The sequence below is a fragment of the Nicotiana tabacum genome, chromosome 9 (genome assembly GCF_000715075.1).
Source record: "Nicotiana tabacum cultivar K326 chromosome 9, ASM71507v2, whole genome shotgun sequence".
Taxonomy (NCBI): Eukaryota; Viridiplantae; Streptophyta; class Magnoliopsida; order Solanales; family Solanaceae; genus Nicotiana; species Nicotiana tabacum.
The window spans coordinates 17770588-17914766 of NC_134088.1; the positions used below are offsets into that span (position 1 = coordinate 17770588).

The 144179-nt window shown below is 39.3% G+C and overlaps 5 protein-coding genes across 9 annotated transcripts in view; 2 read left to right on the forward strand and 3 right to left on the reverse strand.

Moving 5' to 3' along the window:
• LOC107782807 (putative clathrin assembly protein At5g35200) overlaps positions 1–3619 on the forward strand; it is a 7164-nt gene extending 3545 nt beyond the window's left edge. For all 5 annotated transcript variants that reach the window (XM_016603746.2, XM_016603757.2, XM_016603752.2 and 2 more), the window contains 11 exons: positions 39–139; positions 454–537; positions 972–1022; positions 1107–1172; positions 1261–1326; positions 1443–1523; positions 1620–1697; positions 1957–2115; positions 2200–2275; positions 2360–2478; positions 2908–3619. In XM_016603746.2, the coding sequence (XP_016459232.1) occupies positions 39–139; positions 454–537; positions 972–1022; positions 1107–1172; positions 1261–1326; positions 1443–1523; positions 1620–1697; positions 1957–2115; positions 2200–2275; positions 2360–2478; positions 2908–3276 (1250 nt within the window). In that variant the 3' untranslated portion in view covers positions 3277–3619. The remainder of the gene's footprint in view (positions 1–38; positions 140–453; positions 538–971; positions 1023–1106; positions 1173–1260; positions 1327–1442; positions 1524–1619; positions 1698–1956; positions 2116–2199; positions 2276–2359; positions 2479–2907) is intronic.
• A 3057-nt stretch (positions 3620–6676) lies between these two features.
• LOC107782840 (uncharacterized) lies at positions 6677–16808 on the forward strand. The gene is made up of 3 exons (XM_016603781.2): positions 6677–7270; positions 10850–11034; positions 15936–16808. The coding sequence occupies exons 1-3, from the start codon at positions 6736–6738 to the stop codon at positions 16476–16478; spliced, it is 1263 nt and encodes a 420-aa protein (XP_016459267.1). The 5' UTR covers positions 6677–6735; the 3' UTR covers positions 16479–16808.
• A 1386-nt stretch (positions 16809–18194) lies between these two features.
• LOC107760115 (uncharacterized) lies at positions 18195–47937 on the reverse strand. The gene is made up of 5 exons (XM_016578133.2): positions 47792–47937; positions 36274–37487; positions 32176–32296; positions 19877–19936; positions 18195–19796 (listed from the first exon to the last, which is right to left on the reverse strand). Exons 2-5 carry the CDS (start codon positions 37350–37352, stop codon positions 18483–18485), a joined length of 2574 nt encoding a protein of 857 aa, XP_016433619.1. The 5' UTR covers positions 37353–37487; positions 47792–47937; the 3' UTR covers positions 18195–18482.
• A 15942-nt stretch (positions 47938–63879) lies between these two features.
• Positions 63880–70429, reverse strand: LOC142163799 (uncharacterized). The gene is made up of 2 exons (XM_075220940.1): positions 69940–70429; positions 63880–64136 (listed from the first exon to the last, which is right to left on the reverse strand). Exons 1-2 carry the CDS (start codon positions 70427–70429, stop codon positions 63880–63882), a joined length of 747 nt encoding a protein of 248 aa, XP_075077041.1.
• A 118-nt stretch (positions 70430–70547) lies between these two features.
• LOC142163800 (uncharacterized) lies at positions 70548–76729 on the reverse strand. Its single transcript, XM_075220941.1, has 2 exons — positions 76292–76729; positions 70548–70694 (listed from the first exon to the last, which is right to left on the reverse strand). The coding sequence occupies exons 1-2, from the start codon at positions 76727–76729 to the stop codon at positions 70548–70550; spliced, it is 585 nt and encodes a 194-aa protein (XP_075077042.1).
• Between the last annotated feature and the right edge of the window lie 67450 nt (positions 76730–144179).

Sequence of the window (144179 nt, forward strand, 5' to 3'; positions counted from 1 at the left end):
CTCTCTGAAATTGAAAATTGCTCTGATTAACTCTTCAGCATGGGATTACTCTGCTTGGGTGCGTTCGTATGCCTTGTTCCTAGAGGAGAGGCTGGAATGTTTCCGAGTGCTGAAATATGATGTGGAGACCGATCGTCCGGTAAGAGAACCATCCCTTTTAATCTTTTCCAATATATACATATGCATATACATACATATATATTAGATATATATGTGTGTGTGTATCCACACAATATATGTGTGTGTGTGTACCTACATATTATCTTTCTCAAAAAAAAAACAAAAAACATATGTATGTATCAATCTTCTTATATTTAGATGGCCTATCTCTGTGGATATTATCGGTCTTCTATATTATGAGGATCCAGTTGCTTTCTATACAAATCTTATCTTTAGGTGAAGTGAAATATCGAGTGTTGAGATTTCCTTATATTTTTGATGCATTTAATGCAGAGAACTAAAGATCTGGACACACCGGAGTTGCTTGAACAGTTACCAGCCTTACAGCAACTTCTGTATCGTATTATCGGCTGTCAGGTATGTTACTCTTCATAATCAGTTCGATATGGTGGTTACTTTGACAAAATGTCCTTGATTTAGAGCCCGTTTGGACATAAGAATTTTTTCACTTTTTTCGAAAAGTTATCACTTTTTTTCGAAATCAATGTTTGGCCATAAAATTTTCAATTTTCACTTGAAGATGAATTTTGTAATTTTTCGAAAATTTGAAAAACTACAAAAAGTTGTTTTTCAAAATTTTCACTCAGATCACTCACAAAACTTCAAAAACAACCCAAAATTATATTCATGTCCAAACACAACTCTAATTTTCAAATACCATTTTCACTTGAAATATTTTTTCACTTTTTCTTGAAATTTTACGATTCTCATGTCCAAACGCCCACTTAGAATTTTAGATTAGCATATACGTACATTGTGCTTAAACTTATGATCATGAAACTTTCGTGCAGCCACAAGGGGCGTCCGTTCACAATTTTGTGGTTCAGTTGGCACTTTCAATGGTAAGTGATCTGTTCATTGATTTATCAGAAACGATTGATGTATTTGTTTTTTCACTATCTGATTGCTTATTATAATTTTGATAGGTTGCTTCAGAGAGCATTAAAATCTACAACGCTATCAGTGATGGTACAGTTAATTTAGTTGACAAGGTAGGCTTTTCTTTTGGTTATAATATAGATAGTCTTATTTCTCCTCTGTAATAGCTAAAAACGGTTAACTGAGTTATTTTCTTGACAGTTCTTTGAGATGCAACGGAATGATGCTCTTAGGTCTCTTGATATATACCGCAGAGCTGGTCAGCAGGTACCATCCCGAGAGATTATTTTCAGAACCAGCTAATATACATCAAAACAGTTCGAGTTACTGTGTTCCTTTAGGAATATAGACACCTTTGCTGACACATCTCCATTCATTTTTAGGCTGAGGCACTTTCAGAGTTTTACGAAATATGTAAAAGTATTGACGTGGGACGTGGCGAGAAATTTATTAAAATTGAGCAGGTACGATATGACTTTTCTAAAAAATATATGCAATTCTTTTTTCTGATTGCGATTGTAGATGTCTTCCTAATCCTTTTGCATTTATTTATTATCAAGCCCCCTGCATCATTTTTACAAGCAATGGAGGAGTATGTGAGAGAAGCACCACGAGCTTCTACCGTGCGGAAAGATTCGGTAAGCAATCTTCTCTCACGCCTTGATAAATGTCAATTATCTCTGGACGGAGCTAGTATACATAAACGAAATACTTATATTTATTTATGTTTGACAAGCCCCCTCACGTGCGAATGTGATTCTTTTTCTTGGGCGGAGCATGTGAAAATGCTTTTTTGAAAATAATGCAGTTCAAAAAACTGAGAGCTTATGATATGTACAAGTCTGTTTTACTCCAACGAGATCTTAAATTTCTATGCAATTTATATTCAACTTCCAGGAACCCAAAGCTATTTTGGCTATTGAGTACAAAAAGGACTCAGAGGTCAAAGATGCTGGCTCCCATTCTCCCCCTCCACCTGAACCTGAAAAGGAACCTGAACCAAAGCCAGAGCCGGTTAAAACGGAAGCTCCGCCAGCAGAACCTGCTGATCTTTTGGTAATAGTTTCAAGACATATTTTATCTATAACCTTATTGTACTTAACTCTATGATTGGATATTTAAAGCCTCATTTGTCCCTAGTCTTTGGATGATCCTTCTCCAGCAGTTGCAGAACTAGATGAGAAAAATTCTTTGGCTTTAGCTATCATACCAGTTGGTACGTGTTTCAAAATCAATTGCACCATATACATGTTCGAAACTCGTCCGAGCCTTGTTATTCTGACTCTTGGTGCTGTCACAGGCTCTAGCAACCCACCGGCTTCAACCGGTTCAAATTTTACTAATGGAGCTACAGGTTGGGAATTGGCTCTTGTCGAAGCTCCCAGCTCGAATGAGAGTGCCACTACAGCTAGTAAACTGGTACAATTACGCGTCTTTCTCATTTCGCTGCTTTTAATCAGTGCCCATTGACTAAAAAATTGAATGAATCGTATTGTAAGAGACAACGTTATGGTTTCACCGTCTTGAACTTGGGGGGGCTAAAGTAATGGATGCAAGTAGAGGTGCATGCAATCTTCGTACAATGGGTTCAATTGAACCCAATATTTGCGATACAGAGCATAGATATTCATGTGAAAAACCTATGAAATTTAAACAAACATTGAATTTTGAATCTATAATTTCAAAAGTACAATGAGTTTAGTCTAAGAATATTAAAGGTTGAACACATCAAGTTAAATCGTGGATCCGACCCATTATGCAGAAGATTTAGATGCACAGGTGGACATTTTCGTCACATGTATAAAGAGCCATACTTGTACTGACGCTTCCTAATTTTGTAAAAACTAGGCCGGAGGACTTGACAAACTTACGCTAGATAGTTTGTATGATGATGCAATGAGACAAACCAACCAAAATGTGAGCTATAATCCGTGGGAACCAGCACCAGCAGCTTCTCAAATGATGCCGAACGTAGGATACGACCCGTTCTACGTCTCCAACATGGTGGCTGCCCCAACTAATGTGCAGATGGCAGCCATGGCCAACCAGCAACAGGCTTTCATGTTACAGCAACAACAACAACAGATGATGATGATGACTCCCCAACCACTGCTAACTGCGAATCCTTTCGCCAACCCTTACGGAGCAAATGCCAATCCATACGGCCCCGGTATGCCTGTACAAGCATATAATCCCTATAATACTGGCCTCATTTGAGCAATTTACAGAGAGAACATGTTGCTGCATACAGCTATTGATTTTGATACTCAGAAGATATTGATGAATAGATTTGTATCACTGCAGGAGGTAGTGTAAAATTATTTGTTAAATATTTAGGTAACTTTCTTGGTTCATTCTTTATTTGCAAACATCGCTGGAACGCTCAATAATTCTTGACTCAATTTTTTTCTTCTAAACCTGCTTATTCTCGGGTTGGATTTTCTTAATGCCATTTGTTGGCTCTTTTATCAGTTTTGAATTTTTGTAAGATTTGTATTGTGAAACAAATTTGCTTAGTGATTGTACATGATTTGCATATGAAATGTGGTCCTTTTGTATACTCTCTATTTTTACTATCTTCTTTGTATGAATTCTTCAAAGGAACTCTTCTATGTTGAGGTATATTTGGCAAGAGGTGACTAAAAATATGATTCTTTTGTGCCGTTGTTTAACTTTTATCCTCGATTAAGGAATTTGTGCGAAGATAGTATTGGAACATTAGTTTTCTTGCCAGGTTGGCACAACTTGCCTTGTCTACAAGTTAGAGCGACGAGGTATAACTTTAGTACAAATTGTTTACAAATTTCTTTTGGGACAAAACTTGCCTTGTTTACAATTATGATGAACGTAATTTGAACATGTTGTTAACAGGTTTTGCCAAGTCGATAAAATTTGTCTATAATATTCAATTATTCACAAGTTTTGTTGAACTAACTCGATTTTTATATTATCTTCATTCTATATATCTTATGAAACGCTAAAAAAGTAAAATAAGAAATGGCGATAATAAACATTACCCTCACTCTTAACATATTATGTTCTTGGGAGACATGATTGTTCATAACTTTTAATGGATTAACCTCGTTAAGAGTCGTTCTTTAAGGAACAAATAAGTTGTTCTATGTTTTCGTACAAAAGAAGATTATTTAAATACTTATATTCGAAATTTCACTTATCAAATTCCATTATGAAAGTTATAATTTTTCTGAAGAATTCGCCGTCATATTACTTGGCGTAGGATCTGGAGTTAGGTAGTGAGTTTGGGGGACCCACCATTCTCAATATACAACTTTTGGTAACAGATAGAGACATCCCAAAATTAGATAAAGATAAACAAATATACCATAAATAAAGCAACCAAATAAGCAACTTTATTACACATCTCCCCACCAAAATAGTAATAAGAAAAAGAACAAGCGGAAAAAACAACAGATAGAGTCAACAGTCAAAGAGCCCTAACTACTGGAATACTACTACTGACCTTCCTTTGATAATAACCTTTCCAAAATAATAACTATACCAGTATTTCTATCTCAAATTAATTTAATTGAGTATATGAATCTAAAAATTTCTGATTCATTTCAATAATTTATATTGAGATATTTAGTAATTTTTTTAGAAGGGGTGTTTTGGCATAACTGGTAAGTGGTAAAGTTATTATCATGTGACTAGGATGTCACGAGTTTGGGCCGTGAAAATAACCTCTTGCAGAAATGTAATGAAAAGTTGCGTATAATAGACTTTTATAGTCCGACTCTTCCCCGGACCCCCGTGAACTTAATGCACCGGGCTACCTTTTTTTAGTAATTTTAATCGTTTTACTCTTAAATAATGATTCTTAAATCATTGCTCTATTAATAAATAATTACCTAATTAAACGTGGAAAATAAATTACTATCAAACACATGACTTGATAGAAACTAAGAGTCCACCAAGTTGTATAGAGAACCACGTTCTCTACCAGTTCCCACAGTAAGCAACAAACTGTAAAACCAAACAATATAGGGAACCAAGTTTTCTATCTGTTCCCACAGAAAATAAAGAAAACGCGATATTTACGTGGAAAACTCTTTGCTCAAGGGATTAAAAACCACAACCTACCCTACTAGGACTTCAACTCCACTAAACCGAGCAAACTTCATATTACAACCTATTGCAATCTAGGAATTAAACTCTTAATCCCTCACTCCTTACAATAACTCTATTATAAGCCCTTTGTAATAACTATATTACAAAGCATCAAACCTTGACTAACTCTAGTCAATCTAGGAATTAAACTCTTAAACCCTCACCCCTTACGATAACCTCTATTGTAAGCCTTTGCAATAACTCTATTACAAAGCAACAAAACTTGACTAACTCTAGTCAAGAAACTAAACCAAACAGTAGTTTAAATCTATCTTACAAAGACACTTCTTGAAAGTAGTGTAAGTTTACAAATGAAGAACAAAATAACAAAGACTCAACAAACCTAAGGACTTAACATATCTTCAATCTTTGAATCTGGTCCTTGAGGTTGCAACAACTTTGTTCGTGAGAGACGTGGTGGCTAACACTTCAGAGAATATTATCTTTTGATTTGCAAGTGTTAGAGAAAAAAAATCTCTTGCCTCATGTTGATAATATGTGTGTGTGATGTCATCAAGGATGATGCAATAAAGTGTCCTTTAGTTTGGCCTTAGCAAGCTACAATTGTGCTATGTACTGCTGCCAGACGGTACAGTGCAGCAGCCTGCCAGAAGGTACAATACAATAACTTTTACAACTATAGAGTTGACAACACGACGACTAGGGGAACTGATCCGTATATGTTTCCTCTGTTGTTCCCTTATCTGATTTCATTGAGAATTGAACCAGACATCTCACTAGTTACTCTGAACACAAGGAAACTAATTGTATCAGGTTCCGTATCTGATTTTCTCATAAAGTTTGTCAAATCATCAAAACAAAAGAAACATAACTTATCATGACTCAACACTTATCCCTCTACTAACATACGATCTCTAACCAAATAAGAAAATCATGTTAAACAATAGACTTGGAGTAACTTAAATGTACAAAAGTAACTAAATTTTATGTTTAATTGTAATTAGTTGGTCACACTCGTATGAATAATTTGCTTCCGATATGTCCTTCTTTAAGCGCCACTTATATGATATTACTCACATTGTTGTAGTTTGAAACCGCATAAAAGAAGAGGATTATAATACTCAGTGGAAAACTAGCCAATTTTATGATTTAAAGAAAACTCTATCAAAAAATTTTATGCTTGTAAAAATATATAAAACTTCTACTACTTTTTTTTTATAGTTTTGTTATGCATAATATTAGTTTAAGATTAGTTAAATAGAGAATCACACTGAATGAAAATTATATAGCTAACACTAACTCTTCTTTGGGATATTATTTCTATCCTCTTTAAAACGAACAAAACAAATTTGTAACCATCAAATGTTATGATAAAATAATAAATGTATCTTAACTAGAGGTCTCGGGTTCAAGCTTTGTCTGCGGAGCTTTACTCCCAAAGTAACATTTTTGCAAATAAAAAAACAAGGGGATAAAAAAGAAAAAAAGAAGAAAATTTGGTAAAAAGAATAAATATTAAAGGAGGAAAAAGGAAGTAATAATAATAAGAGAGAGAAAGAGCAGATTGAAGAAAGAGGAAAAAAAAAGATGTCATCTTGGTTCTCTCTTCCTCTTCCCAATCCTTTCAAATCCGACGACGACGACGCCGGCGGCGGCGAAAAACCCTCATCGCCGGCGGGTGAGAAAATTTCCGATCCTAATTCCTCTAGCATAAAGGAAGATTTTTCAGCAATTTCCCAAACTTTCTCCCACCACCTCCGCGGTGTCGCTTCTTTTCTGGCGCCGCCATCGCCGACTCAGTCGTCGGAGCAAGTTCCGTCTTCTGAAAAATTCAGTGGAATTAAAAACGACTTAGTTGAAATTGGAGATAGCTTTAAATCAGGACTCTCTTTGTTCTCTTCGAACAAAACTGTTTCAGAGATTTCAAAGTTAGCTTCTAATTTTTTACAGTTTAGTGATGAGTCGCCGAATGATCGTGAAACTGAAGATGAAGATCGCGACGACGACGATGATGATTACGAAGAGGAAATTGTGGGCATTACGGATGAAGTAGTGGAGTTTGTTAGCACAATCTCACAGCGGCCTCAGTTGTGGACCGATTTTCCACTATCTTTACCCACTGGTAACTCCTAAATAATATTTTGCTCTAGTTTACTGATTATGTTTTGGAGTATTATTACTTGTTTAGTTTCTTTGAGTGGTGATCATTTTAGAATAAGCAACTCTATTTAATATTGTTGATTGATAACCTAGAATAAATGGTAAGTGACCTTTTGTAGCTGGTTAAATTGCACAGATGGTGTAAGAAATTCATTACTCTATTCTTTGCTGAATGTGTCACTAGTTTAAAGTATAAGTGCGTCCAACCCAAAATCTTAAGGTAATGGGTGTTGTCCAGGATATTATAAACCCCTTACATAACTGATGAAGGACAAGTATATTCTCTAACAACTAGTCCACTCCACAACCGCTTGTTAAAGGAGTTTGTGTGCTTTTTGCGTAAACATTGTTTCTGCGCCAGATGCCTGCAACTCGACTAATCCAGCTAGCAGTTCGCTGGGTAAACATTCCCGCTATGACTGGAGTTAATGAGTAGACCTGAATAGAGTAGATTTAATATAGATCATATAACCAACACCAAATTATTTGGATTGAGCCATATATTTATTGATTCACGCAAAAAATGTTAGGGGTATGAATGACAATGGTAAAAGAAGACGGGTAGATTTCCTTTTAAGGAGATGGAATGCAGACCTTGTTTGTTTCTCTGAAACAAAAATAAATGGCATGAGTCAAAAAAATTATGCAAGTTCAGGGTTCTAGGTGGAGTGAATGGGTGGAGTTGCTCAAGGTAATAGTAGGGGAATAGTGGTGTACTGGGATATAAGGAGATGCAGTTGCAGGGACAAATATGTGGGACAACACTTCGTAACTATGTTTCTAAAGGAGGAAAATTCTGGCTTTCAATGTACATTCACAGGGATTTATGCACCTTGTGACAGGAAGTTGAGAATAGGATTGTGGAAGGAGTTGGCTGCAATTTATGGTTTGACCTCACACTCACAGCCTTGGGTAATTAGTGGGGATTTTAATGTATTAGATTTGAGGATGAGAAGAACGGTGATGCTAGAAATACAAGAGCTATGAGGGATTTTTCCTGAATCATTAATGAGCTGTCATCTATGTTGCTTGGACTCTGGTACGGGGATCCGATTCGAGTGCGGATCTAGAGGTCGGATTCTTCATCACATAAACTTTAGGATTCGGGGTATGGACGGAAAAGGGCAATAAATGTTGATTATGACATATAAAGTAGACATTTCAATTATTTAAAGTTATTGAACTAAAATTAATAGAACTTTATTATTTCTAAACACCAATATTTTATTCATATAATATCTCGCGTAATAGAAAAGCATTCTCATACTATATATATATATACATACCTAAACCTAAAAATCAAACCAATACCCAATCAATATATAGATCTCGATCATAGGACATAGTCAAAGTACCTAAGGTAAGTTGACCAAATTGGTTATGGATCCCAACTTTGTACGATTACTCCTTTAATAGTGAAGGTTGTATTTCTGAATTTCACTCTGGTGGGTAGCAATTGAATTTTAGAAGTGATTTCAATGATAGGGAGGTGGAGGATGTCGGGCAATCACTACAACTATTGGGTGAAACAGTGGCAGAGGAAGATAAAGAGGAGGTTATAGTATGGACAGCAAGTAAAGATATTAAATACTTTGTTTAGAGCTGTTATAGCATTCTGCAAAAGCAATCAAAGTATTTTGAGCCATATTGGTCATGGAAAATTGTTATGGAAGTCCAAATTGCTATGGAGTATGGACAAAATAGACAATTTAGTTTGGTCAAATAGCAGGGTCAAGCTTTTCACAGATAATAATTGCTATAAAATGCTTTTACAGCAGAATAGTCATGGGACTTCTAGTTGGACTTGGAAGGTGATTTGGAAAACCAAGGCACCTGTGAGAGCAGCGTGTTTTGGTTGGATAGCAACTAGGGAGGCTTGTTTAACTTTAACTCAGAGCAATTTGCAGAGGAGAGGTTTCCCATTGTGTAGCAGATGCTTTTTTTGTAACAATGAGGAGGAAACAGTAGAGCATTTATTTCTGCGTTGCAGGTACTCCAGACAATGCTGGAAACTATTCCTTAACAATATGGGTGTATCTATTGTCTTACCACAGAAGATCAAGAGCCTGTTGGAAAGTTGGCAATCTCAAAGAGTAAGAAGAAATTTGAAGCAGATATGGAGGACTATTCCTAATTGCACTATGTGGACTCTTTGGCTGGAAAGAAATAAAGCATGCTTTGAGGGGAAGAGGCTGCAGATTGCTAGAGTAAAAAATACGTGTATAAAGAATTTATATTTTTGGTGTTATAGCAGTACTCTTGGTAGGATAGATCAATATTTGGACTTTTTTATATTTATTGGGGGAAATACGTAACTGTTCCAGTACCATCTTGGTACCAGATGAATAGAAGACTTTACTTATCCAAAAAAAATTGTTATGGAAGTCCAAAGCACCTGTCAAGGTGTCCTGTTTTGGGTGGGTTGTCATCAGAGAAGCATGCTTAACCCAAGATAATTTGCAAAGGAAAGGTTTCATGTTAAGTAATACATGTTATTTTTGTGAAGATGAACTGGAATCAGTCAATCACCTATTTCTTCGTTGTAAAGTTGCTAAGCAATGCTGGGAGCTCTTTCTAAATCTGTATGGTGTAGCTTGGGTAATGCCTTCATATGTCAGGTGCCTACTGGAAAGCTGGAAAAGGCAGAAGATGATCCAGAAACAATTTTGGATGACCAATCCTTTGTATATTTTCTGGACTATTTGAGTGAGAGCAATAGTGCTTGCTTTGAGGACAAAAAGAATCATATTTCTAGAGTCAAGAACCTTTTTCGGCATAATCTATTTTTATTTTTTTGGTGTAACAGGAGTTAGCTTGGGAATATGGATCACTATTTGGATTTCTTGGATTCACTTGGAAATTATGTAACTTCAAACTATTGTAGGGGCTGTGTGGTTTTTGTTCTTTTATGTACTTTCTTCGTACTTTCATTAATAAAACTTCTACCTTATAAAAAAAGTGTTCTCTTAATCTCATAGAGTTTACTTGCACTCTTATTTTATTTTGGTAATGACGATGTATGAGTTGAGCTAAATGAAAAGAACGAGGATTCATTTCGCCGACCCCAACTTGTTTGGGACTGAGGCATAGTTGTTGTTGTTGTTGACTCTCATGGAGATTCATAGATGACCGAGAAAAAATCTTTGCGGGCACCAAGAGTTGGGTATTTGGTATACTATAGCATTTCACTGTCACCAAGAGTTGCATTAGGTGTAACATACTTTGTATTAATATGATGTGGGACAATTTTATGTTGCTCTACGCACTTCGTAAAGAAGACTTTATTAATGTAGAATTTTATCAAAGAAAATGTAAAGAATGTACCTAGAATTATAAGCAGTGAGTATATATTTATTATTCTCAAAAATAATGAGCAGTGAGTTTCCTTTCTAGTTCTTTTCCGAGTTTCGACCACTTCTGGATGCTTACATACTTCATATGTCAATTAAAAGGAGTACTTCCTTGATAGAATCCTTGTTTGTACAAATATTCTTCATATGTCTAGTGGCCTCTGGTTGATCTTTATGAAGTTTTGTTGCAGATTTTACCATGTCTGATAGTCAGAAAGAACATGTGACGTCTATTGAGCAGTTTGTGCCTGGTCTTGATTCCTTGAGGCAGAAGGTTTGCCATGAATTGTCTGATGGGCAATTTTGGATGATCTATTTTGTTTTATTGCTTCCAAGGTTGAATGGGAATGACCTGGAGCTGTTGTCAACTCCTGAGGCAAGTTTCTCTCTGATAAGTTATATACTAAATGGCGCTGTTTTGCCTGCAATGTTTTATAAATTTGTGAGTGGAGAGGAGATTTTTAATCTGAGAAAAATTTGCAGTGCTGTAGATTAAAAACTGTATGCTCTAAAGTGCTGCTACTACTTCACATAGCATTTACTGAACAATAAAATTATCCAGTTCATTAATGCAAGTTGAAATAATTGCATTCTTACTTTCTGTGTGGTCTTCTAAGCTGGGTTCTTTCTATAATAAGAGAAGGAAGTTTACACGGCCACTAGATGATATTTAATACCATCTATTGACCTGATAAAGAAATGGACCTCGGTCTAACTCAACCCTAAAAGCTAGCTCAAGAGATGAGGATTACCCAAGACAATCACCATTCCACCCACCGAATAAGCTTGGTTCGTATTTTGTTGAAGCCTGCTATTGGGAAATTGATGGGATTTTGAATTTACCTTATCCAAAAAAGTGAGGAGATCTTTAAATTTATTAGACTCTTATTGTTTTGTCTATTTGTACTCTTTTTTTTGGGGGGGGGGGGTAGGGGGTGGGGTGGGGGTTGAAGTTGGGGAGAGATGATAACGTCAGAACATCCTCCTTTTCCGTTACACGAAATTTGGGAATCACATAATTTCATCGAATTAAGTTTCTTGATTTCCCTACATAGTCAGCCCATGGGATATACTTTATCTATCTTTTTATGACTGTTTACAAGTTGAATCAAGCTGAAATTTATTAGGGTGCTTCTTAGAAGATTTCAGGCTCAAATTTAGTCCGAGTGTTTCAGATTCCATAAGCTTTAGATAAGCTAGTTAAGTGAAAAATATCGAAAGGCACCAAAGAGGAGCTGCCCTGTACAGTTGCCAATATAGAATTAAGAAAACCTGGGCAGTATTTTTGATTTATTCGGTATTCTTGATTTACCTGCATACTAGCCTCATTATCCCAAAAACTCCTAAATGCCACAAAAAAATAGATTGCTGAGAAGTCAGTTTGAATCTTTCTAGACTCATTCATGATCCTCCTGCATATCCCCAAATTCTTGAAGCCAGAAGCACCAGCAGGAGCTCCTCATATTATGACAAATGACATGGAGGAGGGTGTAATAATTGGTTTGATCTCTACTTCCATTTCCTCAATAGATTGTGTAATAATTTTTGTAAAGGAGGAGGGTGGTTGCAGAGAGGGGTAGGGTGTTGTGTACAAATAAGTTCACTGTAAACTTAAGCAACAAACGTGTCAGCTTATGGAAGATGTAATATGGAAACATACGGACCGGCTTGTGAGCCTACTAACCAGGCGCTTTGAGCAATCAGCTTAGATAGAGCTTGATGCTGACTAACTCGAGCTAGTCCAAAACGAGGTTATCTGAGGAGTTCATGATTAATCCAGCTCCATGTGAAAGCGCTACAACTTACTTCACCAATATCTAGTTCTTTCCTTTCCATTGAACTTATAAGAAAGACATGCTGTTTGCTCTATACTTGATTATGTTACTGCAAGCTAGTAATTTGATGTTTTATTGTTTTGGAATTTTCTCATTTCCTCAACCCTTATTCAATAAATTGTTCAAAACTTAAAGGGATGATTTGACTCTTTATTGTCCTTTTACATGTATGTAGTTATCCCGTAAAAGTTAGTGTAGAGATTTATTTATATTGACTCTCCAAATAGATAATACTAGTAGGAATGTTAAAGCAAGAAGAAACGCTAAAGTCAAATTCACGATGATTTTTGTCTAAAACTAGTCACATGTCAAGTATCAGATTTTTGTTTAACTATATGAAGATATCATGCCAAAAGAAATTTCTGCTGAAGTTAATTAGAAGAGTTTCTAATTGGCGCAGTTATAAGAACAGAATCGAGAAAAATGCTTGGACTAAATATCTACCAGAATACTTGGTCTGAGTTAAAGGGGGTTTCACATCCTGTGTGTGAAGAAGGGCAATGGTATCTTCACTACAACAGCTTTAAACTGTGGGCACTCATGTTTTTTTAACTTCTAGAATTTTGTACCTCATCTTCGCTAACTCCCTCCTTATGATGACTTCTTGCTTCTGGTCTTCTGTATCTGTCCTCTCTCTCATCAATAAAATCTTTTTTTTAATTAAAAAAAGGAAGGAGGGAAGCGTAAAACTTCATCCGTCATTGCCTGTAAGTCAAATAAGTGAGAAACTAAGACAGAAAGTGAAGAAAGAACTAAAAAATACCAAAATAATCCCCGAGCTAGGTTTATCTTGGTCCCTAATACATCATCCTGAACATTGTTTTTTTGATAAGGTAAATTGTATTAATCAAAAGGGAGAGAACTCCCGTATACATGAAGTATACCAAAAACGTAGAGAATTTACATCAGAACATGATTCTCTACAAAAGACGCCCAATCTTCTATACAAGTAGGGGCTAAATGAGTGCACCAAAAAGCGATCAAAGATAAAAGACTATTCTTAAGATGTGAAAAAGGAGACTCAATCTCCTCAAAAGCTCTCCTATTTCTCTCCCCCCATACTACCCACATGAGAGCTAACGGGGCGAACTTCCACGCCTTTTGCTTTCTTCTTCTACGGAAACCGGCCCAGCTATATAACATTTCCTTTACAGTGCTTGGTATCACCAATTGAACACCAAAAAGATTCAGGATTGCCCTCCACAAGGCAGAGGACACAGGGCAATGCAACAAAAGGTGATTAACTTATTGCCCTGAGCTTTTACACATGTAGCACCAACTAACAAGTGTAATTCCTTTCTTTCGGAGATTTTCAGCAGTCAAGATCACTCCCCTCGCCGCTAGCCATGCAAAAAAGCACACCTTCGTGGGCGCCGTAGGAATCCAGATCGAGGAGTATGGAAAAGTGGTCTCCTCTCTCACCAACATACTCTGGTAAAAAGACTTTACGGTGAACAAACCATCGCCACGCAAGCCCTATCTCCAAGAGTCGTAGGATGGCTGGGGCCTGTCTTGCCCATATAGCAGTGCCAACAAATCTTGGAGGGAGCTCCGCAATCTCCCAATCTTGCATGTTCCTTCTGAATGAGAGGTCCCATACTACCCCCTTCATGTTCCTTACGAATCTGTTGGACCATCAGTTCCTTCTGGTTTGAAACTCTGAAGACGTGGGGGAAGGAGACCCTCAGAGTATCCTCTCCACACCACCTATGATTCCAAAAGCTGATTTTCCTTCTATCTCCCACCCTGTAAGTGATGTTGCCACTGAATGCTTCCCAATTCTTCATGATGCTCCTCCACATGCCACACCCGAAAGGTGTTGTGATTGCCTTGGTCCTCCAACCCCCTCCCGTGGAATCGTACTTTTCTACTTTGACCTCTCTCCATAGAGCATGCTCTTCTACCACGAATCTCCACAGCCACTTCCCCATTAAAGCTCTGTTAAATACCCTAAGATCTTTCACTCCAAGTCCACCCCACTTCTTTGGGGAAGTGACTGTCTGCCAATTCACTAGATGAAACTTTCTAGTTCCATCCGCCGCATCCCAAAGAAAGTTCCTTTGAAGTCGCTCCAGTTTTTCTGTGATGCTCACCGGTGCTTGCAACAGGGATAAGTAATAGGTGGGCATACTCGATAAAGTGCTTTTGATAAGCACTATCCTTATATGAAGCGCCCAATGGGAGGCCCAGGTACATCATCCTGAACATTAATAGCCCTTAAAGTTTTCAAAATTGGATCATTTTGGTCCCAGCTAAATTAAACCGAAAGAGAATAATGGTCCATAGCCAAAATAACGTTAAACCTTAGAAATGGTAGAAACAGAGCGGTTTTTTGTGTTGCGTTTGGATTGCCAAGCAGAGATTTAGATCGAAATATCAAGGTGTTTCCTCGCAAGCTCATTGACTAGCATAGCAATAGTGTCCTTAAGACTGTCTACTGATGTTTCTTGCATTATCAGTGAGGCCCATTCTTTTGATTCGGCAGAAGAGATGTGGCAGATGAAAAAATAGGATTGTAGTATACTTTTTCCTCACGTTTTCTTCGGAATCATTAAGCTGGATGATTGTCAGTACTCTGTACTGCTCCATTGAATTAGGAAAGAAAATTGAAAACAAAGAGTAAAAGATAAATGAGAACGTGAAGTTGGCCCTCTAGTATCAACCTTATTTAAAAGTATCTGTTTTCTACTATCATTCTTACACCCTTGAGAATTTGGAGAAAACCAAAGTACCCAATGCCATCGGAAGGTGTAGATAGTTCTTGGAATGGTAAGATACAGCATTTTGCAGTGCGTCTGTACAATTCATGCCAAGGATAATGTACAAAGTGTGGCCTACTAAAGAAAAAAATCCAAGTCTCGACTTGGCATTTTAGATGGAGGGAAGAATGACATATTCTACTACCTCTGAAAAGAGAGTCAGTAGATAATAGTGTAGGCTTCAACTGGCTTGCCTTGTGAAGATCTAATCCTCAAAGCATGCTCTTCCCTGTATGGACATTTATCGACTTTCTTAACCCAACTTTTCATTCCTGAAATGCCAAAAGTTATTGCCTTTTCAGGTGGTTGTTGTGGTTTACTTCCGAATCTTATTTTTTTTTGTTTGATCCAACATATAGCACATGTAATCTCAAAATGGACTTAGGATGAGAGATGATGTAATCACTGGTTTTCAGGGGACTGTTTGGGGTGAGCTGTTGGGGTGCTGTTCAGGTGTGTTGTTCTATGGGGGAATGTAGTCAGTTCTTTTGGTCATGTCTTTTTATGTAGTCAATTCTTTTGGTCATTTCTTTTTATGTAGTCAGTTCTTTTACTCATGTCCCTTTTTTTCTTTTCTTTTCTCATTCGTGCATGTGGTTCTCTCTTTTCTCTAACTTTTTTCTGAATGAAATTTTTTGATGATATGATCAAGCCTTTTCAAGTTAATTTGACTTTTACTGTAGATTGTTGAAGTAAGGGAGACGCTTCTGCAGCAGTTGCAAAGTAAGAAAACCCCACAGCCAGAGGCATCTAAGGAGTTGGAGACTGTTGATGCATCTGAGAAGGATGTCAAGGTCAGTGGACAGCAGCAAGGTTCTGAAAGTAAATTGGAGGAGAAAAATATTTCAGCGGAGACTGCAAATGCTTCTCAAGACAAAGACAGTTTGCAGGGTAAGAAACCTCAGCAGCAGTTAGAAGATGAAAAGACGAAGACTACAACTTCATTTGCTGACAAGGATGAGGACGATGTTTCTTTCAGTGATCTTGAGGATGATGATACCGATCTATCAGATAGACTGCAAGGAAGCAAGCCTACACATAGAAAGAAAGTTTCCTCATCTAGTGAATCCCATGAATGGATTCAACTAAATGAGAACTCTAAAGCTCAGGGTAGTCAGCAGAAGGCTGGCCAATCAATTCACCGGGATAAAGATTCCGAAGGTGAGGAATCGAGTGACTGGCTCACCGTTGATGATATTGATTCAGACAGTTTGGCCACCAATTGATTCCTCTGAAATCTGTAAATGTTTCTTTTTAGTTCTCTTTTATAAGTTCATCACCTTGTAGATTTTTATGGTTGCCCAGGAAAATAAGTTAGAGGAACCACCTCCCCCCCCCCTCTCCCCCCCCTAAAAAAAAGGAAAAAGAAGAAAAAAAGAAAGAAACAGAGAGATCAGTTGACATGAGTTAACATGTCATAGCTGACCTCCTTGGCGCAGAATTGGCATAAGTAGATCTGCTGCTTGTTGGTTTGATTGTCACTTGTTTGATATTGTAAATGATTTACTCTTATTCTTTCAGAGTGCTTTTATTTGTTTAGATTAGTAATTTTGCGCACTTAGTTGTGTGTTGGAGTCGATTACAACTTGAATATTCATACATTGCAAAACATCAGTTCAGGTGAGTCCTTTGCCAACTCTATGGACGAGGCATTGCTAGAGTTTCAATGTATTGTATCACATGATTAAAGGGAGTTTGTGCTTTGATTAGAATCTAGAGGGAGGAAAAGAAGTAACGATGGAAAACTTTACATTTTCCTTTCTCTTGCTGGATTTATCTGTTGAGTAAACAACAACAAACGCAGTGTAAACAAGCTTAGTGTAATCTGAGAAGGGTACTGTGTACGCAGATCTTACTCTTACCTTAAGGTAGGCATGCTGTTTTCAATAGACCTACGGCTCAAGAAGTCTATAGAGTAAACAATAAAACAAGTACAGAAAAACTAAAAGACAACTAATTTCCTGTTAGGTTCACAAATATCATTCCATTTCAGAAAAGTCGAAACATTATTTTAAAATTTCCTTTTTGCATTCTTGCTCTTCGTCCAAACCAAATTTTTTGCATGTTCTTTTTCCACCTGTCCCTAGATTTCAAGCAAAATACAATAGCAAGAACAACTAAGCTTCAATTCCTAGTATATGATTGGCTACAAGAATTCTTACTGTCCACGTGCTCTATTTTAGCATATCTCAAGTGTTAGCAGGAATTTAAAACCAATTTGACCTTCTTGTGATTTCTTATAGACTCAATTTGCCCTAACCTTTTCAATGCACAAAAAGTTATCTCGGTGCACAACGCTTCTATATTGACAAAACACGAGGAAAACTATGTGGAAGAAACGCAAGTGAGGTCTTTACAACTTGAAAATCAGGATGAGAATTTATGTTAACCACAAAATTTTAAAAATGGCACTTCTTAAAGTTCATTTTAATTATACAAAGGACGGAGGAAAGAGAAATATGAAAGGGGATTACAAGCTATAACAATAAAAATATACCAAGTGTAATCCCACAAGTGGGGTTTGAGAAGGGTAGTGAGCGTGCAACCTTACCTTTACCTAGTGTAGGTAGAGAGATTGTTTCCGATAGACCCGAAGCTCAAAGCCTAAAGTGAAACCAACTGAGCTACACGCTACTCGAGATGTTTTCCAACTTCAAGAACTAAAACTAGGAGAGTATTACTAAACACATCTAGATGTGCACAAGGAAATCGAGATATCATCATTTGGCTCTGTACACAGGAAAGATATTTTTGTCTAAAATCTTGTGAATTGAATCAAATAATCACTAGTCATATTGAAAGAGAATCAATGCCTACATAGGAGTTACAGGCCAGAAAGAAACCACTACTTGTTTAAAGTGTGTTTACACAGTCGACACTATTAAACACATCATCAATCTATAACACAAGGATATCAATATGAACTATATACAGGGGCAAACTGGCGGGAAAACAAGGGAAAAAAGATCCAATAATACAGCTGATTAAGGCAGCTAAATGAAGCAAGTATAAGATGCAAAAAAGCCTGTTCCCAACAATTGTCCTCTGTTTAACTGTACTGTAGCAACACTACTTGAGACAAAGGGGGAAAAAAGGAAAGAAAAACCAACTATAAAACCTGTCACAATTTACTCCTGTCCATGAACCTGCTATTCATGCATATGTACAGCTTTGAAATGTTGCTGACTAATATTCAAATAAATCTTTTACTTTGAGTTTACATGCTATTATCAAGACCTCCTTACTCTTTTATCGGCATGCTGCAAAGAACTGTCAGTAGGAAGTGAACTAGACTGTGGCCTTGGAGCTGGATTAAAGGTGAATCCTGTCAAATAACTAGGACCAGTTTGAGAGGGTATGGGGGGTGGCACTTTGGAATTGGCAGGCAGATGGTAGAGTGGAGGAGATGGTCGGGAAGAAAAACCACTATGCATTGTGGTGGAAGATGGATAAGGGTACACTGATCCTGTGGGCAAAGGTGGCAACCTCCTTGAGGTTGAGGTTGAGGTTGAGGTTGAAGATTCAGGGGGGAAGTTTCCTGGTTGTTCATTTGTTCTTTCATCCTGACCATCTGGTGGCAACCATTCAGGCATATCATCATCACAAAATAAACTCTTCCTGCCAGAGTTATCAAGCGGAATCAGTGGTGAACCAGAGGCGGAAACTGTAACTGCCACTGGACCACCAATGGACTTTGGGTGTCCGTGGTCAGTGACATTTTTAGCTAGGGGCATACTTTGACTGACAGATGATATTGACCTAGGAATACTCATGGAAACTGAGGGTGCTATAGGTAAGATTGGCTGTTTAGACATATCTAGAATCCTACTTCCAGAAAGTTGAAGTCGATTGTCAAGAATGGATCCATCAGAACGATGGGAACTTGAAGATATTCCACTAGCAGTTCCAAAGTCAAATTCAGGGAGATCGTCATCTTCTGAAAACACCATTTTTGGTTTTGATGCATCTGGCAGCAGTGATGTTACAACTTTTGGGAGGTCCGTACTTCCCTTGGGTGGTTCCGAGAAGTTCCCCCCCTTAGATCCCCAAAGATGCGAGCTGGAAAGTGCAGATTCTTTTTGCTGAAAAGTGGGTGACTTCTCACCGGAAGTTGTTAAGGTTGTCCTGCTTGAGGAATCAATACCAACGTTCTTGTCATCAGTAACATTTGCTTGTTCAAGCATTGAGAAAGAGCTGAGTGGGGATGGTTTTGAGTTCTCAACTGATGGCACAGGTAAAGAACCTTGTCCTCCACCTTGCAACGTAGAAGAATCAGATGGTGACTTTTGAAGCTGCTCCTGCGAGGAATTAGCCTTTCCCTCAGATTTTTTAGCAACAGAAGTCAAAGCTGTTCGATTCTTCCGCCATACAACACAACCAATCATCAACTCAGAGTTTCCTTCCACTGCTGCCATTCCCTTAAAGAAACCATATTTTGCAAGAATAGTGATAATTGCATCGCTCCGCGGACAAAGGTAAAGATCAACACCTGGAGAGAGTTGTGCAAACCCGACTCTCTCACCTTTTATATATCCTTTTGCAACCTAATGGAGACAAAACTACCTTAAGCAGGGGAGCATTCATAGACTATCAATATGCTTCACTTAGTGGTATAGCTATTTACCTCTTTCATGCCCTTGAGTCCTTTTCCAGAAGATCCCTCCTTGAAGCAAAGAGAAATTACCTGAATACAAAACAATTTACTTATACTAACCAAAATAATGTTTTAGCGAAGAAAACCTTTTCATAAGTACTGAAAAATCTAAAGCTTGTTCACTTGGATGAACTCAAATATTAAGAATCTGAACACTCATATTCCATTAAGAGTTACAACCACCTGTCAATATGAATCTGACTATTACAGCCAATAAACCTGAATCATCTGATTACTATAGCCTATAAATCTGAATAAGCCTTATTTAGCTTTTCTGCACCAAAGGCCTTGTAAGGCCTTTTAACATGGTGGGAATCTTACCTCCCAACCGGACATCAAAAACATGCAGAATGATTATGAAGATTCAACATTCTAGTACCAGATGATACAACTACGCCTCAACTCCAAGCAAGTTACGGTTGGCTATATGAATCTTCATTGTCCACGTCGCTCCATTTAAGCCCGTCGAGTACAATATTATAAAAAATTAATTTCTCTAGCATTCAAAGTTCTCTACAATTTCTTTTATTTTTTTATTGGTAGGTTCTCTACATTTTCTACTGACCTATAAATATTTTACAAGACAAGCTCATAGAAAATGTTGGACCTAAAATAAACACATTAACAAGACTAAACCTTAACTCCAACTCATTGGTATCGTCTATATAGATTTTCTTCTTCTACTGTGCTCTACTTTTCGCTAAGTCCGCATAGATTCCAAGAGATTGTAGGTTTCCTGGGACAACTTCATTCCATGTGCTATCTTCGTTTCTTTTTAACAAGTTTACTTTCACCTATTGACTAGTGTATCTAGAGGTCGACATAGGGCAAGACCAAACCATTTCAAGCAACAATCTCTTCTTATATCCTCTGTGTGCTGCTTGCAACATTTGCCAAATGAAAACGGGTAAAAAATATCCCTCTATTATGCGAAAAGGATCATTTATGCCCTCCATTAATACTTCCGGTCCACTATCACCCCCGATGTTACATAAATGATGCAAAAATACCCCTCCTCCGTTAAGACCCCCTCATGTGGCAAACACCATCCCTGTGGCCTGACATTTCGCTGAGGTGGACGCCATGTGGCAATGCCACCTCACCACCTCCAACCCCATTTTTTTCCCCTACCCCACTACTTCAAGCTTTCTTTCACCACCACCTCCACTATTACCTCCTTAAATTTCATCCAACCATTACATTCACTGTGGAAACTCTCAATTGGCACCCCTCCTCTCTGTAATCGCAAAACCCATCACCATTACCATACCAAAAATTAACTGACTTTGACATTTTGACAAAACAGTGGAGTAACTTTAAAGATCTCAAACAAACTTATTTCTGAAAACGGACTAAAAGGTAGGAATTGATGACTCCAGATAAAAGGTGATTCATGACATGTGACTCTGAATCGCAAAGCATTTCTAGTATTTTATATACTCTGTATCTGTATAAATAAACACAAATCATTCTTTTTTAACAACTACCAACAATTTCATCCTCTATTTTTAGGAGCAACGTCAGTTGATTTTTCCAAGCTTCATCACCTGTCAAGATGCAAAAACAATTCCTAGGACACTGCTGGGAAAGAATCATTCCTTGTTCAGTCATCAATCCAGTTCCTCAGTTGCACAATCTGCCTCTTCAACAAGATGACATCTTCCATTTTTACAAGAAGCCCGTAAGCATCAGTTACTATAGAATCAAGATTCTAATATAGTTTATCATCTATTGTTGATAATGTATCAGTTACTATAAAATCAAGATTCTTTTTTATTGGGTTTAATTCTGATTCATTAATTACTGTTTTTTGTTGTAATCTTGAACATTTGTTTGTGGTCTTTGTGACAAGTTGAATTTGGCGGATGGAAAGATGCAATACTTAGTTGACGAGAATGGACGGAGATATTTTGATGCATTTGTATGAGGGGGTTGGAGATGGTGAGGTGACATACCACGTGGCGTCCACTTCAGTAAAATGTTAGGACATTGGAGGGTCCTAATGGAGGAGTATTTTTGCACCATTTTTATAACGTACAAGTCAGTAATAGACCAAAAATATAACGGAGGGTATAAATGATCCTTTTAGCATAATAGAGGGATAATTTTGACCATTTTCCGTTTGCCGAATATTGCCATTTTTAATCTAGTCTAATTTGTATGAGTGCTCATTTATCATAGCATTTGCATTTCTGAGACACTCATATTATGGATATTTTAAGTTTAGATGCTCAACATTCTCCTATAGTCCTATATAATGTTGCTAATCTTACCATCATATTGTAGAACTTGCCTTTCATTCGGTAGATATCCTTTTATCATATCATACTCTGATACGCTTCTCCTTTTCAATTATCTTATTTTAGTTCTACGTATAACATCATCTATCATACCATTCTCCTAGAATATTGAGCATAGATATCTGAACTGGTTGCAATTAGGCACCGCAATCCTGTCTAATCTCACCTCAACTTCACTCACTTTATACGGGCTAAACTTGCAGTGCATACAATCAATTCTATTTCTACTTATCTAAAAACTCTAACTCTTTAGAGTGGTTCTCCATAATTCAAGACTTCAATTGACACCCCCGTTAGTTTCATCAATTAATACAATATCGCCTGCAAATAGCATACATCATGGGACCTTATCATGTCTAGTGTTAGTTAACTAATTCATAACTAAGATAAACAAGTATGGGAACAATGCCTCCTAATGTAGACTCACAGGCATGAGAAAATCCATTGTCTCCTACTAATGTTTTCATACTAGTGAGAGGGAGATGTGAGAAAATATGAGAAAATTTTTGAGATTATTGATAGCAGGTGGTCGAATCAACTTCATCGACCTTTGCATGCAGCAGACCATATTCTGAACCCGGGATTATTTTACAAAAATAATAGAGATGGCACTTTAGATTCAAAGGTGTGGGTTGGATACCATAAATGTCTTGAGAAGTTGGTCCCCAATGCAGCGATGGTAGATCAAATAGGGGAGGAGTTTAGTAGGTACTCACAAGCAGGTGACCTATTTGGTTTACAGGCGGCCATTAGAGTCAGAGACATAAGGTCGCCAGGTAACTAACTTTAATATAGATATCCTTATAGCTTTAATTTAATTTATTTGATTTATTTATACTTAATAACTTTTAAAATATATTTCTATAGTTGAATGGTGGATGCAATTTGGTCATCAAACTCCAAACTTGCAAAAGTTTGCCGACAAAGTACTAAGCCTAACTTGTAGTGCATTTGGATGCGAGAGAAATTGGAGCGTATTTGAGCATGTAAGAAGCAGATTTATTATATTAATATATTCTATATTGTATTATTATTAGTATCTATTAATTAATCTCTACAACTTATGCGCAGATTCACTCCAAGAAAAGGAATAGGCTTGAGCTTTCGCGTCTCAATGATCTAGTGTATATTAAATACAATAGAACATTGAGGCGTCGTTATGAAGATCGCGATACCATTGATCCAATTTTGTTGGATAACATTGACGAGGCAAATGAATGGTTAACTGGTGCCCTCCAAAATCTTGAAGATGAACAAATGTATGTAGGAGATGATCTCGATTGGGGTACTGTTTCTTTGGCAGCTGGAGTTGAGGGGAATATCTATGGTCTTAGAGGGAGTTCTTCAAGTTCAAATAACAAGGGAAAGGGAGTAGCTACAAGTTCAAGCCGGTCCCTAATTGATGAAGACTCTGAGGATGAAGAAGATGATAGCCAATATAATGTGAAGTTCAAGAATTTGAAAATCTTGAAGAAGAATAGATGTTACTTGTTTTAGACTTTTAGTTTATGAATCTACTATGACTATATATTGAGTTTTTAATTATTGAATTGATATATTTATTAATATATTATTCCTATTGAGTTTTTAGTTATATATATAATATTTTATTTTTTTGTATAAATTGTCGGTTCACGTCAAAAAAGCGAGCGCTTCGCTGCTCGCCTCTCGCCTTAGTGAAGCGGGCCCTCGTAGCTATTTGTTGCCGCATGCTATCCAAAACACTAACCAAAGGATAGATATTGCTTATTCCATGTGGACATCTTCTTTGTACATTTATCAATCTTCTTTGTACATTATCAATTAAACTTTGCCATGTGGACACCAAGTGGAAGCCCCAAATAGTTGGTTGGAAACTTTTCAATTCTGCAACCCAGAATATCAGCCAGTTCCTCAATCATGTTATCAGCATTAATACTGAAAATACAACTCTTTGTCAGGTTTATTTTCAAGCCTGAGACTTCAAATGCCAACAGGATCCCTCTAGGATAGAGAATTTTCTCCCTCTTGGCTTCACAAAATAAGGGTATCGTCTGCATATAAGATGTGTGAGACATTCATTTCTCCTCTTTCATGATTCTCCATTCTACAACCCCTCTCAGATCTTTTTAACTTAAACTCAAAATTTCCATCACCAGAACAAAAAGATAAGGGGAGAGGGGATCCCCTTGTCTCAATCCACTCTGGGAGCTAAAACATCCTACAGGATTTCCATTCACCAACACAGAAAACTTCACTGTTGATATACAAGTTTTGATCCATTTAATCCACCTCTCTCCAAAATTCATCACCTTCAAAATATTGAGCAAACATTCCCAATTCACATGGTCGTATGCCTTTTCGAGATCTGATTTGCAAACAACCTCCTTTATCCCTTTTCTGTTTAAATAGTCTACACACTCATTAGCTACCAATGCGGCATCACTTATTTGTCTACTTTTAATGAAAGCATTTTGATTTCCTGCCACCAACTTGCCCATTACTCTTTTCAATCTTTCTGCCAACAATTTAGCTATGATTTTATAGACACTACCTAGCAAGCTGATAGGTCTAAAATCTTTTATCTCTTCTGCCCCTTCTTTTTAGGTATTAATGCAATGAAAGTTGCATTTAAGCTTCTTACAAAGCAACCTTCATTGTAGAAAAATTCCACTGTTCTCCATACATCTTCCTTTACTATACTCCAACATCTTTGGAAGAAATGTAAATAAAATCCGTCAGTTCCTGGAGCCTTATCACCATTGCACAGTTTAATAACATCTTCAACCTCTTCAATAGTGAAGGGCCTCTGGAGCCATTCTTTATCCTCATCAGTTAATTTAGCTATCTCTTCACCTGCCATAAAGGCCTCCAGTGCTCAGCTTCTGTGAATAACTTTTCACAAAATTCTACTAGATTTCTGATCATTTTTTCATCTTCCACCAGCTCCTCCCCAATTTTGATTTTATCAATGCAATTAAATCTCTTATGTGCATTAGCTTGCCTGTGAAAAAACTTGGTATTCTTGTCTCCTTGCTTGACCCATAACTCCCTTGATTTCGGTCTCCAAGACACCTCTTCTGCTTTTGAGATTTCTTCCAACTCACACTGAAGTAAGTCCCTTTCAGTAGCATAATATTACTTCCCTGCTCCTGAAAGCCGCCATGGTCTAATTCCTCAAGTCTACTCATAGCCTTCATTTTCCTTTCTTCCAAATTCCCAAAAACCTCTTTGTTCCACCTCTTAATATCGTTTTTCAACAAATTCAGTTTCTTTGCCAAAATATCATCAGGCCTGCCAGAAGCATGATATGTACTCCACCATTTTTCTACTGAATCTTTAAAATCTTTATGCCCAAACCACATGTTCTCAAATTTGAAGTACCCTTTTCCACTCTTCCAATCCCCACACTCTAGCACAATTGGGCAATGATCTGACACCACTCTAGGGAGAACTCTTTGCTTAATTAACTTAAATTGTTCATCCCAGCTTTCATTAATAAAAAATCTGTCAATCTTTGAAGCACTATTGCCCCTGAACCAAATTTGAAGTACCCTTTTCCACTCTTCCAATCCCCACACTCTAGCACAATTGGGCAATGATCTGGCACCACTCTAGGGAGAACTCTTTGCTTAATTAACTTATATTGTTCATCCCAGCTTTCATTAATAAAAAATCTGTCAATCTTTGAAGCACTATTGCCCCTGAACCAAGTGAATTGACCCCATGAAGGGGAAGATCAACAAGAGGTATGTCTCAAGTGATAATTTCAACAACACAGCAGCCATCCATTCGCATTTCATCCATCCTTCTGCCAACTAACACAACAGCTCTTTCGGCTGAACTATTTAGATTACCAATACAGTAATAATGCGCCATTTTTCAGTTACACATCCCAATAACGCCACCACTATTCCAGTACCACTGTATCCATACTTCTTGCAACTTTTTGGGTCATTATTCTAGCTAGTTTTTTTACTACTCCTTAAACACAAAGTCAAAGTTATGCTATCGATTTCCTGGAGATTACGTCAATATACTCTATAAGTGACAGCATAGATTTCTCCTAGTGTGTGTTGCAAGGAGTTTTTGTCACTATGCAATCAACATTAACTTTATGAGAGAAACAATTTAGTTAAAGGCTTATTTGTAGCACGCTGTATGCAATGCAAGTGGGGTCGTTTGTCTCGTTGATGCCACTTTAGTGCAGGCACCTAGGCTAAGGATGCACCTCACTGATCCTAACCAATGAATATGGTTGGACAAATGATATAATAATTGTTATGAAAACATTCTGAATATATGTTCGTGACTAGAAATAGGAAATTAGAAATTAAGTATCCTGCATCTGAATTAGAAACTTAAAAAAGCAGCAGCGAGACTTAAAATGGTTTGTCAATCACTTAATTGTAGGCCTTTTCAACTCCTTTGTCTATCTAATTGTTGTTTGTGCTTATTTATTTTTTTGCATTACATGTATAATTTTACTTCGTTTACATTATTTTTAATGAAAACTCACTCTTTACTAGAACTTCGTGGTTAGAGTCCTCTTAAATCTTAGCGTTTTATTATGCTTTGCCTTCACAAGAATGAAGAAATAAAATTCTAATAATACCTTTTTTTTCCGACGAATGCCTGTTATTTTGATGGCACTATTTTGGCTATTGTTTACAATTCTGAGGACTTTTTTTAGCATTTCTTGTTTTTCAAATGAGAAAATTCAATAACATCGTCACTTTGAGGAAACGTGTCGAAAGTCAAGAAATCATTAAAGAAGATTGCGTAACTTTTTTAATGTTAATGAATATATCTCTTTCCATTTTGCAAACTATATTAGGGACCTAAGATCATAACCAATTCATGTGAATGAAAATATTGTTTCTATGTACATCGTGTCAATCTTGGTGATAAACCACAAAGACATCAGATGCTTCAAAGCCATATAATTGCATATGTAACCATTGCACATAGCAAGATTGAGATAGTGCAGGTGTGAGGGTTAATGTTAGTAGTTCTTGCAGTTGGATTCCTAAAGTATCAACGAACGTGCCTTTTTTCACTTGACTAGCAGCAAGAGGGGTAATCTTGACGGTTGAGAATCTGAGGAAGAGAAAGGTTACTTATGTCAGCTGGAGCTTTATGTGTAGCAGCTCGAGTGAAGATGTCGACCCTATCCTCTTACATTGTCCGATAGCTTTGAGGTTATGGTGGGAAATTCTTATATGGTTTGGGATACTTTGGATGATGCCAGGTACTATAAAAAAGGCAATGTTTAGTTGGAAATATTGTAGAGAAGGGAGAAGAGACAAGACGTGGAATGCCATGCCACTAGCACTTATGTAGGTCTTTTGGAGAGAAAGAAATATGAGAGCTTTTAAAGGTGTAGAGTTGAATTTTGTACATTAGAGGAGTATCCTCTTATCCCTCATTTCTTTTTGGTGCACCCATGAACATGAAGTTCCTGTATAGAAGATTGGGTGTAGTTCGTAGAAAACCATATCGTTTTGTAGATTTTCTACTTTTTGGTATACTTTTTTTATGCAGACGCTTTTCACCCAAATATTAATAAAATTTATTACTTTATAACAAAAAAGTTTGATATCAAACCCATCAAAAAGAATCTGTACTCGTATCAACATAGGTCCTACACCTTTTTCTTCTATTGAGCATTTTCCACTTCAATGTTTGTTTTTATAAGAATGACAGGGATGATGAGTTGGGCCATAGAACATTATCTATTTTAACACATTTGCTTTGTAGAAGGGATGACCTTAGGGCCTTAAATAGGTGCCAAAGTTATGGATAATTTGCTGCTTATTTCAGGTTAACAGGTCAAGGCAGTGCTATAATAATTTGTGAGGTTTCTTGTTTCACATTAAACAGGGCAAGTACTATGAACGACAGCTACTAGTTTCTAGGCTGAATACCTAATTACCCTCCTAAACTTGACACAGTTTATTAGGTGCACACTTGAACTATTCATACTCTTTATTACCCCCTGGATTTGGATATTTGATAACCTTTAATCCACTGACGCTGACGTGGCAAAGAGTGTGGAGACACTCTCTCAGGTGCGTAGGAGTGAAGAACAATCAAAAAATCAACTTCCAGCTAAGATATTTTCCAACTATTAACTGCCACATAATCATATACAATTATTTACTTGTTCCAATTGTATTTCTTCCTGTTTCTTCTTAATATACAATGCATATTCTACCCCAGATTTGCATTTTTTTGCTTTAGATGCAATAACTATTTTCCCCAACTGTTTATTTCTCTCTTTTTCGAGCCAGATTTTTAAATATTTAGCTGGAAGTCAATCATTTTTAGCCAAATAAAAAATATTTACGCCCATATAATGGACTGTGTATTTCTTCTTTAGATGCAATGGCTATTTATTTCAACTATGTATTTTTTTTCTTTTCGAGCCAAATCAATAAAAAAGGTTGACTAGAGCTCCATTATCTTTAGCCAAATAAAATAGTTGTATTTTCTATTTATTTCTTTTTCAGATGCAATGACTATTTATTCCAATTGCGTATATTTTCTTATTCGGGCCAAATCTGTTAAAAAAATTGGCTAGAGCTCCATTTGTTTTAGCCAAATAAAAGGTTTTAGCAAGAACAATGGAGTTCCACCTGCGTATTTCTTTTTATTTCTTCTTTGAATGCAGTGACAATTTTGTTTAAACTGTGTATTTCTTTTTTTTTTAGCCAAATCTATAAAAAAAGTTTGTTGAAACTCCATTATTTTTAGCCAAATAAAAACATTTAACCTAAATAATGGAGTTCTAACCAAGTCTTTTACAAATTTGACCGGGAAATTTTTTCTAAATTGATGAATTTAAAAAGGTAAAAAAAATATTTTATTCTAAAAACACATGGAGAAACAATCCAGGTGGCAGTGCTTTTATGTCACTTCCTTAGGATGAGATCATCCGGGGAGTAAAGGCAATCAAATAGCCAAGTTCCAAGAGTAACTAGGACTACCAATAGTTTAGGTGTGTACCAAATAAAAGGTACCAAGTTTTTTTTTGCTTTTCCTCGCTTCACGCTCTTCACAACACTGATTCTGCGTAGTTTCTATGAACATACTCTTTCTCATGTTGGAGATGCAAGTAATTAGATGGTATTTGAACAGTGCTTCATAACTATTCCTCGAGATAAAAAGATGACCGTGATCATCCAGTGATTAATATCGTGAAGTTAACTTATAATATACAGCGATACATGTAGGGAAAGATGATACTCCCTCTATCTCAAAGTCATAATCCTAGTTGACTTTCATGGTCAACATTAGGCTCTATTACAATCGAACAATTTATTACTCTCTTTGGTTTTTCTTTCCTCAACTAAAGTTCATGACTCCCTGTGTCTCAAACTTCATATTAATTACTGGAACTCTTTTCTTTAACTGAGAGCATATGAAAGATTACTTCAAGTAGGACAGGTTTTAGTTTGATAGTGTGCAAGAGAAGGAGAAGTCTGAGATACAATTGCACATCACTGAAGGAACGTTGGTTGCGTCTAAACTTTGGAAGTAATGACTGGCCACTGCTGTTTATACTGTTGTTGATACCGTGGTAGTGCAAGTACTGCTGTATTTGTATTGATAAAAAATTGTACAAGAGGAACGCTTTATTTCCTGTGGAACTTCAGATAATTTTTTGTCTTGCCATTGTTCGGCCTTGTTTGGAGGAGTAAATGATCCAAACAAATTCAAGAAGCCTATCAAAGACAGCTTGTAACAGAACAGGTTCTCTGGAGTACAAAGTCAGATTAAGTTACTTATTAGTGTCAGACTGTCAGTTGAACAATCTTTGAAATTCAAAGTCTTCTGCTTTTGAATGGTTAACCGTTAACGGCCGAAAAGAAACTTGACAAGTTCAAAACACAAGTTTATTTATTTGTCACTTATCAAGCTTTACATAAGAGGTCTCTGAGAAGTCAACTTATCTTCTATTTCCACTTACTTTAACATTGTTTTGATAGTTCATAATATTTAAGACCGGGGATCTCTAGATTTATCAATGCTTTCTTTCTCAAATTATCTGTGTTTAATATTTCATAATGACTTTTTTGTAAAACTCAGCCTGAACAAAATCCCAACACAGGAAAAATTGCAAATGTCCCGTAGTTGAATTGGATATTTGGTTTACTTATTAATGCAAGCAAATTAGTAATGCATGTTTCTAGTAATTGTGAAGCAATGAGCTTTCTCCACTTAATCTACGTGTGGATAAAACCAGCTTTGTGCTCTGTTGCTCACTGATTATGACAGACTTCAAAGGATTTCTAAAATCAGCAGAATGACCAGTAAATCAATAAGCACGATTTCCAACATTAACAAACAAAGAGTAAAAGCTAAGGTATGGTTTGTTAATCAAGTCAAATAACTCCCAACAATTAACATTTTCATCCACTCAATTCTAATTCAAGAATATGCACCTAATTCTAGCAGATACTCTAAGATTTGGCAAGGAAATCCACATGGATAAATGGATCAAGGTCCTATTAGGTATGCCATAAAAGGTTTCTTTGGGAAATATTCCTCTATAAAAGTCATTTTTAATGTTGGTTAGTGTAAAGCAATTGAAAAGGTTCTTCAAAAAATATTTACATAAAATTGAAGAAAATCATTTACCTCTTTTACAACAATAACTATTTCTCAATCCCAAGTGGGGTCGATATATGAATCATCTATATATATGACTATATCCATTGTGCTCAATTTGGGCACGTTTCATTACAATACTCAAGAATTTATCTTTCAAAACAGATTAGGAGTTCTCTAAGGCTATAGCTTCTCAAACACTCACATTTATCCCTACACTGACATATAGATCTCAAAACAAACTAAAAGGACTTCTAGCAAAGATGAACCTAATGTGAGTGTGGCCCAACCTTAAGAGCTCAGACTAACTAGTTGGTTTCGCCTATATGGATCTTATGATTCTTTTGTCTTTTGTTCTTCGCAAAACACCGAGGATTCTAAAAGACAGTTAAATTATTCACACCATGATTCTCTGTAATAGTACTCTTACCAGTTGCTTGTACAAGATTTAAGGAGAGATAAAGAAAATGTTTTAAAAACATTTTCCATAAGTAATATTTTGTCATACCAAAAAAGGCCCAAATATCAAGGTTACTCATGTATGTACCCTTCTTGTGACCAAACGATAAATAACACCGAAAAGAACTGTCATCTTTCTAATGGCTATGTAATGGCGGTTGCTCTTCCAAAGGCCTCACGCATGAATTTAATGTTCCAAAGGTGGATGTATGAGATAGTTCAGCACCTCATTTGAAGTTTTCATACAGGAAACAAGATAAACCTTCCACAGTGGAGGTGTCTTTTGTCTCGAGTGGAAAGTTACCTGATCTTTTTGTAAGCCTGAGATTTTATCTCTCTGTTCAGTTCTATTGTTTTCCAGGAGTTCTTAGATGATAATTCTGTTGTATCATTCCTAAACCCGAAATTTCTACCCAAAATTCTTATCGGCTACCATGTTAAACAACTTACAAAGAGTAGCTACCATCTTTGCCAAGAACAAACAACTTCAGGAATATCTAAGAATGCCAGGTCAACGAGGACTGTTAGATTGAATGGAGGGAGTCTTTCATCAGTCTCAAAAACTTAAAGTATTTGCAGAGAAATGTGTAAGCAACAAGCTACAATATATTTTTTGATACCAAATTTAGGCATCCCAATAACAGGTGACTTATTCTTTTTAAGGAGCGAGGAGGAAGTAAGTATCAGACACTAGTTAAATGCATCCCACGTAAAAAGTAATGTTTCACGTCTTTATCTAATTTTTTGTTCACCATTTCATGTTTCTCCTTTTCAGCTGAAATTTTTAAGGAAAGCTATATGCATTTTTTTTCTTTTTTCTTTTTTGAAAAATTTACACCCATCTATCATGAATGAATCATGTTAACTGTCCATATTATAGTGCCCAAATTTAGGTAACAGAACAAAGACAAGTCTTACCATCAGTCCCCGATTGCGTGAACGAGGAAGATCTTGGATGTACTTTTCGAAAGCTTCTAACCTTACTTTCCCTTTAACTTCTACAAATTCAGACCAGCTGAGATCAAGCAACTTCTCACCGCTACATAAAATTCATCATTCATAAGGTCAACAAAATATGACTGCAGGGGCCACCAAGAAAATTATCTAAGAATAGACAGAAAGCAGCTTGCCATACACACAGGTCTATAATGCATTAAATCAAGTGAACAGCAATAGGATCCACCACCATCACGTGTGAGGAGAATCAGTGCAAGAACAGCAGCATATGAACAGCAGCATGGAAAATGGAAAGCCAGATAGATGATGCATAATAGTAGAGGCAGCAAAAACAAGGTTATTCAATAGGTAACCATGAAAGATGGTTCTCCTCACGTGTGAGGAGTATCAGTGCAAGAACAGCTGCATATGAACAGCAGCATGGAAAATGGAAAGCCAGATAGATGATGCATAATAGTAGAGGCAGCAAAAACAAGGTTATTCAATAGGTAACCATGAAAGATGGGAATCTTGCCTCAATAAAGCGAGATGCCTACCCAATTTTATATCAAAAGAGCCTATCATATTAAACAGTCAGTAAAGACTAAATATACCTAAGGAAATATGTTAGAACTAAGTTAACTACATTGAGTGCAATAGGCACAATTCAAGAATATAGCTAATTAAATCGAACACATATGAATTAAGAAGCCATGATCAACCTAAGTTGCTCCGACATGGCAGTTTAGGTGCCGTACCCGTGTCGACACGACACTAGTATGGGTGTGGGTATGGGATCCGTACCGTATCTGGTCAAAAAATTTTGGATACTTTGACCACATCAGACAAAAAAATTTGAGGCGAGATACAATTTGATTCCCGAAATCAGAACTAAAACTAGGGTAAATCTAAAGAAAATAGCATACATTATCTAGGAAATCAATACTTTACTTATCTACAACTTGAGAATAAAGAAATTCACACTTTACAAGCTAAGTATTCTACAAATTTTCTCATAATTTAGAGATATTTTTATATTTTTATTTTTTTGAATTATTTTTAGCCGGATCCCCCATCCGTATCCGTACTAGGATCCATATCCCCGAATCTTAGAATTTACATCTCGAAGGATCCGACCTCTAGATCCGCACCCGTGTCCGAGCAACTTAGTGATCAACTACCTACAGCGGAAGAGAAGTGAAAATTTCCAACTCTTTTGTGGTGGACAATTTTAGAAGTGTGCACAGTATGTTTGTCATATCAACACTGTGTGAATGAAAGCCATCATGCAGATTCTGTGCGTCTCTCCAATGTAAAGACATGATATCCTAAGATCTTATACTACACATCCCACTGACACGATTTCTTTTTTCACCTTTTCTCTAAACTGCACTCGAGATGAACTGGAATCTGTGATGTAACTTAAAATAGTTCCACCTTTAAGCACTGAGATAAATATGACCGACTGGCAAACTCTAAAACACCAAAATGGCCAGATAACTTTCAATTGTAAGGGGCACAAGAAAAAAAAATTCCCATGAAAACTAACAAAAAAATTACAGCAGCAGTGTTTTGAATGTATAATAATGAAATATGGATTCTTTTAATTCGTACACTTAATATCAAAATAAGTTGCAAATAGGGATATAATGAAGCTATTCTCGGAAAATTGACACTAGATGGATACTGTGTGGTTATAACTTATAAATTGATTGAAGGAACATTTCGACTGCTCATGGACAATAATCACTTTACTGTTCTATCAAGCGGGCGCTATTGCTCCTTTCTTTTAATCCTTCTATTTACTAGTGTCTCGTCACAAGTACTGTACTGAATCAACCACTGAATATACCACTTCATTTGTACATATAACAAGGCAAGATTATTAAAGATAAAAACTTCGTGAGCTTAGGCCCCAACCAAAGCTGCTCATTCTGAATGAGCTGAGTGGAGTAAGATTAGCATTGGCCAATACTCTTTGTTGACAACAATCTGGATCATGAAGGGACGGTTTAAAGAACATGGGAAATGAAGTGGCTGATTTTATTTGGTTCGATCGACTTTTACACTTGGTGTTTTTGAGGACTGATCTCAAGCAAATCAGCTAAAATTTAAAATGGTGCTGTAAGGAGGCCTGGAATAACTAATTACAATATTTTTTAAGCTTTTCAATTATCAAGACCAAAGTAGTCATTTCTTTTTTTTTTAAATAAAATCAAGACCAAAGCAGTCTCCGTGTTTTGAAAAATTGCACACAATTAGCTTAATTTTCACATGCAATTGACTTGGTTCTTTTTTCATTTTTTTCTATTTTGTGGTGTAAATCCTTTTTTTATTATTAAGTAGTCTTATCATGTACATAAACCTTTAGTGGCGTTCACTGTACCCAACTTAATTGCCAAACTAGATAACACCAAGTCTGAGGAAGTGGCAGAAGGTGTTGAAGCATGAACCTCAAATTTTAGTATTTACAACCTAGAGATTAACTACTGTGGAACAGGGGATGGTATAGATCATTCACTGCATGGAGAATTGCAGAGCTTTATTCTAATCTCTCTCTTTCTCTCTCTCTATCTATCTATCTCCACTCCAAGTTCCCTCTCTTCTTTCTTTTTTTTGTCACAATCAAAATGAAAGGTTGTTCTCCCCCCCCCCTTCTATACCCACTTATTCTTCTCTTCTTACACTCCTTGTTAATTCTTTTCTCAAATCTGATTCTTCTTCAACTCCAGAAATTCTTCTGCTGCTATTTGAATAATTGGATTTTCTTCAACTTTCTCGTTCTCTTTACCTATTCCAATTGCTGTCTTTCTTTATCTGTTTCCCCCATTCTATATCGTTCTCTTCAATCTCCCCCTGTAATTACAGCTTCCTTCCTCATCTCAGCACATATTCAACCTCCTCGAAAATCCATTTCTTCCCTCAGTTCTCATATTTATCGTTACCTTCCAAAATCTGTCCAAATTTCCAGCTTCTTTTTTGCTATGTTGCTCAGACTCTGCAAAAATGTCGCCGGGAACGTGTTGGATCCTCCAAAAGTAGTGTATTTTTGGAGGATCCGACACAGGGTACGGCAACATTTTTGGAGAGACAGCACAACATAGCTTTTTTGCTTATACACCAATAATTAATTGCAGCAAGTTCACAGCTCTAGCTTCTATCTAAACACTCCAGCAGCTGCCACTCCATGTTAAGTCATTTCGGGATCAGCTGGCTAAATTATGCTTGGGTAGGTCCAGCATAAAGCAGCAAAAGTTAAGTAGTTGATTAGGATCCACTTGGGCATAGGAAGAGCAAGGTTAAACCCCAATACCCTATCATAACTTCTCAGGTCTCTCCTAAAACTCTATACTTCACAAAAATCCCAATCTCCATCATCAACTTGAAAAATCTTAAGACTAAAATTTTTGGACTGAGACTAAAATTTTTGGACTGTCCTATCTCCAATCCACTTCTTAACCAATTATTCCTTCTTTTTTTTGGCTTATTTTTCTTGAAAATTTTTCTCTAAAATATCATTCAACTTTGAGTTTTTAGCTATCTATGCTGAAGCGAATAACATTAGAAAATTATTATAAATATATGTAACATGCATCAACTGTGCCATCATTTTTAATTAAATCAAATTCTAAGAGGGGTACACCTAATGAAAGTCATGTTACATTAAAGTAGTTAAGTATCTGGCTGCTGGGTTGGAAGTTCATCAAAACAAGACAATGCAGTCAGGAAATAATGTAGTAATGCAAGTATTTTCTTCTTATACTTGATCAAAAAAAGAATGTAGTAATGCAACTGCAGAAAATTGAAAGCAATAAGTTCCATCTAGCATTTTAGACAAGATGAACATGCATAGGAGCAGCATTTCAAACATTATTTTAACTGAGACAGGGGAGACCAGATAATCTAGGGAGGTTGACTCTTTAATATTTAATTAGGCAACATTAGTGCCGATATAAATCTACAACAGACAACAACTCAATAATATATTTTTAAAAAAAATTTTGTATTACTTCTAAGGTAGCTTGCAGTTATTTACAAGTTGTAAGCAAATGCCAATAACCAAAAAGTAAATGGAAAGACCTTTTGAAGAAAGCCACCACAGACACAGTAACAGATGCGTTTAGCTGAAGAGATCCATCCCATAGCTTTTCAGCCGCAAGAGGCACTTTATTAGACGATAACCTACTCTTCTCATCTAATCTTTGAGAGCTATGATTTGACTTCTTTGATTCAACATGTTGAACACCATTTGATGGACGATGGCCATCTTTAGAGGAAAGGTCATCTGTCAAAGAACCCTTGATGTCCTCCTTATCTATTACTTCCAGGTCCTTCATTTTCATATCACCTTCCATATGACTTCTTCCTCTACTTTCAAGTAAGTTGTCTACACGATTATCGAAAGAACCAATGAAACTCTGAACCTCATTATGCAATGACCTTCCACCAATATTTTGTTCAGTAGAAGCTGAGACTCCTGAGGAGAGAATATCTCTAGATGAGGGATTATTACATCCAGTGCTGTTTGAACACTGACGACTTTGTTCCAAAACACAAGAATTCCCAAATCTATTAGCTTCCTCAGGACCTCTTCCATGAAAAGCATATGAGGTATGGTGCTGAGAAAAATTCTGCTCAACTGCTCCAACCTCTCTCACAAATCCAGAGGAAACATTATGCATTTCCAATGGCATCCTAGAGGTGACAACAGGGTTCCCAGTGTCAGCTCGTGCAAGCATGTTACTTTTCTTTAGCGATTCAGGCATCTCCCCAGTTGGGACATCAGATTTCCAATGTGGATGCTGGTGCTGTGTAGATTGCAACTGCATGCATAAAGGGTACTGGTGTATTTTTTCAGCTTCATTTTCTTGGGACTTCCTATTACATGTTAATTTAGAACCTTCGACACAGTTCTGATAATTAAATTGATCACCCTGAAGAGCAACCATTTTGGCACACTTCAATTGGTTTACAGTTGATTCACAAATGTTTTCTTCTGTGGCGGTTCCTAAGAGTAGACCACCTTCTGTTAATCTTGATTCTGGAGGCCAGGAAAATTCAGGCAAATCAACTGGCCTTGATATCCTTTTGCCTAAACGCGGTCCACAGGAATCAATGTCGTACCCTCCAGAAGAAGATGGAAGTATTTTGTTTTCCATCCAAGCGTCCTTACGTAGTAATAAAGCAGAAGTTTTCAGACTTGATGAACTTAATATTTCTTATGGTCATGCCTTGCACATCAGCGCCCTCCCGAGTCCCAACAATATCCGATGGCGAAATGTAGCAACTCAATCCTGATCACCGGCAAAATAAGATAATTGACATGAGGAAGTGATCAGAAGAAAACAAACAAAAGTCATCTACCGAGCGCTTCAAAAAGCTAGAAATAGCATAGAGGAATAACTGGAAAAACTTAAACTACGAGTGATAACAGAAATTAATGGTACTGTTAGAAGCTTTATCTGATGATTATTCACAAAATTCCCCTTTGTTCCTCACGATCAGTAATTCTTTTTTTTCTTTCTAATAACCAAGAAATCCCCGAGGGCCAGTGGCACACAGCTCTAAACTCTGGATAACTGATCTGCCCCTATACCCTTTCCCACTTAAATACCAGGAATTTGTTTGTGATAGTGTTTGAACTCGTGACGTGTGCCTAATCCTAACATCATGACACTCAATAATTCTTTCTAGACCATTTATCTCTAATCTGACAAAATAGCCTTCTGAAATAACTTGCCGGATAATGGTGATATTTCCTCATTTAGAATAACTTCATTGACAAGAAAAATGAGGAAAACCAAATAAAAGTTAGACACTTTGAGCGGAAAAAAGAAGAAGTCAAAGTCAATTTCTTCTTTTTTTATAACTGGGGTGTTTAGGCTAGCTTGTGCGCACCTCGACCAGATACTTGCTGCCTCCCACCAGCAACAGGTACCAGGTAACTTTATCCAACAAGGCTTGGACAGATGGGAAGGAACACCTCGTGTTTTTGTCTCAGCTGGGATTTAAACCTGAGATCTCATGGTTCTCAACCCACTTCATTGACCCCTAGGCCACATCCTTGGCTGCAAAATCAGAGCCAACTTCTAGGCAATGAATTGAATCTCTTTGTAGCATTATTCTAAATATTGTCTCTGGCATACCTCAACTTAAAAGTACAAGATTTTCAAGAACCTTTTGAACCTCTTCCCTTCTTTTTTTTCCAAAAAAGTCATAGGGATTTGAGTGACAGAAAGTAAGGCCCGTAACGCAAGGAGATAAAGCAAAGCAAAGTCTATTTATGACGAGTTCCTATGTAAAACTTATACGTTGAAATATCACGTCTGCTCCAAAATTGGAATAAAATACAACGATAACACCAATAAGGCTCAAACCCAAACTAGTTGTAGCCAACTATATGAGTTTTCAATATCTTTTCTGTTTTATTCGGATTTCATTCCAATACTTTTGTCAAAAATAATTTATTTCATTCCAATATTAGTTACGCTCTCATTGTGTTTAAGACTAGGGATAACTAGTTGAATACTCGAGTTCTTAAACTTTAATTGTTACTGACATTTTCATCACTCTGAAAATATACTTTCATCTTTCTTTCTAATTCTCAACTCTTACCTAATATTTAGTCATTTTGATTTATGGAATGGATCAATGTCATTTTCTTTTTCAAAAAATTAATGGAATGGATCAAAATGCATTCACTAGGTAAAGTTTCTTTAGATAATACCACTTACACTTTGAGGAATCTTTACCATGAAATAGCGGATTTCCTACATGACGAGCAACTTTCCCAGGAAAATACTACATACAACAACAAACCCAGTAGTTTCCCAAGGAAAATACTACATAAACCCATCATTTTCACTGTTTGAAATGATTGAGTTGAACTCTATAAAAAGAATATTGTCTATAAGATCATTAAGAAAGGTACACAACTGTTCCAGGGGATGGCCTAGTGCTTGACGCATGCTAGTACAACCTGGAGATCTCATATTTGTAGTTCCAACTACAACACTTGGTGTGACACCAGGATACCTAGTGGATTAGTTGAAGTGCGCGCAAGTTGGGCCAAACACCATGATATACAAAATAAAAAAATAAAAAAAAAGTATGGGTCTTGGCTTGCAAAGATATATAAATCGTAGCAATGCAATTTAGTCCATCTTTAACAAACCTCAACCTCGTCCTTTCTGGTAACTATTGGATGCAGAGCAGATAGAAGAATGCTAATTATGGTTCTTTTCATCACAAAAATAGGTATTAACAGTTCTGAGATTTTTACTTCGAGCAGTAACAATCTTGCTGTTAAAAGCAGTACCGTTGCGTTCATCTGAAGGTTTTGCTTTCAATCGAAAAGACATTCCAATTTTCACAAAATAGTTATAGAATTTAACATAATAAAAGGCTTAATACATACTTTACCCCTCGGACTTGCAAAGAAATTCCCTTAACACACTTTTTCTTTATCGACATCCTTTTACATACCTCAATTTGTAAAAAGGGAAACTATTACCCCCGCTAAAATGACATGTGGCATGCGCACCACAAACAAAAAAGCCAAGCGTGTGATTAGTAAAATTGTGTTTGAGACATTATTTGAATGCCACGTGTCCAACATATATATAGATTTCTTCCCTTTTTTTCGGCAGCTTTAATCCTTATATGAATGAATCTAGGCATTCAACCCAACATACTAAGCAATGCATAGAGTAGCCTAGGACATTATAAATCCTTTTGGTAACCTGTGCATAATCAATGAGAGATAAGTGTATTCTCTAATAGCCTCCAGATTCTTGGGTTTACATGTAAACTGAATATTATCCTTTTCCAGAAGATTGAGGAGTTTATCTGATGTAGAGAGATCAGGCTCAACAGACCGAACAGTGAGCCTAGAGCTGAGAGGGGAGTACTAGGGAAAGTTTGTGACTCGATTGAATTAAGAGAGAGAATCTTTGAGCAGCTCCATAGGCTAAGTTGAGGGAGCAAATCCTAGAGTAAGAACATGAAGAAAGAATGTGGTTGTACAAACAGGCTCACTAAAGTTTGGCTCTGATACCATAAGAAAGAAACTAACCATCCAACCCAAAACCTTTAGGCAATGGGTGGAGTGGCCCAATACATTATAAACCCCTTTGGCAACCCTTATACAATCAATGAAAGACTAGTGTATGCTCTAACACATTGCATATTCATCTTCACTATTTGGTTAACAGAGGGAACACAAAAGGAAATCAGCAAATGGGATCCATTGACAATACCATGAGTGCCTTCCCTCAGCATAAACAAACCTTAAATTACCACAAGTTGGACCAACTAATTGATGATTGAACATTGAAAGGTTTTTATTGGTAAAGTTCATGGAAGACTTAAAGGGAAAGCGCAGACATAGATGAGGGGAAGCGCGCAGAGAATGTCTTGAAAGGACCGGCAATTCTCCCCATTTTTGCATATAGAAGGGCAGCTTACGATTTCACCAAACTCTAGCAATCAAGGAAATAATACTTTTTCCAAAGCAAATAGATGAAAGTACATCAATCAACGAGATGCAACGTGACTGGTAGTGCTGGTGAGTTCTGTGTAGTGAAATAGTGAGGAGCGTTTGTCAGAAATGGCTTTCCGACCAAGTAGAAAAGCTCTATGCGGTCTAAGTAGTCTGACCTATTGACTATATCCAACTAAGTCTTGATCGAGCCATATTTAAGTACATTTTTAGACCACCATTAGGCAGCAAAAAAGGATTAGACTTGCTTTTGGAACATTTGTCAGCATTATTACAAAAAGAGTAAACATATTGCGCTAAAAAGCATCCTTTTTTTCTTTCGTTGATTTCTTGTTGTTTGTTTTCCAGAATTTCATAAGGGGGATTACAATAACAATAGTGCAGTAGTATTCCAAATAATCACATAGAAAGAAGTGGGCTTGAACAGAGAAAGAAAAGGGTAAATTAGCAAGATGAAAACTATTGTGGGGTTAAAACTATAAATAATGAAACTCAAGAGAAGGAGTGAGGGAGTATTTTTCAGTTTTTCCCTTTTATTTTACGTTAAGACACGAGTTGCACTCTCATTGGCGCGTGTCATGCACTTCCCAGAAGACGTGGGAATCTTAGCTACCAAATTGACAAATTAAGGTGTGTTAAAGGACTCGCGCAAAGAAAGGGTATGTAAAGAAAATATCCTGCAGGTTGGAAGGGTAAAGTGTATAATGTTGAGTCTCAACAGAAGAGCATACAGACTGTCAACAGATGCTTCATGTGCCTACAACGATCACAAACTAATAGGCATCTCCAACTACATTGCCCCGTTGTCACAGATATTTGGTGCATGTTCCTTGCTATTTTTGGTCTCAGCTGGGTTATACCACAGAGCATCAAAGAGGCCTATGGATGTTGGTCTCCAGAAAAGTTGATAAGTCTATCAAAAAAGTTTATGATCCCTGCTTGCATTTTTTTGTTGATGTGTTTGGACAGAAAGGAATTGCAGATGCTTTGATGGGATATCAACTCTCCCTCGCACACTTAAGGCTAGATGTCTCTTATGGTTGTGTAGTTGGCATAATTTAGCCCCTGCAAATTGACCTATTAAGTTTTTGGGTTTTTTCAGCTCCCTAGCTTTAGCTTAGCTCTGTTTTGTATCAAAGCTGACCCCTCTATTATGTACCTCTCTCTCTTCTGTACTTCTTGTATCTTCTTGATGCCAGCTATAAAATTCTCTTACTTCATAAAAAAAAGGTATATAATGTTGAAACCAGGACATCCTACATCTTTCTACTTTGGTTCCAAATGAACAAGAGATGTCCATTGACATACCAACATTATCAGCAATAGAAGTAAACGTCATTTTAAGCTTATAGTCCAAGAATAACAAGAAAACTTATATCATCTCCCAAATAATATCAATGTCAATCAATTATACCTCAAAACTAACCCAAACTACTTGCAATTGTTGTATCTGTGTCCTAAGTAACCATTCTACTCCATTCAGGAAAGACAAATAGGGGTCCTCTAAAAACTAGATGTTCTTCAAATCTTACAAGTATCTTTTCACAGACATACAAATCTCTAACCGGAGTAAAATTACTCCACGCAAGAATATGTGTAAGCAACTACGCTATAATCCTAATTAGTTGGTATCGCAAATCATTTGCTTCCGTGATGTTCTGTTCTTAGCTAAATTTGCTTTGAACTTTGATTTTGAGGGATTATAGGTTATTTGAAACAACTTCCCATCCTCTTCTAACACCTTCAATCATCATATTGTTATACCTACTGACAAGTGCATATTAACGTTTAAGTAATGCAAGATCAAGAAGGCCAAGAATCCAAGAAACTCAAGAAGTTCAAAAATCTATTCAAGATTAGGATTTCTTTTTCATAAGGATTAGGATTTCTTATTTCCTGTTTCCTAGTAATTTGATTCTTGATTTAGTAAGATTATATTTGTAGTTCTACTCAAACTAGAATGTTAGTTGGTATTCCACTCCTAGTAGAATTCTTTTTCCTATTTTAGTTAGACTAGGTTTTTTTAACCTTATTCTTATTCTCGTTTAATTAGGAGTAGTTTTCCTTAACCTCATCAATTTTTAAAGGGCTCAATATGTTGAAAATAAAGGTTGATGATTAGTTTCTTTGAGCATAAGCTTCCAAAGCGTGATTAACTTTTTTGTTTTCTTTTTTTCGCCTTTTCAACGATTCTTGAAATCTTGTGGGATTGAAGAACGTGTGAGTAAGGTTTTCTCTCTTCTATGTGCTTGAGAGGTGCAAAACCTTGAAAGTACAGCAATTTGATATCAGAGCATAGGTTCCAGGTCCGAATTCTTAGTTTGCTATCTTGTTCATCGTGTCACCGGACAAGAAAATAGAAAGTTCGGGATCCTCTTCAATGGATCTTAAATTAAAACTTTCAGAAATTAAGAACTATAGTCCTCGAACGAGACAATGAAAAAATTAAAGTGCATCTAGATGGCTTTAAAGTGCAGCTAAATAGCTTGACTGGATCAATGGGCAGCTGACTGAATTGGTTGAAGGTTTGGTGCTTCAAAATCAGCTACCAAATCTGCCACAATGCCTACAACCTCCACCACCACATAACATATTAGTGTTACCGCCACGTCTACCACTTCGATATCCATCAATTCAACCGTGTAGAGTAAGATATAGGGAGTAGGTTGAAGAGGTTGAATCTTACCAAGGCATAAGAGTACCAAGTCAGTGTTACCGCCACGTCTACCACTTCGATATCCATCAATTCAACCGTGTAGAGTAACATATAGGGAGTAGGTTGAAGAGGTTGAATCTGACCAAGGCATAAGAGTACCAAGGCACCATGCCCAATATGATAAATATTCAGATAATCAAGGGAATGAAGATAATGGAACTGATGAAGACCATTATCAAAGAGACGAGGAATATGCATAGGATCCACAAGTTGAGAATTTACCACCAAAGGTTTTATGACGATCCAGTGGAGTATCCAACCATGTGTGTCGTTGACTTTCCACCTTTCAGAGATGCTCAACACAATATTGACTTGATTGTTACTCTATCATTCCAAACAAGTCAGCATATTGCGTTAATCCTATAGTCCATAAAAATATGCATGAACAAGAGGAAGGATTACCTAAACAGGAGTGGATAATAGAGAGTTTGTATGTTGGAGAAATAAGATGCCTTCACGTCATAAACATATGTGGTTATCATCAAAGTGATTATTAGTGTACAAGCGTTGCAATTGATGCATTCCCGAGAAGAGCGTCGATGTCTATGCTTAATTCAAAGCTAGACATGGAGTTGGTTAAGTTTCATGAAGTTCTAACACCAATAACTTCATATCGTAAGTTGAAGTTTGATAGTCAACATAGAAAGATTACATGGAGAAGGCTTGGTAGAAAGTTAAAACTTAGAAAGTGGGATTTAGTTCGACCAAATGCTAAGTTTGCTTACAGCAGGAAGAAGCTCTGTGATAAGCTAGCAAAATGTAACTTGAAACCTGGTGAGCATTGGGTCCCCATTCTTTAGTATAGCAAATCTTGTACCATCTATGGAAGTTGTTAGACTCGCGACGAGTCTTTTTCAACCAGGGGAGAATGACGCAAGATCAAGAAGGCCAAGAAATTCAAGAAGTTCTAGAATCCATTCAAGATTAGGATTTCTTTTTCATAAAGATTAGGATTTCTTATTTCCTGTTTCCTAGTAATTTGATTCTTGATTTAGTAAGATTAGAATTGTTAGTTGGTATTCCATTCTTATAGAATTCTTTTCCTATTTTAGTTAGGATAGGTTTTTCTTAACCTTATTTTTATTATAGTTTAATTAGGATTAGTTTTCCTTAACATCATCAATTTACTCATTGTATGGCCTATTTAAAGGGCTCAATATGTTGAACATAAATGTTGGTGATTAGTTTCTCTGAGCAAAGCTTCAAAATCGTGATTGACATTTTTGTTTCCTTTTTTTCGCTTTTCAATGCTTCTTGCAATCTTGTGGGATTAAGGACGTGTGAGTAAGGATTTTCCAACTTACATTCTTCTAACGTGAGGTTAAAGAACTCTTTCGCTAGATTTTATGAACAACTTTAGCGAAGTGCTTTTGTTTTTCTCTCTTCTTTGTGCTAGAGAGGTGCAAAACCTTAAAAGTACATCAGTAAAACATGGCCAAACCATCTTAGGCAATCTTCTCTCAATTTATCCTCCATGTGTTTACTTGCACCTTCTATTGGGTTTTGTTTATGACCGAGAAATCCACCTAGACCAGCCACATCCTTCGAAAGTCGAGAATAAAGGGATGCCCCTCTTTCCCCACTTAGATAACAGATTTAGTTTGCATGGCAAAGCATGAACCTGTGACCTAAATCACAAGTCCCTTAACCTTTGCCACTTGAACTAAGCCCCGGAAACCCCTCTATTGGATGTTATTATTCTAACGTTGTATAATCTTGTCAGAGACACATTCATCTTCTTCCTTTTATTTATTCAAGTAATAATTTTATTTAAAATAAGGCTCAAAAACCACCCATACACAAGAAGTATACCGAAAGGCAGAAAACCTACAAAAAGATATATTTTCTACGAACGATACTGAATCTTATACATAAAGGGAGCTCATGGTGACACCAAAACGAAATAAGGGATAAGAGGCTATTCCGCAGGGTAAAAAATGCATCTCAACACTTTAAAAAGTTCTCCTATTTTTTTCTCCAAACGACCAACATAAGCTCTTTCATTGTGCCTGGCATCACCCAAGTCATTTCGAACTCGCATATAATTTCCCACCATAACCTTGTGGCTACCGGATAATGGAGGAGGAGATGGTACACGTCTTTTCTGGAACCCTTACACATAAAGCACCAACTAATATACATCATCTTCCTCGTCCAACAATTCTCAATCGTCAATCCTGAGATACATTCATCTGAGCATTTGCATTTTTGTAACATTCATCTTGCAAATATTTTAAGACCCAACATTCACTCTCACAATATATTGCTAGTCTCACAACGTTATATAGAATTTGTCTTGCACTTTGTTTGGTATAATCCCATGGTATTATATGTTTTTGATAATGTAAAGTAAATTTCATTAATATGTACCAAGGAGGTATCACAAAAGTACAATAAAGAACTATCGTATAATTATATGTGTAACATCTTCATCAATCATGTCATTTTTCCTGAAAGAATGGATCTAAGTATTTAAATTATTTGTAGTTAGGCCATCTCCAACCCTTGCCTCCATTTTCTCCTCCAAAATGGAGTAAAGTTACTCCAACCATTACTCCATTTTTTACTCCAAAAAAGAATATTCCATTTTATATTCTTCTCTCTCTTCAATATTATATTATTATTTTTTATTCAAATTTTATTTTCTTATTTCTATTAAAGAAATTCTATCTTTTTTTCTTTTTTACATATTCATCACATATAATTTAATATAAAATTATTTTATACCATAAATTTTTAATTAATATAATTTGTAAGCAAATATTATAGATTATATATATTAACGGATAATTCAAATAAAAGTGAAATCATTGAGATACAAAATAATTAAATACATATTACATTATGGTAAAATTCGGATTAAATATTACATAAATATTCAACTTCCACCTCTAGTATGCTCCCATAAGTGATCTATTAATGCATTACGAAGTGCAAAATGAGCATCTTTATCCTTAATTTTTTTGTGTCGAGCCAAAAATTGCTCAAATCGGTGATTTTCATCTACTACCATTTCTACCGTTGGAGGTGGACATTCTCCCAATCATCTTGAATTGGTGCATTAAGATCACGCTCATCCTCGATTATCATGTTGTGCTTTATAATACATGTTGTGCTTTATAATACATGCAGTTATTTTATATTCGCACCTTTCAATTTTAGCAACATCTAATATTTTATATTTGCACCATTCATTTTTTGAGATGATTATATATTTTTTGTACAATTATAACTTATAATAAAATTAACTTACAATTTTACATAAAAATAATAAATGCACGAAAATTAATTTATCAAAATTATACGCCAAAGTTAAGTTGTAAAATTAATATTATAAAGATATTACATAAACATAATTAGTATATATAAAGAGATAAATTAAAAGAGTTAAATAATAAAAATAATAATAAAATAAGGATGAATAGTAATGGAGGGGATGAATAGTGTCACTCCAAATTTGGAGTAACACTATTCATCCCCATTTTGGGGGCAAAAATGGGGGAGCATTAGAGCCACATTTTGGCAAAAAAAATGGCTCCATTATGGAGAAATGGGGGAGGGTTGGAGATGCCTTAGGCATCATAATCTCAAATGACGTATCTAAAATAATACTCCATCAACAAAGAGATTGCATTAGAGGAAGCCACACAATTCTCAAACAAAAATGACAAAACTATAGAAAAACAACTAGCAACTCAAAATCAATAGGACTAAACGCAAGATACGTTATTTTTACCAAACATACTCTTAGCTACAAAGGAAAGCACGTTTCAGGCCTTTTAAGACTTTATAGAAGCAACATAATTGCTACAACCGAGCTTTACTTGTTAAAACTAGTATTTATGCCATATATATCGAAGTATTAAACTTATCCTCCTCTAAATTATAAGAAATAAACAATTATTATTATTATTATTACTTATTAAAGAAATTTTTATCTTTTGCGTGCTCTACTTCAACGACATGTATTGTTTTTCGAATTCGGTATAAAAAAAATACATCAATTGCAACATAACTAATACAGGGATTTTATCAATACAATGATTTAAAAAGCAACCAAACATAGTTAAATTGGAATTTCAGTAATATTTCAACTAATACATCCAACCAAACAACCCCTAAATGTTATTTGAAAAACAACAGCAACATGAAGGTGATTTTTTTTTTTTTTTTGGGGGGGGGGGGGGGGTCAAATAGTTGACAACAAACAAGCAAAGCAGAAAATTCAAACCCAATTAATCAATGCCCAAAAAGAACAATCTAGGGCTAAACGAATGACCCAGAATATCAAATCAGAGCAGTATTGAGGAACAACAAACAAAATAGCACTGAACAGAATGCAGAAAATACACGGAGAATTTTAGGGGGGCTAATCGGTATACCTGGGTTTCTAGGGTTTGAAACCCGTTATTGCCAAGTGAAGTTTTTTGGGTGAATTTGAGTGAGAGTGTGTTTCTGGTGTCATAGTCTTTGCAATAATAATAAAGAACAGAAGAGGGGTTTAGTAGATTTTGAGAATCCAATCAGTAGGGAAAACAGGGAGTTACTTCTAATTCTATCCACTTGGACCCTTTGAAGGGTCCCACCTCAATTGCCACCTAGGTTTGGTACCATTTTGTTCTTTTTCTTTTTCTTTTTTGAGAGAAAGTAGACCGTTACAATTCACAAAGAGAGTAGTGGATTGTACAATTTGAAAAGATTTTTATTTTTGGGTAATATGAATTAAATGCATTTTGCATTTTGCATTTTTAAAGGTCTTGGTCAATCCAATTAATTGAGGTGGATCCAATATTATTATATAAACCTTTTATGTGTAATGCATTTTGAAGGAATAATACACGAGAGTTACGAATTGTGTCTTACTCTTTTATATGTTGTCGTCAGTTAATCGTAAGATCTTCGACAAGCAGGTACCAGTTAAAGCGAAAGATTTAATTTCAAGCTATTTGACCTATGGTCTCTTCATCGAACATTTTTCTAGCAAACAGTCCCTATCGTGACCAAAAGCTCACAATTTTTCACCTAATGTAATTGTAACTACTAGTTTTAGTCCTAGCAATAAGCATCATCACTAACTTGTGTATTGCTAGCTACTAATTTGCAGTCTTCTACTAATAGGCATCACCATGAACTACATTATTACTACAAACTTGTAATTTATCAACATGTATGATGGAGCTAAAACTCGGGTTAGGACAGTGGGGGACGACTCGGAGCATTTTTCGGTTATTATGGGGTTACACCAAGGATCTGCGCTCAACCCGTTCTTATTTGCATTGGTGATGGATGCACTGACACGCCATATTCAAGGGGAGGTACCTTGGTGTATGTTATTTATTGATAACATAGTGCTGATAGATGAGACGCGGGGCGACGTCAATGAGAGGCTGGAGGTTTAGAGACAGGCCCTTGAGTCTAAAGGTTTCGAGTTGAGCATGACTAAGACAGAATACTTGGAGTAGAAACAGGCATGGAAGTGAGGCTTGAATCACAGGTCATCTCCAAGAGAGACAGTTTCAAGTACCTTGGGTCGGTTATCCAGGGGGATGGGGAGATCGACGAGGATGTCACACACTGTATAGGGGTGGGGTGGATGAAATGAAGATTAGCATCTAGAGTTCTGTTTGACAGGAAAGTGCCACCGATACTCAAAGATAAGTTTTATAGAGTGGTGGTTAGACCGACCATATTGTATGGGGCTGAGTGTTAGCGAGTTAAGAAATCACATACCCAGAAGATAAAAGTAGCATAAATGAGGATGTTGAGGTGGATGTGCGTGCATACTAAGATGAATAATATTCGAAATGAAGATATTCAGGAGAAGGTGGGTGTGGTTCCTATGGATGCCAAGATGCAGGAAGCGAGGCTTAGATGGTTCGGGCACGTACAGAGGAGAAGCCCGGATACCCCGGTCAGAAGGTGTGAGCGGCCTAGGAAGTAGTGGGGAGAGGTGATCAGACAGGACATGGCGTGGCTTCTGATTTCCGAGAACATAGCCCTTATAGGAAGGTGTGGAGGTCGCATATTAGGGTTGTAGGTTAGGAGGTGGTTGAGGCTAGTCTGATAAAGTTGTATCTCTTACTGCTAGTGGTTAAATTTATGTTCACACTATTCTCCGTTTTCATTGTGCCAAGCTTTATTTACTGGTTATTGTTATTGCTTTATATTTATTTTCTGTTTCTTATGTTGATGTCATTATCTCTTGATTTTTTTAGTTGATGGTACTGATATAGTGTTTCTTTTCATCGTTTTGAGTCGAGGGTATTTCGAAAATAGCCTCTCTACCCCCTCGGATAGTGGTAAGGTCTGCGTACACACTATCCTCCCCATACCCTACTTATGAGATTTTACTGGGTTGTTGTTGTTGTTGATTTATATTGTAAGAGTAAACATTTTTGCTCCACTCTCATCATTAGGCACTATTATTACATTTTTATTTTAAGTTTATAATAATTGTCGTTAAAAATTAAATGATCCAAAAAAAAACTAATTGCATATTATCTCTTAAAGTCATATCTTGTATTTTAGATTAATGGTCTACAAAATACAACTTTACGGAGAGCTAAGAATAGGGTACTATAAAGCCCCGTAAAATTTTGTAAGGTTTTAAGACTTTAAAGTGCACCACCAACGAATAAAAATAACATTTTGTGTGCTGAATGAGGCTACAGATTAGTAATATATTACTTGGACATGTCACTAGAAGTAATTTTGGGTCTAGGAAGAGCCCTAGGGCCAAGCAAATTTGAAAAACTGCTCGGACTAAAGTTTTAAATGAACTTGCACAAGATCCAATTTCAAACAAGCACAACTCCCAAGTTATAACGAGTTAGTAGCATATTGACATGCCAAAGTGTTAATTAGAGCAAAAAGAGCTTGATCACCAACTTTGGATCTCTTTATATTTAAGCTTAAATATAGATCGCGGTACTTGTGAATGTTGAGTCATCACGTTCGCGGTAAGTATTACGCGATCGCATAGTGGGCGACCATGCTGGGGAGGCCAGGTTTATTGTTCTTCGCGTTCGCACTGTTTTGTTTGTGATCACGAAAGCGAAGGTCGCTGTGAGTCGCGTCCGTGATTGTGTTTGTGCGTTCGCGTAAGGTTATTTTTGGCAGCCTTCATTTTTCTCTTCGCTATCGCGAGGAATGTTTCGCGATTGCGATGTGTAATATCCGGGAAGAATATAAAAGTACTCTATTTCGAGGGTTATGATATTTTTATCACTTTTTGGGTTAGAGAGCTCGGTTTTGGGCGATTTTGGAGTGGATTTTTATGTTTTGGATTGGAGTAAGTATTCTTGACCCGAATTTTATTATATTTCATGATTCCATATTTGTTTTTATAATTTAATTAGTGATTTGGATTGGAAAAATTGGAAATTTTTGTAAACACTTTTAAAAATATAAAATGATGAGTTGAAGGCCGATTTGGTGTCGGAATTGAATAATTTTGGTATATTTGGACTCGTATCGAAATGTGTGTTCGGATTTTATGAGTTTTGTCGGGTTTTGAGGTGCGGGCCCGGGGTAGAATTTTTGGGTTGCCTTTTTAGTTTCATTAAAGATCAAAACTTTATTATCCGAAATTGTTTCCTATGGTTTCTATTTATGATATTGAGTTATTTTGGCTTTGAGCCGTTCTGAGATTGTTTCACACGACAAAGTCATTTTAGATTATTGATTTGGCTTCTTTGAGGTAAGTATCTTGCCTAACTTTGTGTGGGAGAACTATACCTTAGGATTTGGGATTTATTGTATTATTTGAATTATGTGAAAGGCGTGTACGCGAGGTGACGAGTGCGTACTCGGACTTATATGTGAAAATTGACCGGTTTAGACTCCTAGGCTTCTTTCATGTATTTACTTGAAGTTGTTACATGTTATATCTTTTATTTGTCAAGTTTGTTCTTTCATGTATTTATTTAGAGTTATTAGCACATGTTGTATCTTTTACTTGTCAAGTTTACTCTTATATGCTTTATTTGAAGTTGTTACCTCTTTTATTATTATGTGACTTCTTTTATTGTTGAGTTATTCTTAATTGAAATTGTTGTTACATGATATCCTTTCGTTACCGAGTTATTCTCATGCATTTAGACGTAGTTGCTAGTTCATGCCATCCCTTTCATTGTTAGCTTATGTCGTACACTAGAATTCGAAGTTTGGCATTTCATGAAAATACCTTCATTATTGAGTTTATTCTTAAGCAATTAACTGGAGTTGAAATTATTGAAGGTCATTAATCTATTTTAGTTGAAGTTGTGTTTAATGGGGTGTTGTTCATTATTGAGTTTCTTTCCGGTTCATTTAGTTGTTATTGGGAGTTTGGACACATCGTGTTTGAGCTGTGGGCTATGTGATGAGGTAGTATTTGTATTGTTATTTTGAAAAGGTTGTAGCCTATGGGAACTTATGGTACGAGTTGATATATCGAACTGTTGTGATGTTAGCACATGTAAATTTTTTGTGTGGATTGATTGTTGTTATGCGGAGCATAAGGGTGGTATCTCACTGTTATTGTTATGCGGAGCATAAGGGTGGCATCTCACTGTTGTTGATTGTGCGGAGTGATACGAGTGGCTATTGTGTTAATATCTAAGTGGAGCGATAATGGTGGCTATTATGTAGAGTGATACAGGTGGCTATCTGAATGATAGATGTGGCTAATGATATTATCAGGACAGAGTGATACATGTGGCTATCAGAGTGATAATGGTGGCTATTGTATAAATTTCTAGGCGGAGTGATAAAGGTGTCTATTATGATGTTATCAATACGAAGAGATAAGGATAGCAATATCAGGGATAATGTGTGATGGTCTGGGAGTGTTATGTTGATGATATTCATGTGATGGTGTGATTTTCCTTGTGTATGTCATACACCTTACGTGACTTGTTGTTGCTTTAAATGAGCTACTCGATGTCTTTGATATTACTTATTGACTTGGGCTGTAATAGCACACTCGTACAAGCATACACCGAAGCATGCCACTTATACTAGTTCAGGAGTATGAAACTTAACATTTATTGATCATGCCCATGTATTCTTGTATTATCTACTTTCATTGTGATATTGAGTGTGTGACCATTCCGGGTAAATTATGATATTGAGCATGTGATCATGTTGGACGGATAGTGATATTGAGCCTGTGACCACGCTGGGAGGATTGTGATTGTGAGCCTGTGATCATGTCGGGCGGATTGATATTGGCACGTAAGTTGTTCGTGCGGTTGTGATTAGTAATGTGGGCACAAGGTGCCATGAGCATATGATTCGTGATTTGGGACTCGTGACTTGTGATTGTGAGATGAGGTATCCCAGAGTAATTCATCGTGAGACTTGTGTTAGAACGACTTGATTAATTGGTTGTCATTTGCCTTCCTTATTTGGTTTCATGGGTACTTTAACGGTGTTCTTATTACTTTACTGTTTATATCACATGTTGATTCTTGTTGCCGTTTACTGATTCTTGCTTTCATTATTAGCTTTATACTTCTATACTGCACATATTATTTTGACTAGTAGGTATCTTGACTTGTACCTCGTCACTACTCCACTGAGGTTAATCTTGATACTTACTGGGTACCGACCGTAGTGTGCTCATACTACACTTCTGCATATTTTTGTGCAGCTTTAGGTATTGAAGATATCGGACTTAGGCAGAGTTAGCTTATTGATAGCGAGGATTCAAGGTAGAGCTGCTTGGTCGTCGCAATCCCTTGAAGTCCTTTCTTTTATTGTATTGTCAGCTTGTTATCCGAACATACCAACAAGTTTTAAAACATAATGCGGACCTGCTCGAGGCCTCAAATCACATCAAACAACATCAAAACTATGAATCGCACGTCAATTCAAGCCTAATGAACTTTCAACCTTTACAATTTGCACCGAATTATATCAAATCAACCCGGAATGACCTCAAATTTTGCATGCAAGTCCCAAATGACATAATGGAGCTATACCAACTCCCCGAATCACAATCCAAACCCAATATAAGCAGAGTCAATTCTCGGTCAAATCTCGTAATCTTCCAAACCTTCAACTTTTCAATTTTCGCTAAATGCATCAAATCAACCTACGGACCTCCAAACCCATATCTGAACATATGCCTAAGTCCAAAATCATCATACGAACCTATTGGAATTATCCAAATATCATTCTGGAGTCATCTACATAAAAGTCAAACTCCGGTCAACTCTTGCCACTTAAGTTCCTAAAACAAGAGTCATTCTTCTAACTCGATCCCGAATCATTCAAAAATCGAACACGGCCAATCAGAGCAAAAAGAGCTTGATCACCAACTTTGCATCTCTCTTTATTTAAGCTTCAATATAACATAATGGCTAGCACGGGATTAAAGCACCAGCAAAGGAACCTACTACAGATTAAGAGCAAGAAACAGTGAAATTCTAAACTTCTTTTTAAATAAAAGAGTGATGTTCCAACATTGTTATTACAAAAAAAGCACAAAAGAAAACAAAGTGAATGAGGCTTTAATGAAATCACTGCAATTTCATTTTCTTTTATACTATTACTTTCTCACATAAACCTACGATTCAACAATCACTGTTGGATGAAGCTGCAAATACATTGTAAGACACCAGACAACTTTTGTCTGTTAGGATTGCTTATAATTCTAATTGGACTCATTATCTTCTTGGATAAATGCTTACGACAAATTTGATTTGTCATTCTTGTTGCTCTTTCATTTTTTATATATGTTCCCTGACTTTGTATCTAATTTGATGTGTTACTTATTTAGTAACTTTGGATATTCTTTTTTCACAATGATACAAGAATAAAGTCGTATATGTTAGTTTAACAAATTTAAATCTCTCTAAGTTAACATATTTAAAGCCTCCTAAATCTGTATATATCGTTAAATGATAGTATGTCATCAACTTGATGCTCGGGTAATTTTCACAGATGGTCATATAACTATGACTTTTTTTCACTAAAGTCATGTAACCTTATTTTCTCACACAAAAATTATAAATCTTTCACTAACTCACACAAAAATCATAGTAACCGGAAAATATAATTTTCATGTAGTATTTTCTTATTCACAAGTCTTTTTATTTTTTATTTTCGGTCTAATAAATAATAACCCAATTAATACATGAGATTCCGACAAAAAAGAAGAAGGTATAATTAGAGAGCACTAGAAACAAAAATGATATCAATTTGAATGAAAATCTTGAAATAAAAAATAAAAGATAGGAGTATCGTGTTTTAAAGGATTCACTTTTAGTATTAATTTAATTTTTATATATGGCTATTGGGTCGGGTTGGGTAATTTCTATTTTAATTGGATTATTATTTATTAGACTAAAAAAAATAAAATCATGGAATGAGAAAATATTGCCGAAAAGTTATATTTTCTGGTCATTTTGATTTCTGTGTAAGGTAGTAATTTGTTTTATGATTCTTATATGAGAAAATATAAATATATGACTTTGGTGAAAAAAATTATAGTTTAAACTGATTTAAGAAATTCATTGCAGAGAAATTTTCTTTGTTTTGATTTTCTGTGTATTCTATACAGTGTATAGCTATCCTTATATACAAGAGCCAAAGATTCCACTGACGAGGCATGCCCAATCTGTTATAACTAACTTATAACAAACACTAAATAAATAAATGTAAAAGGAATTATCTACATAGCTCTATTACAAAATTATCCCCAATACATCTTTCCAGAAGTTCACAGCTGTATCCTTTTGATTAAGCCCACGTGTCTTCATCTTGACTTTTCAAAATAAAACCCTCATAAACACTTAGTCAAGTTCAGACAATCATAGTTAGGTCCCGTAGAAATTAGGTCTCCTCTAACTTGTCTCTTTCTGCTTTCCTTTGTAAATTACCGATGCCGGAAATGCTAGAAACATTTGTATCATCAATACCCCCTCAAGTGGGAGGCCCAAGAACGGACTCCCAACTTGCCCAACAGTGAATGATGAAGAGGTCCATCTAAAGCTTTCGTGAACAAATCAGCAAGTTGAGCGAAAGAAGGTATGAATGACAGAGAAATCAATCCATCCAATAATTTTTCACGAACAAAGTGACAATCAAGCTCGATGAGCTTTGTTCGTTCATGAAACGGATTTTTTGCTATGTGAATTGCCGCTTGATTATCACAGTGAAGAGGAACAAGTAACGATGGCGTAGTGTATGCAAAGCAGCCCGATAGTATCTAGAGCATGGCGCCTGCATGTATTGACTGAGTGATTGAACCACAAAAGAAAGGTTCGGCCTTGTAGTGGTCAAAAAATTTAATTTTCCGATAAGTCTCCTATACACGATTGGATTAGGAAGAGGATTTACACAAGAAGAGCTAAGCTTCAAAGAAGGTTCCAAAGGTGTAGAAGCAGGCTGAGATTCCAAGCAATCAAATTCTGTAAGTAACTCTAAAGCAAACTTTCTTTGTGTTATAAGTAATCCTCCATCTTCACGGATAAGTTCTAAACCCAAAAAATAATTGCCTCGCCAAGATCCTTAGTTTTGAATTCACAGTCCAAAAATTGCTTAATCTCATCAAGTTTCTTCTTATTGTTTCCAGTGATCAAGGTGTCGTCAACATAGACAATGAGAATTGTGATCAAATTCCCAGTCACTTTAAAAAAAGAGAATAGTCATTGAGTGAGGATAGAAAACCTCTAGTACCCAAAGCAGCAGATAGGCTAGCATACCACTGCCGTGAAGCCTGCTTGGGGCCATACAATGATTTGGGGAGGAGACAAACATGTGATGAAGAAGGCTGAGGGAAACCAGGGGGAAACTGCATATATACCTCCTCGTCCAAGTTGACATGGAGAAAAACGTTGTTAACATCCAGTTGATACAAATGCCGATCCCTTTTCACTGCAATGGTGAGAATGCATCTAATCGTGGTCATTTTAACCATCCGAGAAAAGGTCTTGTTATAGTCAAATCCCTCTCTTTGAGTATCACCCCGTATTACTAGCCTTGCCTTCAATCTTTCCAATGTCCCATTTGACTTTAATTTAACCTTGTACACCCATTTGCAGGGCAAAGCCCTCTTTCCTGGTGGTAATTCAACTATGTCCCAAGTCCGGTTGGTGTCCAATGCCTCAACTTCCTTTGCCATGGCAACCTTCCATTCGGGGTGCAAAACTGTTTGCTGGTAAGATTTTGGTTCATGTATTTGGCAAGTGGAGGTAACAAGGTTTTGATTATGAGAACTTAAAGAAAAAAAAGAAAAAGAATGTAGAGGAAAACAAGGGGGATTAGGTAAAGCATAATCAGAGTAGGCAAAATTGCAAATGTAATCAGATAAAAATTTAGGAGGATTATGTTCTCGTTGTGACCTACGCAATACTGGCCTGGTGTTGAGGAAAATACTTCAGTTGCTGGATTATTGTTGTAGTTGTCAGAAGAAGAAGAACTCATAGGAGAAAAAGCCATAAGAGTTGAAGAAATAGGTGACATAGTCTTGCTATGGGAGGAATTAGAATAGGAATATTCCTGGTAAAACTCGGTAGGATGATGGGAGAAAGGGGGAAGCAATATGGGATCAAGTATAGGGACAGTAGACTCAGTAAAAGAAGCAGGGAACAAATTTCTTAATGGTGTTGTCACGACCCAAAATTTTCACCTTCGGGACCGTGATGACGCCTAATATTTCACTTGCTAGGCAAGCCAATGTTAGAATAATATTAGTCATTTTAAAATAATTTTAAATTAATTAATAACAAAGAAATAAATACGGAAGTCAAGTCTGAAATATAATGAATAATCCATAATAATAGCGATGTCTAAATACCATCCCAGAACTGGAGTCACAAGTGCATGAGCTTCTAGAATGATACAAATAAGGGTTTGAATAAAATAAAGCTGTCTGAAAGCAAACACACAGCTAAAGTAAAGTAGAAGGGGACTTTAGAACTGCGGACGCTGTGCAGTTATACCTCAAGTCTCTTCTAGGTAGCTGAAATCTGAACAAGTCTATGGTACGCCGCTGAGACCAACTCCGAAATCTGCACAAGAAGTGCAGAGTGTAGTATCAGTACAACTGACCCCATGTACTGGTAAGTGCCGAGCCTAGCCTCGACGAATTAGTGACGAGGCTAAGGTAGGCCACTTATATTAACCTGTACGCAATAATAGTAATAACAACAATAATAATAACGGGAATATTAGTAAGACCAGTAAATAATATTAATAATTAAAATCAACTTAGAAGTCACAATCCCTCAACTTGTTTCCATTACGGCGTGCAACTCGTTTCTCCAATATAAACTTTAAACAAGTCTGTTGCGGTGTGCAACCCGATCCCCCAATATAGACTTTTAAATAAGTTTGTTGCGGCGTGCAACCCGATCCCCCAATATAGACTTTTAAACAAGTCTGTTGCGGCGTGCAACCCGATCCCCCAATATAGACTTTTAAATAAGTTTGTTGCGGCATGTAACCCGATCCCCCAATATATTTACTTTCATTTCCGTTGCGGCGTGCAACCCGATCCCCCAATATATTTTAACAACTCATAAATGTAATAAACATTACTCCAATAAATACCACGTTCAATGAGAAACTATTAAACATCAAGGCATACAATAATTATAATTTATTTATGAACAAACAATGACAATTAGCGATTAATTATAAAAATTATGGAGAAAATAGGCAGTTTAATATTTAGTATGCTAAATGTCAATTAGCAATTAAGTCACATAAGTCAAATAAGCATGTAACAATTATTGCAGGAATTCAAGAATTAATATTTGACAAGGAATATGAGTGAAACAATTAATATAATAATTAATTCATGATTTAAAATGATTTATGATTTTTCAAATTATGCAAACAATTAATTTGACGACGTATTGACACTCGTTACCTTGCCTATACGTCATTCCCATGTATTTCCCATAACAATTAATTTAAGGGTTCTATTCCCTCGAGTCAAGGTTAACCACGACACTTACCTCGCTTCGTAACCAAATTCAAGTATCCAATAAACCTTTGCCTCGCGAATTCGTGTCTGAAATACTTAAATCTAATCATAAACAATTCAATATATTCAATACAAATCGTAAGAATTAATTCCATATGAATTTACAAATTTTCTGGATAAAAATCCAAAATTTATTTTAAAAATCAACAGTGGGATCCACGTCTCGAATCCTGAAAAAATTCACAAAAATCGAACACCCGTTCCGATACGAGTTCAACAATACAAAAATTATCGAATTCCAACATCGGATTGGCTTTCAAATCTTCATTTTACATTTTTGGAAGATTTTATAAAAATCTAATTTTTCTTCCATAAATTCACGGATTCATGATGTAAATGAGTATGTAATCATGAAATATAATCAATATAGGAAAAGGAACACTTACCCTAATATTTTCTCGTGAAAATCGCCCAAAAATCATCTTACCCGAGCTCAAAATCGAAAATGGTGGAAAATGGGTCAAAATCCCATTTCCAGAACTTAAGTTCTGTTTGCCCAGATTTTTACTCATCGCGATCGCGTAGAATAACTTCTGCCCAGGTCCATTTTACTCTTCGCGATTGTGGATAATTCTTTGCGATCGCGAAACATATTTTGGCTGCCCAGATTATTAACTCTACGCAATCGCGTAAATGGACATGCGATCGCAGAGAACATTTTCTCAGCCTTACGCGATCGCGTACTGACTTATGCGATCACGTAGCACAAATTTGGTGCTTCCGCTTCTGCCTCATTCCTTATTCGCGAACGCGAGGCTTCGATTGCGAACGGAAAGTTTTGCACTTTGACCCTTCGCGAACGCATGCCCTCGGTCGCGAACGCGAAGCACAAAATGTGCCAGTCCTACTTTCCTCTTCGCGATTGAAGGAATGGCTTCGCGATCGCGAAGCACAATGCACCAGATGACAACAGAAGCTAAAAAAACCCAGATTTTTCTCAAAGTTCAAATGGTCCGTAGGCTATCCGAAACTCACTTGAGCCCTCGAGGCTCCAAACCAAACATGCACACAAGTCCAAAAACCTCATATGAACTCGCTCGCGCGATTAAAATACCAATTTAACACCTAGAATTACGAATCGGACACCAAATCAAATAAAATTTTTAAGAAAACTTTAAAACTTCTATTTTCACAACCGAACGTCCGAATCACGTTAAATTAACTCCGTTTCTCACCAAATTTGACAGACAAGTCATAAATGACATAACGGACCTATAAAAATTTTTAAAAATCAAATCCAACCCCAATATCAATAAAAGTCAATTTGTGGTCAAACTTTGAAATCTTTAAGCCTTTAGGCTTCTAGTTTTCGCCAACTGATGATAATTTAAGTTAGGGACCTCCAAATTAAATTTCGGGCATACACCCAAGTCCCAAATCATGATACAGACCTACCAAAACTGTCAAAATATTGATCCGAGTCCGTTGCTCAAAATGTTGACCAAAGTCAACTCAGTTGAGTTTTAAGGCTCTATTTCACATTTTAATCAATTTTTTATATAAAACTTTTCAAAAAATTATACGGACTGTGCATGCAAGTTGAGAAATGATAAATAGTACTTTTCGAGGTCTTAGATCACATAAATAATTATTAAATTTAAAGAGTACCTTTTGGGTCATCACAAGTGTAGAGTAGGAAAAAAGAAAAATATGCTTAATAAACTTAACATCTCTAGAGACAAGGATTTGATTAGTTTCAAGTTTAAAATCTTGTGCCCTTTATTCCCAAAAGGATATCCTAGAAATACCCCAGGTACTGCTCTAGGTGCCAGCTTATCTTTGTTTCCTGATAAAGTAGAGCTGAAACATAAGTATCCAAAAGGTTTCAAGTAGGTATAATCAGGTGTTTTGCCAAAGAGAAGGTGTTTTGTTCTTAAGAACTCTCGACGAAAATCTGTTTATCAAATGAGTAGCAGTCAAAAGGCTGTCCCCCCAAAACTTCTTAGGTACATGAGATTGAAACGAAAGTACTCCACATGTTTCCAATAAATGTATGTGCTTACGCTCTACTACTCCATTTTATTGTGGAGTCCCCGCACAAGTTGTTTGGTGAATTATTCCTTGTGAAAAAAAAAATCTTTAGACATCTCCCCAGTCCCCAACTCATAATCATTGTGAGACCTTACTATTTTAACCTTGGCAGAAAATTGCCTCTCAACTAGTGCCAGAAAACTTTTCAAGGCTGGAAATGCATCAGACTTGGAACTAAGTAGGAAAGTCCAAGTGCTTCTAGAGAAATCATCAACTATAGTAAGAAAATACCTCTCCCCTTTATTAGTTGTAACCTTATAGGGCCCCCATGTATCAATATGTATCAAATCAAAATAATTTTTAGTGGTAATTGAGCAAGGAAGCCTTGATTGTCTTGCCATAGGACAAACGTCAATTATCCAAAATTTGTTGGTTAGTTTAGAGAAAAAGGAAGCATAAGTATGACCATTGTCCCTGGTTTGATAATGAGAAAAAGTGAAGTTGTCACGACCCCAATTTCCCTCCGCAGGATGTCGTGACGGCACCTAGTCTCCAAGACTACGTAAGCCTAATAAGTATGCGGAATAACTAAAATATTAAGCTAAAACTCAAACCTCAACAACGGTAATAAATAAAATCTGAAACTTAAGTATAAATAACTTCCAAAACCCGATAGATATAAGTCACAAGCTCTAAAGGAAATTACTAAATATCCCTATACATTAGAGTCTAATGAGGAGAAGGAAACAACATGATAAAGATAGAAGGGGGACTCTGAGGTCTGCGGGCGCAGACAGATATACCTTGAAGTCTCCATGTACGGACTAGCTCACTAATACCTGATCCGGTAGGCAATACCTGGATCTGCACAAAAAGATATGCAGAAGCATAGTATGAGTACACCACAACGGTACCCAGTAAGTTCCAAGCCTAACCTCGATAGAGTAGTGACGAGGTCAAGTCAGGTCAGGGTCCTACTGGAAATAATAAGAAACAAGGCAGAAGATATAATAATATAATGAATAAAATGACAGAGAAGTGAAACAATGAAAAGTTACGGAAGGTAATAACACGGAATCAAAGAAAGACAAATACAACATGAAAGGAAAGCACAAATCTTACAAGTTAAGGAACAACAGCAACAACAATACAACAAATAGAGGAAATCGACAGGGGCACTCCCGAGGTACCGCCTCGTAGTCCCAAAAGTAAATAGCTCACAATCTTTTCTTGTATCACCGCGGGAGCCTTTATATTTTATTTTGAAAATTATTTTCCCGAAATAGCATCCCGCATTTTAGCTCACCTTATCACACCGCATGACTTATAGTAGTTCCCCTACTAGTCACGAGTATCAAACCCACCTTATCTCACCGCATGTGTTTTAACACCCAGACCTCATAGCACCGCATGCATATCAATAATCACAATGGCACGACAGAAACCTCGTGCAAACAACCGTACGACAGAAACCTCGTGCAACAACCAAACAATCGTCTCAACAATAATCACAGAAACCAAAACATAACAACTGAAATAATGATATTTCAAGGATAGCAATTTCAAGTAAAGAATCCCACAGTTAAATAAGGAATATGAAATCAAGAAAGCAGGTAATTCAACTAAGCACGTAGTACAAGTTGCAAATAAGAGATAAGACAAGTAGACCGGTGAAATTAGGCTAAACATGTTGACTATACATTCTAAAGTAACTCAGTAAGGCATAAAAAGGAAACTACTTAGATAAAATCGAAATTTCAACATTTAGCCCATGTACTCACTCGTCACCTCTCGACACGGCCCTCATATATCACAAATTGTCACAACAATACCAAATCCTAAGGGGATTTCCCCCACACAAGGTTAGACAAGTCACTTACTTCAAACTTGCTCAATCAATCAATAAGAAGGCCTTTCCCTCGATTTTTCAACTCCGATCGGCTCGAATATGGCCAAAACAATTTCATACTATAAATATAACTATAGAAAACTAATTTAAATAATGAAATTACGACTTAAGCAAAGAATTAAAAAAATTGCTCCAAAAAGTCGATCCAGGCCCACATCTCGGAACCCGACTAAAATTATAAAAACCGAACACCCATTCGATATCGAGTCCAACCGTACAAATATTATTCAAATCCGATCCCATTTCACCTTTCAAAACTCAAGAATTCGGTCTAAGAACTTTACACCTTTTTCGCCAAATTTTCCAACCCAAATCCATAATTAAATAAAGAAATCGAAGATAGATTAGTGGAAATTAATCAAAAACGAGTTAGGAATTCTTACCCCAACAATCCCTCTGAATATCTCGCAAAACATCGCCTTAATCCGAGCTCTCAAGTCCAAATAGTGAAAAATGACATAAACCCTCGATTTTGGAACTTAAATTCTGCCATGTTGTTATCCTTCTTCGCGAATGCGAAATGTGCCTTGCGTTCGCGAAGCACAAAATTCTCAGCTGCCAGATTCCTCTTCGCGAACGTGAGATCCCCCATGCGAATGCGATGTATACTGAGCCCAGGCCTACGCGAACATAACCCCTCACACGCGAACGCAGTGAACAACTTCTTACACCTTCGTGAACGCGTTGACATCTTCGCGAATGTAACGAACAAACCTCACCTGCCTCTCAGATACCCTTCGTGAATGTGAGACCTCTCTCGCGAACGCGATGAAGGAAACCAGACACCAGCAAAATCAGCAGCTCCAACAATTCTTCAAAGTTCCGAAATGTGCCGAACATGGTCTGAATCGCCCCTGAGGCCCCCGGGACCTCAACCAATTATACCTACAAGTCCTAAAACATCATGTGAACTTAGTTGAGGCCTCAATTCACATCAAACAATATCAAAAACATGAATGGCGCATCGATTTAAGCCTAATGAACTTTTGAACTTCTAACTTCCACAGACGATGCCGAAACTTAACAAATCGAGTCCGATTGACCTCAAATTTTGCACACAAGTCATAATTGACTTTACAGACCTAATCCAACTTCCGAAATCGGGATTCGATCCCGATATAAAAAATTCCACTCCCGGTCAAACCTTAAAAAATCTTCCAATTTTCCAGCTTTCGCCAATTAACGTCGAAATGACTTACGGACCTCCAAATCAACATCCAGATACGCTCCTAAGACCAAAATACCATACGGAGCCATTGGAACTGTCAAAACTCCATTTTGGAGTCGTCTTCATATGATTCAAACTACGGTCGACTCTTATGACTTGAACTTTTAATTTAGGGACTATGTGTCCCATTTCACTCCGAAAGTCACCCGAACCCGACACCAAGCACCCCGGCAAGTCAAGTAACCATAAAAAGAGATAGAGGGAGCAATAATTAGAGGATCGAGGGTAGCATTCTCAAAAAGACTGGCTGGGTCGCTACAGAAGTAAAGAGCTTGCAAGCAGTTGTTGTACCATCCAGATTTGCACTGGCAGTAGCTTTAGAATTAGAGGCACTAGAAACACCTTGCATGGACTGGAACAATTGAACTAACTTTTCACACTGCTATTTGGTGAAGCTTTGGCTACTAGCAAGGTTAGTAACTGTATTTCCTACAGTAAGAGACTCTTCTGTATTTGCTGAATTAACATATTGATTTGCTGCATTACTTCCCTTCCTCTGTCTGTTGTTGTTTCCAAACTTAAATTGTTGTGGATATCCTACTAGCTTATAGCAGTCCTCTTTCACATGTACTGATTTCTTGCAGTACCTGCAGTATACATCATTCTTCTTTCCTTCTGCAGTATGATTTTTGTAAGGCCCTGTAAAAATTTGTAAAGGAAAAATAATATTTCAAAGTGTATTTACCATTTGGTCCGAGTTATGGACACCGATGCTGAGGCTCCTACACTTGAGTCCGTGCTTGTTATGAATGAATTTTTGGGGGTCTTTCTGGAAGATCTCCGTGCGATTCCACCAGACCGGGAGATTGATTTTGGGATTGATGTGATGCCAGACACGCATCCTATATATATTCTGCCCTATAGAATGGCACCGACAGAATTGAAGGAACTAAAGGAGCAGCTGAAGGACTTGTTAGAAAAGGGTTTCATCCGACCAAGTGTGTCGCCTTTTGGTGCACCAGTCCTTTTTGTAAGGAAGAAAGATGGGTCACTGAGAATGTGTATTGACTATCGGCAGCTTAATAAGGCCACGATCAAGAATAAGTACCCACTGCCAAGGATAGATGACTTGTTTGACCAATTATAAGGTGCTAGGTACTTCTCCAAAATTGATTTACGATCCGGGTATCACCAATTGAAGATCAGGGAGCGGGATATTACGAAAATAGCTTTCAGGACCCGGTATGGGCATTTTGAGTTTCTAGTGATGTCTTTTGGGCTAACAAATGCCCCGACAGCCTTCATGGATCTTATAAATCGAGTTTTTAAGCCATTTCTCGACTCTTTTGTGATAGTGTTTATTGACGATATTTTTGTATATTCACGAAGTTGAGAATACCATGCCGATCATCTTAGGGTAGTTCTGCAAACCCTACATTAGCACTAGTTATATGCAAAGTTTTCAAAGTATGATTTTTGGCTTGAATTAGTCATATTCTTGGGTCATGTAGTCTCTAGTGAGGGAATTAAGGTTGATCCTCAGAAAATTTCAGTTGTGAAGAATTGGCCAAGTCCTACAACTCCAATAGAGATTTACAGTTTCTTAGGCTTAGCTGGATATTACAGAAATTTTGTGGAGGGGCTTTCTACTCTTACCTCTTCATTGACTAAATTGACACAGAAGGCAATTAAGTTCCAATGGTCACATGATTGTGAAAAGATTTTCCAGGAGTTGAAAGCAAGATTGACTACGACACCGATGTTGACTCTACCAGAGGGTGTAGATGGATTTGTGGTATATTGTGATGCTTCAAGAATCGGGCTTGGATGTGTATTAATGCAACATGGAAAGGTTATAGCTTATGCTTCTAGGCAACTTAAGAATCATGAAAATAACTATCCAATACATGATTTAGAACTTGCGGCAGTGGTATTTGCATTGAAAATTTGGCGTCATTATTTATATGGGGTCCATGTGGATATATTCACGGACCATAAGAGACTTCAATATATTTTTAAGCAGAAGGATTTGAATCTGAGGCATAGAATATGGCTTGAGTTACTCAAGGACTACGACATTAATATTCTATATCATTCGAGAAAGGCCAATGTTGTGGCATATGCTCTTAGCCGGAAATCCATGGGTAGTTTGGCTCACTTGGAGGCATATCAAAGGCCATTGGCCAAGGAAGTTCACCGATTGGCTAGTTTGGGAGTTCGTCTTGTGGACTCTAGTGAGGGAGGGGTGATTGTACAAAATAGGGCTGAATTATCACTTATTGTGGAAGTCAAGGAGAAACAGTACAACGACCCATTGTTGGTATAATTGAAGGAGGGGATTCAAAAACATAAAACTATGGCTTTTACCCTTAGCATGGATGATGGTACACTAAGGTACCAAGGGCGGCTATGTGTTCCAAATGTAGATGATCTCAGGGAAAGGATCATGACCGAGGCTCATACTTCTAGGTATTCTGTGCATCCAGGTTCTACAAAAATGTATCATGATCTTAAGGAAGTCTACTAGTGGAATGATATGAAGAGGAATGTAGCGGATTTTATGACGAAGTGTCCAAATTGTCAGCAAGTGAAGGTCGAACACCAAAGGCCCGGTGGGTTGGCACAGAAGATAGAAATTCCAATGTGGAAGTGGGAAATGATTAACATGGACTTTGTGGTAGGATTACCTCGTACTCCTCGTAAGTTTGGCTCAATTTGGGTGATTGTGGATCGACTCACGAAGTCAGCACACTTTTTTCTACTTAAGGCAACTGAGACATCGGAACAATATGCTCAATTGTATATAAAAGAAATAGTCAGGTTGCATGGCACTCCAGTTTCCATCATATCTGATCGGGGAGCACAATTCACTGCTAACTTTTAGAAGAAATTTCAGCAAGGCTTGGGTACTCAGGTGAATCTTAGTACAATCTTTCACCCGCAGACTGACGGGCAGGCAGAGCGGACTATTTAGACGCTTGAGGATATGTTGTGTGCTTGCGTTCTAGACTTCAAAGATAGTTGGGATGATCATTTATCACTCATAGAATTTGCCTACAATAACAGCTATCACGTTAGCATTCAAATGGCACCGTTCGAGGCTTTATATGGTAGGAGATGTAGATCTCCCATTGGGTGGTTCGAAATTAGTGAGGCAGAGTTGATAGGGCCAGACCTCGTGCATCAGGCAATGAAAAAAGTTAAAATCATTAAGGAGCGGTTGAAGATTGATTAGAGTCGTCAGAAATCCTATTCGGATGTTCGTCGTAGGGATTTGAAGTTCAAAGAAGATGATTGGGTATTCTTGAAAGTTTCCCCCATGAAAGGTGTAATGCAATTTGGTAAGAAAGGGAAATTGAGTCCGAGGTATGTCGGACCGTACAGAATCATTCAAAGGATTGGTGAGGTGGCGTACAAGCTTGAACTACCACCTGAGATGTCATTAGTGCACCCAATATTTCATGTGTCTATGTTAAAGAAAGTAGTTGGAGATCCGACACTCATTGTTCCGGTTGAGACTATTGAGGTTAATGAAAAATTGACTTATGAAGAGATTCCAGTTTCTATTATTGATCGTCAAGTCCGAAAGTTGAGAAACAAGGAAATTGCATCTGTGAAAGTGCTATGGCGAAACTAACAGGTTGAAGAGGCTACTTGGGAGACCGAGGAAGAAATGAAGAAAAAGTAACCTTATTTGTTTGAATGACCATGTATTTATAAAGTTGTGATCTAGGAAAATTATAAGACTTACATTCTATGAATTTTGTATCATTTGTACAATTGGCGTTAAGGGTGTTCCTTTCTGGTAATACATTGCTTGTGAGGCCACAATTGGTTTTGTTTTATATTATGTTATGTCGTTATATTATGTATATGCTGTTAGGATGTGTTTCTGACAGGTGGATAGGCCCAGTTACAGGGAAAACTCTTGTGAAACTTTTGAAAATTTAGGGAGTTAGTCAAATTTGGGACTGCTGGTGTGTGGTATGAAAACTGAATTGCATAAGATGCTAATAACAGATTTTGACCCTCATTCAAGGACGAATGATCCTAAGTGGGGGAGAATGTAAGGCCCCGTAAAATTTTGCAAAGGATAAACCCTCATTCAAGGATGAATGATCCTAAGTGGGGGAGAATGTAAGGCCCCGTAAAATTTTGCAAAGGAAAAATAATGTTTCATGGTGCTGGACTAGGCTTGCATGTTTGAGGATTGTAGAAATTCTTAGCGAGCCGCGGCTCGGATTTTGTGGGTTGAACAATGCACCGGAGAGTAAAGGAAAATGTTTGGCAGTGAAATGCATTTATGCAGTCCATTATGCGACCGCAGAATCACTCTGCGGACCGTATAATGGCCGCAGAGTGAGGCAGTTAATTGGGCCAATTTGGATGTCAATTTCGCGGCCACTATGCGACCACAGAATAGGTCTGCGGGCCGCATAGTGACCGCAGACTGGGTCAGTTCATTTCCAGTTTGGCACCCCAATTTCGCGGTCATTTCGTGCACCGCATAACCACTATGTGATCGCATATACGACCGCAGAACCTGTTCCGAAGCTTCATTTTTGAGTTTTTAAAACCCGACCCTACTTCGTTAAATACACATTTTGGGCTATTTTTGAGCTAAAATCTGACATTTTAGAGTGAGGGAGATTGCCCTAGAGTGAGAATGTGCTCCTCAATAATTGTTCTTCCATTCTTGCTCAAATTTTGGAAGATTAAGAAGAGAAACTTACTAGATCTTCATCTTAGAGGTAAGATTCTACACCCTAACCCCTAATTTCGAAATTATCTAAAAATGGGTAATTAGCAAGATAATTTTTGGGTATGAGAGTTATATATTTTACATGCATGTGATATCAAGGAGTGTAGGAAGATTGTTGAACTAATAATGGTAAAGATTGGGTTGTGGGATGATGGAATCCTCCATAAAAGAACCTTGAAATATTATGCACACCTAGTATTTAATAAAATGCTCAAATGAGCTAGAACCATGACCATCTTCCTAATTTTGGTTCAATTTGTTATATTTCTAAAATAGATTGAAGTTGCTAAGAATTCTAGAACATTTAGAGTGTAAGGAAGATCAAGTGAGGTATGTTGGCTAAACTCTTCTTTAAGAACTGGAATTCCCATTATCCTTGTAAGTTCCAAGATGTTGATTACAAATCGAGTATTCCGATAAGTTTTGTGATAAAGATATATGTTCAATTCGTGTTTCAAATGCTCTTATCATATTGCATTATAAATTTAGTATGTGTTCCAAACTATGGATTGTGTATCCACATGTTATAATTTCAAGTCGTGATTTATGTGAAAGTTATTATGCCAAGTTGTATAGAGATTGGGATTGTGATACACCTCCACCCGCATATATTGGGGTGAGGCGGCATGACTGCTTTGTGTAGAGAATATGGTATTGTGGGACTGCACCTCCACCCGCATACATTGGGGTGAGGCGGTACAACCACTTTGTGTATAGTTTTGGTATTGTTGTGGCACCACCACCCACATATATATATTGGGGTGAAGCGGCATAGTCGCTTTGTGTTGGTATTGGTATCGTTGATGCATTTCCACCTGCATACATTGGGGTGAGGTGGCATAGCCGCTTTGTGTAGGTTCTTAGTACTATGGTTATACATCCACTCGCATACATTGGGGTGAGGCAGCGAGGCCGCTTGAGTAGAGTTGTGGTATTATACTTACACCTCCACCTGCATATATCGGGTGAGGCGGTGAGGCCGCTTTATGTGAAGATGGTTATAGAGGATCTCATCTTAAATCTTATAAATGTTATTGATATCTTTTAATAAGCTTGCTCTGGTTTAAACGGATTTCTATATTATTCTATTGTCGCCCTGATTCATCATATTTATATTGTGTTTCTAAATTCTTAAATTGATGTTTGGTTTTTATACTAGTACTATTCGACGGAACTAACGTCCCTTTTGCCGGGGGCGCTGTATCTTTAAATGGATGCAGGTGGTTCCATAGCAGGAGGTATTGATCAGTGATATCAGTACACCCTCTTTCCAGCTGACTTGGTGAGCCCCACTTCATCCCGGGGTCATGTATCTTTTGTTCTTTGTGTATTCTGTTTGAGGTATAGCCGGGGCCTTGTTGTCGGCATTATAATTCTACTCTTCTTTATCTATAGAGGCTCCATTGACATAGTGTGGGTTGTATATTGGTGCTAGGAAGTCAAACTCGTTATGTTGTAATTGAATTACTATTTTCACTTCATATTATGAAAAATGTGTGGAATTGAGACTTTAAAATTGAAGTAACTAATGGTAAGAAATTGGTATTTCAGACATGATCACTTTATTGTTTGATTAACGAAAGAGATGTATATATTCTCTTTATTCATGAATGAGTTTGGGTAGAAGGAAATCTAATAGGCTTGCTCGGCCGGGTTCACTCGATTGAGCGCCAGTCGCGCTCCTCGATTTTGGGGCGTGAAAAGGTTCAAATACCTTCCTCTAAGTTGTCCACTTCTGACCATTTATAAGGAAAGTAGATGCATCAATAGAAATCTGATTGCTAGAGTGTACCTGCCTTTGTGCTTCTTCATGCAATACAATAGAATAAGTCTGTGCAGGAGTAGGTAGTGGCTTCATTATCAAAATATTTCCTCTTGTGTTGCTGCAACTGTCATTTAAACCCATGAGAAATTGGATTAGCTTCTGGTCTTCATTTACCTTACAGTTGTGAGACTTTTCACGACATTTGCATTCATAGCTACAAGTCATAAAAGTGTTGAGCTCTCTCATTTGATCCCAAATCTTCTTTAGTTTATTGAAATATCCAGCCACATCATAAGAGCCCTGACCGATATTGTTTAGTTCCCTTTGCAGCTGGAAAAACTTTGTGCCATCTGCTTGTCCATACCTTTCATCTAGCTCATTCCAAAATTTTGTTGCTGTTTGTGAGTATGTAACACTTTCTACTATCTCTTTGCTTAGAGAGTTCAATAGCCATGCAAACACCATATTATTACACCTATACTACTGCACTAACAAATTTGAATCCTTTTGTGGCATGGTGCAAGTACCATTAATAAATACAAGCTTGTTCTTGACAAGCATAGAAATTAGAACCCCTCTTTCTCTAGTTGCCAAAACTTGTGCCATCAAAACTGGTGTTAATAAGGTTCATACCAGGGGAGTCTGAAGAAGCAAGAAAATAAGGGTGTGATGTATCAATTTGCTTAACAGTGCTTTTAGCAGGCTGTCCCTCAGTTAAAGTCACAGTGATCTAAAGAGTTAGAGGATTATATGAAGATAAAGAAAGCGGCAGAAAAAGAAAAGAAAAGAAAAAAGAAGAAGAAGAAGAAGAAGAAGAAGAAGAAGAAGAAGAAGAAGAAGCAAGTGTGTCGCCTTTTGGTGCACCAGTCCTTTTTGTAAGGAAGAAAGATGGGTCACTGAGAATGTGTATTGACTATCGGCAGCTTAATAAGGCCACGATCAAGAATAAGTACCCACTGCCAAGGATAGATGACTTGTTTGACCAATTATAAGGTGCTAGGTACTTCTCCAAAATTGATTTACGATCCGGGTATCACCAATTGAAGATCAGGGAGCGGGATATTACGAAAACAGCTTTCAGGACCCGGTATGGGCATTTTGAGTTTCTAGTGATGTCTTTTGGGCTAACAAATGCCCCGGCAGCCTTCATGGATCTTATAAATCGAGTTTTTAAGCCATTTCTCGACTCTTTTGTGATAGTGTTTATTGACGATATTTTTGTATATTCACGAAGTTGAGAATACCATGCCGATCATCTTAGGGTAGTTCTGCAAACCCTACATTAGCACTAGTTATATGCAAAGTTTTCAAAGTATGATTTTTGGCTTGAATTAGTCATATTCTTGGGTCATGTAGTCTCTAGTGAGGGAATTAAGGTTGATCCTCAGAAAATTTCAGTTGTGAAGAATTGGCCAAGTCCTACAACTCCAATAGAGATTTACAGTTTCTTAGGCTTAGCTGGTTATTACAGAAATTTTGTGGAGGGGTTTTCTACTCTTACCTCTTCATTGACTAAATTGACACAGAAGGCAATTAAGTTCCAATGGTCACATGATTGTGAAAAGAGTTTCCAGGAGTTGAAAGCAAGATTGACTACGACACCGATGTTGACTCTACCAGAGGGTGTAGATGGATTTGTGGTATATTGTGATGCTTCAAGAATCGGGCTTGGATGTGTATTAATGCAACATGGAAAGGTTATAGCTTATGCTTCTAGGCAACTTAAGAATCATGAAAATAACTATCCAACACATGATTTAGAACTTGTGGCAGTGGTATTTGCATTGAAAATTTGGCGTCATTATTTATATGGGGTCCATGTGGATATATTCACGGACCATAAGAGACGTCAATATATTTTTAAGCAGAAGGATTTGAATCTGAGGCATAGAATATGGCTTGAGTTACTCAAGGACTACGACATTAATATTCTATATCATTCGAGAAAGGCCAATGTTGTGGCATATGCTCTTAGCCGGAAATCCATGGGTAGTTTGGCTCACTTGGAGGCATATCAAAGGCCATTGGCCAAGGAAGTTCACCGATTGGCTAGTTTGGGAGTTCTTCTTGTGGACTCTAGTGAGGGAGGGGTGATTGTACAAAATAGGGCTGAATTATCACTTATTATGGAAGTCAAGGAGAAACAGTACAACGACCCATTGTTGGTACAATTGAAGGAGGGGATTCAAAAACATAAAACTATGGCTTTTACCCTTCGCATGGATGATGGTACACTAAGGTACCAAGGGCGGCTATGTGTTCCAAATGTAGATGATCTCAGGGAAAGGATCATGACCGAGGCTCACACTTCTAGGTATTCTGTGCATCCAGGTTCTACAAAAATGTATCATGATCTTAAGGAAGTCTACTAGTGGAATGATATGAAGAGGAATGTAGCGGATTTTATGACGAAGTGTCCAAATTGTCAGCAAGTGAAAGTCGAACACCAAAGGCCCGGTGGGTTGGCACAGAAGATAGAAATTCCAATGTGGAAGTGGGAAATGATTAACATGGACTTTGTGGTAGGATTACCTCGTACTCCTCGTAAGTTTGGCTCGATTTGGATGATTGTGGATCGACTCACGAAGTCAGCACACTTTTTTCTACTTAAGGCAACTGAGACATCGGAACAATATGCTCAATTGTATATAAAAGAAATAGTCAGGTTGCATGGCACTCCAGTTTCCATCATATCTGATCGGGGAGCACAATTCACTGCTAACTTTTAGAAGAAATTTCAGCAAGGCTTGGGTACTCAGGTGAATCTTAGTACAATCTTTCACCCGCAGACTGACGGGCAGGCAGAGCGGACTATTTAGACGCTTGAGGATATGTTGTGTGCTTGCGTTCTAGACTTCAAAGATAGTTGGGATGATCATTTATCACTCATAGAATTTGCCTACAATAACAGCTATCACGTTAGCATTCAAATGGCACCGTTCGAGGCTTTATATGGTAGGAGATGTAGATCTCCCATTGGGTGGTTTGAAATTAGTGAAGCAGAGTTGATAGGGCCAGACCTCGTGCATCAGGCAATGAAAAAATTTAAAATCATTAAGGAGCGGTTGAAGATTGATTAGAGTCGTCAGAAATCCTATTCGGATGTTCGTCGTAGGGATTTGAAGTTCAAAGAAGATGATTGGGTATTCTTGAAAGTTTCCCCCATGAAAGGTGTAAGCGATTTGGTAAGAAAGGGAAATTGAGTCCGAGGTATGTCCGACCGTACAGAATCATTCAAAGGATTGGTGAGGTGGCGTACAAGCTTGAACTACCACCTGAGATGTCATTAGTGCACCCAATATTTCATGTGTCTATGTTAAAGAAAGTAGTTGGAGATCCGACACTCATTGTTCCGGTTGAGACTATTGAGGTTAATGAAAAATTGACTTATGAAGAGATTCCAGTTTCTATTATTGATCATCAAGTCCGAAAGTTGAGAAACAAGGAAATTGCATCTGTGAAAGTGCTATGGCGAAACTAACAGGTTGAAGAGGCTACTTGGGAGACCGAGGAAGAAATGAAGAAAAAGTAACCTTATTTGTTTGAATGACCATGTATTTATAAAGTTGTGATCTAGGAAAATTATAAGACTTACATTCTATGAATTTTGTATCATTTGTACAATTGGCGTTAAGGGTGTTCCTTTCTGGCAATACATTGCTTGTGAGGCCACAATTGGTTTTGTTTTGTATTATGTTATGTCGTTATATTATGTATATGCTGTTAGGATGTGTTTCTGACAGGTGGATAGGCCCAGTTACAGGGAAAACTCTTGTGAAACTTTTGAAAATTTAGGGAGTTAGTCAAATTTGGGACTGCTGGTGTGTGGTATGAAAACTGAATTGCATAAGATGCTAATAACAGATTTTGACCCTCATTCAAGGACGAATGATCCTAAGTGGGGGAGAATGTAAGGCCCCGTAAAATTTTGCAAAGGAAAAATAATGTTTCATGGTACCGGACTAGGCTTGCGTGTTTGAGGATTGTAGAAATTCTTAGCGAGCCGCGGCTCGGACTTTTTGGGTTGAACAATGCACCGAAGAGTAAAGGAAAATGTTTGGCAGTGAAATGCATTTATGCAGTCCATTATGCGACCGCAGAATCACTCTGCGGACCGTATAATGGCCGCAGAGTGAGGCAGTTAATTGGGCCAATTTGGATGTCAATTTCGCGGCCACTATGCGACCACAGAACAGGTCTACGGGCCGCATAGTGACCGCAGACTGGGTCAGTTCATTTCCAGTTTGGCACCCCAATTTCGCGGTCATTTCGCGCATCGCATAACCACTATGTGATCACATATGCGACCGCAGAACCTGTTCCGAAGCTTCATTTTTGAGTTTTTAAAACCCGACCCTACTTCATTAAATACACGTTTTGGACTATTTTTGAGCTAAAATCTGACATTTTAGAGTGAGGGAGATTGCCCTAGAGTGAGAATGTGCTCCTCAATAATTGTTCTTCCATTCTTGCTCAAATTTTGAAAGATTAAGAAGAGAAACTTACTAGATCTTCATCTTAGAGGTAAGATTCTACACCCTAACTCCTAATTTCGAAATTATCTAAAAAAGGGTAATTAGCAAGATAATTTTTGGGTATGAGAGTTATATATTTTACATGCATGTGATATCAAGGAGTGTAGGAAGATTGTTGAACTAATAATGGTAAAGATTGGGTTGTGGGATGATGGAATCCTCCATAAAAGAACCTTGAAATATTATGCACACCTAGTATTTAATAAAATGCTCAAATGAGCTAGAACCATGACCATCTTCCTAATTTTGGTTCAATTTGTTATATTTCTAAAATAGATTGAAGTTGCTAAGAATTCTAGAACATTTAGAGTGTAAGGAAGATCAAGTGAGGTATGTTGGCTAAACTCTTCTTTAAGAACTGGAATTCCCATTATCCTTGTAAGTTCCAAGATGTTGATTACAAATCGAGTATTCCGATAAGTTTTGTGATAAAGATATATGTTCAATTCGTGTTTCAAATGCTCTTATCATATTGCATTATAAATTGAGTATGTGTTCCAAACTATGGATTGCGTATCCACATGTTATAATTTCAAGTCGTGATTTATGTGAAAGTTATTATGCTAAGTTGTATAGAGATTGGGATTGTGATACACCTCCACCCGCATATATTGGGGTGAGGCGGCATGACTGCTTTGTGTAGAGAATATGGTATTGTGGGACTGCACCTCCACCCGCATACATTGGGGTGAGGCGGTACAACCACTTTGTGTATAGTTTTGGTATTGTTGTGGCACCACCACCCACATATATATATTGGGGTGAGGCGACATAGCCGCTTTGTGTTGGTATTAGTATCATTGATACATTTTCACCTGCATACATTGGGGTGAGGTGGCATAGCCGCTTTGTGTAGGTTCTTAGTACTATGGTTATACATCCACTCGCATACATTGGGGTGAGGCAGCGAGGCCGCTTGAGTAGAGTTGTGGTATTATACTTACACCTCCACCTGCATATATCGGGTGAGGCGGTGAGGCCGCTTTATGTGAAGATGGTTATAGAGGATCTCATCTTAAATCTTATAAATGTTATTGATATCTTTTAATAAGCTTGCTCTGGTTTAAACGGATTTCTATATTATTCTATTGTCGCCCTGATTCATCATATTTATATTGTGTTTCTAAATTCTTAAATTGATGTTTGGTTTTTATACTAGTACTATTCGACGGAACTAACGTCCCTTTTGCCGGGGGCGCTGTATCTTTAAATGGATGCAGGTGGTTCCATAGCAGGAGGTATTGATCAGTGATATCAGTACACCCTCTTTCCAGCTGACTTGGTGAGCCCCACTTCATCCCGGGGTCATGTATCTTTTGTTCTTTGTGTATTCTGTTTGAGGTATAGCCGGGGCCTTGTTGTCGGCATTATAATTCTACTCTTCTTTATCTATAGAGGCTCCATTGACATAGTGTGGGTTGTATATTGGTGCTAGGAAGTCAAACTCGTTATGTTGTAATTGAATTACTATTTTCACTTCATATTATGAAAAATGTGTGGAATTGAGACTTTAAAATTGAAGTAACTAATGGTAAGAAATTGGTATTTCAGACATGATCACTTTATTGTTTGATTAACGAAAGAGATGTATATATTCTCTTTATTCATGAATGAGTTTGGGTAGAAGGAAATCTAATAGGCTTGCTCGGCCGGGTTCACTCGATTGAGCGCCAGTCGCGCTCCTCGATTTTGGGGCGTGAAAAGGTTCAAATACCTTCCTCTAAGTTGTCCACTTCTGACCATTTATAAGGAAAGTAGATGCATCAATAGAAATCTGATTGCTAGAGTGTACCTGCCTTTGTGCTTCTTCATGCAATACAATAGAATAAGTCTGTGCTGGAGTAGGTAGTGGCTTCATTATCAAAATATTTCCTCTTGTGTTGCTGCAACTGTCATTTAAACCCATGAGAAATTGGATTAGCTTCTGGTCTTCATTTACCTTACAGTTGTGAGACTTTTCACAACATTTGCATTCACAGCTACAAGTCATAAAAGTGTTGAGCTCTCTCATTTGATCCCAAATCTTCTTTAGTTTATTGAAATATCCAGCCACATCATAAGAGCCCTGACCGATATTGTTTAGTTCCCTTTGCAGCTGGAAAAACTTTGTGCCATCTGCTTGTCCATACCTTTCATCTAGCTCATTCCAAAATTTTGTTGCTGTTTGTGAGTATGTAACACTTTCTACTATCTCTTTGCTTAGAGAGTTCAATAGCCATGCAAACACCATATTATTACACCTATACTACTGCACTAACAAATTTGAATCCTTTTGTGGCATGGTGCAAGTACCATTAATAAATACAAGCTTGTTCTTGACAAGCATAGAAATTAGAACCCCTCTTTCTCTAGTTGCCAAAACTTGTGCCATCAAAACTGGTGTTAATAAGGTTCATACCAGGGGAGTCTGAAGAAGCAAGAAAATAAGGGTGTGATGTATCAATTTGCTTAACAGTGCTTTTAGCAGGCTGTCCCTCAGTTAAAGTCACAGTGATCTAAAGAGTTAGAGGATTATATGAAGATAAAGAAAGCGGCAGAAAAAGAAAAGAAAAAAGAAGAAGAAGAAGAAGAAGAAGAAGAAGAAGAAGAAGAAGAAGAAGAAACAACGAAGAAATATAAGGAAACTTCAAAACGAAAAAAAAATAGATTTAAGCTCTTGATACCATAAAGAAATTGAAAAACTTCTCTGCAGAGAAATTTTCCTTGTAATGATTTTCTGTGTATTCTATACAGTGTATAGCTACCATTATATACAAGAGCCAAAGATGCCACTGACGATGTAACGACCCGGGCGGTCGTTTTGAGAATTAGAGCCTGATACCCTAATATTTGCTTTCCCCACATTTGTTTCTGCTTTTGGGATTTGCCAGAGTGATTGGTTATGAAATTCGGGGAATTTTGGGACACTTAGTCCCTAGTTATGGGTTTAAGCCTTAAAAATTGGACCGTAGTCGGAACTGTATGAAGACAGATCTAGAATAGAATTCTGTCAACTCCGTTAGCTCCGTTGATTGATTTTGAGCTTAGGAACGCGTTCGGAATGTGTTTGGAAGCTCTGTAGTAGATTTAGGCTTGAATTGGCGAAAGTTAGTTTTTAGGCGATTTCGGCCGATAGTGAAAATTTTGATATCGAGCTCGGAATGGAATTCCGAAAGTGGCTGTAGGTTCATAGTGTTATTTGTGACCTGTGTTTACAATTTGAGGTCATTCGGACAAGATTTGATGTGGTTCGGCGTCGTTTGTAGAATTTGGAAAATTTTAAATTCTTAGGCTTGAATCCGTGCATAATTCATGATTTTGGTGTTGTTTGATGTGGTTTGAAGGCTCGACTAAGTTCATATGGTGTTATAGGATTGGTTGGTAGGTTTAGTTGAGGTCCCGGGGGCCTCGGGTGTATTTCGGATGCTTAACGGAATGAAATTAGACTTCGGAAAATTTGGCGCCTTTGCTGGTTCTGGTGTTTTGCACCTGCGGAAGGGAGGCCGCAGGTACGAGAGCCGCAGGTACGGAGGGAGTGCGCAGATGCAGGACTGGTGGGGCTGGTGATGGAGCGCAGGTGCACAAGTTTGACCGCACTTGCGAGCTCGCAGGTGCGCATGGGAAGCTCGCAGATGCGAAAATGGGTTGTCAAGCTGGGCTCGCAGGTGCGAACCAGGGGTCGCAGGTGTGGACCCAGACCAAGTAAGTGGACTTTGCACCTGCGATGGGTTTTTCCGCAGGTGCGTGACCGCAGGTGCGGTCCTAGGTCCGCAGGTGCGGAAATGGCTGGGTTGAAGAGGCAGATTCGAGGGTTCGAAATTTCATAACACAAAATTCGATTTAGTGCTCGGTGGGAGACGATGTTTCGATGGATTTTGAAGGATAACTATTGGATAACTAATTCTAACTCTATTTCAATCATAATACATTAATCTATTATTGTTTTCCTCGTCAAATTAAGGAATTTGAGGGTAGAAGTTTAGAAATGGGGGAAAAGGTTCTCCAATTGAAAATCTGAGATTTTAAGGGAAATTTGACGTCGGATTTAGATGATTTTTGTTTGAGTGAACTCGTGAGTGAATGGGTGTTCATATGGGAGACTTTTTGGGCCTTTTCCTAATTTCACGCTTTAGCTTCGAATCAATTAGTTAAATTAGTTACTTGTAGTTATATTTACATTATGCAATTAATTTGAATAGATTCGGGCCATTTGGAGTCGGATACTCGTGGCAAGAACGTGATATCGGGTTGATTTGAGCGGTTCGAGGTGAGTGGCTTGCCTAACCTTGTGTTGGGGACTTTCCCCCTAGGATGTTTGATAATAATTGATGTGTGGGCACCGTGTACGTGAGATGACGAGTACGTATACGGGCTATTATTGCAAAAATCCCATTTTTTCTTTCTGAATCATAAACTGTTTTACCTTATTAAATTGCACTAATACGTTTAATTGTTTAGCTTAGATTAGAGAAGCATGCTTACGTGTTTTACCTGCCTATTTGACATTCTTTGTGCCATGCTTAGTTAAGTCCCTACTTTCCTTATCTGTGTTCAGTATAAACTGTATAACTCGATGCCACACCTGTCATTTCATCTTGCGTTGCATATTTAAATTGGGACTACGGACGTATTCTGGGTGATCCTCCTGTCTTGCATATTTAAATTGGGACTACGGACGTATTCTGGGAGATTACCCCTATCTTGCATATTTATTTTGGGACTACGGACGTATTCCGGGAGATCCCCCAACACTGCATATTTACTTTGGGACTACAGACGTATTCCGGGAGATCTCCCTGTACTGCATATTCATTCGGAACTACGGGACGGTATCCCGGGAGATTCCCTATTGTGTTTACCTTGTTCTGAGCCGAGGGCTTCCTTAATTGTGAAATTTTCGAGAATTTCTTTAACTGTGTTACCATAAATTTTACTTATATCTTTTACTATTTAATTTATTATATTTACTCCGGTACGGCCTTGACCTGACCTCGTCACTACTCGACCGAGGTTAGGCTTGGCACTTACTGGGTACCATTTTGGTGTACTCATGCCCTTTCCCGCACATGTTTTCGTGTGCAGATCTAGGTGCGAGCTATCAGCCTCGGGGTTAGTGCGTGCTGTTGATTCTAGGAGACTTCAAGGTACTTCTGCTTGCGTTCGCAGATCCTCGGAGTCCCCTCCTACTCCCTCGCCTAGAGATTTTCCTTATTATCTTCAGACTTTTGTATAGAGCTACATAGATTATAGCGGCTTGTGACTTAGTGATATTCCGGGTCTTGGGAAAATTATTTTGTATATGCCGAGTGGTACTACTTTTGGTTATTCACAATATGCTGTTTATCTTTAAAAATGTTGTGTTTTGTTTTTTATATTTTCCCTAATATTAGGCTTACCTATTCGTATTAACTAGGTGCCGTTATGACACATTGCGGAGGGTTAATTTGGGTCGTGACAAGTTGGTATCGGAGCACTAGGTTCATAGGAGTCGTGAGTCACAAGCCGATTTATTAGAGTCTCGCGGATCGGTGCGGAGACGTCCGTACTTATCTTTGGGAGGCTATGTAACTGTTAAGAACAATTATATTTCTTTGATTTCCTTGTCGTGCGTGTTATTGACATCAAAAATTCTAAAATTTTATTATATTATCTCTCACAGATGGTGAGGACCTGTACTGGGAGGACCGACGATCAGGCACCCGAGCCCCCTGCGGAGCCGCCAGAGGCCGGTGTCGGGGTAGAGGACAACCACGCGGTGCAGCCCGAGCACCTGCGAGAGATGCGTCAGAGGAGCCCCCAACAGCTCCAGCTGGAGGGCTAGCACCGGAGATCCTTATTGCTACTCCAGCCCTCTAGGAGACTTAAGCTCAGTTCATGAGCATGTTCAGCACTCTGGCTTAGGCTGGACTACTTCCGATAGCTCCCGCTATATCTCAGGCCGGGGGAGGGGCACAGACTCCCGCAGCCCGCACTCCTGAGCAGAGGGTCCAGGTTGATCAGGCCCCAGAGTATATTCCTATGCCCCTAGTGGCTCCGGTTCAGCATGAGACCAGGGTAGCTGCTTATGAGGCAAAACAGCTCAGACTTGAGAGGTACAAAAAGTACTACCCACCTACTTTCAGCGGACTAGATTCAGATGATGATCTGGGTTTTCTTGAGGAGTATCATCGTATTCTCTGCACTATGGGCATTGTGGAGACGAGTGGGGTTTCTTTCATAGCTTTCCAGCTGAGGGAAACGACATATCAGTGGTGGCGTGCCTATGAGCTGAGTAGTCCGTACGAGGCAGCCTCACTTACTTGGACTTAGTTTTCAGAGATATTCTTGCGTGAGTATGTTCCTCAGAGCCTCAGGGATGCTTGGCGTGCAGAGTTTTAGTAGCTGCATCAGGGTGCTATGACTGTGTCGGAGTATTCAGACCAATATAGCCAGGGAGTTAGAGATGGACATCACTTATCAGCAGGCAGTGAGCATTGTCAGGAGAGTGGGGGGCATGTTCGCCCGGGACAGAGAGGAGAGAGAGGCCAAGAGGTCTCGAAAGACTGGTCATTTTTCAGGAGCTCGTGCACCAGCAACACACTATGGTAGGGGTTTTGTGAGTCGCCCTGTTCATTCAGCTCTTCCAGCAGCCAAAGGTGTTCCAGCTCCTCCTAGACCTTAGGAGCCCTATTATGCACCGCCAGTATCCAGTATGCCTCCCACTCGAGGTGCTATTACCGGCCAGCCCAGCAGGCTAGGTCTGAGTCAGTCTCAGTCGCCGCATCCTCCGAGGGGTTGTTTTGAGTGTGGTGTCACTCGTCACATGGTTAGAGATTGCCCCAGAACCAGGAGGGGTGCACCTCCACAAACCTATTAGCCTCCACGTGCTCCACCGGGTCCTCCGGCCATTTTTCCAGCCCCAACTGCCACTCCACCTTCTCAAGCAACTCGAGACGGAGGTCAGAGAGGTAGAGGTTGCCCTAGAGGGGGAGGCCAGGCCAGGTACTATGCCCTTCCAGCCCGTTCAGAGGCCGTCGCTTTAGATTCAGTCATCTTAGGTATTGTCACTATCTGTCATAGGGATGCATCAGCATTATTTGACCCAGGCTCTACGTATTCATACGTGTCTTCTTATTTTGCTCCACATTTGGGGATATCTCGGGATTCTTTGAGATCCCCTGTTTATGTATCTAGTCCTGTGGGAGATTCTCTCGTTGTGGACCGCGTATATCAGTTGTGTTTGATTACTCTTAGTGGTTTTGAGACCGGAGCCGATTTGTTATTACTCAGTATGGTAGATTTTGATGTTATCTTGGGCATGGACTGGTTTTTGCCCCATTATGCTATTTTTAATTCTCACGCTAAGATCATGACACTGGCTATGCCAGGCTTGCCGAGATTAGAGTGGAGAGGTACCTTATAGTATACTCCCCACAGGGTCATTTCATTTCTTAAGGCTCAGCGAATGGTTGAGAAGGGGTGTGATGCATATTTGGACTATGTGAGAGATGTCAGTATTGATACCCCTACAGTTGAGTCAGTCCCAGTAGTGAGGGACTTCCTTGATATGTTTCCAGCTGATCTTCCGGGTATGCCGCCCGATAGAGATATTGATTTCGGCATTGATTTGTTGTCGGGCACTCAGCCCATATCTATTCCTCCTTACCGTATGGCTCCTCCTGATTTGAAGGAGTTGAAGGAGCAGTTGCAGGAGTTGCTTGATAAGGGTTTCATCAGGCCCAATATATCACCTTGGGGTGCTCCGGTCTTATTTGTGAAGAAGAAGGATGGTTCTATGCGTATGTGTATTGATTACCGGCAGTTGAACAAGGTTACAGTGAAGAACATGTATCCTTTGCCTCACATTAATGATTTATTTGATCAGTTATAGGGTGCCAGGGTGTTTTCCAAGATTTGATCACTGTGATACTTCCGGAGCATAGACACATAGAATACCGGGTGAACTCCTGCTAGGCTGGGAGGCAAGGAAAGCTCATAGGAAACCTCCCTAACTCGCCGCAATATCTCAAAAGGACCAATGAACCTCTGGCTCAGCTTGCCCTTATTCCCGAATCTCATGACGCCCTTCATAGGCGATGCCCGAAGCAAGACTCGCTCACCAACCATAAATTCCAAATCACGAACCTTCTGGACCGCATAACTCTTCTGCCTGGACTGGCTGTGCGAAGTCTCTCCTGAATCACCTTCACCTTATCCAGGGCATCCTGGACCAAAATCGTGATGTGAACTGTGTACCTCTGTCTGAAATGATAGATACTGGAATACCATGAAGGCGGACAATCTCTCTAATATAAATCTCAGCCAACCTCTTAGAAGAATAAGTGGTCAACACTGGAATAAAATGAGCTGACTTGGTCAGCCGATCCACGATCACCCAAATGGCATCAAACTTCTCAAAGTCTGTGGAAGTCCAACTACAAAGTCCATGATGATCCTCTCCCACTTCCACTCTGGGATCTCTAACCTCTGAAGTAATCCACCCGACCTCTGGTGCTCATATTTGACCTGCTGAGAGTTGAGACACTTGGCCACAAACCCAACTATATCTTTCTTCATCCTCCTCCACCAGTAGTGTTGTCTCAAATCCTGGTACATCTTCGCGGCACCGGGATAAATGGAGTACCACGAGCTATGGGCCTCCTCGAGAATCAACTCCCGAAGCCCATCTACATTGGGCACACAGATCCGGCCCTACATCCTCATCATGTTGTCATCACCAATAGTCACATATCTGGCATCACCTCGTCGAGCCCTATCCTGAAGAACTAGAAGATGAGTATCATCATACTGGCGCTCCCTGATATGGTCATAAAGAGAAGATCGAGCAACCACACAAGCTAATACCCGGCTAGGGTCTGAAATATCTAATCTCACGAACTGGCTAGCTAAGGCCTGAACATCCAAGGCTAAGGGCCTCTCAACTGCCGGAAGATATGCCAAACTCCCCAAACTCTCTGCCCGGCGACTCAAGGCATCGGCCACTACATTGGCCTTCCCCGGGTGATACAATATAGTGATATCATAGTCTTTAAGTAGCTCCAACCACCTCTGCTGACGCAAATTAAGGTCCTTCTGCCTAAACAAGTGCTACAAACTCCGGTGATCAGTGTAAATCTCACATGGAACATCGTACAAATAATGACGCCAGATCTTCAGGGCGTGAACAATAGCTGCTAACTCGAGATCATGGACCGGATAATTTTTCTCATGCACCTTCAACTGTCTAGACATGTAGGCAATCACCCTACCGTCCTGCGTCAATACCGCTCCAAGGCCAATATTCGAGGCATCACAATAGACAGTGTAGGACCCCGAATCTGTAGGCAATACTAATATTGGGGTTGTAGTCAAAGCTGTCTTGAGCTTCTTAAAGCTCTCCTCACACTCCTCGATCCACCTGAACGGAGCACCCTTCTGGGTCAGCCTGGTCATAGGTGCTGCAATGGATGAAAATCCCTCCACAAAGCGACGGTAATACCCTGCCAAACCAAGGAAACTACGGATCTCCGTAGCTGATGACGGTCTAGGCCAACTCTACACTGCCTCCACCTTCTTCGGATCTACCTTGATCCCATCACAAGACACTATGTGGCCCAAAAATGCCACTAAATCAAGCCAGAATTCACACTTAGAAAATTTTGCATACAACCTCTTCTCCCTCAAAGTCTGAAGCACGGTCCTCAGATGCTGCTCATGATCTTCCCGAGACCGGGAATATACCAGGATGTCATCAATAAACACAATGATGAAGGAATCAAGATAAGGTCGGAACACACTGTGCATCAAATGCATAAAGGTTGTTGGGGCATTGGTCAGCCCAAATGACATGACAAGAAACTCATAGTGACCATATCTGGTCCTGAAAGCAGTCTCCGGGATGTCTGGCTCCCGAATCTTCAACTGATGATAGCCAGAACGCACTCATGTGTTGGATTTGAGCTCAGTCCAGTTGGACAAGGATCTATCTTATGTTGAGGAGCCAATAGCCATTTTGGACAGGCAGGTCAGAAAGCTTAGGTCAAAGAATATTGCTTCAGTAAAGGTCCAGTAGAGGGGTCAGCCGGTCGAGGAGGCGACTTGGGAGACCGAGCAGGATATGCGCAGCCAATACCCTCATCTTTTCAGAGTTTTAGGTATGTCTTTATACTCATTCGAGGACGAATGATTGTTTTAAGAGGGGGAGGATGTAACGACCCGGTCGGTCGTTTTGAGAATTAGAGCCCGATCCCCTAATATCTGCTTTCCCCACATTTGTTTCTACTTTTGGGATTTGCCGGAGTGATTGGTTATGGAATTCGGGGAGTTTTGGGACACTTAGTCCCTAGTTGTGGGTTTAAGCCTTAAAAATTGGACCGTAGTCGGAAATGTATGAAGACGGATCCGGAATGGAATTCTGTCGACTCCGTTAGCTCCGTTGAGTGATTTTGAGCTTAGGAGCGCATCCGAAATGTGTTTTGAAGGTCTGTAGTAGATTTAGGCTTGAATTGGCGAAAGTTAGTTTTTCGGCAATTTTGGCCGGTAGTAAAAATTTTAATATCGAGCTCGGAATGGAATTCCGAAAGTGGCTGTAGGTTTGTAGTGTCATTTTTGACCTGGTGTAAAATTTGAGGTCATTCGGACTAGATTTGATGTAGTTCAACATCGTTTGTAGAATTTAGAAAATTTTAAATTCTTAGGCTTGAATCCGTGCATAATTCATGATTTTGGTATTGTTCGATGTGGTTTGAAGGCTCGACTAAGTTCGTATGGTGTTATAGGATTGGTTGGAAGGTTTGGTTGAGGTCCCGGGGACCTCGGGTGTGTTTCGGATGCTTAACGGAATGAAATTAGACTTAGGAAAATCTGGTGCCTTTGCTGGTTCTGGTATTTCGCACCTGCGGAAGGGAGGCCGCAGGTGCGGAGGTAGTGCGCAGATGCGGAACTGGTAGGGCTGGTGATGGAGCGCAGGTGCGCAAGTTTGACCGCACCTGCGAGCTCGCAGGTGCGCATGGGAAGCTCGCAGTTGCGGAAATTGGTTGTCAAGCTGGGCTCGCAGGTGCGACCCAGGGGTCGCAGGTGCGGACCCAGCCCAAGTAAGTGGACTTCGCACTTGCGATGGGTTTGTCCGCAGGTGCGTGATCGCAGGTGTGGTCCTAGGTCCGTAGGTGCGGAAATTGCTGGGTTGAAGAGGCAGATTCGAGGGTTCGAAATTTCATAACACAAAATTCAATTTAGAGCTCGGTGGGAGACGATTTCTCGAGGGATTTTGAAGGAGAGCTATTGGGTAACTAATTCTAACTCTATTTCGATCATAATACATTAATCTATTGTTGTTTTCCTCGTCAAATTAAGGAATTTGAGGGTAGAAGTTTGGAAATGGGGGAAAAGGTTCCCCAATTGAAAATCTGAGATTTTAATGGGAATTTGACGTCGGATTTTGATGATTTTTGTTCGAGTAAACTCGTGAGTGAATGGGTGTTCATAATTTGTAATTTTTACTTGATTCCGAGACGTGGGCCCGGGGAGACTTTTTGGGCATTTTTCCTAATTTCACGCTTTAGCTTTGAATTAATTAGTTAAATTAGTTACTTGTAGTTATATTTATATTATGCAATTAATTTGAATAGATTCGAGCGATTTGGAGTCGGATATTTGTGGCAAGAACATGATATTGAGTTGATTTGAGTGGTTCGAGGCAAATGGCTTGCCTAATCTTGTGTTGGGGACTTTCCCCCTAGGATGTTTGATATTAATTGATGTGTGGGCACCGTGTACGTGAGGTGACGAGTACGTATACGGGCTATTATTGCAAAAATCCCGTTTTTCCTTTCTAAATCATAAACTGTTTTCCCTTATTAAATTACACTAATACGTTTAATTGTTTAGCTTAGATTAGAGAAGCATGCTTACGTGTTTTAACTGCCTATTTGACATTTTGTGCGCTATGCTTAGTTAAGTCCCTACTTTCTTTATATGTGTTCAGTATAAACTGTATAACTCGATGCCATACCTGTCATTTCATCTTGCACTGCATATTTAAATTGGGACTACAGACGTATTCCGGGAGATCCCCCTGTCTTGCATATTTAAATTGGGACTACGGACGTATTCCGGGAGATCCCCCATGTCTTGCATATTTATTTTGGGACTACGGACGTATTCCGGGAGATCCCCCAACACTGCATATTTACTTTGGGACTACGAACGTATTTCGGGAGATCCTCCTGTACTGCATATTCATTCGGAACTACGGGACGGTATCCCGGGAGATTCCCCATTATGTTTACCTTGTTATGAGCCGAGGGCTCCCTTAACTGTGAAATTTTTGAGAATTTCTTTAACTGTGTTATCATAAATTTTACTTATATCTTTTACTGTTTAATTTATTATATTTACTCCGGTAGGGCCTTGACCTGACCTCGTCACTACTCGATCGAGGTTAGGCATGACACTTACTGGATACCATTGTGGTGTACTCATGCCCTTTCCTGCATATATTTTCGTGTGCAGATCCAGTGCGAGCTATCAGCCTCGGGGTTAGTGCGTGCTGCTGATTCTAGGAGACTTTAGGGTACTTCTGCTTGCGTCCACAGATCCTCGAAGTTCCCTTCTACTCCCTCGCCTAGAGATTTTCCTTATTATCTTCTGACTTTTGTATAGAGCTACATAGATTATAGCAGCTTGTGACTTAGTAATATTCCGGGTCTTGGGGAAATTATTTTGTATATGCCGAGTGGTACTACTTTTGTTTTTTCACAATATGCTGTTTATCTTTAAAAATATTGTGTTTTCTTTATATTTTTCCTAATATTAGGCTTACCTGGTCGTAAATATTAGGTGCCGTTACGACACCTTGCGGAGGGTTAATTTGGGTCGTGACAGACGAGGCAGGCCCAATCTGTTATAACTAACTTATAACAAACACTAAATAAATAAATGTAAAAGAACTTATCTACATAGTTCTATTACAAAATTATCCCCAATACATCTTTCCAGAAGTTCACAGCTGTATCCTTTTGATTAAGCCCACGTGTTTTCATCTTGACTCTTCAAAATAAAACCCTGATAAACACTTGGTCAAGTTCAGACAACCATAGTTAGGTCCTGTAGAAATTAGGTCTTCTCTAACTTGTCTCTTCCTGCTTTCCTCAATAAATTACCGGCGCCAGAAATGCTAGAAACATTTGTATCGTCAATATAGTTATATGACTATTTGTGAAATTTACTCCTTGATGCTTGTTTATCATCAATTTGATGCTTTTCCCGTTCTCTATAAAATGCAGGAAAGTGTCATTCATGTTCTGTTAATTTAGGTATTGAACAGTAAAGTATTGAAAAACTAACGCTTTTTTTTAAAGTAAATACTTTAAGATTTTCCAGACGAATTATGCATAAGCAAAGACAGTTTTGTTACTAATTAATCAAAAATACCTTCTTAATGGTTGGTTGACTTATGGGAATATCATATATGCTAAAACAAATTTTATGAAAACATTAGAGACATCTTCAAAGCACCATATTAGAAATATGCTAAACTTTATTAAGTAAATTTTCTTCAAAGCAACATATTAGAATAAAATTGTACTCCTTCTATTCAGCTATTAGAGCAACGAATTAGCAAATATTAAATTATCATAACATAAAATCCCAAAGGTCAAAATCAAATAATTCACAAATCAAGGACTATAACTTAAACATAAAATAGATAAAAAAGAAGAAGAAGAAAATACAAACCATTGAACTATTACTTGTCGGACATTGAAGCCAACAATGAACAATAATCAGCTGACTCCAAGTAAGAAAGAAAGGGACGAAAGACACGATGAATTCATCATGGAAAAGTCAAAAATACCCTCAAACAATAAGTAAAGAACATTAAGCTAAATATAGAGTAAATAAGTAATACAATATTAATTAATTAATTAATTAGTGTAAAGAAAAAATCTTACGAGATATAATTAATTTTTAATTTTTATTGCATTAAAAATCAATTTAAAAGATAGCCATAATCTAGGGAAAAAAAATAAGTTATTGCATGTATATCAATTATCAAAGTTTCAGGAGATATAATTAATTTTTGATTTTTCTTGCACTAAAATGTAGGAGATTTTTTTTCTTCAAATAGCTTCCTAATTCCTAACTCATAGAGCATTGTTTTGACCAATGGCAAGTGACTTATTATTAAGCTGACATGTGGCTTAATATGGATAGGTGTTGAATTATTACTTAAGAAATAATGTAAAGTAATTAAATATTATTAATAAATTGACACTATTAAAAATTCACACACGAGAATAAAATTTAAAATTAATATTTTTAAGAGTAACAAAATCTATATCTTTCATATTACAGCTTGTTTGGATGGTTGTTACATGTCGTTTCATAATGTATCATATTGTATTATTTAATGAATACAACGTTTGGATAGATTGTATCGTTTACCATCGTTTCATGATGTCACGCACCAATAATATGAAGAATAAAATTATAACATTACAAACAAAATAGGATATAAAATAGAATTATTGTATAAGAAAGCAGGATAAAGAATAAAATATGATTAATTAATAATAAGGACGGGCAAGATGAGAGAAAAAAAGCAAGGTAACGACGTCACCACACCAAATACGTCGTTTCATAAAGTGGCACTTTTCGTTGTTAAGTAACGACGGATTTAACGATACGATACAATAAAATTTAAGTAACAATCAAAATAAATATTGTATTTAAATTAACAATACGATACAACAACCATCCAAACAAGCTGTTATATTAAAAAAAGAGTAGCAGAAAAAATATTAAATAAAATAATACGCTAATACGAATTTATATTAACAATGTAATAATACGAAACATTGAATAATCTAATAAAAAACATAGAACAAAAAAGTTATTATAACTATATAAGTCTCCTTTTTAATTTAATAGATATATTATTATTGAATATATTGTATTGACAAATGAAATGATAATTGAAATTTATTAAGGCAGTACAATCTAATATGTTCAAACAATCTCGATCATAATTTAATTTAATTAATATTTTTTAATATTAGTTGCGCATTTCGTGACTACTAGCAGAGGAAATAATCTATATATCTATCTATCTATATTATTATAAAAGCGTGAATAATTTATGCTAAATGTTAAACTACTAAAATATCCTCAAATTATTGATCGAATTTTATAATCTTAAATATTTATAGAATTTAAGGATATAATTGTAAATCAGCTGAGGCTGGATTTCTTTTCCTTTTAAACTACACATAGCCTACAAAGTTGATCCTGCTTTGAGTCAAATTCCTTTTTGGGTCTCCGTTGTTTTTATTGTATAGTTAGACTTATTTTCTTAATAATTTGGAAATTGTATTCTTCCACAAATATGTTTAACTGTTTTCCTTTTGTAGTTTACAAATAGTTAATATGCTTACGGTATTCCATAAAATAAAGACAGAGAGGACCCAAACTTCATATTCCATAAAATATGCTTATGGTATTTCATAATATGGTACGTATAGTAGCCTTTAACTTTTTGGACAATAATATGCTTCATTTTGTTATTCTTCTCCGGTTTTGTAACGACCCGACCAGTCATTTTTAGCAATTGCACTTCGCTCGATAGTTTGGGGGCACGAGTAGACCCGTATAATGTATTATGACTTGTGTGAATTGTCAGTGTTGGTTTTCAGGTGTTTCGGAACTTATTTGGAAGAATGAATTTTATTGTTGAAGCTTTAAGTTGGAAGAGTTGACCAAGTTTGACTTTTTAGTATTCAACCTCAGATCGAAGTTTTGATGATTCCGTTAGGCTCGGATGGTGATTTTGGACTCGGGTATATGCCCGAATTTGCATTTGAATAATTCTAAAAGGTTTCGGCACTAATTGCCAAAAGTTAGAAATTTGAAGGTTTAGAAATGTTCATAGATTTGACCGAAGTTTGACTTTATTGATATCGGGTCCAGATTTTGATTCCAAAAGTTATAGTAGGTCTGTTATGTCATTTATGACTTGTGTGCCAAATTTGAGATCAATCCGAGGTGTTTAGGCTTGTTCGCCATTAGTTTTGAATTTTGAAAGTTCATTAGCTTCATTAAGTCGATTTGAGGTGCGATTTGTGATTTAAATGTTGTTAAGTGAGATTTGAAACATCGTGTAGGTCTACGTTATGATTTGGATCTTGCCTACAAAATTCGGGGTCGTTCGGAGTTAGTTTGATAGCATTCAGATGCTTGGTTGTAATTCTAGAAGTTCTTGAGTTCTCCCTTCAAATTTCATGCATGTTGATGTCCGATTCATGGTTTCGGGAGTTATTCTGGTGATTTGATCATGCGAGCAAGTTCACATAATGTTTCTAGACTTGTGTGGATGTTTGGCGTGGAGCCCCGAAGGCTCGGGAGAGTTTTGGGGTAGATTCAGACCATTTTTAGGCCATTTTTAATTAATGATTTTTGGCTACAGGGGTGTACATTGCGATAGCATGTATTTGGATGCGATAGCAAAGAGCAAAATAGGAAAAAATGGAGCGGTGAATCGCGATCATAGAAGACTTCACGAAAATCTCTGCTGCACTGGTCCGACTTTGAAAGCTTATAACTTGCAATCTATAAGAAATTTGGAGATGATCCAAAAATAAAAGTTGTAGACCTTTGTGTTTAGTTTTCAGAAAATCAAACCGTTTATCATTTGGATTTTGGTACAAAATGTTATGGCTAATATACTATAGGCTATTTGAGAAGAGTTGGGAAGGGTTAAATGGAAGTTTGTTCATCGCGATCGCGGGAAAATGGCCGCAATCGCATAGGGTAAAAATTGTCCTGCAAAAGTTTGTAATCGTGATCGTGAGGTTTGTGACCGTGATCGCAAAGGGTACCCCTGGAACAGTGTATAAAGTACTCTATTTCGAAGGTTTCAGACAGTTTTGCATATTTGGAGTTATGGAGATCGAATTGAGATGATTTTTGAAGCGATTTTCACCATATGGATTGGGGTAAGTGTTCTCCACTCATTTTTAATTATATTTTGTGATTCTATCTTGGTTTTTGGAAATTGGATTTTGAGTTTTAAAGAGAAATTGAGGGTTTTAGCCTAAAGTTTTATAGAGTGAGTTTTTGAGTTTTGAACATTGATTCGGAGTCGGATTTGAGTGAAACTAGTATGGTTGGACTCGTAATTGAATGGGTTGTCAGATATCATCGGGTTCTGAAGCATGGTCCTAGGTTTGACGTTTTGGCCGATTTTGGGCTTTTGATTAAGGATTCGACCTTTATAATTTGGAATTGTTTCCTTAGGTATTAACTGATGTATTTGAGTTGCTCTTGGCTAGTTTCGAGCTGTTCGGAGGTCGGTGCACGCGGGATGGCATTTTTGGAGCATCGCTTGGCTTGCTTGGTATTGGATTTGGCTTATTCAAGGTAAGTAACACTTCTAAACTTGGTGCTGAGGGTATGAACCCCGAATATACATGCCATGCGTTTAGTGTTGAGGTGACACACATGCTAGGTGACGGATATGTGGGCGAGCACCATGTGAATTGTGACTCGGTTATTTCTGTGGTACTGTGTAGTCACCTAATCTTATTTGTATCCATGAAATATCTACGTGCTAGAGTGATTGAGCTGTGATCCATGTTAGAAACTATGTCTAGGCTATATGTTTATCCTGTTGGGACCCACTGGGGTCATTTCTACTATTGAGTTATATATTTATATTGAAATTACATACTCAGTCATACGCATTCATCTACATATCATATCCAGTCCCTGTCACCATTTATCGATATATCACATCATCATTTTTATGCCGATTTTCATGATATTGTGAGCCCGAGAGACTGGAGAGATTGATGACTGAGTGAGGCCGATGGCCTGTTTGTGAGTGATATTTAAGTGAGTGGGCTGCACACCACAATATGTTATTATGATTTACGCCATGATTGACTTATTATAGCGCTTGAGCTGAAGGAGCCCCTCCGCAGCCTGTACACACCCCCAGTAAGTGCAGGGACCTACTGAGTGCGAGTGCCGAGCGATTGGGAGGACCGAGTGACTGTGAGGACTGAGTGACTGGGAGAACTGAGTAAATTGATATTCTGAGAGTATGTATATGGTTTATCATTGAGTTTCATTGCCTTCGACATGAACACTTGACATACATGCATATAGATGCATTTGTCCTCATACTGTATGATATTGCGTCATTCATGACTTCACATACACATTGACAAGTAGGCATAGAGATGTATTTTCCTCATGCTATTTGAAAATGAAACATTTACATGTTAAAAGGTTTTGGGAAAAATCACAGTTTTAGAAACATACTCATATTTTGGTTATTTCGGTAAAAGATTGGGTTTTCACTGATATACTTGAAAAATATGTCTATTTTTCGTAACTGTGAACGAGTTGAGCATCATACCTCTGGGTTACTTTTCTTGCATTATTTTATTACATTGTTATGAACTATTGCTGGTTATTGGAGTTTGACTCAGACCCTTCTCCCAGCCCGTCACTACTTTTAACCTAAGGTTAGGTTTATTACTTATTGAGTATATGGGATCAGTTGTACTAATACTACACTTCTGCACCTTGCATGTAGATGTTGGATGCTGATGTTGCTGTGCACGGCGGGAGCTGGATTTGAAGATGTACTTGCATTCCGGTCATAGATACCTCTTGATCTTGGTAGCTTTATAATTTTAATCTGTTCATGTATATTTCAAACAGATGATGTACTTTATTTCATACCAACTTTGTAAATTCTAAATCTTAGAAGCTCATGATTTGTACTACCAGTCCTTAGGAAATTCTTGTATAAATCAGTTGTATTTTTATTTTTTTCTTAATAAATCTCATTTAAATTGGATAGTTGTTAATTGGCTTACCTGACGGGTTGGGTTAGGTGCCATCACGACTAGGTGGATTTTGGGTCATGACAAGTTGGTATCAGAGCTTTAGGTTCATAGGTTCTACAAGTCATGAGCAAGTGTCTAGTAGAGTCTTGCGGATCGATATGATGACGTCCATACCTATCTTCGAGAGGCTACAGGGCATTTAGGATAAACTTCCCATCTTTCTTTCCTTATCGTGCGACATTGATTCAGCTTGAAACATAACTCTTTGAATTCCCTCCACGCATTCGTGTGCGCATGTGAGCGCTCGGTATCAGTCATGCATCACCGGCTTGAGATTCCATGGATGAGGTGTGAGATGTGATTTTTGTGTGCTGATAATAGGCTAGTCTGGAGGACTTGAGGCCGGGTTATGACTGTAGCTTGAGCACGGGAATTTTGATTGTGTGAGCACGTGCTTTTGGACTTATATGTCCGGTAGCGTCCCTATGAGTGGAATTTGTGACTCGATGAGTGGTTGGATGGCTATATAATGAGTATGATGTGACTGCGGGATGTGTTCAGATGGTTTGAATGTGATGAAAAGAGTTTGCTTGAGATGTAAAAAAGACTATTGGATGTTAGATTGATGTCTTGATGTGACGTATAGTCTCGAGTTGAGTGTGTTGAAAGATTTTTCATGTTGTTTAATTGTGGAACGAAATAGATTTTCATGTCTCGTGGTGAGTTCATACTCAGGAAGATTAAGTGATGGCGTAGTAATCGCGGCTACAAAAGGGTATAACAAGATGCCAATTTGAGGCTAAGTAGGTGGGTTTTCTACTGTGGAGTAATCTACGGAGGTGTGATCCTTATAATGTGTGTGGAGAGTTTTCTTTCTACCAGTGGGATATATGTGTTGAGATTTGAATTTGAATTTGGTTGAGAAAGTTGACCTGATCGTCATGTGGATGCATGCGGGCTTAGTAGATGATTTGAGGTACTACATGGTTTGTGTTATGTGAGCTTATGAAGGATTTAGTTGAATCTCCCTGCGGTATTATGACAGTAATAGAGTACGGGTATGGTGAGTTATCAGATATTCTATTCTATCGCATTGAGCTAAATGGGGGAGTCTGCTATCGATGATTTGATTGCATGGTTACGTGTTGCATTGGTTTTGGTCTGAGGCATACTTGTGGATCGATTATGACTTGCAGAGGTTGAGATCGAGGATGACTCGAGTAAAGAAATTTCTGGATACGGGATGTGTTACACTTTATGGGTGTATGGGAATCATGGGATGATTTAGTTGTTATTCGTAAAGGATGTAGTGCGGGCGGAGTAGGAAATTGCTCGGTTGCTTAAAGGTGTGGATTACTTCTTTGGGTGTTGTTGTGCTAATGGGGCACAAGTCGTTTGGCCCGTCTGGGTGACGCAATTGAGATATGAGCAGAATGGATGACTCTCAAGAAGGATCTAATGGATTGAAGAATTATATATAGCAATTGAGAATATTTTCGGATTTTTATATGGCTAGGATATGAGATTTATATTGGATGGTGTCAAGACTCGCGGTATTTCTATATCATTATGGATTTTATATTTCGGTATCAGAAAGGTGGAGGAAACTGCTTCAGATTCATAGAAGGTCTCTTCAAAGTGGGTATCTCGGTTGCGGTACGTTTGGGGGGTGCTTAAGAGGGAATACATCGGCTTATAGGCCTTTGGGCGGTGTAGTTTTATACTAGGATATCTTGTGGTGAGCTTTGGGTGAGGATCGTGGTATTCTAACAAGGAGAAGTGTCAGCTTGAGGGCAATTCAGAAGGAACACAGAGAAATAGGACAGCTTGGTAGTAGGTTAGATCAGTACGGTAATAGATATGATCGGTTCTTTGGTACTTATGATGTGGTGAGGCTCTACAGGTGTTTTGGTGTCAATACTCTTGGGTTTGGCAACCTGCGTGGCTTGGTTGAGTTAGAGAGACTCAGTTCTGATGGTTTGGTTATGGGCAAATGGGTTTCGAAGAGTTCTCGATGGTTTCTATCATGGCTTGGGATGGATATTTTCTACTGGCATGAAGAACATATTGCGTATTGTGATTTTTTCCTGGATGAGATCAAATGAAAGGCTTCTGACTGATCGGGTATGTATTCTACTTGTGACTTAGAGTTGATTATGAGATTCTCGTACGTTTCATATGATGGCATGATAAATGCGGTGTATTGTGAGGGATTGAGTTTTGTATGTGCAAGGTCACAATTCATATTTGGAGGGAAGGTCATGAATTTTGGATAACATAGACAGTTTCAGATATATAGATGAATGTTATAACTGCTTGGTAATTCCTGAGAAGGGTACGCATTTCAGAAGGCGTACTGAGTGTTGATTTACAGATGCTTAATTGATATTGCGGTACTCGCCTGGTTGATCGACTGCTGATATTCAGATTTTGCTACGTGGCACAAAAGAATTATGGAAGTATTCCCCATAAGATGATCGTGTATGAGAGATGTGTTAGACATTTAGGCGATGGAGTTGGGATCAGATAGGGTGATTCATGTGCTCTATGGATTTGGAGACTGGGAGTTCTCAGGAGCAAATTGTTTCGTGGTTGTGGACTGTGAAAAATGTGGCCAAAGCTATCCAGAGAATGATATGTGTTATGGTTAGGTCATTGCGGACTTTCGGAAGGTTATTTATCTATTTGTGGATGACCAGAGTGGATTTGGGGCCCATTGGTAGGCCCAATGAGGATGTGTATCCTACACCGGGCCGAATTTGTCAACTCAACATGGTTAATGTTGAGGGGTGAGTCAGTCAGTTAGAGTTGAGCGTATTCGTGTTCTGATATATTCTATGAGTTACCCTTCTATGCCACGAGGGGTTTTGATTTATTGGTTATTGATCGAGGCCAAACCTACCCCACTATAGAGTAGCGAGGATGGTCGATGCAGTTTTACCCAACGAGGTCGGGATCGATTTCCACAGGGAGTTAATTTGGCTTGGAGTTGGGTATTTAACTAATCTAGATGTGCGTGTTGTTCCTAATTTCACTTCCAAACATTGTTGCGATTGATTCTATTCTAATTTTATACTATTATATGCTAAGTGTAAGCTAAGTACAATATTTTTGGTGAAAGTTTTCAAGTGTTAAAAGGCACTAAGGAAGTGACTTCCGCCTAGGTGAGTATCTAATGCGTATCAAGAATCTAGGACAAGCTTGTTATGATTGGGGTTGTGATATAACCATCACACATAAGTTCCCACTCTATACCTCTCGGTAGTTTGAGTGACTTTGCCCGATTTGGCTTTCTCATGCCCAAATGGGTGTTCATACAATACAAGTGAAATTGGCTCAAGTCGGGTATTACTATCTCTAGGTTTAACCCTTTAATTGGGGCTATTAATATCTTGAGTTCACCCCTATTCCTTGTTAGCCTAATTTTTCTAGACTTAGTCCCTCTTTCTCAAGAAGAGCCCAAGTCATAAAGGTATGAGTCAGTGTTTGCAACCACTAATTTTACAATTTTAGCATGAATTATGCTAAATATCACTAACCCATAAATAATTAAGCCCTAAAATTCAAGACCCATTAAATACCCACACTAGGGTTGGGTCATAATCCTAGTTATGGGGTCTAGCTACTCATAATAACAACGGATATCAAAGATAAAAATGAAATATAAGCCATAATATTAAAGTACAAGATGAAAATCTAAAGTTTGAAGGTAAATCTATTCTAAAACTGCCCAAAAAGGGAAAAACCAGTCGTTCACATGCTCTCCTAAACAAAACTTAACCTAAAATTGATAAAAGGATCTATTTCTACTAGGCTGAAAATTCCGTTAAAAAATGCCCCTACGGAGGTTTCGCGGACGCGTAATTCTGACCGCGTCCGCGCTTGGGCTTTTGCGGCCACGTAATAGTGAGGGCGGTCCGCGTTTCTTCATATCTGGGCCTGGGTAGATCTTCGTTTTGTGGACCGCATAATGTTCACCACGTCCGCGTGAGATTTCTTCGCGGCCGCGTAATTTGGACGCGGACCGCCTTCTTCATTTATGCCCATCTTGCAAAGTCTCTAAACCTCGACAAACGCTGTCCGCTAAATTCCAACCGCAACCGCGCCAGTCACTTCGCGGTTGCATCTTTCTGCCGCTCTGAGCGCTTAATTTTAGTGCTTAAAATAGCCTCTCTGAATCTCTATTTCGTGGTCTGCGGAATAATGGCTGCCTCAGCGATGATAATTTCGCGGCCTCCCTTTTCTATCGCGGTCCGCGTTCCACAGTATTGGTCCAGACTTTGTTTATGTTCAAGTTTGACTCCTTTATGAGTTGGTTATGGCTTCTTTGGCTCATTTCGAACAAAACCCTGCAAGCAAGCACATTAAGTTAGTTTTCGGGAATACCTTCACGCATTTTTGGCCCAAAACCTAAGTAAAAGAGAGCAAATATAGGCTAAAATCCCTACTTATCAACTCCCCCAAACTTAAGATTTTGCTTGTCCTCAATCAAACAAGGTAATTCCCACCTCCACAAGAAAAATAAATGAAAATTTCAGCTGTCCTAAGGTGACTTCATCAAGCATCAATTGGGACTAACAATTACCCTCAACAGAAATGCATTATCAACAACATCATGGTATGACTTTTTGAGTTCCATAGTTCTAATATGACACAAAAGCATCAAGAGTTTACTCAATTCATCAAGGAAGCTCGCTCTCTCACGTAGGTCATTGTGGATCCCAAACTCCTCCTCGTGTACTCTCCATGAGCAAATCTCACTTTATAGAATGTGACACTCAAAACAAGGATTGTAAAGAAGTGCGCTCATCACTCTCAAAAGAATGCCACAAGTCCGGCTCTAAGTACCATAAGCTTGCCCCTTATGTAAATCACCACTAATGTAAGCTCACTCAACTTGAAATCATACAGGGCTTTAGCGGGATGTAATGAAGGCTTTTTGGAACAAGGTAGGACATAATGAACTATAATTGTTTCATCTTTCCTTAAGCACTCCATTTTCTCATTTCGGTTCATACTTTCTTGACTCTTTGAATCATTTTCTTCTTCTTCAGGGGAACTATAGAGACACATTGTCACTCTTTCTTGTTCATAAAAATCATTTTTCTCCTTTTCTCATCATTCTATGCCTTTCAATATTGTTTTCTTTGAATCCCTTCCACCTTTTCTTTCTTTTTGACATATTTCTTTTTAACTCTTCATCCTTTTCTTTGCCTTTCCTTTTCATCAATTCTTTTAGTTCTTTGTACCTTTCATCACTTTGAAATTCCTCGTCTCTCCCCCAAACTTATGTTTTTGCTGATTGCTCATCATGAATGCTAAGGAAAGATTGGGTGCCAAGATGGGGTCATTATAAAACGGATGAAGGCTTGTATTGTGGCTATTGAATGAAAAAGGATTAGGATGAAAGGGGTTGACTAGGGATATCATATTGGTAGGCTACAGAAGCTTCCACAGTTCAAATGGGACCAAGGAGAGCCTACAATCACTTCTCAAGTCGAGCTACACTTAGAATTTCGCCTAGACAAACATTCAGGGCAAGTTCTAGACTTATTGGCACGGGACTTGGGACTTGCAATTCAATACCTCACCTCTATCTCAAGCTAATGGATTGTTAAAGAGAACAGAGTCGAGGGCCCACAACAACCCTAGCTAAGATTGAAGATCACGGATGGCTCAAAGAAACCACTTGATGATAGTTTTAGTCAACTCAAGAGTCTAAAGGTCACAACTAAAGCTATCATTTGTCAATCAACTTGTTTCTAACCATGAGGTCGAAGGTAAATGTGTTAGTACCAAGTGAAGCCTGCTTGAGACACTTTTATTTATTACTACTACATATCAGAGCAAAAAGAAAAACAGACTCAATCCCTTAAGAAGGTTGTTACGCCATCCATTGTTGGGAAGAGCCACCCGGTTCACACAATATCCACCTTTGGAAAGAACTGTGACATTAAGAATGATCATGCAAAAAATGTGAAAAGAAGATAAAACTCAAAAAGAAGCTACTAAAGGAAATAAGAAGCTAAGATATTAAGGAAAAATACAAAAGAAGTTATAAAGTAAACTACGAAAAGTAAAATGAATATGTACAATAATGGAGTGAACCGAATATATACAAAATGGAGATGAATATATATACATGGAATGGTAAATTTATATACATACCAAAAGTGAAAAATAACGAAAGTGAAAATAACAATAAGTAAAAATAAAGGAAAATAATATCATAATTATTACATGCCAGTCATCAAATCAAAATAAGACCACCCCCCAAATAAAAGATATCATTGTCATCAATGCTAAAAGCAAAAATAAGATTAGGGAAGGGATAGAGAGTAAAGAAAACTCCCTATGTGATCTCTGTTTGCATGGGATCAGGCTCACTAGTGGAGACCTCGGACTGCATAGGATCATCAACTCCCTCCGGGTCCTCCAACTGTATCTCCAGGTCCTCTGACTGGGGCACCACAAATCCTCTCACCGGCTCTTTGTCAGCCTCCTGCTCTGATGCCTGTGCTGTCTGTGCTGCAGGGGAAGTCTCCTCGATAAGCAGGTCCAGTGGAATATCTCCAGTAGAAGTGAACTTCTCTACCTCCTTCTTCAGCAGCTCCACTAACTCTTTTGAAGCTTGAGTCTTCTTCATCTTTTTGACCTGCTTGCCCAGCTCCTTGATCACCTTCCCATGAGTATCTAATGTCTCCAGAATTTTCTTTTGGTTGTCCAGGAGATTCTTCTGGTTGTCCAGAAGCTCCTTCAATGAATCCTCCACTGATGGAGGTACCTCAAGCTGTGCTGGGATTGCCTGTGCTGCGACTGCACAGGATAAGACAGACAGCTTTGATGTAGCTGACTGTAACCATTTGTTGACACTGGATAGCATCTGAGATACCCGTAGTGAAGTCTGAGGATATGCGGAAGATGAGGGCACAAATAATGGGGCCGTGACAGATGGCCCGGATGAGGGAGGTGGCATAGCAGCCAAAGAACCCTCCGCTGTGGAAGGCTCGGAACCAGTGGCCACTACCCTTGGCTCTTCAGACTGGCCTGAAGGCTGTACCAAGTGAAGGGCTTTTTTGGCTTCACCTTCGTGTCAAAGTATCTCCCCTCAACCCCCTGGTCCTTTAGGTACATAGTGATAAAATTGGGGTAAGGGTAAGAACTTTCTTCCTTCCGGTTGCCTTAGATATATTCTGGGCCATGAGGTTCCCCACATTTATTGGGTACCCCTCCATGATGGACGCTATGAGGATTGCCTGTGAGAGTGGAATGTCACTGTCATGCTGGCACGGATCAAGGCAGCTGCAGACGAAGGTGCACCACCCTTTGGCTTGAAATCTAAGGGTGTTTCTGGAAATTGAGACTCCCAGTGTAAGCCAGGCCGGTGTTTTCCCTGGTATGGCTATCACCTCTGCTAACCATGGACATGCTGCTTCATCTAATTCTAACTTCTGTATGTATAGAGCAGTATCTACATCATCAGTCCCGGCATATGTATTCAAGGTTTTGCCATCGAACGGGATTTTCTTATTTCGTACCTTAGTCACATAGGTACCCTTTTTGATGTGGGCAACATTGGCGTAGAATTCCTTGACTAGGTACTCATTTGCTTCTGGCAACTTGCTAGTGAAGAGTTTCCACCCCCCTCTTTCATCAAATTGTCTCTTCACATTCGGATTGTGAGGGAGAAGGTCGCTTTCTATGAAATATCGCTCAAGGGTGAGCTTCCTTTGTGGACACCATTCCCGAATTTGTGGTAGGCCTTCTTACTCACGAACCTATCTTGCCACACTGCCGGCTTCCTTGATCTAATCAACCCCCCCTCATGGGTATCACCTCCTCTACCATCATCCGGAACCTCTTCTTCATCATCAATATCAGTAGGAGCAGCTGTTGAGGCCGGAGTTGCAGCAGGTGGGGGAGATGGTGCTGAAATCTCACTTCCTCCTTCTGAGCCATCAGACGACTCAGATGAGGAGGTAGGTTGATTGACGAGACAGAAAGGTTGAGATTGAGCCTCGGGTTGTTGTGCAGATTCTCCCTTGGAAATCTCCTGGGAAGGGAGGTATTCACTAGTGTCCGAGGAGTCAGCCTGAGGTCTCAAAGGTGGGGCCTTTTTGCTAATAATCTTCTGAGGTGCTAAGGGTGCAGTCTGCTTCCCTTTGCCTTGGCCTCGGGAGGATTCTCCCCTCCCTTTTGATTTGTCGATACCACCACGAGATTGCACCATTATCTGCACACACAATTAGTGAAAGATCATTAGTATTGTGGTTCAATGAATCCTTAAAGAAATGCAGATGAAATGAAACAGTGCTTCCCAAAACAGTGCACCGCAGACCGCGGAAAAATGGGCGCGGCCGCGGCCGCGAAAGGGCCATCGCGGACTGCGTAAAAATGGGCGTGACCGCGAGGAGGTTGGACTTAGACTACCAACTCTCTGATCATGGTCTTCCGCGGACCGCAAAATTTGGAACGCGGCCGTGAAAGATCAAATGCGGACCGCGTAAAAATGGACGCGGCCGCGGAAGCAATTGTCAAACTCTCTGAAACTCATGAGCGCGGACCGCGAATTTTAGACGCGATCGCGTAAGTTCAAACACGGACCGCGAAAAAATTACCGCGTCCGCGAACATGCAACTATACTCAGCTCTCACAAATTAAAGAACGCGGACCGCGTAAAATGGACCGCGGTCCGCGGAGTTCAAACAAAACGGGCACTGGCATATTTGAAACCTAGTGTATTGACTAAGTGCAAATATTAATGCAATTAACATGCATAGTTAATAACCTTATCCCCCATTAGGCATGTAAAACAATTACCCACATGAATTTAAGCATCAATTAAGCATAATTTTGAGATTGTGGCATGTATTAAAGCCTAACTTAAAAGAAAAATTAAAACTAGAAGAAAATAAAAGAAAGAGATAAAATCAATGCAAAGATTTGAGCATACCAGTTGTGAAATTGTAGAGGAAAATGGATTCTTGATTGATATGAAATGAGATTGACAATCAAAGAAGAGGAAGATGATCAATGCTCTAATGTGGTGAAAGTTTGAGGTTCGAAAAGAGTAAAAGTCCTAATGACTTTCTATTTATACCAAACCGATGGGGACCCACCGACTTACCTTAGCACGGTCTGCGGAATTCTACCGCGGTCCGCGTTTTTTACCTTTCGAAGAGCTGCTGCAAAATCTTGGGCGCGGTCCGCGGAAAACTGGGCGCGGCCGCGAATGTCACCGCGGTTCGCCAAATTATGAACACGGACGCGAACTCAACTTCAGAGAGTTGATAGTTTGGGCTCTTCAAGTACGCGTCCGCGGATAAAATATGTCACCATGAAATACTAACGCGGACCGCGAAAGTTTGAGCATGGTCCGCGAAATTCCCACACTTGGTCAAATTTTTCCTTGTCAAAGTCCTGCACTGCACAACCAATTCCTACACAAACTTCAAAACTAGTTAGTCCAAAACAATGCCTAATCTTAGAAGAAAATCAAAAAGAAAGAAAAGAAAAAGAAAACGTCACATGGGTTGCCTCCCAAGAAGTGCCTGATTTAACGTCGCGGCATGACGCATGTTACCATCATCATGTGAAATTTATCAAGGCCACCACGTGGCTGTCATCAAACTTGCCGAGGTAGTGCTTCACTCGGTGCCCATTAACTCTGAAGATTTCACCATTTTTGTTTTTCAAATCAAGAGCACCAAACGGAGTTACATGCACCACTTCAAAAGGGCCACTCCTTTTTGACTTGAGCTTCCCCGGAAACAGTCGTAACCGAGAGTTGAATAGAAGAACCAAGTCACCCTCCTTGAATTCTTTGTTTCGGGCATATTTGTCATGTAAGTACTTCATCTTGTCCTTATACAAGGACGAGCTGGAATAAGCATGAAACCAGAATTCATCAAGTTCATTGAGTTGTTCTACCCGGAGATTGGCTGATACATCCCATTCAAGGTTTAACTTCTTGAGCGCCCACATGGCCTTGTGCTCTAACTTAACCGGAAGATGTCATGCTTTCCCAAATACCAACTGGTACGGAGACATACCAATTGTAGTCTTGTACGCAGTTCTATAAGCCCACAAAGCATCATTAAGTTTCCTTGACCAATCCGTCCGGTTTGCATTGACAGTTTTTGATAATATGCTCTTTATCTCCCTGTTGGAGACCTCAACTTGTCCACTAGCCTGGGGATGATAAGGGGTTGACACCTTATGATTGACACCATACTTGGAAAGTAAAGTGTCGAAGGCCTTATTGTAGAAATGAGAACCCCCATCACTGATGATTGCCCTAGGAGTGCCAAACCATGTGAAGATATTTTTCTTTAAGAATGCCACCATACACCGTGCCTCATTATTGGGCAAAGCTACAGCTTCAACCCACTTGGAAACATAATCAACAACAACCAGAATGTAAGTATTACCACATGAACTCACAAATGGCCCCATGAAATCTATGCCCCACACGTCAAAAATATCGATCTCATGAATATTGGTGAGAGGCATTTCATCATTCTTAGAAATTCCACCAGCTCTTTGGCATTCATCACACCTCTTAACAAACTCACTTGCATCTTTATACAGGGCAGGCCAATAAAATCCACAGCTAAGAACCTTTGAAGCAGTTCTCACCCTACCATGATGACCACCGTAGGGCGAGGAATGGAAAGCATCAAGAATATTCATTTGCTCCTCTTCCGGGACACATCTCCGGATCACACCATCATTGCAAATCTTGAAAAGATGGGGCTCGTCCCAATAATAATCTAAGCTTTCCCGTTTGAGTTTCTTCCTTTGGTTATAAGAGAGTTCACTCGGGACAATGCCGGCCACAAGAAAGTTAGCCACATCGGCAAACCAAGGCATAAAAGACACAGAGAGGAGTTGTTCATCCGGGAATGAATCATTAATTTCGAGGCCATCGTGGGGCCTCCCTCCTCTTCTAAGCGGGACAAGTGGTCCGCCACTTGATTATCACTTCCTTTTCTATCAATGATTTCAAGGTCAAACTCTTGAAGCAGAAGAACCCATCTTATCAACCTAGCCTTCGAGTCCTTTTTGGTCATCAAGTAACGGAGTGCCTCATGATTGGTGTGCACAATCACTTTGGCACCAATGAGATATGTCTTGAACTTTTCCATGGCGAAGAAAATGGCTAATAACTCTTTCTCGATCACCGTATAATTGACTTAGGCATCATTCATCATTTTTCTTGCATAATAGATCGAATGAAATATCTTGTTGACCCTTTGCCCCAAAATCACTCTTACCGCAACGTCACTAGCATCACACATGAGCTCAAATGGTAAGCTCCAATTGGTTGCGGTAATGATGGGAGTGGTTGTCAATTTATACTTGAAAAGCTCAAAAGCTTTCATGTAATCTTCATTGAATACAAACTTTGCATCCTTTTCTAGCAGCTTGCATAAGGGGTTCAACACTTTTGAGAAATCCTTGATAAACCTTTGGTAGAACCCCACGTGCCCAAGAAAGCTCCTAACTCCCTTGACGGAAGTAGGAGGGAGTTTTGAAATAACTTCAATCTTCGCTTTGTCGACTTCAATACCGTTCTTTGAGATCTTATGGCCGAGGACAATGTCCTCCTCGACCATAAAGTAGCATTTTTCCCACTTAAGCACTAGGTTGGTCTCTTCACATCGGGCCAACGCTTTGTCAAGATTATCCAAGAATTCTTCAAATGAGTCCCCCACAGCACTAAAATCATCCATGAACACTTCGAGGAAGTCCTCCACCATATTCGTAAATGTTGCCATCATACACCGCTGAAAGGTAACCGGTGCATTACACAAACCAAACGGCATCCGTGAGAATGTAAATGTTCCATACAGACATGTGAAGGTGGTTTTCTCTTGGTCTTCCGGTGTAATGAGAATATGGTTGTACCCTGAGTACCCATCCAAAAAGCAATAGTATACACGCCCGGCAAGTCTGTCCAACATTTGATCAAGAAAGGGCAATGGAAAGTGGTCTTTGCGGGTCACTTTATTCAGCTTTCTGTAATCTATACATACCCTCCATCCGGTGACAGTATGAGTTGGGATCAACTCATTTTTCTCATTTGTGACCACAGTCATACCCCCCTTCTTAGGCACACATTGTACCGGTGAAGTCCATGAACTATCCGAAATAGGGTACACAACCCCTGCATCAAGTCACTTGATAATTTCCTTCTTGACGACCTCTTACATAGCCTCGTTTAACCTCCTTTGATGTTCCACAGAGGGTTTGGCATCATCTTCTAGTATAATTTTGTGCATGTAAAAGGCAGGGCTTATACCCCGAATCAAATTGCCTTTTTCCTTCTTTGAAGCACCGCAAGGGAGGAGTCTACCTGTACGTTAGTTAGGCAAGCAGAAAGAATAACAGGTGAAGGGCCTAAGAATTATACCTGAGGTGTGGAGTCAAAGGCTTCAACTCCAATATTGGTGGCTCCTCGATCGAGGGCTTTGTTGGTGGAGTCTTCCGATTTTCCAAGTCCAAGGAAAGTTTATGGGGCCCATATGAGTAGGATCCCATTCATTGCAATGCATTTGCACATTCAACCAAGCCTTCCTTTTCATCATCCTCATTGTTTAATAACACAACTTCCAAAGGATCTTCCACATTGATCATGGAACTCGTGTCATCAACTATCACCTCCGTCACAAGATCCACAAAAGAGCAAATTTCATTGATATTTGATTGCCTCATTGATTTGCACACGTGGAATACAACTTTTTCATCGCCCATTCGGAAGGTGAGCTCCCCTGCTTCCACATCAACCAATGCCTTTCTTGTTGCTAGGAAAGATCTCCCCAATATTATAGGCACCTCATAGTCGACTTCGCAGTCGAGAATCACAAAATAAGTAGGTAAAATAAACTTGTCGACCCAGACTAGAACATCATCCATAATACCAAGTGGTCTTTTCATTGTCCGATCCACCATTTGTAATCTCAAGAAAGTAGCTCTTGGTTGCCCAATACCTAGTGTCTTGAACACGGAATATGGGATCAAATTAATACTTGCTCCCAAATCACACAAGGCTTTAGCAAAATCGGCGCTACCAATGGTGCATGGAATTGTAAAGGCAACGGGATCTTCAAGTTTTGGAGCCATAGAGTGCACAATGGCATTCACTTGATGAGTCATTTTGATGGTCTCACAATTCATAGATCTCTTCTTAGTTACCAAGTCCTTCATGAACTTGACATATCCCGGTATTTATTAGAGAGCTTTCACCAAGGGCACATTGGTTGACAAACTTTTCATCATCTCAATAAACTTCTTGAATTGGTTTTCATTATTTTTCTTTGCAAGACTTTGAGGATACGGTGGAGGAGGCCTTGGCAAATGGGCCTTGGATTTAGGCACTACCATTTTCGGTATGTCTATCACGTGTTCCCTAGACGGGTTTACATCATTTCGGGTCTCCTCCATGTTGTCATCAATATCGATCCTCACTTTATCATTCACATTCTCATCATTGGCTTGAATCTCATCATCTTCTTGCAACACAACATAATTACTCACAATCTTCTTTGGATTAGAGGTATTTGCATCTCCACCTCTACCGCTTCTTGTGGTTACGGCCATAGCATGGCCTGTATTGTTCCCACCCTTCGGGTTTACTATCGTATCACTCGGTAGTGCCCCCTTAGGGCGAGTATTCAGTGCTTGAGAAATTTGACCCATTTGTACTTCCAAGTTGCGAATAAAGGTAGTATGGGAGGCTATTTGGGCATCCGAGTTAGCATTCCTTTCAATCATTTGTTTTGAACATACTCTCTATCCGCTCCATCTCATTGTTTGAAGAACTTTGCCCTTGAGACGAATATGGAGGCGGATTGTTAGGTTGTTGATACATTGGGGGCCTTTGAAAGCCCGATCCCCGGTTGCCTTGATTATTATTATTCCAACCCCCTTGGTTTCCATTGCCGCCCCAATTGTTATTGTTGTTCCCCCAATTCTGATTGTTGTTCCCCTAATTTTTTGAGTTGTTGTTGTTGCCATTGTTCCAATTCCCTTGGCCATGGTTGCCCCAATTTTGATTATTCCCTTGCAATCTCCATTGTTGATTTGGAGCATTGCTTCGTTGACCTGGGTAGTTATTGGCAAATAACACTTCCTCTCTTTGATCATCATAAGAATCGTCTTGATTGTAACCACTACCACTTTGCTCATATTGATCTTGATTGTTTTGCACTTGTTGACCACGTTATCTCCTCTTGTTGACCATGACATTTACCCCTTCCATGGCATTTACTTGCTTTGTCCCTTGAACTTGCTGAAGCTGGGCCTTTGCTAACTAATTCATAGTAGTTGTCAACTCGGCTATGGCTTGTCCGTGATCATGAAGTTCCTTGTGAAGATGGATGACATTAGGGTCACCCTGAGGAACATTTGCCCGACTTTGCCAAGCTGAGGATGTGTCAGCCATCTCATCAAGTATGTCACAAGCATCAGCATAAGGAATTTTCATAAAATTTCCCCCAGCTAGCTGATTCACCACACACTGGTTGGTCGTGTTGATGCCCCTATAGAATGTCTGCTGAATCATTGCTTCAGTCATATCATTGTTTGGGCATTACTTGACCATTGTCCGGTATTGCTCCCAGATTTCATGTAGGGGTTCATTAGGTTCTTATTTAAAGGCTAAGATCTCATCCCTCAATGCTGCCATATGACCCGGTGATAAAAACTTGGCTATAAACGTTTCTGCCAACTCATCCCACGTGTGTATGGAGTGGTTGGGTACCCTCTCAAGCCAGTCCAAAGCTTTCCCTCTAAGTGAAAATGGGAAAAGTCTCAATCTTAGAGCGTCCTCCGACACGTTCATCTGCTTGCTCCCCCAGCATGTGTCTACAAAACCCTTTAGATGCTTGTATGCATTCTGATGAGGAGTTCCAGTGAAGAAGCCCATTTTCTCTAATAGGGTCAGCATGACATTTGTAATTTGAAAATTGCTCGCTCGAATCTGGGGCGAGACAATTGCATTTGCATAACCTTCATTGGGTAGCACCCGGTATGCTGCCCGTGGACGAGGTGGGGGAGGGTTTTGAATGTTGTCATTAGCCTGGCGGCCACTTCTTTGGACTTGAGGTTCCTGATTAACCTCATCCTCACCATTGTCATCTACCTCCTCCCCCGGAAGAACATGTCCGAGAGAATCATTATGAGCTATTTGGTACCTAAAGCGATTGATACACAAAAGTTAGAAAAATAAAAGGAAAGAAAAACAAGACACACAAATAGTTAGATAGATAGCCAACACCATCTAACTCCCCGGCAACGACGCCAAAAAGTGATCGAGGCCAAACCTAAACCACTATAGAGTAGCGAGGATGGTCGATGCAGTTTGACCCAACGAGGTCGGGATCGATTTCCACAAGGAGTTAATTTAGCTTGGAGTTGGGTATCTAACTAATCTAGATGTGCGTGTTATTCCTAATTGCACTTCCAAACATTGTTGCGATTGATTCAATTCTAATTTTATACTATTGTATGCTAAGTGTAAGTTAGGCACAATGTTTTTGGTGAAAGTTTTCAAGTGTTAACAGGCACTAGGGAAGTGACTTCCGCCTAGGTGAGTATCTAATGGGTATCAAGAATCTAGGACAAGCTTGTTATGATTGGGGTCGTGATATAACCATCACACATAAGTGCTCACTCTATAACTCTCGGTAGTTTGAGTGACTTTGCCCGATTTGGCTTTCTCAAGCCCAAATGGGTGTTCATAAAATACAAGTGAAATTGGCTCAAGTCAGGTATTACTATCTCTAAGTTTAACCCTTTAATTGGGGCTATCAATCTCTTGAATTCACCCCAATTCCTTGTTAGCCTAATTTTCCTAGACTTAGTCCCTCTTTCTCAAGAAGAGCCTAAGTCATAAAGGCATGAGTCAGTGTTTGCAACTACTAATTCTATAATTTTAGCATGAATTAGGCTAAATATCACTAACCCATAAACAATTAAGCCCTAAAATTCAAGACCTATTAAATACCCACACTAGGGTTGGGTCACAACCCTAGTTATGGGGTCTAGCTACTCATAATAATAGCAGAAATCAAAGATAAAAATGAAATATAAGCCATAATATTAAAGTACAAGATGAAAATCTAAAGTTTGAAGGTAAATCTACTCTACAATTTCCCAAAAAGGGAAAAACCAGCTGTTCACTTGCTATCCTAAACAAAACTTAACCTAAAATTGATAAAAGGATCTATTTATACATGGCTGAAAATTTTGGTCAAAAATGCCCCGGCGGAGGTTTCGCGGACGCGTAATTCTGACTGCGTCCGCGCTTGGGCTTTCGCGGCCACGTAATAGTGAGCGCGGTTTGCGTTTATTCATATCTGGTCCTGGATAGATCTTCGTTTCATGTACCATATAATGTTCACCACGTCTGCGTGAGATTCCTTCGCGGCCGCATAATTTGGACGCGGAGCGCCTTCTTCATTTATGCCCATCTTGCAAAGTCTCTGAACCTCGACAAATGATGTCCGCTAAATTCCAACCGCGGCCGCGCCAGTCACTTCGTGATCGCGTCTTTCTACCGCTCTCAGCGCTTAATTTTAGTGCTCAAAACAGCCTCTCTGAATCTCTATTTCGCGGTCCGCGGAATAATGGCCGCCTCAGCGATGATAATTTCGCGTCCGCCCTTTTCTATCGCGGTCTGCGTACCACAGTATTGGTCCAGACTTTGTTTATGTTCAAGTTTGACTCCTTTATGAGTTGGTTATGGCTTCTTTGGCTCATTTCGAACAAAACCCTGCAAGCAAGCACATTAAGTTAGTTTTCGGGAATACCTTCATGCATTTTTGGCCCAAAACCTAAGTAAAAGAAAGCAAATAATAGGCTAAAATCCCTACTTATCAGTTATACGCACACATGGTGCGGTTCTGTTTGGGTCTTGAAGTGGAATTCGAGCAAAATGGTTATTGGGATGTGGAATTATGTATTGCTCCTTGGTTATGGCCTTTTTCGATTGTGGTATATGGTGTTATTTGCTTCTCCATGGTTATGGTCATGCACCTTGGGTACTTGATGTCAAATTGTGCGTGGTTGTTGATTTTTAGCGTTGTGGCGTTAGGCTGGGGTCACGCATTGTAGCGGAGTTATATTGAGATACGATCCTTTGTGATTGATTCGCGTGTCTTGGTTCTACTATGTATGATGGGCTCATAACATTGCGGTTGTGGTGGTACTTGTTGAGCTTGCGGGACGGTTTTCTCATTTGAGTCATTTTTCATTTTGGGTGCATTGAGTTATTGCGCATTGGGGCACAGATTGCACGGTTTGTGGCTCTAGGTTGTATTGGTGGTGCATGTCAACAGAATGGTTGTGTTTGACGAGATGAGGTGATTGGACCTAGAATGGGTACTATCAGACTTGATTGCAGTATGTATGGAGGAATAATATCGGAGGTCAGCTTAGAGTTTAGACTACGATTCCTGTCGGACGAGAGAGGGCTCCATGACTAGTTAATCTGATGAGTGGTCATGAGTTTCTGCGTGATTCTTTCATCATCGGCAGTGCACGAAGGTTTCAAAATGAGGTTTTGTTTTGATATGAGGTTTATTACCGGTATTGGGTTGTTTTAAGCAGCTAATGTGATCGGAAAATTTGCTACAAGTATGCGAGTCGTGTGGTATGCCATGTGGTTACATCTTGGGTTATGGTTATGGCTTGATACAGCTTGTTCAGACTTATACAGTATGTAGATACAAGGTTTGGGTCTTGTGGGAAATTCCAGATGTTGGAAATTGGATTATGTGATTTACGGGCTGAGGTTGATGTAATGATCTTCAGTTATGTTGTGTTGTCGGGCCTATATGGAATAGGGTGACGTGGGATCTCCCCCGAGTATGTGCATGGTAAGGTTACTCGACGATTTGATGGCTTTGGAACGACTTTAGGCACGTTCGAGGACGAACGTATGTTTAAGTGGGGGAGAATGTAACGACTCGACCGATCATTTTTAGTAATTGCACTTAGCTTGGTAGTTTGGGGGCACGAGTAGCCCTGTATGATATATTATGACTTGTGTGAATTGTCGGCGTTGGTTTTCAGGTGTTTCGGAACTTGTTTGGAAGAATGAATTTTATTATTGAAGCTTTAAGTTGGAAGAGTTGACCAAGTTTGTCTTTTTAGTATTCGACCTCGGATCAGAGTTTTGATGATTCCGTTAGGTCCGGATGGTGATTTTGGACTCGGGTGTATGCCCGAATTTGCATTTGGATAATTCTAGAAGGTTTCGGCACTAATTGGCGAAAGTTAGAAATTTGAAGGTTTGGAAATGTTCATAGGTTTAACCGATGTTTGACTTTATTGATATCGGGGCCAGATTTCAATTCCGGAAGTTATAGTAGGTCCGTTATGTCATTTATGACTTGTGTGCCAAATTTGAGATTAATCCGAGGTATTTAGGCTTGTTCGCCGTTAGTTTTGAATTTTGAAAGTTCATTAACTTCATTAAGTCGATTTGAGGTGCAATTTGTGATTTTGATATTTCTAAGTGAGATTTGAAACATCGAGTAGGTCTGCATTATGATTTGGAGCTTGCCTGCAAAATTCGGGGTCGTTCGAAGTTGGTTTGATAGCATTCGGATGCTTGGTTGTAATTCTAGAAGTTCTTGAGTTCTCCCTTCAAATTTCATGCGTGTTGATGTCCGATTCATGATTTTGGGTGTTATTTTGGTGATTTGATCGTGCGAACAAGTTCACATGATGTTTCTAGACTTGTGTGGATGTTTGGCGTAGAGCGCCGAGGGCTTAGGTGAGTTTCAGGGTGGTTTCGGACTATTTGTAGTTGCTGGTTTTTGGCTATAGGGGTGTACATTGCGATAGCGTGGATTTGGATGTGATAGCGAAAAGAAAAATAGGAAAAATGGAGCGGTGAATCGCGATCGCGGAAGACTTCACTCAATCGCATAGAAGAAAATCTCCGTTGCACTCACCCAACTTTGGAAGCTTATAACTTGCAATCTATAAGGAATTTGGAGATGATCCAAAAATAAAAGTCATATCCCTTTGTATCTAGTTTTTAGAAAATCAAAATGTTTGTCATTTGGAGATTTGTACAAAATGTTATGGCTAATAAACTACAGGATATCTGAGAAGAGTTGGGAAGGGTTAAATGGAAGTTTGTTCATCGCGATCGCGGGGAAATGGCCGCGATTGCATAGGGTAAAAATTGTCCTGCAAAATTTTGTAATTGCGATCACAATGTTTGTGACCACGATCGCTAAGCGTACCCATGGAACAATGTATAAAGTACTCTATTTCGAAGGTTTCAGACATTTTTGCATATTTGGAGGTATGGAGCTCGGATTGAGACGATGTTTGAAGCGATTTTTACCATATGGATTGGGGTAAGTGTTCTCCACTCATTTTTGATTATATTTCGTGATTCTATCTTCATTTTGTGGCAATTGGATTATGAATTTTAAAGAGAAATTAGGGGTTTTAGCCTAAAGTTTCATAGAGTGAGTTTTTGAGTTTTGAACATCGTTTTGGAGTCGGATTTGAGTGAAACTAGTATGGTTGGATTAGTAATTGAATGGGTTGTCAGATTTTATAAGTTTCATCGGGTTTTGAGGCATGGGCCCAGGTTTGACGTTTTGGCCGATTTTGGGCTTTTGATTAAGGATTCGACCTTTATCATTTGGAATTGTTTCCTTAGGCATTAATTGATGTATTTGAGTTACTTTTGGCTAGTTTCGAGCCGTTCAGAGGTCGGTGCACGCGGGATAGCATTTTTGGAGCATCGCTTGGCTTGCTCGGTATCGAATTTAGCTTGTTCAAGGTAAGTAACACTTCTATTCTTGGTGCTGAGGGTATGAACCCCGAATATACAAGATATGCGTTTGGTGTTTAGGTGACGCACATTCTAGGTGACGAGCGTGTGGGCGTGCATCGTGTGAATTGTGACTCAGTTATTTCTGTGGTATTGTGTAGTCACCTAATCTTATTTGTATCCATGAAATCTCTACGTGCTAGAGTGATTAAGCTGTGATCCATGTTAGAAACCAAGTCTAGGATATATGCTTATCCTGTTGGGACCCATTGGGGCCATTTCTGCTGTTGAATTATCTATTATATTGAAATTACATACTCAGTCATACACATTCATCTACATATCATATCCCAGTCGCTGTCACCATTTATCGATATATCACATCATCATTTTTGGGCTGATTTTCATGACATTGTGAGCCCGAGAGACTAAAGAGATTGATGACTGAGTGAGGCCGAGGGCCTATTTGTGAGTGATATTTAAAGGAGCGGGCTGCATGCCGCAGCATGTTATTATGATTTACGCCATGATTGGCTTATTATAGTACTTGGAATGAAGGAGCCCCTTCGGAATCTGTATACACCCCTAGTGAGCGTAGGTACCTACTAAGTGCGAGTGCCGAGCGATTGGGAGGACTGAGTGACTGGGAGAACTGAGTGAATTGATACTCTGAGAGTATGCATATGGTTTATCATTGAGTTACATTGCATTCGACATGTACACTTGACATACAGGCATATAGATGCATTTTTCCTCATGCTGTACGATATTGCATCATTCATGACTTCACATACACATTGACAAGTAGGCATAAAAATTTATTTTCTTTATGCCATTTGAAAATGAAACATTTACCTATTAAAAGTTTTTGGGAAAAGTCACAGTTTTAGAAACGTACTCATATTTTGGTTATTTCGGTAAAAGATTGAGTTTTCACTGATACACTTTAAAAGCATGTCTATTTTTCGTAACTGTGAATGCGTTGAGCATCATACCTCTGGGTTATTTTTCTTGCATTATTTTATTACATTGTTATGAACTGTTTCTGGTTATTGGAGTTGGACTCCGACCCTTGTCCCAGCCCGTCACTACTTTTAACCTAAGGTTAGGTTTTGTTACTTATTGAGTATATGAGGACAGTTGTACTAATACTACACTTCTGTACCTTGCATGTAGATGTTGGATGCTGATGTTGCTGTGCACGGCGGGAGCTGGATTTGAAGATGTACTTGCATTCTGGTCATAGATACCTCTTGATCTTGGTAGCTTTATAATTTTAATCTGTTCATGTATATTTCAAACAGATGATGTACTTTATTTTATACCAACTTTGTAAATTTTAAATCTTAGAAGCTCATGATTTGTACAACCAGTCCTTGGGAAATTCTTGTATAAATCAATTGTATTTTCATTTATTTTCTTAATAAATCTCATTTAAATTGGATAGTTGTTAATTGGCTTACCTGATGGGTTAAGTTAGGTGCCATCACGACTAGGTAGATTTTGGGTCATGACAAGTTGGTATCAGAACTTTAGGTTCATAGGTTCTACAAGTCATGAGCAAGTGTCTAGTAGAGTCTTGCGGATCGATATGATGACGTCCATACCTATCTTCGAGAGGCTATAGGGCATTTAGGATAAACTTCCCATCTTTCTTTCCTTATCGTGCAACATTGATTCAGCTTGAAACATAATTCTTTGAATTCCCTCCACGCATTCGTGTGCCCATGTGAGCGCTCGGTATCAGTCGTGCATCACCGGCTTGAGATTCTATGGATGAGGTGCGAGAAGTGATTTTTGTGTGCTGATGATGGGCCAGTCTGGAAGACTTGAGGCCGGGTTATGACTGTAGCTTGAGCATGGGTATTTTGGTTATATGTGCATGTGCTTTTGGACTTATATGTCTGGTAGCGTCCCTACGAGTGGAATTTGTGGCTCGATGAGTGGTTGGATGGCTATATGATGAGTATAATGTAACTGCGGGATGTGTTCAGATGGTTTGAATACGATGAAAAGAATTTGCTTGAGATGTAATAAGGACTATTGGGTGCTAGATTGATGTCTTGATGTGACGTATAGTCTCGAGTTGAGTGTGTTGAAAGATTTTTCATGTTGTTTAATTGTGGAACGAAGTAGATTTTCATGTCTTGTGGTGAGTTCAGACTCAGGAAGATTAAGTGATGGCGTAGTAATCGCGGCTACAAAACGGTATAAAAAGATGCCAATTTGAGGCTAAGCAGGTGCGTTATCTTCTGCGGAGTAATCTACGTGGGTGTGATCCTTATAATGTGTATGGAGAGTTTCCTTTCTACCAGCGGGGTATATGTGTTGAGATTTGAATTTGAATTTGGTTGAGAAAGTTGACCTGATCGTCATGTGGATGTATGCGGGCTTAGTAGATGATTTGAGGTACTATATGGTTTGTGTTATGTGTCTTATGAAGGATTTAGTTGAATCTCCCTGCGGTATTATGACAGTAATAAAGTACGAGTATGGTGAGTTATCGGATGTTCTATTCTATGGCATTGAGCTAAATAGGGGAGTCTGCTATCGACAATTTGATTACATGGTTACGTGTTGTATTGGTTTTGGTCTGAGGCATACTTGTGGATCGGTTATGACTTACAGAGGTTGAGATCGAGGATGACTCGAGTAAAGAAATTTCTGGATACGGGATGTGTTACACTTTATGGGTATATGGGAATCATGGGATGATTGAATTGTTATTCGTGAAGGATGTAGTGCACGTGGAGTAAGAAATTGGTCGGTTGCTTAAAGGTGTGGATTACTTCTTTCGGTGTTGTTGTGCTAATGGGGCACAGGCCGTTTGGCCAGTTTGGGCGACACAATTGAGATATGAGCAGAATGGATGACTCTCGAGAAGGATCTAAGGGATTGAAAAATTATATATAGCAATTGAGAAATATATATATGATGTGGTGAGACTTTACAAGTGTTTTGGTGTCAATACTCTTGGATTTGGCAACCTGCGTGGCTTGATTGAGTTAGAGAGAATCAATTCTGATGGTTTGGTTATGGGCAAATGGGTTTCGAAGAGTTCTCGATGGTTTCTATCATGGCTTGGGATGGATATTTCCTACTGGCGTGAAGAACATGTTTCATATTATGATTTTCTCATAGATGAGATCAATGGAAGGCTTCTGACTGATCGGGTATGTATTCTGCTTGTGACTTAGAGTTGATTATGAGATTCTGGTCGTTTCATATGATGGCATTATAAATGTGGTGTGTTGTGTAGGATTGAGTTCTGCATGTGCAAGGTCACGGTTCATATTTGGAGGGAAGGTCATGAATTTTGGACAACATGGACAGTTTTATATATATAGATAAATGTTATAACTGCTTGGTAATTCCTGAGATGGGTGCGCATTTCAGAAGGCGCACTGAGTGTTAATTTACGAATGCTTCATTGATATTGCGGTACTCGCTTGGTTGATCGACTACTGATATTCAGATTTTGCTATGTGCCACGGAAGAATTATGGAAGTATTCTCCGTGGGATGATCGTGTATGAGAGATGTGTTATACATTCAGGCGATGGATTTGGGATCCGATAGGGTGATTCGTGTGCTCTAATTATATGGAGATTGGGAGTTCTCAGGAGCAGATTATTTCTTGGTTGTGGACTGTGAAAAATGTGGCCAAAGCTATCTAGAGAATTGTATGTGTTATGGTTAGGTCATTGTGAACTTTCAGAGGGTTATTTATCTCTTTGTGGATGACTAGAGTGGATTTGAGGCCTATTGGTAGGCCCAATGAGGATGTGCATCCTACACCGGGTCAGATTTGTTGACTCAGCACGATTAGTGTTGAGGGGTGAGTCATTCAGTTAGAGTTGAGCGTATTCGTGTTCTGATATGTTCTATGAGTTACTCTTCTATGCCACTAGGGGTTTTGATTTGTTGGTTATACGCACACATGCTACGGTTTTGTTTGGGTCTTGTAGCCGAATTCAAGCGAAATGGTTATTGGGATGTGGAATGGTTGATTACGCCTTGGTTATGGCCTTTTCCGATTGTGGTATATGGTGTTATTTGCTTCTCCGTGGTTACGGTCATGCACCTTGGGTACTTGATGTCAAATTGCGCGTGGTTGTTGATTTTAAGCATTATGGCTTGAGGTATTTTAATGTGAACCAGTGTTAGGCTGGAGTCACGCATTGCAGCAGAGTTATGTTTAGATATGATTTTTTGTGATTGATTCGCGTGTCTTGGTTCTACTATGTATGATGGGCTCATAGTATTGCAGTTGTGGTGGTACTTGTTGAGCTTGTAGGACGGTTTTCTCATTTGAGTCATTTTTCATTTTGGGTGCATTGAGTTATTGCGTATTGGTGCACAGATTGCACGATTTGTGGTTCTAGGTTGTATTGGTGGTGCATGTCAATAGAATGATTGTGTTTGACAAGATGAGGTCATTGGACCTATAATGGGTACTATCGGACTAGATTGCAGTATGTATGGAGGAATAATATCGGAGGTCAGCTTAGAGTTTAGACTACGGTTCCTGTCGGACGAGAGAGGGCTCCATGACTAGTTGATCTGATGAGTGGTTATGAGTTTCCGCATGATTCTTTCATCATCAGAAGTGCACGAAGGTTTCAGAATGAGGTTTTGTTTTGATACGAGGTTTATTACCGGTATTGGGTTGTTTTGAGCAGCTACTGTGATCGGAAATTTTGCTACAAGTATACGAGTCTTGTGGTATGTCATGTGGTTACATCTTGGGTTATGGTTATGGCTTGATACAACTTGTTTAGACATATACAATGTGTAGATGCGAGGTTCGAGTCTTGTGAGAAATTCCAGATGTTGGAAATTGGATTCTGTGGTTTACGGGTTGAAGTTAAAGTAACGATCTTCAGTTATACTTTGTTGTCAAGACTATATGGAATAGGGTGACGTGGGAACACTCCCGGGTATGTGCATGGTAAGGTTACTCGGTGATTTGATGGCTTTGGAACGATTCTTGGCACGTTCGAGGACGAACATATGTTTAAGTGAGGGAGAATGTAACAACTTGACCAATCGTTTTTAGCAATTGCATTTCGCTCAGTAGTTTCGAGGCACGAGTATCCCCGTATGACGTATTATGACTTTTGTGAATTGTCGGCGTTGGTTTTCAGGTGTTTCAGAACTTGTTTGGAAGAATGAATTTCATTGTTGACGCTTTAAGTTAGAAGAGTTGACCAAGTTTGACTTTTTAGTATTCGACCTCGGATCAGAGTTTTGATGATTCTGTTAGGTCCGGATTGTGATTTTGGACTCGGGTGTATACCCGAATTTGCATTTGGATAATTCTCGAAGGTTTCGGCACTAATTGGCGAAAGTTAGAAATTTGAAGGTTTGTAAATGTTCATAGGTTTGACTTTATTGATATCGGGGTTAGATTTTGATTCCGGAAGTTATATTAGGTTTGTTATATCATTTATGACTTGTGTGCCAAATTTGAGATCAATCTGAGGTGTTTAGGCTTGTTTGCCGTTAGTTTTGAATTTTGAATTTTGAAAGTACATTAACTTCATTAAGTTGATTTGAGGTGCGATTTGTGATTTTGATGTTGTTAGGTGAGATTTGAAACATCGAGTAGGTCTGCGTTATGATTTGGAACTTGCCGGCAATATTCGGGGTCATTCGTAGTTGGTTTGATAGTATTCGGACACTTGGTTGTAATTCTAGAAGTTCTTGAGTTCTCCCTTCAAATTTCATGCGTGTTGATGTCCGATTCATGGTTTCGGGTAATACTTTAGTGATTTGATTGCGTGAGCAATTTCGCATGATATTTCTAGACTTGTGTGGATGTTTGGCGTGGAGCCCCGAGGGCTCGGGTGAGTTTCAGGGTGGTTTCAGACCATTTTTAGTTGATGAGTTTTGGCTACAGGGGTGTACATTGCGATAGCGTGGATTTGGACGTGATAGCAAAGAGAAAAACTAGTATGGTTGGACTCATAATTGAATGGGTTGTTGGATTTTATAAGTTTCATCAGGTTTCGAGGCACGGGCCTGGGTTTGACTTTTTGACCGATTTTGGGCTTTTGATTAAGGATTCAACCTTTATCATTTGGAATTGTTTCATTAGGCATTAATTAATGTATTTGAGTTGCTTTTGGCTAGTTTCGAGTCGTTCGGAGGTCAGTGCGCGCGTGATGGCATTTTTGGAGCATCGCTTGGCTTGCTCGGTATTGGATTTGGCTTGTTCAAGGTAAGTAACAATTCTAAATTTAGTGCTGAGGGTATGAACCCCGAATATACGTGATATGTGTTTGGTGTTGAGGTGGCGCACATGCTAGGTAACGGGCGCGTGGGCATGCACCGTGTGAATTGTGACTCAGTTATTTCTCTGGTCCTGTGTAGTCACCTAATCTTATTTGTATCCATGCAATCGCTACGTGCTAGAGTGATTGAGCTGTGATCCATATCAGAAATCATGTCTAGGTTATATGCTTATCCTGTTGGGAACCACTGGGGTCATTTCTGCTGTTGAGTTATCTGTTTATATTGAAATTACATACTCAGTCATATGCATTCATCTACATATCATATCCAGTCTCTGTCACCATTTATCGATATATCACATCATGATTTGTGCCGATTTTCATGACATTGTGAGCCCGAGAGACTATAGAGATTGATGACTGAGTAAGGCCGAGGGCCTGTTTGTGAGTGATATTTAAGGGAGCGGGCTGCACGCCGCAACATGTTATTATGATTTACGCCATGATTGGCTTATTATAACGCTTGGGCTGAAGGAGCCCCTCTGGAGTTTGTACACACCCCTAGTGAGCATAGATACCTACTGAGTGTGAGTGCCGAGTGCGAGTGTCGAGCGATTGGGAAGACTGAGTGAATGTGAGAACTGAGTGAATTGATACTCTGAGAGTACGCATATGCTTTATCACTGAGTTGCATTTCATTCGACATGCACACTTGACATACAAGCATAAAGATGCATTTTTCCTCATGCTGTACAATATTGCGTCATTCATGACTTCACACATACATTGACATGTAGGCATAGAAATGTATTTTCCTCATGCCGTTTGAAAATGAAACATTTACCTGTTGAATGATTTTGGGAAAAATCACAGTTTTACAAACGTACTCATATTTTGGTGATTTCGGTAAAAGATTGGGTTTTCACTAATATACTTGAAAAGCATTCCTATTTTTCATAACTGTGAACGAGTTGAGCATCATACCTCTAGGTTATTTTTCTTGCATTATTTTATTACATTGTTATGAACTGTTGCTAGTTCTTGGAGTTGGACTCGGACCCTTGTCCCAGCCCGTCACTACTTTCAACCTAAGGTTAGGTTTGTTACTTATTTAGTACATGGGGTCGATTGTACTCATACTACATTTATGCACCTTGCGTGCAGATTTTGGATATTGATGTTGCTGTGCATGGCGGGAGATGGATTTGAAGATGTACCTGCGTTCTATCATAACTGCCTTTTGATCTTGGTAGCTTTAGAATTTTTATGAGGTTATTTGCGATAAGGCAGGTGTGGCCTCTATTGAGGACAAGATGCGGGAAGCACAGCTTAGGTGGTTTGGTCATGTAAGGAGGAGGAGCACAGACGCCCCAGTGAGGAGGTGTGAGAGGTTGACATTGGAGGGCCTACGGAGAGGTAGAGGTAGGCCAAAGAAGAGGTGATTAGGCAAGACATGGCGCAACTTTAGCTGACTGAGGACATGACCCTTGATAGGAAGGTATGGAGGTCAAGGATTAGGGTGTTAGAGTAGGTAGTTTGGAGTGTTCATAACACTAGTATTGGCACACAGTCTCGCTTTCTGTTGGTAGTAGGTTTATATGACTAACCGTTATTTTATTTCATTGTTGATCACCTTACTGTATTGTTGCTTTTTATTCTTCTTTAAAATGGCTTTTTAGTACTGCCCCTTCTTGTCTATTTTTTCATCAATGTGGTGCTTATACTTTCCTGAGCTGAGGATCTATTGGAAACAACCTCTCTATCCTCGCAAGATAGGGGTAAGGCCTGCATACACACTACCCTCCCCAGACCCCACGGTGTGGGATAATACTGGGTATGTTGTTGTATGTATATTTCAAACAGATGATGTACTTTATTTCATACCAGCTTTGTGAATTCTAAATCTTAGAAGCTCATGATTTGTATTACCAGTCCTTGAGAAATTCTTGTATAAAGCAGTTGTATTTTCATTTCTTTTCTTAATAAATCTCATTTAAATTGGATAGTTGTTAATTGGCTTACCTGGCGGGTTGGGTTAGGTGCCATCACGACTAGGTGAATTTTGGGTCGTGACAGGTTTGTATGGGATTCAGATTTATTGCATGAATCCATTGGGAAAAATAGAATAAGTCAGTTATTCTTATAAAAGATATCATTGTTCCACATTATTCGTTATAATATTTTTAGGGAGTATTGGCCATAAATTATGGTATTTCTCTAGAAAGAAGCAAAGTTCTCTAAAGGTATTGTTAGTTCACTTTATTGTTTTTGCTTTTCGCAATTGAGTAATGCTTTGATTTAGGGTCATCTATATGAATTAGAGAGAAAAAACATGGTTTAGAAATTCTATGAAAAGTAAAAATAAAACAATGACATCTTAACTTTTATTGTAATTGTCTTATGCAGTACTTTTTTATTTTTTATCATAATTTTTAGTTTTGGATATCAAAGTCTTATATATTGACGTAGTATGCAAGTTTAGATTTGATATATTACGAGATTAATGATTTGCGCAATTTCAAATATTATGTTAGTGTAACAATATTGATTTTCAGCATTTAAAAGATTTATCTCATATTTTTCATGTCAACCGTTTTACATTTGCTTTCTATATACTCTTTTACTATTAACGTTTTTGTCCGATTGAATTCCTATTCATCTAATTGTTAGAACATATATTATATTAATATAGGAACATATGTATTAAGTCATTTTTGATAATATCTAATCAATTATCTTCCTTGTCAATACATTATTTGCTATATTGAGCATTCTGATACATATAAATACGCTATAGATTATTCAATCAAATAAAATATTATTTTGCAGTTACTGTGTACTGAGCATTCTGTTAGCTTGTAGATAATAAATATATTAATCATAAATATTAGCTAATATTTTGTAGCTTTTTCTTATCTATTGCAGGTATTTTGCGAAGGGTAATGGATATTGCGTCCCTATAAATAATTTAAACCTTAAGATGTTGAATGAGTAATTAAGGTATTTGATATTCGAACAGAGCCAATAATAAATGTGATGACCCGATAGTTCATCTAGAGTTTTAAATCTTAATTTTGTATTCCGAAACCTCAAATAGCTTCTTTTAGCGTTCCTCGATTTGCGTGTGTAGTCCGTGCCTTTTTCCAAAAAGCTTTTATGTGAACAATTGATTAAAATGTGAATTCGTGCCTTAAAAATCCATTTGAGTTGACTTCGGTCAACGTTTCGAGCAAACGGACTGGATCCGTATTTTTACAGTTCCGGTGGGTTCTTATCGTGATTTGGGACTTGGGCGTATGCCCGTAATCGAATTCGGAGGTCCCTAGATCGAGTTATCGCAATTTGTTTAAAATTTGAAGCTTGAAGGTTTAAAGAATTTATAAATTAGACTGATGTTTGACTTTGTTGATACCGGATCTAGATTCTTGGTTTCGGAACTTGGTATATGTCCATTACGATATATATGACTTGTTTGCCTAATTTGGTGCAAAACCAAAGTGATTTGACGTGATTCAGATGACCAGTTGTTAAAATAGAAATTCTTAAGTTTCATTGAAAATTACATTTGATTTGGTGTCCGATTCATAGTTCTAGGTGTTATTTTGGGATTTTGATAGTGTGAGCGAGTTCGTATGAGATTTTTGAACTTGTGTGCATATATGGTTTGGAGCCCCCAGGGCTCAGGTGAGTTTTGGATAGCCTACGGACCATTTTAACCTAGAACATTTCTGGTTTCTTGAGCTTCTACTGTGTCTGGTGTCATGTGCTTCGCGATCGCGAAGCCTTTCTCGCTATCGCGAAGGGGAGTTTGGGACAGGGGAGGATTTTCTTCATCGCGAACGCGATAGTTGGGTCGCGAACGCGGAGTGTTGGGAGTTTTACCCTTCGCGAACGCGCCCAGCTTCTCGCGGACGAGTAGGGGCATGGGCATGGGAGAGGGAAAGTAACCGTTACTCTTCACGAATGCGGGGGCAGGTGGGTTCAAGCCTTCACGAATACAAAGGGTAACTTGCGAACGCGTAGGCCAATGAGCTGCTGTGCTTCGCGATCGCGTCAGGCCCTTCACGAACGCGAAGAAGGCCTGACGCCAGTGATTTAAAATAGTCCAAAAATGGGATTTCTTCCATTTTTCATAAACTCTCCATTAGAGCTCGGCCTAAAGGTAATTTTGAAGGGAAAACTCAACACCAATTCAAAGGTTTGTACACTTTAACTCATTTCCTTCCATTTCTAACATCACCCATTAATTTCTAGCCCTAATCCTTGTTCTTCCATGATAGAAAACTAGGGATTTAGGAAGAATTAGGATTTTTACAAATTTGAGATTTAGACTTCAATTTGAGGTCGAATTTCAAAACTAATTACATAATCGGGCTCGGGGATGAATGGGTAAATGGGTTTTGGTCAGAACCTTGGGTTTTGACTAAGCGGGCCTGGGGTTGATTTTTCTTTCACTTTTTGGGAAGGGTGTAAAAATCCTATATTTAAGTATCATAATTGATTTCCTTAGCATTATTTGACGTTATCGAGTCGATTGTGGTTAGATACGAGTGGTTTGGAGGTGGATTCCAGTGGAAAGGCCCCGGTAGAGCTCTGAGTTGAGTGCAGAGTGAGGTAAGTATCGTGGTTAACCTTAACTTGAGGGATCATGACTTGTTTGCCTATTTGCTACGTGTTTAAATGTTTGGGTACAACGTATATGTGAGGTGACAAGTACTTATGCGTTGTTGTTGGGTTAAAGCATGCGGTTGGGACTTGTTTCTTGTAATTATATCCTTCTTTTATTACGATATCCGTGCCTAGACTAGTTTATTACTTAATTGATCGTTCTTTACGCATTTATGAACTATCTGTGAAAATTGAGTTTTTTTGGAAGTTGAGGTTTGGTATTCCATTGTTGACGTAAGGTTTATTCTTGCTTATTCTATCTCCTATATATATATATATATATATATATATATATATATATATAATCATTGCTACCTGGTAAGGGAGAGTGTTAAAGTATGAAGGGTTATGTCGTGCACATTTTCTTTCATTATTGATTAATACGTAGTAAGGAAGAGAGTTAAAGCACGAAGGGTGATGCCGTGCCGTATTTATTATTTCATGATGAAATTGAGAGTAAAAGCATGAAGGGTGATGCCGTGCCGTATTTATTATTTTATGGGGAGATTGAGAGTAAAAGCACGAAGGGTGATGCCATGCCATTATTATTGTTTCATGGTGAGGTTGAGAGTAAAAGCACGATGGGTGATGCCATGCAGTCTTTATTTATTTTGTTTACCCATTTTCATTGGTTGAAGGTTTATTGACTGTTTCAGGTTGTCATTTCCTGTTGTAGATACCCTATCCTGTACCCCTTCTTGCATGTCCCCTCCCACTAGTACGTGTTTAATCTCTATTTGTTGTTATGTTGTATATATATATTCTCGCTTGTACATGTTTAATTACGTGAGTGTCCTGTCATAGCCTCGTTACTACCTCGTCGAGGTTAGGCTCAGCACTTACGGAGTACATTGGGTCGGTTGTACTCATACTACACTCTGCACTTCTTGTGCAGATTTTGCTACTGGTCCCATCTATACGTGAGGTGCATCAGCTCGGATTGGCATACTTGGAGACTCGAGGTAGACCTGCTGGTGTCCCCAGACCTTGAAGTCCCCTTCCTTTTTCCTCTTTCATTGTTCATTTCATTCGTGACAGTTGTACTTATTTTAGACTTTATTTGTAGAACTTCTAGAAGCTCGTGCACTTGTGACTCTATATCCGGGTTGTATTTAGATATTATTGGTTATTATGCCACTTCGTACTTCATTTAGTTTGATTCCAATTTAATTGGTTTTACTTATTTGAATTGTTTAAAAACTGGCTTAAGTATTTCTCTAATATTGGCTTGCCTAGCAAGTGAAATGTTAGGCGCCATCACGGTCCCGAAGATGGAAATTCCAGGTCGTGATAAGTTGGTATAGAGCACTAGGTTACCTAGGTCTCACGATCACGAGCAGGCTTAGTCGAGTCTGGAGGATCGGTACGGAGACGTCTGTACTTATCTTCCAGAGGCTATGGAGTTTAGGAACAATTTCACTTCTATCCTTCTCTGTCGTGCAATTTTATTCTATTATTGATGATTGAACTCTTCTACTCTTGTTCTCTCATATGGAGAGAACACGTACTGCATCTTCAACTGGACAGCAGCCGGAGCCCCCAGTGGCAGCTCCTACGAGGGGCAGAGGTCAAGGCCGAGGTCGCGCCAGGGGTCGAGGCAGAGGCAGAGCTCAGCCTAGAACTCGAGCAGCAACACCAGCAGTGGAGCCTCAGGTGGATTTTGATGAGGAGGTTCCAGCTCAGACTGTACCTGTTGGACCGGCTCAGGTCCTGGAGGGGTTCATCATCATTCAAGTGCTTCAGGATGCTCTAATCCGTTTGGTGGGCCTTATGAAGAGTGTGGCCTAGACTGGCACATTTCCTATAGCACCAGCCATCTCTTAGGCTGGGAGAGGAGCACAAACTCCCACTACTCACACTCCGGAGTAGATTGCTCCCCAGTATCAGACTCCAATAGCCCCGCCTGTTATAGTTCAGCCGGTTGTTGTAGCATAAGCTGGTGATAGGCCCGCCATGTCTTCTGAGGGCTTATTGCGATTGGACAAGTTTACTAAGCTCTTTCCAGTTCATTTCAGTGGTGCACCTTCTGAGGACCCATAAGATTATCTTGATCGCTACCATGAGGTGCTGCGGAACATGGGTATAGTTGAGACCAATGGGGTCGATTTTGCTGTGTTTCAGATGACGGGTTCCGCCAAGAGGTGGTGGAGAGATTATTGTTGACCAGACCAGCTGGGTCTCCTGCACTTACTTGGGAGCAGTTCTCACAGCTATTTCTACAGAAGTTTCTCTCTATCACACTGAGAGAGGATTACCGCAGGCAGTTTGAGTGTCTCTAGCAGGGCAGTATGACTATTACTCAGTACGAGACCCATTTTGTGGATCTAGCTCGTCATGCTCTTCTCTTGCTTCCTACTGAGAGAGAGAGAGTGAGGGCGTTTATTGATGGACTCACTCACCTTATCAGGCTACAGATGGCCAAGGAGACTGGGGGTGAGATTTCCTTTTAGATGACTGCTAATGTTGCTAGGCGAATCGAGATGTGCACATGAGTAAGGGCATGGGTCTGGTAAGAGGCCTCATCATTTAGGTGGGTTTAATTGTGCCTTGTCAGGAGGCAGGGGTACTTTTGGTAGAGGCCATCTCCCAGGCCATTTCACTTAGTGCTCCAGGCATCTCACAGTGCTTCAGGTGGTCGCAGCCCTCATATGTCTCATCCCGATTAGCTAGCCTACAGTGCACCACCAGCTCCTATTAGTGCACCTCCGCTCTAGAGTTTTCAGGATGGTTACTCAGGTTGACAGGGGCAGTTTCAGGGTTAGCAGTCACAACAGCCGAGGTCCTGTTATACTTGTGGTGATCCAAGGCACATTGCTAGATTTTTCCCTCAGGCACCGGGAAGCTCACATCAGTAGAGTTCTAGTGCCATGGTTCCTGCTCATCCAGATAGAGGTAGGGGTCAGGCAGCTAGAGGTGGAGGTCAAGCCATTAAAGGTGGAGGTCATGCCGTTAGAGGTGGAGGCCAGCCAGTTAGAGGCCGTCCTAGAGACGTGGTTAAGAGTGGTGGTGCCCAACCCTGATTTTATGCTTTTCTAGCGAGGCCTGAGGCTGAGTCATCTGACGCTGTTATCACAGGTATTGTTCCAATTTGCCATAGAGATGCCTCAGTTCTATTTGATCCGGGATCTACTTATTTCTATGTGTCCTCCTACTTTGCTACATATTTGGTTGTGCCTCGTGATTCTTTGAGTGCTTCTGTGTCCACACATGTGGGAGATTCTATTGTAGTAGATCGTGTCTATCGTTCATGTGTGGTTACTATTGGGAGTCTCGAGACTAGAGTAGATTTTCTACTTCTTGATATGGTAGAGTTTGATGTCATCTTGGATATGGATTGGCTGTCACCTTATCATGCTATATTATATTGTCACGCCAAGACGGTGACCTAAGCCTTGCCGGGGTTGCCTCAATTAGAGTGGAGGGGGACTCCTGGCCATTCTACCAGCAGGGTTATTTCTTATATGAAGGCTCGACGTATGATCGAGAAGGGGTGTCTAGCTTATTTGGCCTATGTCCGTGATTCTAGTGCGGAGGTTCCTTCTATGGATTCAGTTCCTATTGTTCGTGAGTTTTTAGAGGTATCTCCTGTAGACCTACCGGGGATGCCGCCCAACAGGGATATTAATTTCTGTATTAATTTAGCTCCGGGCACTCAGCCCATTTCTATTCTGCCGTACCATATGGCCCTGCCAGAGTGAAAAGAATTAAAGGAATAGATACAAGATTTGCTTGATAAGGGCTTTATTAGACCTAATGTATCGGCCTAGGGTGCACCTGTGTTATTCGGGAAGAAGAAAGATGGATCGATGAGGATGTGCATAGACTATCGACAGTTAAACAAAGTCACCATCAAGAACAAGTTATCCATTGTCGAGGATTGATGACTTATTTGATCAGCTTCACGGTGCCAAGGTGTTTTTGAAGATTGATTTGAGGTCTGGTACAATCAGTTGAAGATTAGGGCATCCGATGTCCCTAAGACGACTTTTCGGACTCAGTATGGGCATTATGAGTTTCTAGTGATGTCATTTGGGTTGACAAATGTCCAGCAACATTTATGAATTTGATGAACCGGGTGTTCAAGCCCTACATGGATTCCTTTGTGATTGTATTTATTGACGATATCTTGATCTACTCCCGCAGTCGAGAGGAGCACGAGCAGCATCTTCAGATTGTACTTCAGACTCTAAGGGACAACCAATTATATGCCAAGTTTTCAAAGTGTGAGTTTTGGTTGAACTCGGTCTCTTTATTGGGGCACGTCGTATCGGCAGAGGGCATTAGGGTGGATCCTAAGAAGGTTAAGGTAGTTCAGAACTGGCCTAGACCCACTTCAGCTACAGAGATCCGGAGTTTTCTAGGTTTGGCGGGCTATTACCGCCAGTTTGTGGAGGGGTTTTCCTCTAAAGCAACCTCATTGACCAGATTGACCTAGAATGGTGCCCCGTTCAGATGGTCAGACGAGTGTGAGTTGAGCTTTCAGAAGCTCAAGAATGCTTTGACTACGGCGCCGGTGTTAGTGTTGCCCACAGATTCAGGATCTTACACAGTGTATTGTGATGAATCTCGTGTTGGGCTCGGTGAAGTATTGATGCAGGATGGCAGGGTGATCGCATATGCAACGCAACAGTTGAAGGTTCATGAGAAGAATTACCATGTTCATGACTTAGAGTTGGAAGCCATTGTTCATGAGCTGAAGATTTGGAGGCATTATCTTTACGGCGTATCATGCGAGGTATTCACGGATCATCGGAGTCTACAATATTTGTTCAGGCAAAAGGATCTCAATTTGAGGTAGATGAGGTGGTTGGAGCTGTTGAAAGATTATGATATCACCATTTTGTATCATCCCAGGAAGGCAAATGTGGTGGCCGATAACTTGAGTAGAAAGGTAATGAGTATGGGAAGCCTTGCGTATATTCCAGTTGGTGAGAGGCCACTTGCTGCAGATGTTCAGGCTTTGGTCAATCAGTTGGTGAGGTTAGATATTTTAGAGCCCAGTCGTGTTCTAGCTTGCACCGTCGCTCGGTCTTCCTTGTATGAACGCATCAGAAAGCGACAGCGTGATGACCCTCATTTGCTTGTCCTTAGGGACACAGTGCGGCACGGTTGTGCCAAGCAGGTTACTATTGGAGATGATGAAGTTTTAAGGATGCAGGGTCGTATTTGTGTGCCAAATGTGGATGGGCATCGTGAGTTGATTCTGGAGGAGGCCCATAGTTCCCGGTATTCTATTCATCCGGGTGTGTAACACCCCAGAAATTTCGAAGTATTTAAGTGTAAAGCCCCGTAAAATTTCGCAAATGAATTCAAGGTTTCGTGGTGTCGGAGTAGGCTTACATGTTTGAGGATTGTATAAACCGCGGCTCGAACATTTTGGGTTGAACAATACACTAAGGGATAAAGGAAAATTTTTGGTAGAGAAATGCATTTCTGCGGTCCATTATGTGACCGCAGAATCACTCTGCGGATCGCATAATGGCCGCAGAGTGAGGCAGGAAAAGGGGCAATTTTGGATGCCATTCTGTGGTCGACTATGCGACTGCATAACTGTTATGCGGTTTATTATGCGACCGCAGAACATGTCTGCGGGCCGCATAGTGACTGCGAACCCAGGAAGCTTTTTTCCAGTTCCAAAGGCCAAATTATGTGGCCTATATGCGGACCGCATATCAATTATGCGATTGCAGGCCCTGTTCCGGAGCTTCATTTTTGGGTTTTTATAACTCGACCCTACTTCGTTAAATAGACGCAATGGACCATTTTTGAGCAAAAATCTGATATTTTAGAGAGAAGTGAGAGTGTTTTAGAGAGAGAGGAAACCCTAGGCTAATTATTCATCAAGTCTTACTCAAATCTTGGAAGATTAATAAGGAAAACCCACAAGGTCTTCATCCTAAAGGTAAGATTCTACACCCTAACCCTCAATTTCGATTTTTGTCTAGAATTGGGTAATTAGTAAGATAAGTTTTTGGCATGGGAGTTGTCCATCTTGCATGCATGTGTTATCAAGGGGTGTAGGATGATTGTTGAGCTAAAAATGGTAAAGAATGGGTTGTGGGATGATGGAATCCTCCATAAAAGGACCTTGAAACCTTAATGCACACCTAGTGTTTGATAAAATGCTCAAATGAGCTAGAACCATGATCATCTTTCTAATTTTGGTTCAATTTGTTATATTTCTCAAATAGATTGAAGTTGCTAAAAATTCCGGAACATTTTAGAGTTTAAGGAATCTCCATTGAGGTATGTTGGCTAAATCTTTCTCCTAGAATTGAATCCCATGGTATCCATGTAATCTATGTAAGTACGAATTGTTCATTATGAAAGTGGCTATTTCGAATAAGCTTGTGTTGAAAGATATATGTTCAATAGGTATCCCAAAATGCCTTTATCGTGTTATGTTTTCATTTGAGATTACGTTCAAAGTATGGGTTGTACGTTAATAATATTGCGACTTCAAGTTAAGTTCAAACGAAGCATATTATGCCAAATGTTTTTGAAAGACCTCTAAGTGCCTAAGACTCTTAATTGCTCACATGTGTACTAAATAAAAAATTGATTTATAATGCCTTGTTGTTGTTGTTGATGATGATGATGATGTTTGAAAGTGAAAAGGGTGAGTATGGAATACTAAATGTGGCCATCGTGCCCAGAATGAGAATTACATATATGGCCAATAGTGCCAATGAAATGAAAGAATGTGTGAACATTATGAGATGAGTTTTATCTCCTTTACATAATAATGTCATTAATGTCCTATGATCACCCGTGGCTAGTACAAGTAAGCGATAGTATGAACATAAATTGTGGTCGTTTGCCAAAACGGGAATAATGAATGATCCCTATGGACGGTCTATGAAACGTATAGGAATATTGTATTATGAACCCTATGGACGATCTATGAAATGCATAGGAATATTGTGTTATGAACCCTATGGACGGTCTATGAAATGCATAGGTATATTGTGTTACGAAATCCTGTGGACGGTCTATAAAACGCATAGGTATATTGTGTTATGAAATCTTGTGGACGGTCTATGAAATGCATACGTATATTGTGTTATGAAATCCTGTGTACGGTCTATGAAACACATAGGTATATTGTGTTATGAAATTCTGTGGACGGTCTATGAAATGCATAGGTATATTGTGTATGAGATGTATAGGTGTACGGTCTGAATAAACACTATGGACGGTCTATGAAACACATAAGTGTATAATATGATATGTGAACACTAAGGACGGTCTAATGAGATGCATTATTACTGCAGACAATAGGTGCCACTTTCGTTGTACTCATTTGTACATTTAGTTTCAATTACATTATATTATGTGTTCCAAGTATAGATTATATGAATCAGTTGACCCTAAAAGAAGTTTAGAATGATGCAAGTATAATAATGCAATGACCCAGCCTGTCGTTTTGAGAGTTATATCCCTGATCCCCTATTTACTGCTTTCCCCATATCTTGTTCTGCTTATGTGACTTGCCGGGAGGCTTTGGTTGTGTTTTCGAAGTGTTTTGGGACACTTAGTCCCTAAATGAAAGCTTAAGTCTAAGGATTTTTGACCGTAGTCGAAACTGATGGAAGACGATTTTGGAATAGAGTTTCGTCAGTTCTGTTAGCTCCGTTGGATGATTTTGGACTTAGGAGCGTGTCCCAAATGTGAATTAAAGGTTTGTAGCTGATTTAGGCTTGAAATGGCAAAAGTTGATTTTTTTGGGAAGTGTGTCCGAAAGTGGACCTTTTGATATCGGGTCGGATTCCGATTCCGTAAGTTGGAGTAGGTCTTTAATGTCAATTATAACTTGTGTGCAAAATTTGAGGTCAATCGGGCGTGATTTGATAGGTTTCGGCATCGGTTGTAGAAGTTTAAAGTTTTAAAGTTCATTAAGTTTGAATCGGAGGGTGATTCGTGTTTTTAGCGATATTTGATGTGATTTGAGGGCTCGGCTAAGTTCGTATGGTGTTTTAGGACTTTTTGGTATGTTTGGTTAAGTAAGGTCCCGGGGGCCTCGGGTGTGTTTCGGATGCTTAACGAATTGAGTTTGGATTTATGCAAATTGCTGAAATTTTCTGGTTTCTGGTGTTTTCGCACCTGCAGTGGGGAGACCGCAGGTGCGGACTCGCACGTGTGGAAGGAGGAGCGCAGATGCAGATTTGGGAAGCCCAAGCTGGGTTCGCAAGTGCTAGGAAAATGTCGCATCTGCGATGCCCGTAGATGCGCTAGAGGAACCGCAGGCGTGAAGGAAGACTGCATAAGTAGTCCATTGTTCGCAGGTGCGCACACGCAGGTGTGACCACCTAGTTACAGAAGCGGTCCCAGTCACCTTAAGCCATTTCCGCACCTGCAATGGAATTTCTGCAGGTGCGACGTCGCAGGTGCGACTAGAGGTTCGCAGGTGAGATCGCTGGGTAGAAAAGGGGAAATTTCGAGGGTTTGATCTTATTTTTATTTTGGGTCTTTGAGAGCTTGGATTGAGGCGATAATTCAAGGATTTTTCAGAGAGAACTTTGGGGTAATGAGTCTTAACTCGTTTATTGTTATATTCCACTAATCTATAGTTGATTTCATCATTTAATTAAGGAATTTGTTTGAGATATTTGGGAAAAATGGGAGAAGTTCTTCAAATAACTTTTTAGTTTTGATTGGGATTTTGATATCGGATTTGGATAATTTTGTTATGAGTGAACTCGTGAGTGAATGTGTATTCATATTTTGTGATTTTTACCCGATTCCGAGACATCGTCCCGGTTTGACTTTTTGGGGCGATTTTCTAATTTATTGCTTTAGCTTTGATTTCATTAATTAGATTAATTGCTTATAGTTGTATTTATGGTATGTAATTAGTTTTGGCTAGATTTGGGCCATTCAGAGTCAGATATTCGTGGAAAAGACATTGTTACCGATTGATTGAGCTTGGTTCGAGGTAAGTGGCTTGTCTAACCTTGTGTGGGGGAAAATCCCCTTAGGATTTGGTATTGTTGTGATATGTGAGCCCATGTATGTGAGGTGACGAGTACGTACACGGGCTATTCATTGAAAAACCCGATTTATTTCACTGAGTAGCTACCTATTTTTTCTTTAATTTGAGTTATACTGTTTAAATGAGTATTAGTCCGTTTTCATTCTTAATTGAGCTATTCTAATATGTGTAGTTATTCTGTTTAGTCTAATATCACATGTCTACGTGCTTTAACTGCTTATTTGAACTCTGTGAAGCATGCGTAGTTGATTTCCTGCTTTTCCTTGTTCTTTATCAGTATAACTATAGAAATCTTGCTGTTAAATGTTGTATTGATCGGTTGAGCTGTGTGTTTACTTTTGAGACTATGAGGCGGTTCTTCGGGAGTTCTCCCTGTACATTTACTTTTGAGACTACGAGGCGGTTCCTCTTGAGTTCTCCCTGTACATTTACTTTTGAGACTACGAGGCGGTTCCTCAGGAGTTCTCCCTGCACATTTACTTTTGAGACTACGAGGCTGTACCTTGAGAGTTCTCCCTATATATTTACTTTTGAGACTACGAGGCGGTACCTCAGGAGTTCTCCCTGCATATTTACTTTTGGGACTACGAGGCGGTATCTCGGGAGATCCCTTGCTATTTACCCATGTGTGTTGTACTGTTGCCTTGTTGTGTTTACTTTTGTTAAATTCTAGTCTCTTATTATACTGTATATTCTCCTGCCTTATTTATTATTTACCAGTGGGCTTGACCTGACCTCGTCACTGACCTGACCTCGTCACTACTCGACCGAGATTAGGCTTGGCACTTACTGAGTACCATTGTGGTGTACTCATGCTACTCTTCTGCACATGGTTTGTGTGCAGATGCAGGTGTTTCTTATCAGCCTCGCTACTAGCTGAGAGTGCTTGCTGTTGTACGGAGACTTCAAGGTACATCTATCGTGTCCGTATACCTCGGAGTCCCCCGCTATTCTCTCCCATGTCATTTACCTTCCGTACTTCTTTTGTTAGGCTATGGTATATAGAGATACTAGTTTCCTTTAGCTTGTGACGTATGATGTTTCGGGTTTTGGGAAGACTATATATTTATAGAGTATTGGTTATTGTACATGCCGAGCGGCATTGTTACTAGTTATTCAGTTATTCACTGATGTTAGTTGCCAGGTTTTACTTTCGTTTTGTTATTTTCCACAATTTGTTAGGCTTACTTAGTCGTAGAGACTAGGTGTCATCACTACGTTATACAGAGGGAGTTTGGGTCATGACAAGTTGGTATCAGAGCTCTAGGTTCATAGGTGTCGTGAGTCACAAGCAAGTTTAGTAGAGTCTTGCGGATCGGTACAAAGACGTTTGTATTTATCTTCAGGAGGCTATGGAATTGTTAGGAAAATTACACTTCCTTGATTCCTTGTTGTGCAAAATTGTTGACTTCAAAATTCTAAACTTCTGTATTCTATTCTCTCACAGATGGTGAGGACACGTACAAGCGAATCTGATGACCAAGCATCCGCGCTCCCTACTAGAGCTGCGAGAGGCCGGAGCTGGGGCTGGGGCTGGGGTAAAGGCCGAGGACGTCCATGCAGTGCAGCCAGAGCACCCGCACGTGCTACCACAGAGGAGCCCCCAGCAGCTCTAGCCGGAGGGCAAACACCTGAGATACCTGTTGCTGCACCAGCCCTCCAGAAGGCTCTAGCCCAATTCATGAGCATGCTCAGCACCTTAGCTCAGGCTGGATTGATTCCACTTACACCTGCCACATCTCAGGCCGGGGGAGGAGCACAGACTCCCATCGCCGATACTCCAGAGCAGCGGGCTCAGGTCGACCAGGTTCCAGAGATTATACCGATGCAACCGGTAGCTCCAGCTCAACCCGAGGTTCGGGCAGCAGTTTCTGGGGTGGAGCAGCTCATACTTGAGATTTACAAGAAGTACCACCCTCCTACCTTCAGTGGATTGGCATCAGAGGATGTCCAGGGTTTTCTGGAGGAGCGTCACCGTATTCTCCGCACTATGGGTATAGCAGAGTCGAGTGGGGTTTCTTTTACTGTATTCCAGCTTAGAGGAGCAGCTTATCAGTGGTGGTGTGCTTATGAGTTGAGTAGTCCGGCTGAGGCAGCTTCACTTACATGGACTCAGTTCTCGGACATATTTTTGAGAGAGTATGTCCCTCAGAGCCTCAGGGATGTATATCGCACGGAGTTTGAGAAGTTGCGCTAGGGTGCTATGACTGTGTCAGAGCATGCAGTTAGTTTCAGTAATTTGGTTCGACATGCACCAGCCTTGGTTGCCACAGTTCGAGAGAGGGTTCGTCAGTTTATCGAGGGACTCCACCTTAGTATCAGGCTTAGCATGGCCTGAGAGATGGAGATGGATATTTCTTACTAGTAGGTTGTGAGTATTGCTAGGAGATTGTAGGGTATGCTTGCTCGGGAGAGAGAGGAGAGGGAGGCCAAGAGGTCTTAAGAGTCTGGCACTTACAGTGGTACTCGTGCCCCAGCTGCAGTTCGCCATGGTAGGGGTTATATGAGTCGTCCCATTTATTCAGCTCTTCCAGCTGCCAGTGGTATTCCGGCCCCTTCTAGGCCCAAGAGCCTTATTATGCACCGCCAGTGTCTAGTGTGCCTTCTGCACGAGGTGCTTTTAGCGGTTAGTCCAGCAGACCTGGCCCGAGCCTGTCACAACAGCCACGCTCTCTGAGAGCTTGTTTTGAGTGTGGCGACACCCGCCATATGGTGAGGGATTGCCCCAGACTTAGGAGGGGTGCACCTCCACAGACTTCTCAGCCACCGCGTGCTCCACCAGGTCCTCAAGCTATGATTCCAGCACCAGCTACCGCCCCACCTGCTCAGCTAGCTCGAGGTCGAGGTCGCCCTAGAGGGGGAGGCCAGGCCAGATGTTATACTCTTCTGGCTCGTACAGAGGCAGTTGCTTCCGACTCTGTCATTACAGGCATTGTTCTAGTCTGTCATAGAGATGCGTCGGTTTTATTTGATCCAGGCTCCAAATATTCCTATATGTCCTCTTATTTTGCCCCGTATTTAGGCATATCTCGTGATTCCTTGAGTTCCCCTGTTTATGTGTCTACTCCCGTGGGAGATTCTTTTGTTGTGGACCACGTGTATCGATCGTGTTTTATTGCTCTTAGTGGTTTTGAGACTAGAGCTTATTTATTATTTGCTCAGTATGGTAGACTTTGATGTTATCTTGGGCATGGACTGGTTGTCGCCCCATTATGCTATTCTTGATTGTCACGCTAAGACCGTGACGCTGGCTATGCCAGGATTACCACGATTAGAGTGGAGAGGTACCTTAGAGTATACTCCCATCCGAGTTATTTCATTTCTTAAAGCTCAATGAATGGTTGAGAATGGGTGTGAATCATATCTAGCTTATGTGAGAGATGTCAGTATTGATACCCATACAGTTGAGTTAGTCCCAGTAGTGAGGGATTTTCTAAATGTTTTTCTAGTTGATCTTCTGGGCATGCCGCCCGATAGAGATATTGATTTTGGCATTGATTTGTTGCTGGGCACTCAGCCCATCTCTATTCCTCCATATCGTATGGCTCCTCCTGAGTTGAAGGAGTTGAAGAAGAAGTTACAGGAGTTGCTTGATAAGGGCTTCATTCAGCCCAGTGTGTCACCTTAGGTTGCTCCTATCTTGTTTGTGAAGAAAAAGAATGGTTCTATGCGTATGTGCATTGATTATCACCAACTGAACAAAGTTACAGTGAAGAACAATTATCCATTTGATGATTTATTTGATCAACTACAGGGTGCCAGGGTGTTTTCCAAGATTGATTTACGCTTCTACTATCATTAGTTGAAGATTCAGGAGCCAGATATCTCGAAGACTACTTTTAGGACTCGGTATGGTCACTACGAGTTCCTTGTGATGTCCTTTGGGTTGACCAATGCCCCAGCAACTTTTATGCACTTGATACACAGTGTGTTCCGGCCCTATCTTGACTCATTCATCATTGTGTTTATTGATGACATTCTGGTGTACTCTCGCACTCGGGAGGATCATGAGCAGCACCTGAGGGCTGTGCTTCATACCTTGAGAGAAAAGAAGTTATATGCAAAATTTTCAAAGTGTGAGTTTTGGCTAGACTTAGTGGCATTTTTGGGTCATGTAGTATCGAGTGATGGAATCAAGGTGGATCCGAAGAAGTTTGAAGTAGTGCAGAGTTGGCCCAGACCATCCTCAGCTATAAAGATCCAAAGTTTTCTTGGTTTGTCGGGGTATTACCGTCGATTTGTAGAGGGTTTCTCATTTATTGCAGCACCTATGACCAGGCTGACCTAGAAGGGTGCTCCATTCAGGTGGATAGAGGAGTGTGAGGAGAGCTTTCATAAGCTCAAGACAGCTTTGACTACAGCCCCAGTATTGGTTTTGCCTACAGGTTCGGGGTCTTATACTGTGTAGTGTGATGTATCGCGGATTGGTCTCGGTGCGGTGTTGATGCAGGACGGTAGGGTGATTGCCTATGCATCCAGATAGATGAAGGTGTATGAGAAGAACTATCCTGTCCACGACCTTGAGTTAGCAACTATTGTTCATGCCTTGAAGATTTGGTAGCACTATTTGTATGGTGTCCCTTGTGAGATATACACCTATCAACGGAGTTTGTAGCATCTGTTCAAATAGAAGGATCTTAACTTGCATTAGCGAAGGTGGTTGGAGCTACTTAAGGGCTATGATATCACCATTTTGTACCATCCGGGGAAGGCCAATGTGGTGGCCGATACTTTGAGTCATCGGGCAGAGAGTTTGGGGAGTTTAGCATATCTACCAGCAACAGAGAGGCCAGTGGCGTTAGATGTTCAAGCCTTAGCCAGCCAGTTTGTGAGATTGGATATTTTTGAGCCGAGTTGAGTATTGGCTTATGTGGTCTCTCGATCTTCTCTTTATGATCGTATCAGGGAACGTTAGTATGATGACACCCATCTACTTGTCCTTAAGGACACGGTTCAGCACAGTGATGGTAAGGAGGTCACTATTGGAGATGATGGTGCATTGAGGATGCAGGGCAGGCTATGTGTTCCCAATGTAGATGGATTGCGTGATTTTATTCTCTATGAGGCTCACAGTTCGCGGTACTCCATTCATCCGGGTGCTGCAAAGATGTACCAGGACTTGAGGCAACATTACTGGTGGAGGAGGATGAAGAAGGACATAGTAGAGTATGTAGCTCGGTGTCTAAATTGCCAGCATGTGAAGTATGAGCATCAACGACTAGGTGGGTTGCTTCAGAAGTTAGAGATTCCAGAGTGGAAATGGGAGCGGATCACTATAGATTTCGTTGTTGGACTCCCACGGACTCAGCGGAGGTTTGATGCAGTTTGGGTGATTGTGGATAGGCTGACCAAGTCAGCTCATTTCATTCCTGTGATGACTACTTATTCTTTCGAGCAGTTGGCTCGAGTTTATATCTGCGAGATAGTCAGGCTTTATGGCGTACCGATATCCATCATCTCTGATCGGGGTACACAGTTTACATCACGGTTCTGGAGGGCTGTACAACATGAGTTGGGTACACGAGTGGAGCTGAACACAACATTTTACCCTCAGACAGACGGGTAGTCCGAGCGCACTATTCAAATATTAGAGGATATGTTCCGTGCATGTGTGATAGATTTTGGAGGTTCTTGGGATCAGTTCTTGCCACTTGCGAAGTTTTCCTACAACAACAGTTATTAGTCGAGCATCCAGATGGCACCGTGTAAGGCTCTGTATGGTAGGCGGTGTTGGTCTCCAGTGGGTTGGTTCGAGCCAGGCGAGGCTAGATTATTAGGTATAGACTTGGTTCAGGATGCCCTGGATAAGGTGAAGGTGATTTAGGATCGACTTCGCACAGCCCTGTCCAGACATAAGAGTTATGCAGATTGGAAGGTTTGCGATGTTGCATTCATGGTTGGAGAGCGGGTCCTACTCCGGGTGTCACCCATGAAGGGTGTTATGAGGTACGGAAAGAAGGGAAAGCTGAGTCCAAGGTTTATCGGCCCATTTGAGGTGTTACGACGTATTGGGGAGATTGCTTATGAGCTTGCCTTGCCTCCCAGTCTAGCAGGGGTTCATCCAGTATTCCATGTCTCGATGTTCCGGAAGTATCACAGTGATCCGTCTCATGTACTGGATTTCAGCTCAGTCAAGTTGGATAAGGATCTATCTTATATTGAGGAGCTAGTGCCTATTTTGGACAGGAAGGTTCAAAAGCTGATGTCGAAGAACATTGCTTCCGTGAAGGTTCAGTGGAGGGGTAAGCCGGTCGAGGAGGCGACTTGGGAGACCGTGCATAATATGTGCAGCCGCTATCCTCATCTTTTCACCGCTTCAAGTATGTCTCTATGCTCGTTCGAGGACAAATGATTATTTTAAGAGGGGCGGATGTAACGACCCGGTCGGTCATTTTGAGAGTTATAGCCTCGATCCCTTGTTTACTGCTTTTCCCGTATCTCTTTCTGCTTATGTGACTTGCCGGGAGGCTTTAGTTGTGTTTTCGGAGTGTTTTGGGATACTTAGTCCCTAAACGGAAGCTTAAGTCTTAGGATTTTTGACTGTAGTCGGAACTGTGGGAAGACAATTCTGGAATGGAGTTTCGTCAGTTTCGTTAGCTCTGTTGGGTGAGTTTGGACTTAGGAGCGTGTTCGGAATGTGAATTGGAGGTCTGTAGCTGATTTAGGCTTGAAATGGCGAAAGTTAAATTTTTTGGGAAGTTTGTCTAGAAGTGAACTTTTTGATATCGGATCGAATTCCGATTTCATAAGTTGGAGTAGGTCCATAATGTCAATTATGACTTGTGTGCAAAATTTGAGGTCAATCGAACGTGATTTGATAGGTTTCGACATCGGTTGTAGAAGTTTGAAGTTTCAAAGTTCATTAAGTTTGAATCAGAGGGTGATTCGTGTTTTAGCGTTGTTTGATGTGATTTGAGGGCTCGACTAGGTTCGTATGGTGTTTTAGGACTTGTTGGTATGTTTGGTTGAGGTCCCGAGGGCCTCGGGTGTGTTTCAGATGCTTAACGAATTGAATTTGGATTTATGCAAATTGCTGAAATTTTCTGGTTTCTGGTGTTTTCACACCTGCGGTGGGTTCGTACGAGCAAAATGCCGCATCTGCGATGCCCGCAGATGCGCTAGAGGAACTGTAGGCACAAAGGGAGACCGCAGAAGCGGACCATTGTCCGCAGGTGCACAAACGCAGGTGCGACCACCTGATTGCCGAAGAGGTCCCAGTCACCTTAATTCATTTCTGCACCTGCAATGGAATTTTCGCAGGTGCGGCGTCGTAGGTGCGACTAGAGGTCCGCAGGTGCGAGATCGCTGGGCAGAAAATGGGAACTTTCGAGGGTTTGATCTCATTTTCATTTTGGGTCTTTTAGAGCTCGGATTGAGGCGATAATTTAAGGATTTTTCAGAGAGAACTTTGAGGTAATGATTCTTAACTCGTTTATGGTTATATTCCACTAATCTATAGTTGATTTCATCATTTAGTTAAGGAATTTGGTTGAGAAATTTGGAAAATATGGGAGAAGTTCTTCAACTAAGTTTTTGAGTTTTAATTGGGATTTTGATATCGGATTTGGATAATTTTGGTACGAGTGAACTCGTGAGTGAATGCGTGTTCATATTTTGTGACGTTTACCGGATTCCGAGACGTGGGCCCGGGTCGACTTTTTGCGGCAATTTTCTATTTTTTTTGCTTTAGATTTGATTTCATTAATTAGATTAATCTCTTTTAATTATATTTATGATATGCAATTGTGTTTGGCTAGATTTGGGCCATTCAGAGTCGGGTAATCGAGGAAAGGTCATTCTTACAGAATGATTGAGCTTGGTTCGAGGTAAGTGGCTTGCCTAACCTTGTGTGGGGAAATTCCCCTTAGGATTTGGTACTGTTGTGATATGTGAGCGCCGTGTACGTGAGGTGACGAGTACATACATGTGTAGTCATTGAAAAACCCAATTTATTTTACTGAGTAGCAACCTGTTTTTCCTTTAATTTGAGTTATACCGTTTAAATGAGTATTAGTCCGTTTTCATTCTTAATTGAGCTATTCCAATATGTGTAGTTATCCTGTTTAGTCTAATATCGCATTTCTACGTACTTTAACTGCTTATTTGAACTCTGTGAAGCATGCCTATTTGATTTTCTACTTTCCTTGTTTTTTTTATTAGTATAGCTATAGACATCTTGTTGTTAACTGTTAAATTTATCGGTTGAGCTGTGTGTTTACTTTTGAGACTACGAGGCGGTTCCTCGGGAGTTCTCCCTGCACATTTACTTTTGAGATTACGAAGTGGTTCCTCGGGAGTTCTCCCTGTACATTTACTTTTGAGACTACGAGGTGGTTCCTCATGAGTTCTCCCTGAAATTTACTTTTGAGACTACGAGGTGGTACCTCGGGAGTTCTCCATGTATATTTACTTTTGAGACTACGAGGTGGTACCTCGGAAGTTCTCCCTGTGTATTTACTTTTGAGACTACGAGGCGGTACCTCGGGAGTTCTCCCTACATATTTATTTTGGGACTATGAGATGGTATCTCGGGAGATCCCCTGCTGTTTACCCCTATGTGTTGTACTGTTGTCTTGTTGTGTTTCCTTTTGTTAAATTTTAGTCTCTTATTATACTGTATAGTTTCCCGCCTTACTTATTATTTTCCAGTGGGCCTGGCCTGACCTCGTCACTACTCGACCGAGGTTAGGCTTGGCACTTACTGGGTACCATTGTGGTGTACTCATGCTACTCTTCTGAACATGTTTTGTGTGCAGATCCAGGTGCTTCTTATCGGCCCCGCTACTAGCTGAGAGTGCTTGCTGTTGTACGGAGACTTCAAGGTACATCTGCCGCATCCGCAGACCTCGGAGTCCCCCTCTATCTCTCCTATGTCATTTACCTTCCGTACTTCTTTTGTTCGGCTCTGGTGTATAGAGATACTATTTTGATTAACGAAAATATGTATTATCTTTATTCATGGATGAGTTTGGGTAGAAGAAAATCTAACAGTCTTGCTCGGCCGGGTTCTCTCGGTTGAGCGCCGGTCACGCTCCCTGAGTTTGGGGCGTGTTAGGGTGCCGCCAAGATGTATCAAGACTTGCGGCAACATTATTGGTGGAGGAGGATGAAGAAGGATATAGTTACATATGTAGCTCGATGTCTAAATTGTCAGCAAGTTAAGTATGAGCATCAGAGACCTGGTGGTTTGCTTCAAAAGTTAGAGAATCCCGAGTGGAAGTGGGAGCATATCACTATGGATTTTATTGTTGGACTCCCATAGACTCAAAGGAAGTTCAACGCGGTATGGGTCATTGTGGACAGGTTGACCAAGTCAGCACATTTCATTCTTGTGGCAGTTACCTATTCTTCAGAGCAGTTGGCTAAGATTTACATCCCTGAGATCGTCCTCCTGAACGGTGTGCCCGTGTCTATCATTTCCGATCGAGGTACGCAGTTCACCTTGCACCTCTGGAGGGCTGTACCGTGTGAGTTGGGCATTCAGGTTGACTTGAGCACATTATTTCATCCCCAGACGGACGGATAGTCCGAGCGCACTATTCAGATATTGGAGGACATGCTTCGCGCTTATGTCATAGATTTCAGGGGTTCTTGGGATAAGTTCTTGCCACTTGTGGAGTTTTCCTATAACATCAGCTACTAGTCAAGCATTTAGATGGCTCCCTATAAGGCATTATACGGGAGGCGGTGCCGTTCGCCAGTTGGATGGTTCGAGCCGGGGGAGGCTCAGCTTTTGGGTACATATTTGGTACAAGATGCCTTGGATAAGGTCAAGATTATTCAGGATTGACTTCGTACAGCTCAGTCTAGGCTGAAGAGTTATGCCGACCGAGAGTTCGTGGTGTTGCATTCATGGTCGTAGAGAGGGTGTTGCTCCGGGTTTCACCCATGAAGGGTGTGATGAGGTTCGGAAAGAAGGGAAAGTTGAGCCCTAGGTACGTCAGGCCTTTTGAGATTCTTCAGAGAGTGGGTGAGGTGGCCTACAAGCTCGCATTGCCACCTAGTTTATCAGCAGTCCATCCGGTGTTCCATGTGTCCATGCTCCGAAAGTATCACGGTGATCCGTCCCATGTGTTAGATTTTAGTTCAGTCTAGTTGGTCAAGGATTTGACTTATGAGGAGGATCCGGTGGCTATTCTAGCCCAGCAGGTCCGATAGTTGAGGTCTAAGAGTTATGTTCGATTGCAGTGGAGAGGTCAGCCGGTCGAGGCAGCCACTTGGGAGTCTAAGTTGGACATGCAGAGTAGATATCCATACCTTTTCACCAGTCCAGGTACTTTTCTATGTCCGTTCGAGGATGAACGGTTGTTTTAGAGGTGGAGAATGTGATGACCCGATAGGTCATCTAGAGTTTAAAATCATAATTCTGTGTTCCGAAACATCAAATAGCTTCTTTTAGCCTTCCTCAATTAGCGTGCGCAGTCCGTGACTTTTCTAGAAAGCTTTTATGTGAGCAATTGATTAAAATGTGAATTCGTGCCTTAAAAATCTATTTGAGTTGATTTCGGTCAACGTTTCAAGAAAACAGACCCGGATCCATGTTTTGACAGTCCCAGTGGGTTTGTATCGTGATTTGGGACTTGGACGTATGTCCAGAACCGAATTCGGAGGTCCCTAGCTCGGGTTATCGCAATTTGTTGAAAATTTGAAGTTTAAAGGTTTAAAGAATTTATAAATCAGACTTATGTTTGACTTTGTTGATACCGGGTCCGAATTTTGGTTTCGAATCTTGGTATAGGTCCATTACGATATTTATGACTTGTCTGCCAAATTTAGTGCAAAACGGAAGTGATTTGACGTGATTCGGACGTCCGATTTTTAAAATAGAAATTCTTAAGTTTCATTAAAAATTTCATTTGATTTGGTGTCTGATTCGTAGTTCTAGGTGTTATTTTGGTGTTTTGATTGCGAGCAAGTTCGTATGAGATTTTTGGACTTATGTGCATATATGGTTTGGAGCCCCGAGGGTTCGGGTGAGTTTCGGATAGCCTACGGACCATTTGAACCTAGAAAAATTCTGGTTTCTTGAGCTTCTGCTGTATCTGGAGGGGGAAACTAACCGTTACTCTTCGCGAACGCGACACTAGGATCGCAAACGCGGGGGCAGGTGGGTGCAAGCCTTCGCGAACGTGAAGGGTAACTCTCGAACGCATAGGCCAATGAGTTGTGCTT

Coding starts and splice junctions, on each gene's coding strand:
- LOC107782840 (XM_016603781.2), top strand. CDS start 6,736: ATGTCATCTTGGTTCTCTCTTCCTCTTCCCAATCCTTTCAAATCCGAC. Junction 7,271..10,849: donor TCCACTATCTTTACCCACTG/GTAACTCCTAAA, acceptor GTTTTGTTGCAG/ATTTTACCATGTCTGATAGT. Junction 11,035..15,935: donor AGCTGTTGTCAACTCCTGAG/GCAAGTTTCTCT, acceptor CTTTTACTGTAG/ATTGTTGAAGTAAGGGAGAC.
- LOC107760115 (XM_016578133.2), bottom strand. CDS start 37,352: ATGGAAAACAAAATACTTCCATCTTCTTCTGGAGGGTACGACATTGAT. Junction 19,937..32,175: donor CACGCAATCGGGGACTGATG/GTAAGACTTGTC, acceptor TTTTGTATTCAG/GTAATTTCTCTTTGCTTCAA. Junction 19,797..19,876: donor GACTCAAGGGCATGAAAGAG/GTAAATAGCTAT, acceptor TGTCTCCATTAG/GTTGCAAAAGGATATATAAA.
- LOC142163799 (XM_075220940.1), bottom strand. CDS start 70,429: ATGGTGTTTGCATGGCTATTGAACTCTCTAAGCAAAGAGATAGTAGAA. Junction 64,137..69,939: donor ATCTACTTTCCTTATAAATG/GTCAGAAGTGGA, acceptor AAATTTTTACAG/GGCCTTACAAAAATCATACT.
- LOC142163800 (XM_075220941.1), bottom strand. CDS start 76,729: ATGGTGTTTGCATGGCTATTGAACTCTCTAAGCAAAGAGATAGTAGAA. Junction 70,695..76,291: donor ATGAAGAAGCACAAAGGCAG/GTACACTCTAGC, acceptor CTAACTCTTTAG/ATCACTGTGACTTTAACTGA.